The sequence below is a fragment of the Rhinoderma darwinii genome, chromosome 4 (genome assembly GCF_050947455.1).
Source record: "Rhinoderma darwinii isolate aRhiDar2 chromosome 4, aRhiDar2.hap1, whole genome shotgun sequence".
In the NCBI taxonomy this organism is placed as follows: Eukaryota; Metazoa; Chordata; class Amphibia; order Anura; family Rhinodermatidae; genus Rhinoderma; species Rhinoderma darwinii.
Window position 1 is genome coordinate 378,134,366 of NC_134690.1, and position 139,289 is coordinate 378,273,654.

General features: G+C 42.2%; 2 protein-coding genes across 3 annotated transcripts; one reads left to right on the forward strand and one right to left on the reverse strand.

Moving 5' to 3' along the window:
• Nucleotides 1-320: 320 nt before the first annotated feature.
• Nucleotides 321-65,826, reverse strand: GTF2A1L (general transcription factor IIA subunit 1 like). 2 transcript variants are annotated; one of them, XM_075863193.1, is made up of 9 exons: nt 65,561-65,826; nt 59,213-59,314; nt 43,689-43,812; nt 26,322-26,368; nt 25,512-25,605; nt 23,141-23,733; nt 5,050-5,283; nt 1,490-1,513; nt 321-496 (listed from the first exon to the last, which is right to left on the reverse strand). In XM_075863193.1, the coding sequence occupies exons 1-9, from the start codon at nt 65,588-65,590 to the stop codon at nt 389-391; spliced, it is 1,356 nt and encodes a 451-aa protein (XP_075719308.1). In that variant the 5' UTR covers nt 65,591-65,826; the 3' UTR covers nt 321-388. The 2 variants fall into 2 exon arrangements, with proteins under 2 accessions (XP_075719308.1, XP_075719307.1); XM_075863192.1 differs by having other exon boundaries at nt 1,424-1,513; nt 65,561-65,824.
• A 52,638-nt stretch (nt 65,827-118,464) lies between these two features.
• Nucleotides 118,465-120,912, forward strand: LOC142761373 (germ cell nuclear acidic protein-like). Its single transcript, XM_075864560.1, has 5 exons — nt 118,465-118,601; nt 118,853-118,982; nt 119,110-119,317; nt 119,901-120,157; nt 120,569-120,912. Coding segments are annotated over exons 1-5 (678 nt in total). The 5' UTR covers nt 118,465-118,520; the 3' UTR covers nt 120,571-120,912.
• The last annotated feature ends 18,377 nt before the right edge of the window (nt 120,913-139,289 follow it).

The following is a 139,289-nucleotide window of genomic DNA, read 5'->3' on the forward strand; positions in this document are numbered from 1 at the left end:
AACGCAATATAAAAATTGTATGCAGTAAGCTTCTAAGCAAATATTATTTAACTCTATGGCTATATAGAGGATTTGGAGATTGGTGGTGCAACCATTATGAAGAATTGCCGAAAAACGTTGGGACTATAGAGATTAAAAAATAAAAAGGCTTCAAGGGTGCATGTTCATATGAAATAACGCTGATCCACCAATTTCAAAACAGAATTTTTTTTTATATATGGCAGCTCACATAGGTCAAATTCTCAAATCGGAGAAGAAAATCAAAATTGGCCATGTATGGGTTAATACCCTTTTTTGCTGAACAAAACTTCCAAGAGAGATGTAGACAAAAGATTATTTATTGAAATAAAGCATTGTGATGGGCGCTTCATCCACATTGAGCTGTAATTCACCATTCTGCCTCTCCGATGGCTTTTGAAAAAATATAGTCTTTTCCTCCAAAGCACATGACTCCATCTTTTAAGTAGAACTTCCACTTATTTTTGCTTCTGTGGATCTGGAAAAGCAAATTGAAGTTACACAAGAACATTTGCTCTGGAAGTAATCTGGGTTTGTCAGTTCTTGCAGGAAAAAAAAGGTTAATCTGTTATCGAAAGATGTTCAGTTTATCGCCTTGTTGTATCAAGCAAACATCCTAACACTCTCTACATATTTTGGCTGCTGAATCCCATATTTATTTTTTATTTTGACTCTCATGAAAATGAGAAATACTGAGGAAAAGCATTTGCAGCAAGGGAAAAAAAAAGTGAGAAAGGGAATCTGTGCACAGAGCAAGAAAAGTGTTTCATGTAACGGATACAATAGCCCTGATGCCCCTCTGGTACATTCATGTTGTGTCATCTACGAGCTTGGAGGACCACTCTACCGATAGGATAGTAACGGACATGTGCAGGGCAGACAGTCCCTTATATACAAGCCAAGCCTATGTGATTCAATTAGTGGTGGTCTCATCTTAGACTTTGTTGGCATATCACATATCAATGGCAGCACTTGATCTATAAGGGCTCATTCACACGAACGTGAACAGCGTCCGTGTGCTGCGCATGGAAATCATGCACAACACACGGACCCATTGATTTCAATGGGGCCGTTCACACATGCATGAGTTTTCACGCAGCGAGAGTCCGCTGCGTGAAACTCACTGCATGTGCTATGTTGCTGCGTTTTCACGCACCTACACACCCACTGAAGTCAATGGGTGCATGAAAACAACGCACCGCACTCGGCTACACATCTGGGTGCGATGCGTGATTTGCTCATCAATTCGATTGAAAAAAAAAAGGATGTGCTTTGCGAGTGCGTGACTAACGCATGCCCCTCGTAGAGCACACGGATACATAACGCAACACACATGGACCAGATTCACGTGTCAATGTAGCCTAAAGCTGCCTAGAGAAAGTTGGTAATTGATCAGCTGGAATACCTTGTCATACTGACAAACTATAACGTTATCAGTGTCAAAAAGGTCTGGGACCTCCTGCTCACTCACGTCATCTCCAGAATTTAAAGGATCCTAGAAAGAAAAAAAAGAGAAATCAAAACTAGATTATCAGAATTATTCCATGCAAAACTCAAACCTAAACAACAACAATCTCAACGTATCACATAACAGGTCATAATAAATACAAAAATTCACGGCTTATCAACTAACATTCATTAGGCTAAGGATTTGCTGTGTGGCTAGCGAGTCACTGTGAAGCCTCAGGATCACCCTATTTGGGAAAAATATCAATAAAAATCAAACATTCACTTAAAAGAAAAAGTAAGTGAACCCTTTGGCATTATCTGGATTGCTGCATTGATTACTAATACAATGGGGTGAGATTCTGTCACAATTATAGACAAACTAAATCTAACTAAAGTAATAACAAACCGTTGTATTATTCATGTCTTTTCTTGAGCACATGGAGTAGACATCTACAGTACAGGGAGAACTAGCAAGTGAACCATTGCATTTATTAACCTGTAGATCCCCCTTTAGTACAAATCACCTCCACCAAACATTTCCTATAGCTAAAAATAAGATTTGCACAATGTGGAAGAGGAATTTTGGACCATTTGCAGTGAGAAATGTGTCTCAGTTCATCAATATTTCTGGGACGACTTATGTGCACAGCCGTCGTCCAGTCATGCCACAACATCGCCATAGGATCAAAGGGGTTTATCGAGTTAATAGAACAAGTGGCAGGAGGAAGAGGAAGAGGAGGAAGAAGAAAGGGAGGAGGAAGAGGAGGAAGATGAAGGGGAGGAGGAAGAGGAGGAAGATGAAGAGGAGGAAGATGAAGAGGAGGAAGATGAAGAGGAGGAAGATGAAGAGGAGGAAGATGAAGAGGAGGAAGAAGAAGAGGAAAAAGAGGAGGAAGAGGAAAAAGAGGAGGAAGAGGAAAAAGGAGGCACTACTCGCCCGACAGATCCCCGATTTCAATTGAATGGGACAGTTTTGAAATGCCTTGTACGGCTGGGACCTGCATCTATCAAACACATAACATATCGACAGGATATGCATTAAATATCTAAGTTGGGAATGCCTCTTTAAAGAGTAACTATGACATATCAAAAGTTTTTTGAAAGTACAGGGACATAGAAGTTTAGATCGGTGGGGGCCCAGGTGACTAGACACCCCCCCCCCCCCCTCCGTCGCTAACACGAAGCTGTTGGAGCGCTCAGATGAGCATCTTACACCTTCGGCTGTGATCGGCGCTCCTTGCTAGGCTGAAGACGGCTCATACAGAACGTCTATGTAAGCACTTATTTAGCCTAATAAGGGGGGCCAATTTAGTCGTAGGTACAGAGAGCTCAACTCTGGTATATCAAAAAGTTTTTTAAAGTGCAGTCACTCTTTAAATCTAATAAATTACCCCATAATTAATATTATACATTTCCTTTAAAAATTTTAATGATTCACTATATTAAATATTTTGATGTTATTTTGCAGCCATAATATTTGTATTGGTTGCAGCTATTACTGCATACCTAAAAGTTCAACTACATTATAGTTTATTAGTACATAGTATTAAGCTAGGGTTCGTATGTTTTTGCACTTATATAGCATATATTTAGTGAAATAATAGGTTATGGAGGTACAAATGATCGAAAAAAGGTTTCTTATAAAGTTACGGGAGGAGCATCTAATACACAGCAAACGTAATAACCATTTCTATGGAATTTGACATTAGACTACGGACTCCCAGAATTATGTTATCGTGTTGTTTGTATAACAGGTTGATCTTTCTTTCGATCATTTTAGAACATTTCTTCATACCAGACAGGTGTCTGAACAATTTATTACATCTCACTAAACATAGCCAGTCATTTATACTGTGCGACAACTCGAAACGCAAATGAGGATTTAGCAACCATGAGGAGAAAAACATTTTGCAACAGACGGAGACAGTTGGGCCCTTTATTAAACGGACACTTATCCAGCACAATAAAATCAATAAGATTAATTGATTCCTTAAGACGTGTTAGCATGACAGAAATCGGCTGTAAAAGAATCAGATAAATGAAAAGCATTAGAAGTGCTACTTTAAATCAAATAAAACACATATTAAACGTTAGTACCCTGTAGTTATATTATAGATGAAAAAGAACTGGAGAAATCGGTCGCTGCATAATTAATAATAATTAAACACTTCGAGGAGAGGTAAGAAAAGGGGAAACAATCTCCTCATGTGGAAGAGGCCGCATAATGGCATTAAAAAGTAAAAATGATGAATAAGTTACTAAAATAAAATAATGCTCCGGGCTAATACTTCACCAGTGGTTGCTAAAAATACAAGCGTTTTGGCTGTGCAAAATAAAGGATTAATCACTTGGCTGCTTCCAGCTTTGTGGGAGAATAAAAAGACCCGCGCTCCCCACTAACGTAAGAGACCAGGTCTATAATTATGGAATAACGACAATTGCTCCAATTCATTAAAAATAAAGCAACTTTTTAAATCATCATGGAGGGAATTTATCAACTTTTGTACGTATAAAAAATTTGCAAAAGGACCCAAATTTGCAACGCAGAATGCGACACTTGGCCTTTTTACGCTGCCTTTCCGCTTTTGTGAATAAGGGCATGGCTTCCTAATGGGGCCGGGCCACAGCAGTCCCACAAATTATAATTTACGCCACAACACTGGCGTAAACTATAGTGGAAGGCTACACCAGCGCGTAGATTATAGTGGAAGTCTACACCAGCGCGTAGATTATAGTGGAAGTCTACACCAGCGAATAGATTTCACTCTATGGGGCATAGCAAAGTACCATGCCTCCCCTTATTGGAGAATAATATATTACAAAAAAATGCTCACCTCATCTCTTTTCTCCTTAGACTCCCTTTGCATGCTGCGGCTCATACAAGGTCCGGAGTCAAGACGATGACGACGCAGCTCTGATTATGTTGAGTACTGTGTCACATATAAGGCCCTGACGCTGCACAGCATTAGTACCTTGTATGAGCCGCAGTATGCAGAGGGAGCCTGAGGGAACATGGAAAGGAAAAGTGGAGCAGTGAGTATACTTATTGTTTACTTTACAGTACACCCGATCACAGGGGTAGAATAGATGGTACACGGCCGCAGTGACATAATTTTGGCAGTCGTTCGGCCAAATTTTAAACTTACCTTAAAACAAGATTTAATTCCCCTGGCACAGCGGTCTCAAGTGCCACTCTCCACTCTGAGTGATGGCTCTAGAAGACAATCCGGAGACCTCTAAAGCTGCCACTCAGAGTAGAAGGGCGGGGCTTGTAGCGTGCAGTGCAAGAGAACTTACACATCAAGCCCTGCCTCAGTGCCAACGGTGCATTGGAGGAGGGGGGTTCATAATTTTCTATGTCATGCAACTTGCATGGCCGAGAAAGAAGGTAAGTTTAAAATGCCTTCCCTTATATCGCGCGGTCACCAGTTTCGAGACCTGCGGACAGGTTTCCTTTAAGACTGGCATATGAACCGCCAGTCTTAATATATTCCTCCCATTATGTCTACAGCTCCGATGCAGACCTATGTATCCCCATGGTTACAGACTATGCATAAATCCTGTATAGTCTGTGTACTCTACCTCCTCAATCACATCAATCTCTGGATCCTCATCATCACTACTGTTGCTAGTGGAACCATTAGATCCGGAATCTTCCTCTTCCAGCGCCTTCAGATCTTCAGTGTCAATAATCCCAAGAAACTCATTCTCATCAACATCTCTCACTGTTCCTAACTCTTCATCAGATGATGTATCCCCTGTTCCATCCACTTGAATGATATCATTTGTAAGGATCTGATTCTCCGGAGTAGAAAACTAGGAATGAAAAAACAGCAGATTACGGTACCTGTAATCTTATTACTATATCTGTATATCGATCACATTATCTAATCTGTAATACGGTTTCAACCGCCACAGGCCGCTGCTTCCCTTGCCGGTGCTCTGGGTAGTGCCATCACGGTCATTGAGATATCATATCACATAACGGTCCTGTGGATACATGGTCAATGATTAGCTGCTATGGTCATGTGATGCGACGTCTGAATGGACATTATGTCACTACCTGCAGAACCGGTGGCAGGGAATGCAGTGGGCAGTAACTTTCCATACTATTGCAGTGGTGGCAGCTTGCGAGCACAGGATCGGGAGTGCGACTGTCAATCAAATTCGCTCTAAAGCTGGAGCTTAAAGAAAACTCTGGTCTCAACCACAGAATAGAAGCGATTAAATGGTTAACGCTGACCGCAGCATAAAATTGTATAGAGCAGATTAATGGAAGCCCTAACAACTGCCTGTGTATTTACCATACATAGGGTAATATTCCAGCATATGTATATATATCAAGAAAAAGAAAAGAAATTAAAAAACAAAATGTCTTTAAAGAGTAATTGCAATTTAATAAAACTTTTGACACGTCATACTGACATATCAGAAGTTTTGATCAGTTGAGGTCTGGGTGATGAGACCCCCACAGAAAGCTGAAAAGAAGAGGCAAAAGCGCTCAACCGAGCGCAGTGCCTTTTCGGTTGTAACGGAATCACTTCGGCTACTCAGAGACATGGGGTTAGCTGAAGACGGGCTCATAGACTTCAATGTTCCAGTCTTTAGCAAACCCTGCCAAGGAGAGCTGTGGGGATCTCCGCACCCGATTAAAACTTCTGAGATGTCACTATGACATGTCAATAGTTTTATGAAATGACTAACCTTTTAAAGAGAAACCAAAACTGAAAAATAAAAACAAATGCATTAAATATTTAACTAAATATTAATTGGATAAAAAAAAATTGGTATCCCCCCCCATAAGTGTGGAAAGGCAAAAACAAAACAATTCCTTGGGTCCTGAAGGCTAAAACTGACCGTGTCTCAAAGTCCTAAAATTAGTCAATATCAAAACGAAAGGTGGCGTACGAATGGCAAAACAACAAAAGCTTTGAGTGAAGCATTGTAAGGCCACTTTCACACTGGTGTATTACAGTATTTTGCTTTAGCTAAAACCAGATATGGAACCTAAGCATAGAAGAAGTATAATGGGAAGATTTGCACCTCTTCCATGTTTCGGAACCGTTTTAGGTTTTGGCTTGCAAAAACTGAAGCAAAATACTGACCGTGTAATGGCGTGTGAACGAGATCTTAGGCCTCATGCACATGTCAGTATTCTGAAGCCAAAACCAGGAGTGGGTCCAAAACATGGAGGTGCAAAATTTCCATTATAGGTTTTCTCTGTTTATGTTCCACTCCTGGTTTTGGCTTCCAAACACAAGCAAAATGTTGACCAGAATACTGACGTGGGCATGAGGCCTTAGGGTATGTTCAAACGGGCTATTTTCGGCCGATCGGAAGGAGAACGCCTCCAAACATCTGCCCATTGATTTCAATGGGAAAAACGGCGTTCTGTTCCGACAGGCTTTTTTTTTTCAGGTCACTTCTTCAGCCGTTTTTCATAGACTCTGAAAACCGCTCCAAAAACGGCCGTAAAAAAAAACGCCGCAAAAAACGCAAGTGGCTTAAAAGTCTGAAAATCAGGAGCGATTTTCCCTTGAAAACAGCTTGGTATTTTCAGACGTTTTTTGATAAGCGTGTGAACATACCCTTAGACATCATTTGCGTTTAAGCCTTCATGTGGACTGAATGTTCAGTAGAATGCTGAATTTGGCGCCATCTCACAACCTGTAGCATTAACTATTTCACAAAAAAAATCAGAATAGTACAAATAGGTCCTGGTTAATCATAGTCTTTATGTATGTAACATACTCATCACACATATTGAAACTGTACATTGTCTCTTAAATGTCCTCTTTTGAAATACATTGTTCTATGAAGAAAAGTATTTGAAAACATTTCAGGTTCTAAGACGGCAATCCTTACAGATTTAATCCACGTGTCCTATTAATGGGCCTTTTACAGCCACTGGGACATCTTATTCCAATTTCTCAAACCAACAAACTGCAAACGGTGAAAATAAAGGGTCCTTAAGGATACTTGCAGATCCACAAAAAGGCAAACAAAATAAAATCAATATATTTTTACAGACTCATTTCTCAAAAGCTTCTAAAAACCAATTTACATGGAGAGTTGTCAGCTTGGGTTTAAGTCTGCATCACTGAATACATGGATCTTAGCGTAGACGTATCAGCAAACTACGGAATGGTTTGGTGCAGAAATATACTAAAAGGCACGTGGCTTAAATATTGTATTACAGCTTGAAACGTAATAAACTGTGAATAATAAACGCACCTTGTATTATATAGATAGAAAGTGCTCGAGGATGTAGTCACATGATCGAACTTTCATTAAGCTTTAAATCACTTTTATAGAACAGTCGTATTCGGAGCACCACTACCAATCGCCCACTTTTATAGAACAGTCGTATTCGGAGCACCACTACCAATCGCCCACTTTTATAGAACAGTCTTATTCGGAGCACCACTACCAATCGCCCACGTTTATAGAACAGTCGTATTCGGAGCACCACTACCAATCGCCCACTTTTATAGAACAGTCTTATTCGGAGCACTACTACCAATCACCCACTTTTATAGAACAGTCTTATTCGGAGCACCACTACCAATCACCCACTTTTATAGAACAGTCTTATTCGGAGCACCACTACCAATCACCCACTTTTATAGAACAGTCGTATTCGGAGCACCACTACCAATCGCCCACTATTATAGAACAGTCTTATTCTGAGCACCACTACCAATCGCCCACTTTTATAGAACAGTCGTATTCGGAGCACCACTACCAATCGCCCACTTTTATAGAACAGTCGTATTCGGAGCACCACTACCAATCGCCCACTATTATAGAACAGTCTTATTCTGAGCACCACTACCAATCGCCCACTATTATAGAACAGTCTTATTCTGAGCACCACTACCAATCGCCCACTTTTATAGAACAGTCGTATTCGGAGCACCACTACCAATCGCCCACTTTTATAGAACAGTCGTATTCGGAGCACCACCAATTACCCACTTTTATAGAACAGTCTTATTCGGAGCACCACTACCAATCACCCACTTTTATAGAACAGCCTTATTCGGAGCACCACTACCAATCATCCACTATTATAGAACAGTCTTATTCGGAGCACCACTACCAATCACCCACTTTTATAGAACATTCTTATTCGGAGCACCACTACCAATCGCCCACGTTTATAGAACAGTCTTATTCGGAGCACCACTACCAATCGCCCACTTTTATAGAACAGTCGTATTCGGAGCACCACTACCAATCACCCACTTTTATAGAACAGTCGTATTCGGAGCACCACTACCAATCACCCACTTTTATAGAACAGTCTTATTCGGAGCACCACTACCAATCACCCACTTTTATAGCACAGTCTTATTCGGAGCACCACTACCAATCACCCACTTTTATAGAACAGTCGTATTCGGAGCACCACTACCAATCGCCCACTATTATAGAACAGTCTTATTCTGAGCACCACTACCAATCACCCACTTTTATAGAACAGTCGTATTCGGAGCACCACTACCAATCGCCCACTTTTATAGAACATTCTTATTCGGAGCACCACTACCAATCACCCACTTTTATAGAACAGTCTTATTCGGAGCACCGCTACCAATCACCCACTTTTATAGAACAGTCGTATTCGGAGCACCACTACCAATTACCCACTTTTATAGAACAGTCTTATTCGGAGCACCGCTACCAATCACCCACTTTTATAGAACATTCGTATTCGGAGCACCACTACCAATTACCCACTTTTATAGAACAGTCTTATTCGGAGCACCACTACCAATCACCCACTTTTATAGAACAGTCTTATTCGGAGCACCACTACCAATCACCCACTTTTATAGAACAGTCTTATTCGGAGCACCACTACCAATCACCCACTATTATAGAACAGTCTTATTCGGAGCACCACTACCAATCACCCATTTTTATAGAACATTCTTATTCGTAGCACCACTACCAATCACCCACGTTTATAGAACAGTCTTATTCGGAGCACCACTACCAATCGCCCACTTTTATAGAACAGTCTTATTCGGAGCACCACTACCAATCACCCACTTTTATAGAACAGTCTTATTCGGAGCACCACTACCAATCACCCACTTTTATAGAACAGTCGTATTCGGAGCACCACTACCAATCGCCCACTATTATAGAACAGTCTTATTCTGAGCACCACTACCAATCACCCACTTTTATAGAACAGTCGTATTCGGAGCACCACTACCAATCGCCCACTTTTATAGAACAGTCGTATTCGGAGCACCACTACCAATCACCCACTATTATAGAACAGTCTTATTCTGAGCACCACTACCAATCACCCACTTTTATAGAACAGTCGTATTCGGAGCACCACTACCAATCGCCCACTTTTATAGAACATTCTTATTCGGAGCACCACTACCAATCACCCACTTTTATAGAACAGTCTTATTCGGAGCACCACTACCAATCACCCACTTTTATAGAACAGTCGTATTCGGAGCACCACTACCAATTACCCACTTTTATAGAACAGTCGTATTCGGAGCACCACTACCAATCACCCACTTTTATAGAACAGTCGTATTCGGAGCACCACTACCAATCACCCACTTTTATAGAACAGTCTTATTCGGAGCAGCACTACCAATCACCCACATTTATAGAACATTCTTATTCGGAGCACCACTACCAATCACCCACGTTTATAGAACAGTCTTATTCGGAGCACCACTACCAATCGCCCACTTTTATAGAACAGTCGTATTCGGAGCACCACTACCAATCACCCACTTTTATAGAACATTCGTATTCGGAGCACCACTACCAATCACCCACTTTTACAAAACTGTCATTTTTCTAGGTGCGTCGAAACAGAATGAGATTATGAAGCCCAGAGCATCACACAGGTGTCTTGTAGCGTTGCAAGTGCGATTTCAAGGCGTGACAGAAGATCTTTACTCACAGATTTGTACGGAATCCGTGAGATTTTTTAAAAAATATGTAAAAAAAATAAAAAGCGCCAATACTTTTTCGCATGGTGTATTACGAAAATATTCTTCCCATTGCTTCAAGGAAGTAATGCAGTCCCTCAAAGGCAGAATACAGCGACACATGGGTTTGTAATACAGCCATGATAAAGCTTGCTATGAGACACCCTCTATGAGTCAGGGATGGGGGGGGGGGGGAGGCGGCTACAGACAGTTTGACGACTTGGCGCTTCCCCCCAGCAATACCACCTGATAACTAGGACTTTCAGCAGTCAGACCCACACAATTAGCTCACAGTCAGAGAAACGGCCTCAGGAAAGGTAGCTGTCTTAAGCCTCATTCACCTTGTGTTTATGTCCTATGTTTAGTGCATACATCGGGAAAGCACCCAGAGTACACGCTAAATGTGTCCATAGGGCTTTATTAGCCTGATGGAGGCCTCCATCAGGCAGCTATATGTAGTTGTACCTTTTTTGTGAAGGATGTACTAAGTGTAGTAGACTATGCTATGCAGTCCTGAGTGATCCCTCAAGAAAAAGTACACCGCACAGTACCTCTGTACCTAAAACCACTTTTGGATTACTACCGGCAGTGGCAAGCCTTGAATGAAGATGATCTTGATGATTTGTGTGATAAGACTGGGATGTCTGCTGATGAAATTAGGTCTTGGATTGCAGAAAGATTGGAAGAAGATAAACTGCCTGCGTTGGATGAGGGTAGCGATGACCCACCGTCCGTCGGTGAAGAGAAGCCAGAGATGCAGATGAAAACGCAGGATGGGTGTTTAGAGCCATCTGAAAACAGCGAGTCTTGGGAGCCCAGTTCTCAGGAAACCAGTGCAGATTTTGTGTCGTCTCAGCCATTAGTTGTCCAGCTTGAAACTGACTGAACAAAATGAAATCACCAAGAGGACTTATGATCTCCAGATTCACTTGGCTATTAGGGGCTGGTGATGATCCAGCTGTCGTGGTCCATGTTGGTACCAACGACAGAATAAATGGTAGGTGGAGGAGCCTTAAGAATAATTTTAAAGAACTAGGCTACAAGCTGAAGGGAAGGGCCTCCAAGGTTGTATTCTTAAAGAGCTTAGTTCAGTTATTTCTGTCCCCCTTTTCATAATATTCAGAGAATCTCTAGTGACTGGTATAGTGCCAAGGGACTGGCGCAGGGCAAATGTGGTGCCTATTTTCAAAAAGGGCTCTAGGTCTTCCCCGGGTAATTATAGACTAGTAAGCTTAACATCCATCGTGGGGAAAATGTTTGAGGGGCTATTGAGGGACTATATACAGGATTATGTGACAATAAATAGCATTTTAAGTGACAGCCAGCACGGTTTTACTAAGGACAGAAGTTGTCAAACTAACCTAATCTGTTTTTATGAAGAGGTGAGCAGAAGTCTAGACAGAGGGGCCGCTGTGGATTTAGTGTTTTTGGACTTTGCAAAGGCATTTGACACTGTCCCCCATAGACGCCTAATGGGTAAATTAAGGACTATAGGTTTAGAAAATATAGTTTGTAATTGGATTGAGAATTGGCTCAAGGACCGTATCCAGAGAGTTGTGGTCAATGATTCCTTCTCTGAATGGTCACCGGTTATAAGTGGTGTACCCCAGGGTTCAGTGCTGGGACCACTATTATTCAACTTATTTATTAATGATATAGAGGATGGGATTAATAGCACGATTTCTATTTTTGCAGATGACACCAAGCTATGTAATATAGTTCAGACTATGGAAGATGTTCATGAATTACAGGCAGATTTAAACAAACTAAGTGTTTGGGCGTCCACTTGGCAGATGAAGTTTAATGTAGATAAATGTAAAGTTATGCATCTGGGTACCAACAACCTGCATGCATCATATGTCCTAGGGGGCGCTACACTGGCGGATTCACTTGTTGAGAAGGATCTGGGTGTACTTGTAAATCATAAACTCAATAACAGCATGCAGTGTCAATCAGCTGCTTCAAAGGCCAGCAGGATATTGTCGTGTATTAAAAGAGGCATGGACTCGCGGGACAGGGATGTAATAATGCCACTTTACAAAGCATTAGTGAGGCCTCATCTAGAATATGCAGTTCAGTTCTGGGCTCCAGTTCATAGAAAGGATGCCCTGGAGTTGAAAAAAATACAAAGAAGAGCAACAAAGCTAATAAGGGGCATGGAGAATTTAAGTTATGAGGAAAGATTGAAAGAATTAAACCTATTTAGCCTTGAAAAAAGACGACTAAGGGGGGACATGATTAACTTATATAAATATATTAATGGCACATACAAAAAATATGGTGATATCCTGTTCCTTGTAAAACCCGCTCAAAAAACAAGGGGGCACTCCCTCCGTCTGGAGAAAAAAAGGTTCAAGCTGCAGAGGCGACAAGGCTTCTTTACAGTAAGAACGGTGAATTTATGGAATAGCCTACCGCAGGAGCTGGTCACAGCAGGGACAGTAGATGGCTTTAAAAAAGGGTTAGATAATTTCCTAGAACAAAAAAATATTAGCTCCTATGTGTAGAAATTTTTCCTTCCCTTTTCCCTTCCCTTGGTTGAACTTGATGGACATGTGTCTTTTTTCAGCGGTACTAACTATGTAACAGTATAGGTTTTGTTTTTTTAACATGGGAGCATATGGATATTGATGTCAGGTGCTTCTCCTGTCCCAGAGTACCTCATCAGATTGCTTCAGACACTCTGGCCGAGTACTCTGTCAAGAGCCTTTCAATGCCGCTGTGAATAGTGACAAAAGGGCTTCCCCAGGACCGAAGTCCCCGGCCTAAGTGCTGGCCAGGGATTGCACCTCCTGACATCAATGACCCTCCAGATTATGCAGGAGGACATACGGATGGGGGGGGGGGGGGGCGTGAAGGTGGGCAAGAAATGCACCCTACCCTTGAAACTCCCTGCACTTTGCACTTCGTTAACGTTTGTTTGGAATTTACAGCAGAGCAAAGCGTAATCTCATTGTAACCTGTCATTTACAGCGAGATCTCGCGAGATTACTCTTGCTCTGTTATAAGTAGCACAGAAACGTTAACGAAGTGCCGGGATTGTGAATAGACATCGTGTCCTGGCTGGAAGGAATGTCGTGTCACTGTCTAAACACTTCAGTAACGTTTATATGTCAGTATATACTCAGCACATAGTGAATAACGCAGTGTTACTATGCGCTGACTAAATGAATGGAGAGAAGTGTATGACGCTGATTGGTCACTGATTGGTCAGCGTCATGCACTCCTCTATACAACGCCCACTTGGTCTAAAGTAAAACACTCCCACTTGGGCATTAAGAAACTCATTAGCATAAATCTAAAAATCGCTCCTAACGTGGTGAAAATGGATAATTTTTCTAAATAAAAAGCACTGCTGTCACCTACATTATAGCGCCCATCTCCTTATGTAGGAGACAGGCCACTTATAATCTGGTGACAGAGCCTCTTTAATGACCAAGCTATTGTTTAAGTTTTTCCAGTCTCATTCAAAGAGCTCTAACTTTTTTTTTTTTGTTTTTTGCGGGACAAGTTTTATTTTTTTAATAGCACCATTTTGGGGCACATATAATTTACTGATTAACTTTTAACTTTTTTTTTTTACGACAGAAAAAAACCCAGTAATTTTGCCACATTTTTTTGCATCCTAAATTTACACCGTTTACCGTGTGGTATAAATAACACAACTTTATTCAGCGGGTTGTTACAACTGCAACAATACCAAATTTATATAGATTTGTGAGTTTTACTACTTTTACACAGTAAAAACACTTTTTATTTTTCCGTCAATGCAGTTGTACGAGAGTTTTTTTTTTGCGGGACGACTTGTAGTTTTTATTGGTACCATTTTGGAGTAGATGCGACTTTTTGATCAATTTTTATAAAATTTTTTAAGGCAGGATTCACACAAAACAAACTTTTGCATTGTTTTTTATTTTATTTTTTACAGGGTTCACCTTGCGGATTAAATAATGTAATAACTTTCTAGTTGGGGTCGTTACGGACACAGCAATACCGAATATGTGTAACTTTTTTTTGTTTTTTTAATAATAAAGCATTTTGTAAGGGGAAAAAGTGGGTTTTTAATTAATTTTTTTTCACTAAACTTTTTTAGTAGTCCCACTAGGGGACTTCAATATGCGATCGTCCGATCGCTTTTAAAATACACCGCAATACTTCTGTATTGAAGTGTATTACTGCCTGTCCGTGTAAAACAGACAGGCATCTGCTAGTCCATGCCTCTGACATAGCCTAGTAGGCATAACTAATGGCAGACCTGGGGGCCTTTATTAGGCCCCCGGCTGCCATAGAAGACACCGGCACTCTTCGATCACACGCAGGATGCTGTGGGGTGAGAAGGAGCTCCCTCCCTCTCTCCAAAACCACTCAGATGCGGCACTCGCTATTGAGAGTGGCATGTGATGGGTTCAACGGTTTCAATCGATACTGATCTCGATCTCACCAGTTAGAGCAGGGATACACCCAGCCCTCAGCTACCTCTGGTAGCTGAGAGCAGGGAGATTTAACGGCTCCCTGCTCTATTTATTTATTCAGACGCAGCGCCGTAAAAAGGCTATTGCTTCGGAATAAAGCCCGTTAGTGGCCGCCATAAAAACACTAATGGGCGGTCACTAACTGGTTAATGCCAAAATACTTTGGTCATTAAGGTGTTAAAGCATCTGCAGAGCAGGATTACAATGACAGGTAACACCTCTATTATATAGCTGGAGGCAGATAACACAGGATCACAGCACTGACTGCCCAGAATCGTGAAATAGTTACAGGCCCTGCCCCCATAGCAGAAGAGAAAAAAAAAAACTATTACTGTGTGTAACTGTGAGTCCAGTTCTCCCGGGCAGCATCTTAACCCATTCAGTTCCTGCTGCATTTCAAGGCTTAAGAAGCTATAACCACCCTATAGCTCCTTAAAGAGACCCTGTTACCACATTATAAGTGTCCTATCTCCTACATAATGTGATCGGCGCTATAATGTAGGTGACAGGAGTTTTTTATTTAGAAAAACAATCTATTTTTACCACGTTAGGAGCGATTTTTAGCTTTATGCTAAATAGTTTCTTAATGCCCAAGTAGGCGTGTTTTTACTTCAGACCAAGTGGGCGTTGTACAGAGGAGTGTATGATGCTGACCAATCCGCGTCATACACTTCTCTCTATTCATTTACTCTGCAGATAGCGATATAGCTATATCGCTATGTGCTGTCACATACAAACACTAACATTACTGCAGTGTCCTGATAATGAATATACATTACCTCCAGCCAGGACGTGATGTGTATTCAGAATCCTGACCACTTCTGTAGCGTCTCTGTGATTTACAGCATAGCAGGCGTAGTCTCGCGAGATTACGCTGTAAGCGGTCATTCACAGCGAGATCTCGCTGTGCTGTGGTCTCACAGACGCTACAGAAGTGGTCAGGATACTGAATACACATCACGTCCTGGCTGGAGGTAATGTATATTCATTATCAAGACACTGCAGTAATGTTAGTGTATGTGTATGCGTCTGCACATAGCGATATAGCTATATCGCTATGTGCAGTGTAAATGAAGAGAAAGAAGTGTCTGACGCTGATTGGTCAGCGTCATACACTCCTCTCCACAATGTCCACTTGGTCAAAAACTAAAACACGCCCAGTTGTCCATTGAGAAACTCATTAGTATAAAGCGAATATAGGTCATAACTAAATAAAAACCACTGCTGTAATCTACATTACAGCGCCGATCACATCATGTACAATATAGGCCACTTATAATGTGGTGACAGAGCCTCTTTAACTCCTAAGTCATCACCCCTATAACCTCAATTTTATTGCCCGGCTTATCTTAATGATATATCACTTCATGTACTAATTGTATTTGTGTAACGTCTAAATGTTGTGGTTTTTTCTAAGTCATTCATTTGTTAACTCGTCTGAAGAAGGAGCCTTTGTGCTCTGAAAGCCGCATATAGAACTTTTATGGTTAGCCAATAAAGGTATCATACCTACTACCTATACTTTTGTCTTTTTTGACACAAAAGTATTTAACTGGTCCAGAGTTGCATCCATACCCTTATTTCATTCTGTTTTTTAAACTCATCCAATAAAATGTATATTGTATATTCATAATACTGGGTTTATTATGCATGTGTGGATTCCATTTTTTTCGAGTAGGTTTAATATATGTGTGGAGTGTTTTGAAACCACTTTCTAACATTGTAGGACCATTGTCTAATTTGTTGATATACAATGCAGCAGGGTTACTAGTTTTGTGTAGTACTGCAGGTAATAAAGTCAAGAGACTTGCCACAGAAGTTATGTCCAAAAAGCAGTCATAAATCACATGCAAACCTTCGGGGTAATCAACCCAGAAAAGTCACAAAAGGGCCCAAAAGTCACAATTTGCTGTCCAAATTGTGACTTGTCCTTTTTGTGCCACCCACAACACTTTTGTAGAAAAGGGCGTGACCTCTGGGAAAGAGCGTGACCACCGTGGCCCAACAAATTTATTATAATTTACACCAGGCTAATTATATCATAAGGACACGTTAAAGGGCCTATTACACCGAACGAGCGCCGATCGACGAGACATCTCGTTGATCGGCGCATGTTTGCTCTAGTCACAAGGAGCTATGTATGGGGACGAGCGTTCAGAACTACGATCGCTCGTCCCCATAAATTATCATCATGTCGACAGATGTGTTGTCAACAACGATAATATTAACAGGTTCCCGACCGCTGGCCGTAAATATACGGCCAGCGGTCAGGGTCTCTAAAGTCCGGCGTATAGTATATATACGGCCGCACTTCAGAGACTGTGCACGCGCGATCGCGTGCACACAGCTCTATGCCCTGGCTGTTGCTAACAGCCATGGGCACTGGGCAGAATGTCAGGGGTCAATCTTTTGGCCCCTGAACATGTGATCGCTGTGACAACCAATCACAGCGATCACATGCATTTCTGCATAGAAAACAGTGTGCACGCGATCGCGTGCACACAGCCCTGTGCCCTCGCTGTTACCAACAGCTCTGGGCACTGGGCAGAGTATCAGGGACCAATCTGATGGTCCCTGAACATGTGGTCGCTGTGACAACCAATCACAGCGATCACATGCATTCCTGCTTATAAAACAGTGTGCACGTGATCGCGTGCACACAGCCCTGTGCCCACGCTGTTACCAAAAGCTCTGGGCACTGGGCAGAGTATCAGGGACCAATCTGATGGCCCTGATCATGTGGTCGCTGTGAAAACCTATCACAGCGACCACATTTGTTTTATTTTGACTTTTCTGGCAGTAAATCTCCTGCCTCTTTTCTTCTCCTCAAACATTGTTTCAGTTTGAGGAGAAGAGGAGACTCGGGAGAATTGCTGCCAGAAGAATACAGTTACAGTTACAAAAAAATACAGTTACACTCTAAAACATTCTCTGTATAGATAGATTTCTATCTATCTATACAATCTATCTATCCATCTATCTTTTTTTCTATCTATCTACCTTTCTTTCTTTTATTCTATTAGAATAGGCAGGTAGGGAGTATATAATTATATATATATCCACATATATATAATATATATAGCAATAGCGGTTTATTTTTTTGTTAGCGGTAGTGTAGATATATATAGCAGTTAGTTTGTGTGTTTTATAAAAAAAAAAAAAAAAAAAAAAATTTGTTTAGTTAGTGTTAGTGTTAGTTACGTTATGGCGAGGAAGTTGTTTAGCGCCGAGGAGGCATACGCCATGCTGTGGTCTGAGTCGGAGACCGCATCAGAGATGGCGTCCGAGATGGAACCTGTTTTGGGCAGTGACGATGACAGCGTCACTTCAGGTTCATCTTCAGGGGACGTTGTCCCTGATGCAGTCGAAACTGCAGAACATGAAAGCGCAGGGCCAAGTAGCGCTGTAGCACGGGACAGCCTGGTCCCTCCAGTCCAGGCTCTTGTATGGGCACCTGCCCCATCTTTTGGGCCTAGAATCCACGGATTTACGGCCACTCCTGGCATAACCGTGGACAATACAAATTTTGTCCAAATGGATTACTTCCATTTATTTATAACGGACGACATCCTAAATCAGATTGTCCACGAAACAAATTTATATGCCACGCAATATATAAGGCAGAAACCTTCATCCACCCATGCCAGAGATTGGACGCCCACCAATTTGCAGGAATTAAAAATTTTTTTGGGGCTCACCCTAAATATGGGTATTGTCAAAAAGCCCTCCATTAGGTCTTACTGGTCAACAAGACCCGCCCAAGCCACCCCAGTATATTCTGCAGTAATGCCCAGGTCTCGTTATGAGACAATAATGAGGTTCCTCCACTTCAATGACAACGCACAGGCCCCCCCAAGTACCGATGCAAACCGGGATCGGTTGTTCAAAATAAGACCGCTAATAAATTCCCTGAATAATTTATTTCTGCAACTCTACACCCCTCCAAAAGGGCAAGATATGGCGTTAAGCTCTACAAATTGTGTGAAAGCGGGTCAGGATATACCACCGCCTTCAGGATTTATGAAGGGCGGGACCGCACAATAAATGTTCCTGGATGCCCCCCTGATCTTTCCACCAGCAGTAAGATCGTGTGGGAGATAATGCAGCCTCTGCTTCACAAGGGGTACCACCTGTACTGTGATAATTTTTATTCGAGTGTGCCCCTGTTTAGGCATTTGCATGCTGCAAGGACTGGGGCATGTGGTACCATGCGCAAAAACAGAATTGGTTTTCCACAGCAATTAGTGGGGAAGCGCATGGTAAAGGGGGACTCCTGTGCTTATGCATCTGAAGAATTGCTGGCGGTCAAGTTCAGGGATCGCAAAGATGTGTATGTGCTAAGCACGATTCATACCGCAGGAACAGTGGCAGTGAGGGAAAGAGGGGCAACATCGGACAAGCACAAACCAGTGAGCGTGTCCGAATATAACAAGTACATGGGGGGGGTGGATTTAAGCGACCAGGTTTTACAGCCCTATTTAGTAAAACGCAAAACTAAAACCTGGTACAAAAAGGTGGCCATTTATTTGTTACAGGTGGCCATCCACAACTCATTTGTGCTCTACAAAAAAAACAGAGGCAGAGACACATACCTGGATTTCCAGGAAAAAATTATTGAAGGCCTCATTTTTGATGTTCAGGACACCCGAGAATGCCCCCAGTCTGAGGATGTCACGCGACTGACTGAAAGACACTTCATCAGTCGGATTCCCCCAACAGCAACCAGAAGCAACCCCCAGAAAAAGTGCCGCGTCTGCAGAAAAGACGGGCACCGCAAAGATTCCCGATATTTCTGTCCCTCATGTTCCTCACAACCAGGCCTGTGCATTGAGCCATGTTTTAAAAAATACCACACTGTTCTGAATTATTAGATTTTAGTTAATTTGTTGAAAATATATTTGCCCTACATTACGTTTTTATTTTTCCCCTGATTTTACTCCAAGGGTGAGGGAGGGAATGGGTGGGGGGTGGATGTCATGTTTGATGTTTTCTAAAGTTCATCTGCTGGAGAGCTCCATTTGCATTAACCTGCAATTTCTTATTTTAGAAAACCCCAAAAAATAAATTCCCATTATACCCCTAGATGAATATTTTGAGATTTCTGCTTCAAGAGCAGATATTTTGGAAGTGTTATAGAAACTCTGTTGAGTTTTGTAAAACCAGCTTTGAAAAAAAGCGATTTGTGAAATAATCTTCTTCTATCCTCCGCCCTCCTACATCTCTATGTGATAAATAAGGCCACATATTTGGTATCCCCGTGCACGGGAGAAGTGGCAGAATGTGAACGGAGATTAATTTTGACCGTGGTCTATACCGTGTGTGAAAAATGCTGGTATAAACTGACGCATTTGCTAAAAAATTGCTAATTTTATTTTGATCCATCTTATTCAAGAAACTTTCAGAAGAAAACTGGACTGTCTAAAAATATGATAAACCCCTTGAAGGAAACCTTGTGGGGTCTACTTGTGTGAATGAAGTCATTTATGGGGTGATTCTAATGTTTCAGCAGCATTAGGCCCCCCAGAAAACAGTATGCTGCTATAAAATCAAATGCAGAATTCCTGGACCGAAAAGGCCAAAAAGCCTCCTTTTATGCCAAGCCCTGGCATATGCCCGCACAGTGAATAAGGCACACATATTTGGTATCCCCATGCACGGGAGAAGTGGAAGAATGTGAAAGGAGATGAATTTTGTCCGTGGACTATACCGTGTGTGAAAAATACTAGCCTAAACTGACGCATTTGCTAAAAAAGTGCTGGTTTTTTTTTGTTCCATCTTATTCAAGAAACTTTCAGAAGAAAACTGGACTTGCTAAAAATATGATAAACCCCTTGAAGGAAACCTTGTGGGGTCTAATTGTGTGAATGAAGTCATTTATGGGGTGTTTCTAATGTTTCAGCAGCATTAGGCCCCCCAGAAAACAGTATGCGGCTCTAAAATCAAATGCAAAATTCCTGGACCGAAAAGGCCAAAAAGCCTCCTTTTATGCCAAGCCCTGGCACATGCCCGCACAGTGAATAAGGCACACATATTTGGTATCCCCATGCACGGGAGAAGTGGAAGAACGTGAAAGGAGATGAATTTTGGCCGTGGTCTATACCGTGTGTGAAAAATACTAGCCTAAACTGACACATTTGCTAAAAAAGTGCTGATTTTATTTTGTTCCATCTTATTCAAGAAACTTTCAGAAGAAAACTGGACTTGCTAAAAATATGATAAACCCCTTGAAGGAAACCTTGTGGGGTCTACTTGTGTGAATGAAGTCATTTATGGGGTGTTTCTAAGGTTTCAGCAGCATTACGCCCCCAAGAAAACAGTATGCGGCTCTAAAATCAAATGCAAAATTCCTGGACCGAAAAGGCCAAAAAGCCTCCTTTTATGCCAAGCCCTGGCACATGCCCGCACAGCGAATAAGGCACACATATTTGGTATCCCCATGCACGGGAGAAGTGGAAGAACGTGAAAGGAGATGAATTTTGGCCGTGGTCTATACCGTGTGTGAAAAATGCTAGCATAAACCGACGCAATTGTTAAATTCTTGCATTTTTTTCCAATTTTGCCCACTTTAGAGAAAAAAAAAAAAATGATATATACTGACAAATGCCACTAAAACAAAGCCCTATCTGTCCTTTAAAAAGAGTGTAAAATTCAAAGATGAACTTTATTCACCTGCTGAGTTATAGTCATCTAAAGAAGCGCATAGCAAAATTGTGAAATTTGCTCTGGTCATTTAGCTGTAAAACAACCTAGTCCTTAACCGGTTAAAGTTTTTTTAAACCGATAGGATCAGCTGATGAATGAGCGTTTGCTCCTTCATCTGTTGATCGTTCGCCTGTTTACAAAGGGCAATTACCGGCAACGAGCGTTCTATGAATACTGGTCTGCCCGATAATTGCCCAGTGTAAAAGAGCCTTAAGCATGTATGTCGGGATCTTTCCAGGCGTACCCGCTAATTGTAGGAAAAAAATTTATGTGAATGGGACCTTGTGTATTTTACCTCAGGACTGTTCTCCTGCTGCTCATATGCACCACACTATATATACTGTACATTGTTTACTAGCAATGTACCATAAATACCCTATCTTGGTAATTATTTTTTTTTCAGTTTATTTAACAAAAATCAGAAAATCGAGATTCAAATCGAAAACTGTCCATAGTGTTAAAGAAAAAAAATCTAGATTCTATTTTTGGGCAAAATCGCCCAGCCCTGCAACATGTATTACCTAATTGCAGGTACAGTATCAAAGGAGTTGTCCAAGACTTTCAGTTAATAACTAAAACTACATTGAAAACACAGTCTAAGGGTATGTTCACACGTCTTAACAAATTACGTCTGAAATTACAGAGCTGTTTTCAGGCGAAAACAGCTCCTGAATTTCAGACGTTTTTGCAAGTGCACACGTTTTTCGCTGAGTCCATTACGGACGTAATTGGAGCTGTTTTTCAATGGAGTCAATGAAAAACAGCTCCAATTACGTCCTAAGAAGTGACATGCAATTCTTTGAGGCGGGCGTCTTTTTACGCGCCGTCTTTTGACAGCAACGCGTAAAAATACACCTCGTCTGAACAGAACATCGTAAGACCCACTGAAATCAATGGGCAGATGTTTGCAGACGTAAAAGGAGCCATCATTTCAGGCGTAATTCAAGGCATAAAACGCCCGAATTACGTCTGAAAATAGGTCGTGTGAACTTACCCTAAAGGACACAATGGGGAAACGTATCAAAACTAGTGCAAAGGAAAAGTAAAGTATTTGCTCCTGGCAACAAATCAGGTCAATGCGTTTATTTTAAACAATGAGAACTGAAATCTGATTGGTTGCCATGGTCAACTATTCCACTTTTCCTATGCACCTTTTTTGATACACCTCTCCAATGTGTGCATTTATCATAAATATATATATATATATATATATATATATATGATCGTGATGCGCGTATGTGTGTATATGTATTATATATATACATACATATATACACACACACACACACACACACACACACACATCACGATCATATACAATTTGTGGATGTGCACAAGTAAATAAAAATGGGCCACTCCTTGCAGCTGCCCCTTCCCAGCATGTATCGCAGAGGTACAGAATTTCATATAAAGTTGGAGATTAGTGCCCAATTACGTAAAATTTGCTTATGAAATCATTTAAAACCAATTTCAATGTTTTATTAACATAAAATTTGATACATCCCAACATTTCCAACTTACCTTATCTAGAATATTTACATTGTTGTTTTGTAGTGGTGTATTTTTATTCCCATCTTTGTCGTCGTCCAGCAATAGCAGGTCAATCACGCTATCAGCAACTGGCGATTTCAATAGGCTGGAACAGTCTGGTTGTCCTTGAACTGTCTGAGCCATGTTTAAGTTATTCAGAGAATCAGAGTTATCAGCCAAGGTTAATTCCGTCTGCTTTGGACTAAACAGCGGTGGTGGCATATCATTAAAATTATTTTGTTTTAAACCATTCAATGGCTGATTAAGCACATTACTTGCAAGTTGCTGGTTCTGCATATCAACAGACTGCTGAATAAATGACTCCACATTAGCATTCCCAAAATTACTATCCAGCGGTCTTCCAGCCTCACATCCATTAACAGGTTTATAGGGCCTGTAAACTTGAGGCACTTGCTGCGGCCATTTTTGCCCTCCTTGAACACTTCCACCAAACTGACTGCCTGGGGTTGGACGGAGGGGTTGAGTAATGTGCTGAAAATACTGCTGAACTGGCTGCTGGAGAATCCTGGGCACACCAGGGGCCTGAGTCACCATTACTGGCACAGTCACTTTGTAAAGTTGCCCTAAGAGACAAAACACAAAATATATTATTCATAATGTTTGCCGCATACACTTGTTAGTTATTTACGATGGTGCTGCACATTACCCAATCACATTTTGCCCTGAAATTTCGCTAGAAAATTAACCTGTAAGCGGCTGCTTTTTTGTGCCAGTATTACAGATGCTACACTCGGACATCTATGTTTTGATGGTGCACTCACTCAGCTCAGATGAACTGTGGGAGGTCCGGGTGTCATCTCCACAATACAAGCGCAAAAAGGCACCCGTATGATGGCCGCCTAGGGGTCCTTCCTAGGTAACCAGGGCTGCCTGCAGAGGGATTCCAATGACGTGATCAAAGAGGGGAGTTCCCTTTGATCATGCCGCCGTCACAGATCGCGGCGATTAAAGGCTTAAACAGCTGGGGTCGGAACGTATTCTGACCGCGGCTGTATTCAGCAGGCTGCTCTAAGATTAGAATCTGTAAGTTACAGCTCCTGCTTAGAGGAGAAGCGCTCACAGGAGCTCTCATCAGCCTCTTCTCCAGCGACGCCAAAAGACGTCGCTGTAGAGGAAGCACCTGCACCGCCTGTCGTCAAAAGGTGGTGGGCGATCATTAAGAAGTTAAAGGCTTAGGAAACCTTTGCAGGTGTTTTGTGTTGTGTGACACCACGAGTCTACAATCTACAACTTTCACCCAATATTTTCTGAGAGACTACATTTTGGGTTTTCATTAACGGTTAGCCATAATCTTCAACATTAAAAGAAAAAAGAGCTGGAAATCGTTTGCTCTGTGTGTAATGAATCTATATAATATATGAGTTTAACATTTTGAATTGAATGACTGAAATAAATTAACTTTTTGATGATATTCTAATTCATTCAGAAGGACCCGTATAGAATATACATCCAGGTCCTAACGCTATACGGTCTTCTGGAACTACACTTCTAACCAAAGCCGCATCCAGCACCTGACCATTAGTACATGTACATATAGAGACTCATGCATAAATAGCATATATACATTCTACTCATCTATTATCCACATAAGGGATTCCTAGAATATCTATATGTAGACATATGAAGTCTGCTACAATGTTATTATACTTCTATACATTCACAGAAAGCACACACAATATAACTTCTCCAGTTCCTGATGTAAGTGCTGTCCGTCCAGGAGAGGCAGGAAAAGAGAGGGAACCCACGTGGCCTAAATGTTCCTCTCTCTGAGTAGACTACACCCACTCCATTGACCCTGCCCTAAGACCACCCATATACATCTGTACAGTACTTTGTAAATCCATTCCCAGTGTGCCCAGCTGTCTCCACATCCAGTTTACAATGGCTCCTTCCTGTACTGAGGACCACTGAAATGCTAGTAAGGCAGTAGTTAAGAATCTATAACCAAATAGCCTCTGGGCATACGGACACCTCAATGGGTGAACATAACTGAGTAATATCAGTATAAAACTATATCTATTTACCAGGTTTATGTGGTCATAGGACAGAGTGTCTGGATAGGGAACAATATTCTCCTTCAACATATGCCATATTTAGTTGTGCTCAAATGTCTTTTATTTTAGAATATGCAAGAAAATAATAAAACTAAGAAAATAACTGGAATACAGAAAAGAGCTTAATACGTCCGTGCATTTGCCAAGTGTGAAACTACTTCAATGTAGAACATTTTGTGTTATTAATGGTATTGCAATTTATTTTGACCCTGTAAAGTAGTTCGTACTTAAAACGAATGGCAACTGTGCAAGCATTATATAATAAACTACTGTCATGCCCAACTAACCTGATGCAGTCTGTACGGTCATTCCAGCTGGTAAGTGAATGGGATATGTGAGGCCAGGTGGCAATGTAAATGTGCCACTTGATCCAGTTGAGCTCTGAAACAGTATTGCAACATAGGGTTAAGGTGAATAGAGATCCAATAAGCCTACATAGAAAAAACATCAAAATACTCATGGCCCTGTATTTAATGACAGACGTGCGATTTCCAACCTGTGGCTTTCCAGCTTTTGCAAACCTCCGATTGCCAGGGCATGCTGGGAGCTTTAATTTTGCAACGAAAAGCCACAGATTGCAGACCGCTCCTTTAGACTGTTTTATACATTCAAACTTTGGTTTAAAAGGGTTTCCCAATGTGGACAACCCTTGTTTTAAATTGTAGGTCCCCTAAGACAAGCCCATTGTGTGTGAAATGCTGTATAACGGCTTGGGATAATTCTGCTCCGGATAAATTAATTAGGAGGCCCAAGCTTCTTAATAAATTTGTTGCATCTTCACGGAGAGGGTTATGAGCTGGAGTAGATTTCCGATATATTTTACACCAGTTTCTGCCGCAAATTATAGCAAATGTATCGGCAGTGGGCAACCCCGCTCTTACCACAAAGCTCCACCCACTTTATTTTTACAAGGCCCCTGGTAAACTGGTGCAGATTGCTTAAAAAATCCCCCTCATTGTAATTTTCAGGTTAATAAAATGTATTACGGATTAATAAAAATATTATTAAAAAAAATAATAAGCACGGGAACTTATAACAAAATAAAGCAAACTGAACAGTGTTCTCAGATTTAATACACAAAAAAAGTATTTTCCTACCATGTCAGTTCCTGCAAAATTTGAAATATTTCTACCACCCTGAAGAACTTGAGAGAAAAAAAGCATTATTTTTGTTTTAAAACATGTCAAAACAAATTCAATAGTAAGTATAATATATGTATGCTTCACCGCCATGATAAATAGTATGTTTACTAGAAGGACACCTCAATGTACACAGACAAATTATTTTTCAGATTCCGCTACATGCTCACAGCTGATTGGCCCACACCTTCATGTGACCTTACACACAGTGCCCAGTACTCACTTAGGCTGTTTACACATTGCATATTTGTTGCGGATTCTGCCATGAAATTCTGCCATAAGGTACAGTACAATGTTAGTGAATGGGGTTTGAATAAAACCTGTTCACTCACAGCATAAAAAAATTAAAAAAAAATCAGCTGCAGATTTTCACTCCTTGCATTGCAACATGCCTATAATTCTCAGCTGATTTTTTACGCTGCAGTAAACTTCCGCACCAAAATAACGGGGTACATGCGTCTTTAATTGCAGATTTTAGCCTTAAGCGATGCTATTTTTGTCTGCTTTCAGACAACCGTAATATGGGCACATTTTAGCATCTATATCATGGCCTCAAAACCTGTATCTCCGATGGATCTACTGAACCGGACATAAATCATAGAGAACTATGGTGACCTAAATTTGGTTCAGTTGAACTGCAGGAGGTCTGGTTGTTCAGTCATAATACAGATGACGCAGTAGGACTAAGACAGGTAAGCCCCTTAGAGTCATTTGCTACTAAGCTTTCCTTAAAAACCACTCAACAGAAACTAAAAAAAAAACTGACTAAGCGGTTGAATATCTGAAAACGTGTCTATTGAGTGGAGCTCGTAGACTTGGTCAGAGCCTTCTTCGAACAATCAAATTCACCAATACCCAATAGTGCACGTGAGCTCAAACAACAGCACAATAAGCTGTCAGCACGTACAGAAAGTACTTCATGCAACCTAACATTTTTTTACTCCTGCGAAATCTGTTTTCTGGTGTGGGGAGACACAGGGAGCACATTGAGCGGTACAGTTGCCAGGGTAAAAGTTTTGTGCACGGCGCCTATTAACCCCTCCCCACTTTGGCCACTTTTGACCTTCCTGACAGAGCCTCATGTTTCACTTTATGTGGTAATAACTCCGGAATGCTTTTACCTATCCAAGCGATTCTGAGATTGTTTTCTCGTGACACATTGGACTTTGTTACTGGCAAAATTTGCTCGGTACATTTAGTATTTAATTGTGAAAAACACCAAAATGTAGTGAAAAATTGCAAAAATTTGCATTTTTCTAAATTTAGATGTATAAGGCTTGTAAGTCAGTTATACCACACAAAATTGTTGCTAATTAACATCCCCCATATGTCTACTTTAGATTGGCATCGTTTTTTGAACATCATTTTATTTTTCTAGGACGTTACAAGGCTTAGAACTTTAGCAGCAATTTCTCACATTTTCAAGAAAATTTCAAAAGGCCATTTTTACAGGGGCCAGTTCAGATGTGAAGTTTCTTTTAGGGCCTTAAATATTCGAAAACCCTAATAAGTCACCCCATTTAAAAAACTTCACCCCTCAAAGTATTCAAAACAGCATTTAGAAAGTTTCTTAACCCTTTAGACATTTCACAGGAATTAAAGCAAAGTAGAGGGGAAATTTAGAAATTACATTTTTTTTTTTTTTTGCAGAAATTCATATTTTTTTTTTTAAACATAAGATTTTTATTGAGAAAAAAAACAACTGGTGTACATATATTATAATTTACAAGTGTATAGCGGGACATCCCCCTTTGACAATCATACATGAAGACCATACATTATAAAAGTCAAAGATGTTCAGAGCATACAGAATTGTAAAGCTTAGGCCCATATAAAGTTGTATTATGAACAGTCAATGGGTTATAAAAGACTAACAACATATGTACTCCCTTAGTAATATACTTGTTTTACTAAGTTTTTGATAAAAAATCCAGACAACATTACAAACCAAACCAAACAAAATGAAATAAAAACAGAACTAAAAACAAAACTAAACCTTACTCACAGAATCATACATTGGTAAGGAGAAATGTCTTATGTGTGGAGAGTCAACAAAATAGCGAGAATCGGTCCATTTATCCCAATGGAGACACTGAGTTACTAGGGTTCTCTGCTGATGGATCGTACGTTCCATGATACAAATTTAGATTAACACTTTGGATCACCTCATTCAACGTAGGAGTGGAGGTCTTCTTCCAATACTTAGCAATTAGTATTCTTGCGGAACACAACACATGGAAGATTACGGTCTTATCATGTGAATGAAAATCGCCTAATCCCACATTAAGTAAGGCTAACTCCGGGGTACATTCTAGTGGAAATTGTAGGACATTGGTTAATAATTTATCTATTTTCTTCCAAAATGTCCTAAGAGTTGAACAAAACCAAAAAATATGTTGAAGAGTACCGACTTCCTTACAGCATCTCCAGCACAAATTAGAGGAGTTAGGGTAGATAAGAGATAGGCGGTGAGGTGTCAAGTACCACCTGTATAGGACTTTCCTAGATGCTTCTAAATGGTGAGTGGAGTTGGATAGCTGAGAGGCCAGGGAGAAAGTGGCTTCCCAGTCTACACTACCCTTAGGCAACGAAAGATCCGTTTCCCATTTATCAACGAATAAAAGGTTAGAGTTGTTCAACTTTTCCAAGATAGCCTGATATGCTTTGGACACCCCTTTAGCCATTTTAGCCGGCTGGTTGAAGTATATTTCGTAAGGAGATTTAGGCGGAGATTAAGTATTACTCATTCCCAACAAAAAATGACGGACTCTGACATATTTGTAAAATTCTGTAATTGGCAGATGAAACTTAGTGGATAGCTCCGCAAAGGTAAGAAGACCTTCACTCCACACGTCCCCAACATTCTCAATTCCTCCCGATTCCCACATAGACAAGTTCATGTCAGGTAACAGGTATGAGAGATTCTTAATGGGTAAATCTGCTAACCTTATTGGAAACAGGCCTCGTTTAACCACCATCATTTTCCATGAAGATAGAGCAGCCCTGGTGGTTAACATAGTTGGGGTGGGAATGGACTGTTTAAGTGCCAAAGCCCATAAGTATGAATCCAGGGAGTTAACATTTTCCCGTGCTCTTTCTATGAGAACCCAATGCAACGACTGTGTAGGGTGCAACCACTGTCTAACCTGATCCAAGATGCAGGCATGATAGTACGCTGCAATATGAGGGAAGCCTAGACCGCCTTGAGCAACAGGTAAATAAAGAACCTGAGCCGCGACTCTGGCCCTTTGTTTTTTCCATACATACTTCACCAGTAAATTTTGGAGTTTATGTAAATATGAGGCAGGGATCCAGATAGGCAAATTCCTAAACAGGTAAAGAATTTTAGGCAAAATCAGTATTTTAAGTGCTGCAATACGCCCTACCCATGAAACCTCAAATTTAAGGTGTTCATCTAGTTCTTTGGATATCTGGCCCAGTAACGGGGGATAGTTTAAAGCATACATCTGAGAGGCTGGGAAAGCTAGTTTAATCCCTAAATAGGTCAGCCCTCGAGTCGACCATTGAAAGGAGTACAAAGATTGCAAGTTCTGAACTACAGGATCTGATAGGCCCATGTTCATAATTTGTGACTTATTTTCATTTAGTTTGTAATAAGAAATAGCACTAAATGTGTTCAGGATAGTCAGAATGTGCGGAAGGGAGGTGCAGGGATCAGTCAGAATCATAAGAACATCATCGGCAAATAGACCTATTTTGTGATCAGTTCGCCCAACTTTTACCCCTCTAATTTCTGTGGTTGATCTTATGACCTCCGCCAATGGCTCCATCACCAGAGTGAAAATTAATGGGGAAAGCGGACACCCCTGACGTGTGCCGTTAGTGATGAGAAATGGGGAAGATTGATACCCCGAGGCCAGCACCGTAGCAGAAGGATGAGTGTATAAGGCCATAATGATGTCTCGAGCCTTCCCCACGATGCCAAATTTGGTAAGAACAGCATCCAGGTAACCCCAGTGCACCCGATCAAACGCCTTCTCCGCATCCAAAGATAGAAGCAGAGAAGGCGTCCGGCTCCTCCCTACCCAATCAATGAGGTCTATAAACCTTCTTGTCCCATCTACCGAAGATCTCTGCTTAATAAATCCAACCTGATCTTGATGTATCAATTGAGGAAGTATCAAAGCCAATCTCGTGGCTAGGATTTTGGAGTACAGTTTTAAGTCTGTATTAAGTAAGCTAATGGGTCGGAAGTTCTGCGGTCTATCAGCAGGTTTACCCGGTTTAGGTAGCGTTATAACTGTAGCTCGGAGCATTTCTGGAGGCATTGGACCCGTTGTATGAATATGCGTGAATAAAGATAAAAGTTGGGTGCCTAGAATAGTGTGAAATTTTTTAAAATAATCATTAGTAAGCCCATCAGGACCTGGAGATTTTTGGGACTTCAGGGAACTTATAGCATCTCCAATTTCTGTCAGTTGGAAAGGCTGGGATAAGGCCTCCAACTGGGCTGGCGTGACACACAGAAGAGTGACAGAGTCCAAAAATCCTGCTATGCCCGACGGGGAAGGTTGGGGAACAGCTGGGTCTTGTTTTAAATTATAGAGAGAGGAGTAGTATTTTGCTGGTTGTAAAGGAAGGGAATTCTAGCTTTAAGGTCCTGACGTTTTAATTGTTGCGCTAAAAGAGCTCCCGCTCTATTACTATGTCTGTAATATTTGACTTTCAGTCGCCTCAAAGCTTTATCGTATTTGTATAAGTCAAGTTGGTGCAATTGTGTATGGAGATGACCAATCTCGCGGGCCCTACCTGTATCAAATGTCACTTTATTCACCTGCGTGAGTCGGATAATGTCTTCTAATAATTGAATTCTTTTAGCTTCCCTAATCTTTTTGTCCCTAGCTGCTAAACTAAGGAAGTGACCTCTCATATAGGCCTTATGAGCACACCAAACCATTGTGGGGGATACCTCCGGGGATACATTAAATTTAAAGAACTCTTCCAAGTTGGTTACATGAGCATCTTGGTATTTAGGGGAGTTTAAGATGAAGTGGTTGATCCGCCAGGGGAATGAGGGGGGTTTATAAAAGTTTTCAGAAATTGAAATAGAGATAGGGGCGTGATCAGACCACGTAATGGGTCCAATTTGAGAGGAAGAGACCTTATCAAATAGATACCTATCCACAAAAAACATATCGATTCTCGAGTATGTACCATGAGGATGTGAAAAAAATGTAAAATCCTTCTCATTTAAATGTTGCAAGCGCCAAACATCCATCAGACCCTCCCCTGACATTTTGAATAGCTCCGAGGGAGACTGCACCGCTCCAGGCGATGTAGTATCTAAAGATGGCCACATAACTTTATTGTAGTCTCCTACTATTATAAGATGCCCCTTTTGAATCTGATGAATCTTTCTGAAGAGTCTATTAAGGAATCGGATCTGATGAGTGTTTGGCGCATATATATTGACAATAGTATACTGTACATTATTCAAATGGCACACTAGAATGATATATCGGCCTCCGGGGTCAATATGTATATGATCCTGTACAAATGCAACCGCGTGATTAATTATAATAGACACACCTCTTTTCTTTGCAACTGCCGGGGTTGTATATATGTGGGGGAAATGCTTGTGCTTTAGACGAAATGTGTCTGCCTGATTTAAGTGCGTCTCTTTTAAACACAACACAGATGTCTGCAGCTTCTTAGCTTCAGCCCATAACATAGAGCGTTTGAAAGAACTATTTAACCCTTTAGTGTTCAGGGAAGAAAATTTAAGTACCATATTGACGGTTAAAATATAATTGCGTGAAGGAGCCTATCTCGCGGTGTAACAACACCACCTTTATTCTCAATACATCCATGGGATCTAGTACAATATGACCTGTGAGTGTGAGTAACTGAACTACCGGATCCAACCTGCGGATCCATAAACAAAAAACTAAACATATCGATCCAGGTCCTATCTGACAAGCAGACAGTACAAACCCAGAAGGGAGGGAAATCTGCATCAACAATAGCAGACTTGTCCCTTCCCTAGGCTATATCAATGAGAGCTCATCCCGTCCAAACAAGAAGCATAAAGCAAAAAGCTCATCCAATACTGGCACAGAATAACTGCCTCCATGGAGGCTACTTATACATGTACAATGCATTTCAGCAGTGTAAGTAATAACAGAAAATTTGAATAGAGACCCCCGCTGGAGGTTAAGATAATGAAGACCGACGGTGGCGAACTTCGCACCATTCCTCATCAAGGCGGTGAACTTTCTTAGATGGGGAGACAGCTCTGAGCCGTGGAGAAGATCCCGCTTTTGATAGTCCCCCAGTCTCCAGGTTCCACTTGGTAATGAGCGCCGCGGCTTTAGCCGGAGTATCCGCTACATGCTTGAATTCTTTGTACGAAATAACCAATTTAACAGGAAACCCCCATTTATAGGGTATCTGGCAGTCCCGTAAAACACGTGTTGTGGGCCCAAATTCTTTCCTGCGAAGTAGTGTTGATGCTGAGAGATCAGCAAATAGCTGTATATTCTTAAATCTCTCAGGTAGGGAGGTTGCTTTTCTTGCTGCCAGTAGAAGCTTATCTTTGAAGTGATAAAAATGTATCCGGGCGATCACATCTCTTGGTGTCGAGGCCGGCAGGGATTTAGGTTTAGGGATACGATGCGCCCTATCTATCAGTAAATCTACCTGCGGCGTCTCCAGCAGTAGGGCCACAAAAAGATCCATTAAGTATTCCACCAGTTGAGCATTGGTGATGTCTTCAGGGATGCCCCTAAAGCGCACATTATTTCGACGTGACCGGTCCTCCAAGTCCGCAATTTTACACGATAACACTTCCACTTTTTCTTCCAAACAGATATTAGAGTCCACTAAATCATTATGAGCAACAGAGTACTCGGTTAGCTTAGTTTCAATGTGAGAGGTTCTATCCCCCAAGGCCATGAAATCTTTCTGTAAATCATGGAATGCATGCTGAATAGACTGCTGTATAGAAGCATGAAAATCGTGCAGCATGTGTTTAAGTATAGATTCAGTCACTGGTTTATCAGCCCCTGTGCTGTGCAGCATCTCGGACGCCATGTTAAGCACATGGTCTGGAGGAGAGTTAGCAGTACTCACAGTTGGGGAAGATGGCGGCCTGGAGGAGAACAGTCCGGCTTGAGACCCAGTATGCAGCAGTGCAGGGTCCGAAGACCGAGGCAGGCAGGGTAAGGAGACTGCGAGGCCTGCACCTCTAACAGCCCCAGAAGATCTGCGGTCAGCTACAGGCTCTCCTGACATTTCTGAAGACGGCGATCCGGCGCCATTTTGGGACCTCGCCGCCGGGAAGAACTCAGTCATCTTTGCAGCGGCCGGTTTCTTACGAATCCTCCCCATCTTGACAGGGTAAGTATCCTGACGGTGTCCGGTTAGCGGTGATGCTATTTAAAATCACAGATGAGCACTGTGAGAGCCGATGTTAGCCGATTATAGCCTAGGAGCTAGGGAGCTGGAACAACACACGTCCTACTCCATGCGCTTGCGGCCACGCCCCCTCAGAAATTCATTTTTAATCCATTTTTTTTTTTGTAACACAAAGTTTTAATCAGAGAAACGCAACTCAATATTTATTGCTCATGTTCTGCAATTTTAGGACATATCGGACATGTGGCCCTACTGTGCTTATGGACTGAAACCCAGGCCTCAGAAGCAAAGGAACACCTAGTGGATTTTGGGCCTCCTTTTTATTAGAATATATTTTAGACAGCATGTCAGGTTTGAAGGGCTCTTGCGGTGCCAAAACAGTGGAAATCCCCAAAAAGTGACCCCATTTGGGAAACTACACCCCTCAAGGAAATTATCTGAGGGTATAGTGAGCATTTTGACCCCACAGGTTTTTTGTAGAAATTATTGGCAGTAGGCCGTGAAAAGGAAAATCTACATTCTTTCAAAGAAAATGTAGGATTAGCTAATTATTTTTTTTCATTTCCACAAGGACTAAAAGGAGAAAATGCAGCACAACATTTTTAAAGCAATTTCTCCCGAGTTAAAAAAAATACCCCGCATGTGGTCCATAAACGGCTGTCTGGACACACAATGGGGCTTAGAAGGGAAAGAGCGCCATGTGGCTTTTGGGGCTCAAATCTAACAGGAATGGTTTGCAGAGGTCATGTCTCATTTGCAAAGCCCCTGAGGGACCAAAACAGTGAAAACGCCCAAAAAGTTACTCCATTTAGGAAACTACACCCCTTGAGGTATTCATCTAGGGGTGTTGTAAGCATTTTGACCCCACAGGTATTTCATAGATTTTATTTAAATTGGGCAGACAAAAAATACCTTTTTTTTCAAGACGACGTAGCTTTAGCTAAGAAATATTAATTTTCTCAACAAATAAAGGAAAAAAAGAACCCAACATTCGTAAAGCAACTTCTCTGGAGTACGGAAATACCCCATATGTGGTAATAAACTGCTGTTTGGGCACACGGCAAGGTTTCTTGACACCATGTCGCTTTTGCAAAGCCCCTAAGGTACCAGTACAGTGGAAACTACCCAAAAGTGACTCCATTTGGGATACTACACCCCTTGAGGAGGGGTGTAGTGAGAATTTTGACCCCACAGGTGTTTTAGATTTTATTTGAATTGGGCAGCGACCATTAAAAAAAAATACCTTTTTTTCCAATAAGACGTAGCCTTAGCTCAAAATTTTTCATTTTCTCAAAAAATAAAAGGAGAAAAAGCACCCCAACATTTGTAAAGCAACTTCACCCGAGTACAGAAATACCCCATATGCTCAGAATGGAGGGAGTTTGGCTTTTGGAGTGCAGATTTTGCTGGATTGGTTTCTGGTCGCTATGTAGCATTTGCAAAGCCCCTGTGGGACCAAAACAGTGGAAACCCCCCAGAAGTGGCCCCATTTTGGAAACTACACCCTCAAGGTATTCACCTAGGGGTGTAGTGAGCATGTTAACCCTGCAGGTGATTGGCAGAAATTAGTGTGTACTCGATGTTGCAGAATGAACATGGGATTTTTTTTCCATAGACATGCCAATATGTGGTGCCCAGCTTGTGCCACCATAACAAGACAGCTCTCTAATTATTATGCTGTTTCCCAGTTTTAGAATCACCCTACATGGGGCCCTAATCTTTTGCCTGGACATTCAACAGGGCTCAGGAGTGAGAGTACCATGTAAAATTGAGGCCCAATTTGGCAACTTACAAAGTATTGGTTCAAAATTGCAGAGGCTCCGATCTGAAATAATAAAGAAACCCATGAGAAGTGACCCCATTTTGGAAACGACACCCCTCAAGGCATTTATTAAGGGGTGTAGTGAGCATTTTCACCCCGCAGGTCTTTTCCATAAATGATTGCGCTGAGGATCGTACAAAAGTAAAAATTATAATTTTTTTTCCCAGATATGCCATTTCAGTGGCAAGTAGGTCATGCCCAGCTTATGTAACTGGAGACACACACACCCCAAAAATTGTTAAAAGGGTTCTCCCGAGTATGGCGATGCAACATATGTGGGAGTAAACGGCTTTGCACGCTGTAGGGCTCAGAAGGGAGGGATCACCATTTTGCTTTTGAAGCGTAGATTTTGCTTAGAGTTTTACTGGTATTTCAGTTTATAAAGTGGGGGTACATGTAAGCTGGGCAGAGTACATCAGGGGCATAGTCAGGTGGTATAATAACGGGGTAAAAGAACAAAGCAAAATAATCCATAGACGTGTGTTAAGCTGTGAAGCAATCCTTCATGCCCAGGCCGATGTTGCACTGATAAATGGCGTCCTTTCTTATCCCCCTTTTGGTCCACACTCCGCACCTTTGCAGTTTGGGGAATTTTGCCGGGATAGTGTTGTCCTGATATAATACGGGCGCCCTCGCTTCCAGCAGATATGGTTGGGCCCTCCTCTTCCTGGTTCCCTAATTTTAGGGCCTCAATAAATCAGCTCTTGAAACAGAAGAAACGTTCCCCTCGGGCCTGCACAACTGCATATTTTTTTATTTCCTGACTTATTGGAGCCATAACTAATTTTATTTTTCATAGACGTAGTGGTATGAGGGCTGTTTTTTGCGGGGCAAGCTGTAGTTATTATTGGTACCATTTTTGAGGTACATGCGACTTTTTGTTCACTTTTTATCCTATTTTTTGGAAGGCCAGGTGACCAAAAAACAGCAATTCTGGCATAGTTTTTTTTTATACAACATTCACCATGCATTATGTATTACATGTTAACCTTATTCTGCGGGTCAGTACGATTCCAGCGATACAACTTTTTGCACAGTAAAATTACTTTTGTAAAAAGAATGTATTTTTTCCTGTCGCCATGTTTTGAGAACGATAACTTTTTAAATCGACGGAGCTGTATGAGGGCTTGTTTTTTGTGAGCTATAGTTTGTATAGGTACCATTTTTGGATACATGCGACTTTTTATTTACATTTTTGTAGGGCAAAGTAACCAAAAAACAGAAATTCTGGCATTGTTTTTTACACCATTCACCGCGTGGAATAAATAACATAATATTTTTATAGTTCAGGTCGTTACGGACACGGCGCTACCAAATATGTATGGTTTATTAATTTTTTTTCAATAATAAAGGACTTGATAACGGAAAAAGGGCGATTGTGTTTTATTTTATTACTTGAAACTTTTATTTTAGTTTTTACAACTTTATTTTCAGTCCCATTAGGGGACTTGAAGCTCCACCTGTCAGATTTTTTTTTTTTCGAATACATTGCACTACCTATGTAGTGCAATGTATTAGATCTGTCAGTCACGGACAGCAAGCAGATTAGTCTTCTCCTCCGGTGGGGCCTTAATCGGCTTCCGAAATGGCGGAGCAGGAGGCCATTGTTAGGTCTCCGGTTGCCATAGTAGCAGTCGGCAGCCCTGCCGATCTGCTGACAACCACAAAGAAGCAGCGATCGCTTCTAGCTCCGGTTCCTGCAGATACAGGCGGATGTCAGCTGTAACATCCACCGCTGAGGACGCCGGCTCATCTCCTATGAAAACCAAAATGTGTCAGTCTCAAAACTTTTGGCCAGGACTGTAAATACTCCTTCAAGACATTTGGAATGGCTTTTATAAAGCGTACCTCCAATTATACAGATATTATTTAGAAAAACTATTATAGTGCAGGAGTGTGCACAAGAATAGTTTTTCTACATTTCTTGTATTCACGATTTTGCTTCAAACTAAAGCACAGACTGTCCATAGTCCGTGCTGAAGGTGGCTCATAACTCTGCAGCGGGAGACAGAGCGGGCATCTCCATAGTGCATTTGGCTGTGTCTCTCCTACTCACAGCTGCCGGTTCCTTACGGCGCACACACTCTCCCCGGCCGCCTCTTAAAGGGTCAGCGCCCGCATTCAAAAACCTCACTATCCAATTGCCTGTTGCTCCAGATCTTTTTAAAGCAGCTCCACTGATCACCTGGTGACTGAGCAACTTTGGGGTTTCCTGCAAAGGTTCCTGTTTGCATCCTGATACCAGTCTCCATCCAGCTGCTCGCTGCCAGTCTGCATCCTGCGATCACTCTGTATCCTGTTCCCGCTATCAGTCTGCATCCTGCTATCTACTGCCAGTCTGTATCCAGCTACCCGAAATGAGATGAGGCTTACTATCTGTTACAAACTCTGACTTCTGATCCTCACCCGTCTGCAAAGGTATCATCTGCCAGTGCCTGTACCCTCTATGTACTACACCGAGACCACCTCAAGAGGTAGTCTCGCTGCAGCGAAGTCCAGATCCCTCTATGGGGGTTAAAGGGTGAATACTGAGGAGGCTACTTAGGGCCTCCTCTAACGGCATTATCTAAGTCAAACCGGTTGAGTAGAACAGTGGGTCCACAACCCACTGGTCCTTACACAGTATAATCGTTTTTCTAAATAATGTCAGTATGCTTTAAATTTGCTCATATTTTGGAAAGCTCTTTCAAAGCCACACCTCTTCCTGTTAAGAACAGGAGTAGAAAAAAGTAGTGTAGAGCGTATTATTTTTTTTTTTAGGAAAAACGAAGGGGGAAAAAAAAAGGCTGTACATATGAACAAGTCATCAATTTTATTGTCAAGCAAAGTAAAGGGAGAGAGTAGTGATGGAACGAGAGATTATAGTTATGATATTTACACAGACTAAAACTTTAGCCTGAAACCTCTCATTTTAATTCCTTACATCACTCTGATCTTACAAGATGCAGCTGTTCATATTAACTGCTGTTTGCACTTGGTGTGAACCCCATAAATAAGCAAATTATTTATTTCTTCACTTTTTGTAATTTGACTTCATAAATAGCGACATTTACTTTGATGAATTATTAAACACAATGAAAACAAATTACTATACAAATGGAGGGGGGACGGGGTTCACTTCAAAAACGAAGGTCATCTTCTAAAGGCTTAAAGAGGCTCCGTCACCAGATTTTGCAACCCCTATCTGCTATTGCAGCAGATCGGCGCTGCAATGTAGATTACAGTAACGTTTTTATTTTTAAAAAACGAGCATTTTTGGCCAAGTTATGACCATTTTTGTAGTTATTCAAATGAGGCTTGCAAAAGTCCAAGTGGGTGTGTTTAAAAGTAAAAGTCCAAGTGGGCGTGTATTATGTGCGTACATCAGGGCGTTTTTAATACTTTTACTAGCTGGGCGTTCTGATGAGAAGTATCATCCACTTCTCTTCAGAATGCCCAGCTTCTGCCTGATCACTGCTGTGACGTCACTCACAGGTCCTGCATCGTGTCAGACGAGCGAGGACACATCGGCACCAGAGGCTTCAGTTGATTCTGCAGCAGCATCAGCGTTTGCAGGTAAGTAGCTACATTGACTTACCTGCTAACGCCGATGCGTCCTCGCTCGTCTGACACGATGCAGGACCTGTGAGTGACGTCACAGCGTGACTGGCAGAAGCTGGGCGTTCTGAAGAGAAGTGGATGATACTTCTCGTCAGAGCGCCCAAGCTACTAAAAGTATTAAAAACGCCCCGATGTACGCACATAATACACGCCCACTTGGACTTTTACTTTTAAACACACCCACTTGGACTTTCGCAAGCCTCATTTGCATAACTACAAAAATTGTCATAACTTGGCCAAAAATGCTCGTTTTTTAAAAATAAAAACGTTACTGTAATCTACATTGCAGCGCCGATCTGCTGCAATAGCACATAGAGGTTGCAAAATCTGGTGACAGAGCCTCTTTCAGCAACCTCAAATCAACTTCTCAAAAAGTGTATTCATCATCAAAATGGATATCCTCCCTAGGTTCTTGTATCTATTTCAGGCAATCCCTGTTATGGTTCCTAGGGCGTATTTTAAGACATTGGAGGCAGCGTTTCGTAAGTTCGTCTGGGGCAATCTGAGGCCTCGCATTAGTATGAGCTCATTGTCTCGCCCTAAGCTGAAAGGGGGAGCGGGACTCCCAGATTTGGGGTTGTACCACCAAGCTGTAGTGCTTTCTAGAGTGATAGATTGGTTTCATAATGACACCAATAAACAATGGGTGGGGATTGAGAGGTCCTTGGTGGCGCTCTCTCTGAGATCGCTGCCGTGGATTCTGCCGGATCATCGACCACCCCTCTCGACCCTTCCTATGCTTACCCATCATTTTCTCACTCTCTGGGACAGATTGATGGTTCGAAAGGGGCTTTCCCATAGACCAGGACTTCTTAGCCCTCTGTTCGATAACTCGAGTTTCCACCAGCTGTTCACAAAGCTACCTTTTTGAGTTGGACCGCTTCAGAAGATACTAGGCTATGTCAGGAGATGTCGGATGGGGGTCGCCTCCCTCCGCTACATATGTTGAGAGAGACCTGCCCGGAGAGGACTCTTTCATGGTTGGAATATGCACAATTGTCTACCTTTTTACACTCGGCCCTGCCGGATGGTATCTGCATCTCAGTGACCACGTCCTTTGAATCATTGTTGCTCTTACAAGAGCCACCTACTCGTGTGATCTCCAAGATGTATGCCATCCTATTGGAGACTTCTGTCAATCAGCCCCCTGCATATGTTAGCGCATGGGAAGAGGACCTAGGTTTCTCCATATCTCTGCTTGATTGGGACAGGGTTTTCCTCCTGACCCATAAAATGCCAATGGCTTGCCACGCTCAGGATTTTTTTTTTAAAATACTGACCAGATGGTACCATTGCCCACAGATTCTACATAAAATGTACCCAGAAGTATCAGATGTCTGTTGGCGGTGTAGCAACGAGACTGGCACGATGTTGCACATTTGGTGGTCCTGCCCATTGTTGCAGACTTTTTGGAAAGCGGTGTTCGACATCTATGCATTGATGGAGTGTGCTCCTATCATACCCACTCCTCAGATAGCTCTGTTATCCTTGATTCCGGGTCCTCTGTCAGGCATAAAAAAGGGCCTACTCAGACATTTCCTGACAGCAGCACGGACAGTAATTGCTAGACACTGGAAGACTTCTGCGGTGCCTACGATTGGTGAATGGGTTGTGGAAATGGACCTACTGTGTAGAATGGAGTCTCTTCTTGCAGAAGACAGAGGCAGCTATGACGCGGTGCTTTATCTATGGAACACATGGTCATCCTTCAAATCTGGTCCTCATTTCGCAGACTGGTTGAGCTAGAGTATTCCATATGGTGGTCTATATAGCTAGGTCCTGATTGGGCTTCATCAGAAATGGAGGCGGTACAATATTCCTCTTGTGGTAATGTCTCTGCTCCCAGCACTCATTAAGATTCCTCATTTTCTTTCCCTTGCTCTTCTTTTGTCCGTCTTCTCTTCCCTTTCTTTTTGTCTTCTTTTGGTTTGTCTTAATCTTTCCTCTTCTTACCTGTTCCGGGGGGGTGGGTCACTTTTCATAATATGTGTCAAGTCAGGGAATATGTGCCTTGCAAATATAGAAAGGCATTCTCTACCTCATGTGCCATGTGCCCGACTGTATATTTTTCTAAATGCAGGTGACAACTGCCCCGGAGTAACAAGGATATTGATGTACATAAGCGTTTGCTTCTATCTATACGATAGGATTTGTTTTGATTTGATATGTTCTGTTCGATTACGAAAGTATTCATGCACTTTACTCTTGTTCTCGTGTGTTTGTAAACTTTACATATGTTGCTAAAAGTCTAAGGCCTCATGCACACGACCGTAGCCGGCCGGCTGCGGACTGTCAGCCGCAGGCCGCCCGCAAATCGTGGGACATGCATTGTTTTCAATGAGCCCGGACCGCAGAACCGGGCCGTAATAAGACATGCCCGTTCTTTCTGCGGTCCGGGCTCCCCCGGGCCGTGCACGGACCGCAAAAACTACGGTCGTGTGCACGGCCCCATAGAGAAGAATGGGGCCACAATTCTCCCGTGGATTTTAGGGGGAATTGCGGCCGCAAAAACACGGTCGTGTGCATGAGGCCTAAGTCAACATTGTTCCTTTAACTTTTTGTATGAATAATTGTGCACTTTATTTGTAATTGCATCACCTTTTAGGCTCTATTCACACGACAGGGTCTGAGTGTCAGCCGATAAAAACAGCCGTTTTGTTCCGTTTTTATCGACCGTTTTGCATCCAGTTTCCGTTCCGGGCCGTGTTTCCGTTTTTAATGGCCGATTTTGCATCCAATTTTTTCCCGATTTAAAAACGGATACATTTAATTTGTCAATTTTTTGCCCCACACTTCCCTCTGTAGATCGTGCCACACACAGCCCCCCTGTAGTCAGTGCCACGCACGTCCCCCCCCCTGTAGTCAGTGCCACACACGCCCCCCCCTGTAGTCAGTGCCACACACGGCCCACCCCTGTAGTCAGTGCCACACACGGCCCACCCCTGTAGTCAGTGCCACACACGGCCCACCCCTGTAGTCAGTGCCACACACGGCCCACCCCTGTAGTCAGTGCCACACACGGCGCCCCCCTGTAAGCAGTGCCACACACGGCGCCCCCCTGTAAGCAGTGCCACACACGGCGCCCCCCTGTAAGCAGTGCCACACACGGGGCCCCCCCCCTGTAGGCAGTGCCACACACGGCCCCCCCCCTGTAGGCAGTGCCACACACAGCCCCCCCCCTGTAGGCAGTGCCACACACAGCCCCCCCCCCCTGTAGGCAGTGCCACACACAGCCCCTCCCCCTCTAGGCAGTGCCACACACAGCCCCTCCCCCTCTAGGCAGTGCCACACACAGCCCCCCCCTGTAGGCAGTGCCACACACAGCCCCCCCCTGTAGGCAGTGCCACACACAGCCCCCCCCTGTAGGCAGTGCCACACACAGCCCCCCCCCTGTAGGCAGTGCCACACACAGCCCCCCCCCTGTAGGCAGTGCCACACACAGCCCCCCCCTGTAGGCAGTGCCACACACAGCCCCCCCCCCTGTAGGCAGTGCCACACACAGCCCCCCCCCCCTGTAGGCAGTGCCACACACAGCCCCCCCCCTGTAGGCAGTGCCACACACAGCCCCCCCCCTGTAGGCAGTGCCACACACAGCCCCCCCCCCCTGTAGGCAGTGCCACACACAGCCCCCCCCCCTGTAGGCAGTGCCACACACAGCCCCCCCCTGTAGGCAGTGCCACACACAGCCCCCCCAATATAGGCAGTGCCACACACAGCCCCCCATATAGGCAGTGCCACACACAGCCCCCCCCCCCCCTGTAGGCAGTGCCACACACAGCCCCCCCCCCTGTAGGCAGTGCCACACACAGCCCCCCCCCCCTGTAGGCAGTGCCACACACAGCCCCCTCCCTGTAGGCAGTGCCACGCACAGCCCCCTCCCTGTAGGCAGTGCCACACACAACCCCCTGTATATGGACAGTGGCGTCGGGGACTTCTCCTGGAGCTAAATCACTGGCCAAAGCGCCGGTCGCTGTGGACAGGGATTCCGCTTCAGGAGTAAGGCACCGCTCCACGAGAGGTCCCGGACATCACTATCCATATAACACTGTGGCCGGGGATTAGGGATTCTGCTCCCACAAGGAGCTATGGATGGGGACGAGCGGTCGTTACTCTGATCACTCGTCCTCATATATTTCTATCATGTCGGCAGCGCGTGTCTCTGTTTACACGGTGAGATGTGCTGCCGACAAGGATAATATTTTACTTTTTTAAACCAATACGATCATGAGATGATCGAGCGTTTCCTCGTTCATCTGCTGATCATTCCCCTGTGCAATCGGCACCGAGCATTCTATGAACGCTTGTCTGCCCGATAATCGCCCAGTGTAAAACCCCCTTAACTCCATTCACAACCTGACAGTAGACACCAGCTCAAAGACCTGCAATCAGTTTCATTCATGATTTTTAGGGAAATATAATTGGCATTAGCCTTCCTTCTTCCCGTTACGTCCCAATAAATGAGAACTTAATAAAAATAAGGAATTGTTTATATTTTTTATCCTGTAATACTAGATATATTTACCAACCTGTTGATGCATGGAGCGAATGATGTAAATGCTGTGGTAACTGAAGAACAAACTGAGGTACATTACTGTGATCTCTGAAGAAACCTTCTGTAGCCTTAGACTGCATAACTTTGGTTTCCCACATCTGTTAAGGGAAAAAAAAAATATATAGAAAATGTTACAACAAGATACAAAATCAGTTCAGTATTTTAAGGCTATGTTCACACAGTTTTTATTGCAGGAGGAAAATCGGCCTCAAAATTCCATTTGGAATTTTGAGGCAAATTTTCCTCTGCCTGCACGCCGAATTTTGCTGCGTTTTTTCGCCCGCAGCCATTGAGCGCCGCGAAATACGCTTTCTCTGCCTTCCATTGATGTCAATGGGAGGTCAGAGGCGTAAATGGCCGAAGATAGGGCATGTCCCTTTTTCCCGCGAGCCGGATTTTCCGCTCGCAGGAAAAAAACGCCTCCGCCTCCCATTGAAATCAATCGGAGGCATTCTCTAACGTTTTTTGGCGCATTTTGCAGCGCGGTTTTCGCGTAAAAAAAAAAACTTGTCAAAAAACTCAGTGTGAACTCTCCCTTAGAGCAAGCACAATAATGACCAGGGACAAAAGCTCAAAACTATTTTGTAAGGCCCCATGCACACGAACGTAAAAACGCCCGTAATCACGGCCCGTAATTACAGGCCCTTAGACTTCTACTGGCCACGGGTACCTCCCAGTATGCTTACGGGAAGGTGCCTGTGCTGTTGAAAAATATAGAACATATCCTAAGATCAGGCCATAATAACGGCACGGGCAGGCCCATAGAAGTCTATGGGGCACCCGTTATTACGGGTGACTATGTGTGTGCACCCGTAATTACGGGAGCGTTGCTAGGCGACATCAGTGGATAGTCACTGTCCAGGGTGCTGAAAGAGTTAAACGATTGGCAGTAACTCTTTCAGCACCCTGGACAGTGACTTCCGATCACACTATAGATCAACGTGTAAAAAAAAATAGAAGTTCATACTTACCCAGAACTCCCTGTCCGGCCTCCCGGAATGACGTTTCAGCCCATGTGACCGCTGCAGCGGTCACATGGACTGCCGCGTCATCCAGGGAAGTCGGGCTGGATGTCGAAAGAGGGACGCGTCACCAAGATTTTGAGAAAATTGGAATTTAAATGCATTTGCTATTAAAACAGACGGTTATACCACACAAAATAGTTACTAGTTAACATTTCCCATATGTCTACTTTAGATTGGCATCGTTTTTGGAACGTACTTTTATTTTTCTAGGATGTTACAAGGCTTAGAACTTTAGCAGCAATTTCTCAAATTTTCAAGAAAATGTCAAAGGCCTATTTTTTCATGGACCAGTTCAGTTCTGAAGTGGCTTTGAGGGCCCTATATATTAGAAAGTCCCCATAAATCACCCCATTCTGAAAACTGCATCCCTCAAAGTATTCAAAACAGCATTTAGAAAGTGTTTTAACTCTTTAGGCGTTTCACAGGAATTAAAGCAAAGTAGAGGTAAAATTTACATATTTTTTTTGTCAGGAATTCATTTGTAATACATTTTTTTCTGTAACACAAGGTTTTACCAGAGACATGCTCAATATTTATTGCCCAGATTCTTCCGTTTTAGGAAATATCCAACATGTGGCCCTAGTGAGGTAATGGACTGAAACACTGGCCTCAGAAGCAAAGGAGCACCCAGTGGATTTTGGTGCCACCTTTTTGTTAGATTATATTTTAGGCACCATGTCAGGTTGAAGAGGTCTTGTGGTGCCAAAACAGTGGAAACCACCCCAGAAAGACACCATTTTGGAAACTACACCCCAAGGAATTAATCTATGGGTGTATTCAACATTTTGACCCCACAGTTTATTTTGCTCAATTTCTTTGAATTAAGCTGTCAAAATTAAAATCTACATTTTTTCCAGTAAAACATACATTTTCGTTTTTACAAGGAATAAATCCGAAAAAGCACAACATTTGAAAAGCAACTTCTCCCAAGTAAAACAATACCCCACGTATGGTCCTAAATGGATAAATGATTGGAAGTAGGCCGTGAAAATGAAAACCTAAATTTTTTTTCCCATGTTAAAATGTAGTTTTAGTTTAGTTTTTTTCCATTTTCACAAGGAGAAAAATTATCACAAAATTTGTGAAGCAATTTCTCCTGAGCACGTCAATACCCCATACGTGGTCCTAAATGGCTGTTTGGACACACGGTAGGTCTCAGAATGGAAGAAGCATTTTTTGACATGCAGATTTTGCTGGATTGGTTTTCAGGTGCCATGTCACATTGGCAAAGCCCCTGAGGGATCAAAATTGTGGAAACCCCCTAAAAGTGACACAATTTTAGAAACTATACCCCTTAAAGAGACGCTGTCACCACATTATAAGTGCCCTGTCTCCTACATAAGCAGATCGGCGCTGTAATGTAGGTGACAGTAATGCTTTTTATTTAAAAGTTAGGAGCGATTTAAGTTTATGCTAATGAGCTTTCTTAATGCCCAAGTGGGCGTACTTTTACCTTCGACCAAGTGGGCGTTGTCCAGAGGAGTGCATGACGCTGACCAATCAGCATCATGCACTCCTCTCCATTCATTTACACTGCACTAGCGATATAGATATATCGCTATGTGCAGCCTCATACACAAGCCCTAACATTACTAGTGTCCTGATAATGAATACACATGAAATCCAGCCTGGACGTCATGTGTACTCAGAATCCTGACACTTCTGAATCTTTTTTTGTGAGATTCCGGCAAGTGAAACCAAATCTCGTTTAGCTCTGAGATCTCGCGAGATTTCGTATCCGTTGCTGGAATCTCACAAAAAAAAGAGTCAGAAGTGTCAGGATTCTGAGTACACATGACGTCCAGGCTGGATTTCATGTATATTCATTATCAGGACACTGTAGTAATGTTAGGGCTTGTGTATGAGGCTGCACATAGCGATATATCTATATCGCTAGTGCAGTGTAAATGAATGGAGAGTAGTGCATGATGCTGATTGGTCAGCGTCATGCACTCCTCTGTACAACGCCCACTTGGTCGAAAGTAAAAGTACGCCCACTTGGGCATTAAGAAAGCTCATTAGCATAAACTTAAATCGCTCCTAACTTTGTGAAAAAAGATTGCTTTTTTAAATAAAAAGCATTACGGTCACCTACATTACAGCGCCCATCTCCTTATGTAGGAGATTGGGCACTTATAATGTGGTGACAGTCTCTTTAAGGCATCTCCAGCTAGAGGTAAAAATAAGTAGTATTTTTGGGGGGATTGTGCTGGTATTTTAATTTGTAATTGTGGGGGCATATGTAAGCTGTGCGGGGTAGCATCAGGGTATAATAAGGTGTTATAAAAAAAAAATGGTACATGAATAATAAAAGTAATAATTGATAGATGTGGGGTACACTTTGAAACACTCCTTCACGCACAGGCCAGGTTTTTCTGCGCAGGTGTCACACTGATAAGTGGTGTCCCTTCTTATCCCCCTTTTGGAACACACTGCACCTTTTTTTGGGTCCTTCCCTTCTTTGCAGTTTGGGGAACATCGCTGGGAAAGTGCTGCCCTGGTACAATACGGGTGCCCTCGCTTCCAGCAGATGTGCTTGGTCCCACTCCTTCCTAGTTTTCAAATAGAAGTGCCCTGATAACTACCTCTTGAAACTGAAGAAATGTCCCTGTCCGGCCTGCACATCGGGACAGCACGTAAGCGTTATACAATATGTGCACGGCCACTTTTTTGTACCACGCCCTTATCTTCCGCATTGGACTATACGTCTTCAGCATTTGATCGGAAAGATCAACCCCTCCCATGTACTTGTTATAGCCCACGATGCAATCTGGTTGGGGGTCACTGTACTGGTACCTCGTAAAGGGACAGTGGTGCTGCCATTCCCATGTATTGTGGTCAAGAGAAGGACATCCCGCTTGTCCTTGTACTTGACAAACAACAAGTTCTCGCTGCATAGTTCCCTCCTCTCACCACTTCTGAGACTTTGGCCAAGCAGGGTTTTAGGAAGGCCTCTCTGGTTTTTGTGCACGGTGCCGCATGCTGCAGTATTTCTGGTGGAGAGGCATTTAAATAATGGGATGCTGGTGTAGAAGTTATCCAAATAAAGGTGATAACCCTGGTCCAGCAGTGGGTGCATCAAATCCCACACTATTTTCCCACTAACTCCCAGGACAGGACGGGGGGCATTCCAGAGGTTCAATCCTGGAGTCCTTCCCTTCATAAACTCGAAACCGGTGGCTGTACCCTGAGCTACTCTTGCACAGCTTGTACATTTTTATCCCATACCTTGCCCTCTTACTTGGCAGGTATTGGCAGAATTCTAGCCTCCCCTTAAAACGTACAAGGCACTCGTCTACTGCAATGTTCTTTTCGGGGGTGTACACTTCTTGAAATTTGGTACTAAAGTGATCAATGACTGGCCTGTTTTTAAACAGGCGGTCATATGTGGGGTCATCATGGGGCGGGCACTGTGCATTATCATTATAATGCAAAAACTTTGAAATCGCTTCAAAGCGAGTCCAGTTCACGGCCATGCGGTAAATTGGGGTGTAGTACAAAACATCTGTACTCCAGTACTGCCTAATCTTTGGCTTCTTCACTAGCCCCATGTGCAACACCAGGCCCCAAAATGTCCTTATATCCACTGCATCTACAGGGGTCCACCAGAGGGGGTCTAGCATATGATGAGGTGGGGTTCTGGGCAATAAATTCCTGGGCGTATAAATTGGTCTGGGCCACCACTAAATTCACAAATTCCTCACAAAAAAAAAACAACTTAAAACAATCTATTTCCGTGAGGCCTTCAGTCTCAAAATTAACTCCCGAGTTGCCCATGAAACCTGGTATCTGAGGCTGATCATTTACAGGGTGCTTGGTTCCACATGAGCATAAAAAATATGGCAATATGAAACGCAAAAAAAGTTCTGCCTTCCTGACACTAAAAAGTTATCCCTTACAGTAGTATAAAAAATATACTACAGTAAATTTAGACCAAAACTATAAAGCTACACCTATGTAAAATTTAGTGAACAAACTTCAGTAAAAACCAAACTGAAACGTCTGTCACTAACTGACGCTAATCCTGTAACGCTACAGTATCACTAACTGATGCTAACAAAAATACTATAGTATAAAAAATATATACTACAGTAAATTTACACTAACTCGCTACCTAAGCAGGTACTAGCTACACCTAGCTATATATTTTTTTGTTTACAGTTTTCTAAAAGGAAAAAAAAAAACTTGCGTAAAATTACCACTGAGGCGGACTATAGACTCAGCACTCAGCGGCCGCACACAAAAAGATAGTGCTTTAAAAATAGGCCCAAAATGAAAAAATCTGCACCAAAAAATGAGCGCAAATGCCAATCAGTGCTCAGCGGTTGCAGGACGCACACAATAAAATTGGTGCAGGTAGAAAAAAAAAAACCTGCGTCAACAAATTGCCACTGAGGCCGATTGTAGACTCAGCACTCAGTGGCCGCAGGGCACACACAAAAAGACAGTGCTGTAAAAATAGGCCCAAAATCAAAAAACCTGCGCCAAAAACTGAGCACAAATACGGATCAGTGATGGCGGTCACTGATCAGTGCTCAGCGGCTGCAGGGCACACACACTAAGATGGTGCGGTTAGAAAAAATTAAAAATAAAAGCAAAAAAACCCTGCGTCAAAAAAAAAAATGACCACAGATGCTGATGGCTCAGTGATGGCGGTCGCTGATCAGCGCTCAGTGGCCGCAGCACAGGGAAGAGTGGTGGGGGTGGGGAGAAGGGTCAGGGAAACTTAGGAACAGATCACAGTGCTGCTGCTTCTTAAAGAAAAAAAAACAGAAGCACAGTATAAAAACTTTTGAACTAAAATGATTTGTTTTTGAATTGTCGCATTTCAAGAGCTGTTACTTTTTTTCGTTGATGTAGCCATACAAAGGTTTGTTTTTTGTCAGACGAGATGTGGCGTTTATTAGTATCAGTTTGGGGTGCATGGGACTTTTGATTAAGATTTATTTTGGGGGGGGGGAAGAGAATGGAAAAATACTAATTCCGACGGTTTTTGTGGGACGGTTTTTTTACGGTGTTTACCTTGCGGTTTAAATATCATGTTAACTGGATTGTTCTGGTCATTACGATCGCGGCGATACCATATATGTATATTTTTTACACTTTTACAAAATAAAACCACTTAATATGGAAAAACACGGGTTTTATTTAATTTTTTTCTACTGTTCACCTATTTTAATAAAAATAAATTGACATTAAATATTTTTTCAGTCCCACTAGGGGATTTCACTATGCGATCATTTGATTGCTGATATAATGCTTTGGTATACTTTGTACACCAAAGAATTATTGCCAGTGTAAAACTGACAGGCAATCTACTAGGCCATGGCTCTGGCACGGCCTAATAGGCATACAGCCAAGGCAGGCATGGGGGCCTTTCTTAGGCTCCCGCCTGCTATGGCAACACATTGGGGGCCCACGATCGCATATGCGGGCTACCGATGGGTGACAGAGGGAGCCCCCTCCCTCTGTAAACCACTCAGATACCGCAGTCGCTGAACGAAACATCTAAGGGGTTAAACTGTTGTGATCAAAGTAAACTTCAATCGCGGCCGTTCGAGCAGAAGCCTGGCTGTCAGACAGCTAAGCACCCGCTCCAGCCAGCACAGAACACCCATACAAGACTTCGACTAGGCTATCGTGAAAAGTTAGCGGCCTAGCCTAAAGCCCGTTAGTGACCGCCGTGAAAAGACGTATTGGTGGGCACAAACGGGTTAAAGATCTCTTGACATTCTACCTCCAGGGTTGCCACTTGTCAACATTCCTCAATATGCGCAGTTCAGCACTTCATCACAAATAATGTATATATTACTGCATTATTCTCCTTTTTAGTGCTTCTTCTGAGGTTTTTTTTTCTGCAATCTTTTCAAGTGAGGATATGTTCACACGCAGAGTCAAAATACGGAGTGGTTTTCAAGAGAAAACAGCTCCTGATTTTCAGTCGTTTTTTGTGCCACTCGCGATTTTCGCTGCGTTTTTGGAGCTTTTTTCAAAGGAGTCTATGGAAAACTGCTCCAAAAACATCCCAAGAAGTGACCTGCACTTCTTTTTCGCGGCCGTTTTTTTATGCGTAAAAATATGCAGCGAAAAACGCTTCGTCGGAACAGAACGCCGTTTTCCCATTGAAATCAATGAGCAGATGTTTGGAGGCGTTCTGCTTCTGATTTTTCGGCCGTTTTTGGCCCGAAAAACGGACGAAAATAGGCCGTGTGGACATACCCTTAGAAGTTGAAGCAGCTTTTTTGAGCCTTTGGGAGGGTCAGCCTGCTTGTCTGCTCGTATCTAACCCTCTACAAGCTGTAATATAACAAACAGGAGCTCTTCACTCACGCGCTAAAACTGTGCTCCCTCTTAATTTATAATTTTTCTAATAAGAGAATGAAGCACGGCCTCTGGAACTGCCCATGTGCAGCATAATGTTATGTACAGTGTTTAGGACTGAATGAGGTGGAGGATGACCAATTATACCGGAAGAGGAGCTGTGGGTGTAATATCGTCATGGACACGACACACAGAGCTCTAATGTCCATTATTAGTAGAATGGCCTACTAATAAACAATTAAATAAAAAGAATAAAAAAAGTAGTATCTGTTTGCTACAACAACTACAGTACAAGGGCTCGTCCACACGCTGTGGCATTGCCGTGTTTTTTCCATCTGGAATTTCGGACGGAAAAAAACTCAGAACACAGTAGCAGCGTAGTGGATGCGATTTAACAAATCTCATCCACACGCTGCGTAAAAATTCAGAGCAGAAATTGACCTGCGGTGCGTATTTTTCGTACCGCAGCATGTCAATTCCTACTGCGGAATGTGGACAGAATTGCTGCGTTTTTATCAGATGTCGATCTCCCAGCATTGTGAAAAATGCAGCAATTTACGCACCCTTTTCTGCCGTAAAAAAAAACCCCCGCAGGAAATGGTGCCTTTTTGCTGCAGCGGAATGTCTGCGTTTTTCAACAGAATTGCTGTAGAAACTTTTTGCAGCTATTCAGTTGTGTGTGGACAAGCCCTAAAGCAGATATACATGAAGCAATCATACGGAGACTGAAGCTGTTGCAACCAATCAGATTGCGGCTTTTATATTCCAAAGGGATTCTGAAAAAGGGAGTAGTTGCTATTGGCAATCTTCTTCTTTGCTCTAATTTCAATAAATCCCCCCCCCCCCCCCAATAACTGTGTATAAATACAGATATGTGTTAAGATATTAATGTTTTTTTATAAGATTATAAAAACATCCCTTCATTGGGCTGAGTCTAGTATTGATGTTTGGCCCAATTCAAGTAATAGGGGTCAAGCTGCAGTACCATGCACAGCACAAGGACAGGTGTGGTGCTGTTCCTGGTAAAAAGCAGCCATGTATTACAAATCTCATACAACCCCTTTAAATCACAAGTTTGCTCTCAGCATGGAAGGCCTGCTTGTGGTCAAACCACGAGTACTTGTTTATTACAACAAAATTGTGTACAGCAGATCTCCCCCACAGCAAAAACAAACAAAAAAAAAAATACATAGGTTATTACATAATGATTACTCTAGGGCCAGGATCTGCAGGGTCCCGAGTACACTCAACCAGAACACCGAGCGTTACCGCGTTCAACATTTCCAGAAGACAAGTAACAACATAAATCCGGGCAGACAAAGTCTAACTCTAGATATCATTTTGACAACGCCGACAACCATCTGTTTTCAATAAAATTTTACAAACCACACTTGAGTATTTTATAAGCTTTAAATCAGAAATTGCCTCAGATTAGCAGCGCAAACTTCAGAAATAGCGACATGTTTTATTGTTCATCCACCTGCAGATCCGCAGAACAGCTTGGGCATAAAAAAGGAATAGTCACGTACTGTGGATTTTAGGAGCCACTTAGACATTATTGGAGGTGCACTTTAAATAGGTTCTAAAGTAAAAGGGCCCCGGTTTGGAAAACCCTTTTTTAAATACCGTATAAAGCTGGAATCACACATGATGTTTTTTTAGCAGTTTTTTTTAGCCAGAGGATACAAAACTGCAAGTGCATGTGTGATTTCAGCCATAGAAATTCTGGACAGCCACACGCATCTTGGGCCCGTGCTCCAATACAAAGTATGGGAGCACGGTCGTAAAAAGCAAAAGATAGGACATATCCTATCTAATGTGGAGGTGTCCGTGGTCACAGAGCAGCGTCTCTTGATCTGGGGAACCTACCTGGCATATCCATGCACTGCACGGACAGCCCATATCAATGACACCTGTGTTCGGGCTTGTCCACACGTAACGGATTTGCTGCAGAAAAAGTCCACTTTCCGCAGCAGTAATTGACACGCTGCAGAACTAAAATTACGCACCGCAAGGTGAGTTTCTGGACTGAATTTGTTCGCAGCGTGTGGATAACATTTGTTGATTCACACCCACTTTGCTGCTACTGTATTCCGCTGCGTATTTTCCGTCCGCAATTCTGGATGGAAAATACGCAGCAATTCCGTTACGTGTGGACAAGCCCAAATAATTAAATTCCCTGTGGTGGCGCTGCAGGAGAATAGAACACTTGCTGACAGGTTCCCCATTAGATCGCAACTGATTGATAGAGGTCTCTACAGTGGGACACCCTGTGATCATTTTATCAAGGGATCCAGTGGAAAACCCCTTTAAATTTCCACTCCACTAAAAATGAATTGTCAAAAGTGACCCATTGTAAGGGCTTATTTAGACGAACGTGATATACGTCCGTGCAACGCGCGTGATTTTCACGCGCCTCGCACGGACCTATGTTAGTCTATTGGGCCGTGCAAACTGTCCGTGAGTTTCACGCAGCGTGTGTCCGCTGCGTAAAACTCACGACATGTCCTATATTTGTGCGTTGTTTGCGCATAACACACCCATTGAAGTTAATGGGTGCGTGAAAATCACGCGCAGCACACAGAAGCACTTCCGTGTGACACACGTGATTCGCGCAACAGCAGTAAAAAGTATGAATGAAAACAGAAAAGCCCCACGTGCTTTTCTGTTTACAAACATAGAGTGTCATAATGGTGGCGGCTGCGCGAAAATCACGCAGCCACGCATCATACGCGGCTGACACACGGAGCTGTTAAGTACCTTTTGCGCACGCAAAACGCACGTGTAAATCCGGCCTAAGGCATTTAGTAACATCCTTTAAGCGGTAATCATCAGTACATTCGGAGCCAGTAAACCACCAGCATGCCATTGTGCTGGGATTTAGTGTTCCAAACCACATCTAGAACAGATGTTTAGGGAATAGTTAGTAAAGTAAGATACGATTTACCGTGACAAACCCGGGAGCGGTATGCGCAGTTAAGCGAGGTGTACAATCCTCTGCACCATGTGCGCAATGCGCTCGATGTCGCCGGACTTCTTACCTGAACTCCTTTCGGTAAGTTCTAACTTACTTTACTAATTATTCCTTTTTGGTGGGTCGGTTTGGAAGACTATACCCCAGCTGCATAAAGAAACCCTGTTGGTTTAGCGGCTCCAAACATCCTGACAGGCTCCCTTTAAATGGGTTGTCCAGGAGTTGAACAACGCGTACTGCTTACTTTCAGAAACAGAACCACACCTGTCCATGGGTTAAGTTCAATAGAGAAACCAAAATCTGCAACAAATGCCAATTATTGCGAATTTTGCTGTGAATTAACGCAGCAAAATAAAAAAAAAACAAAAAAAAAACACTATGTTTAAAGTTTAAATGACTGTACTCCATTCCACTGGCGCTCCAGTAGCAACGCGTGTCTGGTCCCCATCTGGTCTCTGTACAGCCGGCCTTCTGTGATAATGTTTTGTCACTTGTGACGAATGCAGCCAATCACAGGCCAGGGATGCTATGTTACCTTAGCACCAGGGGAAGTATAGTCTTTTTGTCTTGTCGGCTGTTATCCGCAACAGAAAATCAGCTTGAAAAACACGATTTGGACGTGGTCTATTGGTAAAACACCATACTGATCGAACAGAAAAGCGATATATACTGATGGATTTGAGTATCTTTACATAGGTATCGTAATTCTTGCACTTATATATAAAGAAGTGTAGTTTTGAAATACTTGTGTGTGCCGTGCATTACTATTTTGTGGAGGTGTAACCGGAGAGACCACGGACTTTTGGTGGTTTACCCATTCGTTGGTTATTGATATTTGAAAGTTACACAGACATCCCTCCGATTACAATGGAACAATTAATTTCTGATAAACACAAGAGAAAATGTTGGTGCGCTCACCACTGATGCAAAGTAGAAACACCACGTCCTTATATTGATCGGTGCTCGGACAAGAGATCTACGTCGGAGGTAGGCAAGGATCCAAGAAATGTATAGATGGGGCTGGCACACGATGAAATTTAAAAGTACAATGCTGCTTTATTGGTCATAGCTATGACTAAGAACTGAAAGGTTCGAAATGCGTAAGCATTCTCTGCCCAGGATTTTATTTATTTGTTTTATCATTATTCGATACCAATAAAGCAGAATTGTACTTTTAAATTTCATTCTGTGCCAGACCCATCTCTACATTTCTTGAACAATTAATTTCCCCTGTGATGGTGCTGCAGACAATGAAAACTTGCTGCCTGTTTCTCCACAGTCTACAGCTCATCACTGGGGGTCGTCAAAGTCTTCCTGTGATCACCTCAACGTCAGGGGGGCCTCCCAGCAAAAAGCCATTGCCCAAAGAGGATAACGCAGGTAGTTCCACGAAGGACATTTACAGGATCACTCATCCAGAGTCAATGTCTATCGGGCTAATGGAAACACCCAAGTACAGCACTGGCACCAAAGACATTGAATGGATTGTGAGGGCGTATGCGTGACAACTACTCCATTAAACTCCTCCTCACCGTGGTCATGCAGTGAGGAGGAATGGGGCGCTCAGAACTCCCGTTCTAGTGAATGTGGGGGTGCTAGCAATCAGACTATCACCTATCCTGTGGATAGGTAATAAATGTCCTTTGTGGAACAATTCCTTTAATGAAAGCATCATAATGAAAAGCTTGGTGTATGGCAGTGTTTTCAGTAGTCTTTGAATCATCAGCACGTTGAAGACAGAGATAATACACAACAGTCATGTGTATGAGGGGAAGGAAAGTATAATTTATGGAATGGACGTAAAGAATGTCATCCTCACAAACGGTTCTAAACATACAGGTATACAATGATATTTAGTCAGGTAGTTAATAACAGTATATTGTATGGAAAAACATTTAAATGGAGGGCTAAAAAGTGCCGAAAGGAAAATTTGCCCTCTGTTCCTGTCTGCTCCATTTCTAACAGAAGAGTAAAATAAGTTTGCATGCAGTTATTTATTCAGTCTATCAAACCCTTCATGACAGGGAGATTTATAGCTGTGGTTTGGGCTTGTACAGGCTTCACCATGAATTACTATTTAATTTCTCATTTTACCTGAGGATATAGTTTTTGTTTTTCATCAGGACATATAGGAAGATCTTCGCACTGTTTGTCAAAATACACCTTTAGCTTTATACATTTGTAGCAAATTAGAGACTAAAACATTTCATAGCCCTTTTCAACTCCTATTTTACTATTCACATCCTACCTGACTTACCAGCAGGGTTCAGGACCTTTTAATGCATGAACTGTAGACATTTATATATCCATGTCTGAGAAGAGAGGCCAGAATTGCTTGGACACTCATGTGAATGCTTGTGATAGGAATCAATGTACGTAGATGGCATGTCAAAAGTGGTTATCTCATCACTGACAATCCTTTAATATGACAGCAGCTGCCAAGCTGTCAGCTGCTCATTTTCCACACAGCAGCCACTACAGGGCAAATGTAGGATTACATGCAATCAAATGAATGGCTGTCCGTGTTATGTGGGCAGGAGTTGTCAAGAGGAGATCAATATTAACAATCTCTGCCTACCTAAAGAACTGCACGGTCAGTAGTTACATTTTGACAGGGTTTACGTTACAGATTGAAAGCTCTACATCTGCTTACACTGTTTAAAGCAAGCCTGTGAGCTGCCCAAGCCCCCTCATAACCCCTTCAATAAAGAGCTGCTATGTATACATAAGGCATAGTTTACGGGGGGGGGAAAAAAAAACTTACTTAAATTATAACCTATGCACAGGATGCTAATTTTCTGATCACTAAAGGTCCCACAGCTGGTACCCCCACCGATTGTGAGAACAGGGGTCCCAAACACCCAGATTCTCCTCACTGCTCCCCCTGCAGTAAGAAGGTTCTTGAATGGAGCGCCCGCCGCTCTATTCAGTCTATGAGAGTGACAGAAACAGCCGAGAGCTGTACTCGACTGTTTCTGTCATTCTCATAGATAATACATGGAGCGGCAGCACGTATACGCCGCTCTATTCAATGTCCTCATCGCTGCTTTCCAGCAGCGAGGTGGATCTGGGGGTTCGGGACCTCCGTTCCCACGATCAGTGGGACTCCCAGGGGGTCGAACCCCAAGCGATCATAAAATTATCCCCTATCCTGCGGACTGGTGATAATTTATGATTTTGGGAATACTCTTTTAATACAGCACTGGCCGAAAAATTTTAGGCGCTATATGAAATGTACTAGTAGTCTGCTGGGAGTTCCAAGCTAGACTTCCGTCTGGCGGATTTGTGAGCAGAGGGTCTACCACACTCCTCTAGAAAGTGACTGATGTGCTGGTCCAAAGATTTGCTGTCACTCTTGTTATTGCGCACATCAAAGTGCCAGTGCCTTGACCCCAAACCCTGTGCACACACTGCCACAGGACTGGTATTTCATTATACACAGATTCACTGCACACATGGGGCTTTGTTCCCATCAGTGATGAAGATGCTGGGGAGCTAGGGCTGTCACGATACCAGAATTTGGACTTCGATACCGATACTTTGTCTAGTATTGCGATTTTCGATACCAAAACGATACTTTGCCAATAGTAATAATAAAAAAATAAGTTCTTCCTTTTTCTAAGGCGCGAGGTGTGATGAATTTTGAATGTGCCTCACATTAATAGTAATTAACCCGAACATGTTTCTCAGTCATAACGGGTTAATGTGTAAGGTACATGACGGGGTTAATTACTATTAATGTGAGGCACATGGAGGTTAAACTCATCACACCACGTGCCTTCCATTAATAAGTGAGTTTTTATTTTATTTTTTTTTACAGCGTGCACATCATAAATGACGCAAAAAAATTGTTGTGCAGGTTATTACGGCCGCGCCAATGCCGAATATGTGTATGTTTTATGTATTGAGACTTATTTTAATGTTTATTGTAAAAAAGGTATGTGTATTTTTTTTATTTAACATCACTTTATGTTTTCACTTTTTTATTTTTAAACTTTAATGTACTGGCATATGTCCATATACTGATAGTACACAGGCAGTTGTTAGGGCATACCCAAGTATGTCCTAACAGGAAATATGGTAACAACTTTCAATAGACCCTGGGCTGTCTGCCCATATATGGTATGTCCCTCAATCACGTCACAGAGAAACGTCACAGGGAATCCCTGTGACGCGATCCAAGGGGCACCCCCCCCCCCCCCTTCACATTTTCCCCTAGAATGATGCAGTCAGCTTTGATCGCAGCATTCAGGGGAATAGCGGCGGAGGTCAGAGGTTTCGCTCATCTCCGCCGTTAGAGCAGGGCTGCGGCTGTGTAATACAAGTGCGTGCGCAGTCAGCATGAGGTGACGCGGCCGACGTTGAACTAATGAGCGCAGGCACTGAAGACAGAACACGGGGGTGTTTTGCAGTGCACCTGCTATGTTCTGTCTTCAGTGCCACCGCTCATTAGTGCAGCGCTGATCACATCACCTCATGCTGACCGCGCGCACTTGTGAGGACTCAGTGAGGACTGTGTATACATTAATGTGTTACAATGCTAAGCTGTGCGGCGGCACAGCCAAGTATCGAAATAAATGAAATAACAGCATCGAACAGTTTGAGGCTGGGTTCACACGACCTATTTCCAGACGTATACGAGGCGTTTTTTGCCTCGTTTTACGTCTGAAAATACGTCTCAAATACGTTGTCAAACATCTGCCCATTACTTTCTATGGGTATAACGCTGTATTGTTCCCACGACGCGTAATTTTACGCGTCATACGGCAATTACGACGCGTAAAATGACGCCTCGTAAAAAGAAGTGCAGGACACTTCTTTGGACGTTTTTGGAGCTGTTTTCTCATAGACTCCAATGAAAACAGCTCCAAAAACGGACGTAAAAAATGCTGCAAAAACGGCACGAAAAACGCCGCGAAAAATGCGAGTTGCTCAAAAAACGTCTGAAAATCAGGGGCTGTTTTCCCTTGAAAACAGCTCTGTATTTTCAGACGTTTTTGGTCACTACGTGTGCACATACCCTAAGGGTGCACGGTATCAAAACAGTATCGAAGTTTCTATGCATCATGCATCCCTATGGGGAGCGTGTCAATCATACTACGAGCATGTTCAGAATTTCAGATTTACATTGCCTTCTGTATAAAATAATCAAAAATAAATAAATATGTAGGTACTTACGTGTTTTAAGTCTTTAAGAATTTGCTCGTCTACACCTTCTTCTGCAAAAACTTCTGCCATTCCTTCAATAACATCTTCAATAATGGATTTGTAAAGCTTTGGCTAAATAATAATAAAAAATAAAAAAAACTGTGTAAAGGGGCAAAAGTGCGCTACATTTATGAACGACTTGCAATGTCTATGACAGTCTATAGAAGATGGTAAATAAAATGTGCGTAAGCAGACGTATCATGAACATGCACGAGCCGAGTCAGGTCTCCGCTATTTAAATAGCTAATTAAACTTCACATGGCCAACCTCATCTCCTCCAGGAGGTTACTATTCAAATGGGGGACACAGAGACACCCATTCTTGTGATCAGTGGGGGTCCCAGAGGTTGGACCCCACCAATGAAACCTTTAACCCCTTAATGACAGACTATTTTGAGCTTAATGACCAGGCACTCTTTGTAATTTTCCATTCAAAGAGTCATAAGGGCTTGTTTTTTTCGAGATGAGTTGACTTTCAATATCACCAATATTGGGTGCATATAATATATTCATTAACTTTTTGGGGGGGAAGGGATTGAAAAAAAAACAGCTATTCTAGCATTGTATTTTGCGTTTTAAATTTACGCCGTTCACTAGAACATGTAACGTGTTATAAAATGTTACCTTTATTCTATGGGTCGGTATGATTACGGCATATGTATAAGTTTTTTTTATATTCTACTACATTTTCAACATAAAAACTCTTTTAAACCTTTCGCGCACCCAGACATGCTATTACGTCCGGGTGCAGGGGGTGATGTTTGGAACGCGCTCCATATACTCTGGGTGTCGGCTGCATTTTACAGCCGACACCCGGGACTAACAGCCAGGAGCAGCGATTGCGCTGTTACTGGCTGTTTAAACCCTCAAATGCCACGTTCAATCGCGACCGCAGCATGTGAGGCGTTGGAGAAGGGGCAGACTCCTGCAACATCTCATCATCCCCCCCCCCCCCCCCGGAGGGTGACGACAGTTGTCACGGCAGCCCAGGGGCCTAATGAAAGCCCCCAGGGCTGCCTTCACTCTGCCTGTGGCAGGGCTTAAAAGAAGCCTGTAAAAATTACAATATAGTGCAATAATTTAGTATTGCGGTGTATTGTACCAGCTATCGAACGATCGCTGGTTCAAGTTCCCTAGGGGGGCTAATAAAGTGTGTAAAAAAAAAAAAAAAAAGGTGAAAACGTTTTTAGTAGTGAAGAAAACAAAATAAAATAAAAAAAAAAACATTAAAAGTTCAAGAAAAAAAAAAACCTTTCCCATTTTTCCCCTAAAGTAATGCAAAAAATAAAAGTAAAACAAAATTGGTATTGCTGTGTCCGTAAAAGTCTAAATTATTACAATATAGCGTTAACGCCCTAAAAAATAAAATGTCATAAAAAGTGATCAAAAAGTTCTGCGTACAAAAAAACGGATACAAACTACAGCTCGTCCAGCAAAAAATAAGCCCTAACACCAATCGGTAAAAAAATACAAAAGTTATGGCTCTCAGAATGTGGCGACACAAAACATTTTTTTATTAACAAAAAGTTTATCACTAAAAGTAGTTCCTCATCATGTTCCTCAGACATAATGGACAACATTGGGTTAATGTGTCAGGTACCTGATGGGGTTAATTACTATTAGGGCTTATTCAGACGAACGTTGCGTTTTTGCGCGCGCAAAAAACCACTTGACAGCTCAGTGTGTCATCCGTGTATGATGCGCGGCTGCGTGATTTTCGCGCAGCCGCCATCATAGAGAGGAGTCTAGTCGAGGTCAGTCACTGTCCAGGGTGCTGAAAGAGTTAACTGATCGGCAGTTAACTCTTTCAGCACCCTCGACAGTGAATGCCGATCACCATATCGAGAAACCTGTTAAAAAAAAAGAAAAAGTTCAGACTTACCGAGAACTTCCCTCCCGGCCGTTGCCTTGGTGACGCGTCCTTGGTGACGCGCCTCTCTTGACATCGGGCCCCACCTCCATGGATGACGCCGCAGTCCATGTGACCGCTGCAGCCTGTGCTTGGCTTGTGATTGGCTGGAGCTGTCACTTGGACTGAATTGTCATCCCGGGAGGTCAGACTGGCGGAAGAAGCCGAGAGTTATCGGTAAGTCAGAACTTTTTTTTTTTTTTACACGTTCATGTATATTGGGATCGGAAGTCACTGTCCAGGGTGCTGAAACAGTTTAACTCTTTCAGCACCCTGGACAGTGACTATCTCCTGACGTCGCGTACCGGAATTTTTTTTGCCGAGTTCGGCCGAACCCGGTGAAGTTCGGTTCGGTTGTCCGGGTTCGCTCATCTCAAAGACACTCCGTTTGGATGTTTGTAAACAGAAAAGCACCACGTTCTGTTATTCATCCATTTGACAGCTGGTGCGCGAAACAGGCAGTTCGCACGGAAGTGCTTCCGTGCGACCTGCGTGGTTTTCACGCACCCATTGACTTCAATGGGTGCGTGATGCGCGAAATACGTGGAGATATTGAACATGTCGCGCTTTTTGCGCAGCAGACAAACGCTGCGCAAAAAGCACGCACTGTCTGTACTTCCCCATAGACTTGTATTGGTCTGTGCGTGGCGCGTGAAAACCACGCGGCCCGCATGGACCCAATACACGTTCGTGTGAATCCCCCCTTAAGGTGAGGCACATGGAGGTTCAAAATTCATAATAAATCACATGAATAAGTGAAAGAAAGCAGTTTTTATTTTAGAACAGCGTAAACATCATAAATGACGCTATACACTTATTACGATCATGACCATATCAAATGTGTATATCTTATGTATGGAGACTTATTTTAACGTTTATTGTAAAAAAAAAAAAAAAAAAAAAGTGTTTTTTTTAACATTACTTTATTTATTTTTTAACTTTTTGTTTTTAAACTTTAATGTACTGAAAAACATTAAACATATCTATATACTGATAGTACACAGACAGTTGTTAGGGCATACCTCAGTATGCCCTATCAACAGGAAATATGGTTAGACAACCCTGGGGTCCTTCAATTGACCCTGAGCAGTCTGCCCATATATGGTATGTCCCTCATACCAGGGGCATCCCCCCTTCTCATTTACCCCTTGAATTCTGCAGTCAGCTTTGATCACAGCATTCAGGGATAATGATGGAGATGAGAGATTTCTCTGTAATACAACCATTGCCCTGCACCTGACAATAAGTGTCAGCATAAGGTGATGCCGCCAGCACTGCACTAATGAGCAGCGGCACAGGCACTAAAGACAGAACATGGGGGTGTTTTGCAGTCTGCCCGCCATGTTCTCTGTCTTCAGTGCTGGCAATCATTAGTGCAGCGCCGGCCGCATCACATCATGCTGACCGCGCACTTATCAGGACTAAGGAGCGGGGCAATGGCTGTATCACACATGTATAACACAACCGCAGCCGCGCTCTGACTACATCCATGTGTTACAATGCTAAGCTGTGCGGCCGCACAGCTTAGTATCGAAATACATTAAATAACGGTATTTAAATGTGTGCACAGTATAGAAACAGTATCGAAGTTTCGATGCAGCGTGAAACCCTAGCAATACCATATATTTGTATTTAATTTTACTGAAATCTATCAAGCCACTTAGATGCCGCGGTCGCTATTGAGCGCAGCATTTAAGGGGTTAAATGGGTGGGATTGGAGGTTCTTCCAATCCCAGACATTGCAGCAGGAGCAATGATCACCATCATGTACATATTCTGCATTACGATGTTAAAGCAGACATGTCACCTCTCCTGACAGGTCTACTTCAGTAAATATTTGCATTCCCTATAAAAGATCAATTCTGTGCATCTTTTTAGAACTCTGCAGTGTGTCGTTCCTCTGTTATTCCTCCTGGAAACGTATGTAGAAATTAGCAATTAGGCGTTACCATGCAGTCTGACAGTGTCAGACTGTGTAGAGTCAAAGGTGTGTCCTTGTGTATCTAAATCACCATTGATTGGGGATAAAGGGGTTAAACAGCAGCGAGCTGAGGTTTCTCCGACATTCGCTACTAGGCTATGTTCACAAAGGGTGGATACGCTGCACAAAAGGACAGTGTATCCACCCTGGTCGCCGCAGGGAATTCCGGACGAAAAACAGCACGTAAAATTAAAAAAGTTTCAACTTCCGTAGCCATGGCGACGCCTCCATCTTCAGTTCTGCCTCTTGGGATTAATTCTGGGCAATACATTTTTTTTTTTTTATTAATTACGATTTTTGCGGCGGAATCGCAGCTTTTCCACCGCAAAGAAACGCAACATCCGCTATTTGGTGTGGGTTTTACCTCCCCATTGAATTCAATGGGGGAAATTCTGCACCAAATACGAATCGATTATGCAAATACAATTGAAAGGCTGTGGATTAAAAAAAACGCACCGCAGGTCAATTTCTGACCGCTTTTTCCGCTTATCATATACGTGTGGATGTTCAAATTTTATCCACTTTGCTGCTACTGTATTATGCAAAAAAATCTGTTGTCGTATTTTTGCTATGTATGAACTAACCCTAAGGGTATGTTCACACACAAACCCAAAAACGTCTGAAAATATGGAGCGGTTTTAAAGGGAAAACAGCTCCTGATTTTCAGACGTTTTTTTAAGCCACTCGCGATTTTCACGGCCGTTTTTGGAGCGGTTTTCAATAGAGTCTATGAAAAACAGCTCCAAAAACGTCCCAAGAAGTGACTTGCACTTCTTTTTCGTGGCCGTTTTTTTACTTGGCCGTTTTTCCAAATGGACACGTAAAAAAAAAAAAACGGCCCATGGGAACAGAATGCCGTTTTTCCCATTGAAATTATCGGGCAGATGTTTGGAGGCGTTCTGTTTCCGATTTATCGGCCGTTTTTCGGGCATTTACGTTGTGAACATACCCTTAGGGTGGTAGGGAGGCTCTGTATTCAGACGTTATCTTACTCCTAATAGTGGCGATCAGGGCACGGTCGTACATACACAATCCAAACGTGAGTAGAGCTGGTCTATATGATGATATCATCCACAGCCTCTAGATCTGTATGTACGGAACCCTTTTTTGATTCCTTATTGCTCACACCTTAAATTCACAGACCGGAGCAGGTATACAAAAAGGGGTTAAATCCAACTCCCCCCAAGAAAATACATATCACTTAATGGTTTATGCGAACGACAATCCAGTAGAATATCCCTGGGGACTAATACTTTCCCCAACGCATATGCAGATAGGAAATAACGTGCAAAAGGTGCGGCTTTTTCCTGAGACCTGCGGGTCCACACGGGCTATTAACGATCTTCTCACACGGGCCTCTGCATGTAGTCTTCACAGGTTGCGGATTCAATACTTCTATAGATTTAAGAAACAAAGTATAGCGCAACACCTTTGGGTATATTATCACTCCATACAATTTATTTCCATACTCGCAAACGAAAATAAATTTCAGGCATATAAAATTTTAAAAGCGCGGCACGCCAAATACGGTCAGCCCGACTCTGGTATTTTCGCCCCTCCCGATTCCACTGGGACTTGTGAGAAGATTGTTAATAGCCCGTGTAGGACCACAGGAAAAAGCCGCATCTTTTGGACTTTATTTTTATTTCCTATCTGCGTATACGTTGGGAAGTGTCAATCCCCAGGGATATTCTACTGGATTGCCGTTGACATAAACAGTTTAGAGTGGTATACATTTTATCGTTCGCAGTACGTACCGTACCCGAGGTCACATTGTATCACGTCGTCAAGCTTCTGCCGCGGCCGTATTGTGTACGTATTCACGTATTCTGCGCTGCGGCAAGGAGTAGAATATCCATTATAGGGTAGGCCTACACGGCAACTTTGGTCACACGACATGATCTCGCAAGTAATGATTGTGAATGAGGTCGAGTTACACGTGACCGCGACAATGGCAAAAAATCCATGTGTTTGCTGCGGTGTGACTATTTTAGGGTGCGATTTGGGTGCGACTCATCTGATTTGGGCTTTGCGCATCCAAAGATAAATATCGTTGACATGCCGCAAATGAGTCGCACGCAACTTATATTAAGTAGGCAGTCACGTGCCACTTGCCATCTGCGACCTGCTTGGGATCTTTTGCGATCGCAGCTACAATAATCCGCGTGTCGTAAGGCGACCACATTCACCATCTTTACTTGTGATTTTGAATTGCGACTGAAGTCGCCGTGTGGCCCTCAACTTATTCTCCATTCACTACCATTATTACAGTGATTAAAGAATCACGACAATGCAGAAAATTAAGATATGAGTAATAGTAGCAGTAACTACAACCGTCACATCCGGCCTCCATCATTACCACACTCAGGCATAAAACCGCCATTTTTTTTTTTTCCTTAGCCCGTTTTATACAAAACAACGGGTCTTACCACGGGGTTGAGATTACCAGAGTGAGCCATAGCTTAAGGCCTAGGCAGAACCCCGGGTTTTCTTGTCAGGTGAGTCCGTCCTGCCCGCAGCTCCTCTCAGCCACTACAGTCACCCGAGGAGCACTCCGAGAGTCCCTGGTGCGGTCACATGACCTTGACTCATCCGCATCCCGTAATCAGGCACTGCGATCTATACAGCGCCATCTAGTGTTCGCCTGTCGAGACGGATGTATGTGTTCACGACTAGGCCGCCTATCTAGTCCGGTGCACACAGATCTTGTACAGCGCCACCTAGTGTTCGTGATTCAGACGGCTACATGCGTTCTGGACTAGGCCGCAGATCTATTCTGGTCAGATAGCTCTGAAGGACTCTGATGTATAAAATATACTAGTGCAACCAATATAATCACATTTATTGTTTTCTAACCTGAGAAGCTAAAACTGGAGTTTGGTTGGTTGCTATAGACAACTGCTGGACCTATTGTACTAGTGTGTGTATAATAAAGGTTTATCAAAACTAGTGCAATGGACAAGTGGAGTAGTTGCCCTGAGCAACCAATCAGGTTTAAGCTTTCATTTTACAGAGGGTCTTTTAAAAATGAAATAAGTAATCTGATTGGATGCTGTGGGCAACTACCCCACTTTTGATAAATCTCCCCTAGTGTTTGTGCTGCTAGACTTATTATAGACGTGTTGCTAAGTTACAGGCATTTTCTGTTGTTTTTTTTCTTTATTTGTTTCCCATGTAAAAATTATGTGAGGGGATGTGGTGAAAATGGCTCTCATGCTGTGCCTTAGCTCAGGGCTAAATCACGCAGTTCCTTGTTATCTTTGTGCATTATTCGATTTTGGGGTAAATTTGCTTCATATTTTTTCTTAGATGCACAAATTGTGATACAAAATTCACATTTAGGCCGTTAACGCTTCTAAAAACACCAGCGTTATTAAAATGTAACATGTGACCGCTGCAGCCAATCACAGGCACCGTCATCTAGAGAGGCCGGGGTGGTCATCAGAGGAGGGAGGGGAAAAGTATGTGCGATAATTTACGCAGCGGAAATTACGCCTGATAAAACGTATCACAGTGTGGTGCAGGATTTTGGATGGCATTCCCTGCGGTGTTCAGGGCGGATACGCTGCACAGCTTGACGCAGCCTATCCGCCCTGAATACGCCGTGTGTGTTCATACTGTTAGGTTAAAGCTACACAGCTAAATTAGTTATGTGGTGATGCATCTGAAGCTCATACAACCCGGTTAAAGGCAATGTCCTCCTTCTCATCCAATCCATTTTTTTTGCCGCAATATCTAATATGACAAATAAAGCAACTTTGCAATAGCTCTTGATTAAAAATATCCTGTCATTTTGTTTCTACAACTCCTATATAGACCTATGCATCTCCATGGTAACAGACAGCAAAGATACCCTGTCTGATCCTGCAGTCATACTCCCACCTGTCCCCTACATACATTTGGTAGGTTAGCAAGAAGTAGGGGACAGGTGGAGTATTACTGCAGGATCAGACTACGGTTTGTTTGCTGTCTGTTACCATGGAGACTAAGGGCAAAGCCCCACGTGGCGGAATTGCTCTGGAATTCCGCTGCGGACACTCCGCAGCGTTAATCCGCAGCGGACCCGTTTCTCCATTGCCTTCCACTTCTTTTTAGTAGGCTACGTTTAGACGAGGCGGAAAATTCCGCTGCGGAGCATAGGCTGCGGTGCGGAATTTGGTGTCCGCAGCATACAATGGATGTTGCGGACCAGTGGCGGACTGGTTGCGGACTCATTGCGGAAGTTCTCCATTGACTTCAATGGAGATTCTAAATTCCGCAATGAAGTCCGGAGATGTCATGTACATGTTATGTGTGCTGCGAATGCGTATTGCTTTTTTAACATGACATTTCTACATTCTGGCTGGACCTATGTATTTCTAGGTCTACAGCCAGACTGAGGAAGTCAATGGGGCTCCCGTAATTACGGGTGACTATGTTCAACGCACCCGTAATTACGGGAGCGTTGCTAGGCGACGTCAGTAAATAGTCACTGTCCAGGGTGCTGAAAGAATTAAGCGATCGGCAGTAACTGTTTCAGCACCCTGGACCGTGACTACCGATCCCAATATACATCAACCTTTAAAAAAAATAGAAGTTCATACTTACCGAGAACTCCCTGCTTCTTTCTCCAGTCCGGCTTCCCAGGATGACGTTTCAGTCTAAGTGACGGCTGCAGCCAATCACAGGCCAATCACATGCTGCAGCGGTCACATGGACTGCCGCATCATCCAGGGAGGTCGGGCTGGATGCCGAAAGAGGGACGCGTCACCAAGACAACGGCCGGTAAGTATGAAAGTCTTTTACTTTCACTAGGGAAAGTGCTGTCCCTTCTCTCTATCCTGCACTGATAGAGAGAAGGGAAGCACTTTTACCGCAATACGCAGTGGCTAGTCCGCATCAATTTACTGCACATTTTGAGCAGATCCGCAACAGAATCTGCAACGCAGATTCTGTGCGGCATTGATGCGGACAGTTGCGGAAGAAAACCGCCACGTGGGGCCATGCCCTAATAGGTCTATATAGGAGCTCTAGAAACAAAACAATACAACATTTTTAATCAAGACCTATTACAAAGTTGCTTTATTTGTCATAATAGACACGTTAGACAATAAAAAAATAAAATAATTTGGTTGTGAAGGTGGACATAGGTAGTGTGCATAAATGGCAAGCGAGGATCATTCGTACCAGTGCGTCATTAAATTCATTCATCAGTGTAGAAAGGGAGAAAGTTTCCACCATTGCTCCGAGTTATGTGTAGGTAAATCTGCAGTAACAACCAACTCCATTTGCATCAACATCTTGTGTACGTCTATTGATGCATATGCCCCCAGTGAAGCCTCTCAGATACTATAGTCATCTTACACACACCTTCCAACACAAGCTTTCCAGCTACGTAACTGGGTCACAGAGCTGCCTTAAATCAATCAGTAGAAATCCTGACATTGAAATCAATAATGATTTTTTTTATATCATTTCAGTGCATTATATTTGCCCCAGTTTGGCAGACTATGATAAATGACTCCCACTATTCGTCCTCCAGACACAAGAAGGCTTTCTTAGAGTCTGTCTTTGTATCAAGGCAATTTTACTTTTAAATATACTGTCAGTTATTTTCTGTATCACCGAGACTTTTTATTTATGTGCTGTGGAGATTTCGTGCTTTGCTGAAATAGTCTCTCCAAGCAAAAACCTCTAGGCCCATTATTAGATATGCTATGAAGTTGTTCATTTATCACCTAATAAATGTAAAAAGCTGAAGTAAACTATCTCCTCTATTAATGTGGGAAACTCGTGTGAGAAGTCTTTTACGTCAATTCTCTCTCTATTTTAGTTAGCAATGTATATATATATATATATATATATATATATATATATATATATATTGCGATCAGTATATGAAGCCCCACTCCACTCCTTTGGCCTCATTCAGACGGATGTGTTCGGTCCGTGATATACGGAACATATGTCACCAGTTTTTCCCGGACCGAACACAGTTCAGGGAGGCATGCTACTAGCATCACAGTTATTTATGACGTTAGCCGTCCCCTGCCTCCCCGCGGGATTACTCTCCCATACTGTAATCAAGTTTTCAGTACGGGACAGTATTCCCGTGGGGAGGCAGGGACTCCTAGCATCATCGATAACTATGATGCTAGGAGCCCGGCTTCCTGAACAGTGTTTGGTCTGGAAAATAAGGTCGACAAACGGCCCATATCTCACAAACGCACACAGACTTGCGAAGCAGGCCTTAAAACAATGATGTTACAACGATATCTATCTGTGATTTAAAGGATGGTGCCACCTAGCTTTATTAGTGCCGCCTGCATTGTCCGTCCATCTATGACCTTGTTCACACAGTGCAGATTTGCATGCATTTTTCAAGCCAAAACCAGCATTAAATCCAGGAGAGCAGACCTATAAGACCTTCCTTTATATATTTCTTCTGTTTAGGTTCTGTTCTTGGTTTTGGCTTAAAAAATACATGCAAAATCTGCAGAAATTCGGAACTGTGAACAAGGCCTGTGTCTCCCTTTTGGTCATCGAGCATGCTCAGTCAATCCTCTGTTTTGAAGTCACCCAACATTGCGCTATTCATCCCGTGCATGCGCAGTTTAAAATCTAGATCTCTTCGCCTCAGCCTGCTTCTGTCAAGTTTAGTGAACGCGGGCACGCGCAGGGAGCGTCTGAAGCTATTATTTACAGCACATAAGGACAGTGTGAGTATCCCTAGAGACATGGTGTACACCCCTGGGGTACCTAGACTAGTATAAACAAAACCATACAGTAAAGTCCCTTTTACACAGGCCAATGATCGGGCAAACGAGCGTTCATATGAATGCTCGTCCCCAATTATTGCCCTGTGTAAACAGGACAACAATCAGCTGATAAACGGGGAAACACTCGTTCATCTGCTGATCGTATCGTTTATGCAGCAATAAATATGATCATTGTTGGCAGCACATCTCCCTGTGTAAACAGATATGATGCCGACATGATGCAACTGCATGGGGACGAGCGATCGTAGTAACGTGCGCTCGTCCCGATACATAAACAAGCATTGCTCCTTGTGTAAGGAGCAAATAAGCGCCGATCAACGAGCTGTCTCGTGGATCGGCGCTTATTTTCACGGCCTATATTGGCCGGTGTAAAAGGACCTTTACATATAGTTATAACATACCCTCTACTGTTATTCCATTTACCATTATCCTTTAACAATTTCTGCTTCACCTGTTTCTCCTAATGTTTTATTCACTTGATACCGGTCTGAGGCTGAGAAAAAAAATCTGTTATCTAATTTTGCTGAGATATTCTCGCCTCTGAGTAATAAAATGGTATTTTGCAGCTGAAAAAAAAAGTTATTATTTCTAATGTGATCCACCCTTAATATTAAAAGATCAATTTCCGAGGTAATGCCCTCCTGATGTATCTCCGTGCTTCAATGTCAGTATCTGCTGCCTGGGGTCAAGAGAAAGGACATCAGTACAAGAGCCTCTGGGCGGCTAGAAAGGGCGATGGACGGAAAGATAAGTAATGAGCTCACTTAGTCAGAGAACCTTTGACACGTCGCATTGTTAACCGGACATTATATATTGCTCTTCTCATTGTTTCCCTGTTTGCTGAGTCTCATCGCTCACATTCCATGTCAGCACATACATTTTGTATTTTTCTATTAATGTGACATGGCACATACTTAGTAATCAGAGATTGATGCAAATATCTGGGTAATAGATTTACATTATTTGAAGGATAACGAAATTGAGAAAATTTTCATATACATTGCCTATAGAGGCAACACAAATGATTTAAAGAAGTTCTAAGCAAAAATAAAAGAAAATTAGAATAATAGTAAGTAAATCTGAACCACGGGTATCGTTCCAATCTGCAGGATCTGCCAAGAGAAGAAATATAATTTGTCTCAGCTGATTACAGGAAAATTACATTCCCTGAGCTCATATGCTGATATCACCAAGTGACAAGTATTCCCTGCTGCAATGCAATTATAACTGCCCCTAGACGGGAAAGAGTTAAGAAGCAATCACGAAACTTACTGTTTAATACCAGCATAGTACCATGTCACCTTGGAAACTAGCCACTGGCATAGTGCATTTGCTGTTTCTGCATAAAAGACATCAAGGTTTACCTTTTTTATGAATGTCATACTTAAATGCGGTTTACTAAAACGGAGGTTATGTCTGAAGGAAACAGCATTTTACATAAAATGTTAAAATTACTTTACTGACCTTATGTGTTATGCTGTGAATCATTTAAAGAGAAAATATAGGTAACGGTATAGCAACTATTATTATATATGACACACACATATTGTGTTATTACATGGGCGGCTTGAATCTGCGAGAGCTGATGCTCGTAAGTGGCACTCCGCTCTGGCTCCTAGAGGGCGGTCCTAGTAAGGGGAGCCTCCTCTATTATATCCATGTGCCCTAATCAACTGTACATTGTAAAAGCATTGTTTTCTATAGTGGGACCAGCTGAGATACCACCATATTTAAAGTTTATTTAACTTCATTTTTTCTGTATCCCTTGCCACTGCGCTCAAGTTGTTGACTACCAGACTCCCATTACGACCGGCAACTACTCGTCTTGGTTTCACTAACATTAACTAGTGACTAGTGAAACAATTGCCTGATAGTCAACATGCACTTTAGTCATAGCAGAGTACCAAGACCCTAACTGAAGTTGCGTAAAAAGGGCATCCTATAGGTTCCATTTTTCTACCGGTTTAATTTCTTCTCTGGATATTATGAAACAAGGCTTCTTACAATTGGTATCTCCACATTTGCAGCCAATTTTCTTTTTTTTAGTTCTCTAATGCATCTTAAATGGGTTGTACCAGGATCAACAAATATCACCTGTACACAGGATAGGTGATAATGGTCTGATTGCTGGGGGCTCCACCGCTAGGACCCCTCTGATCACCGATCCTGAACCCCCTGTTCCTCCTCACTGCTCGACTGCAGTGAAGAGGACATTAAGTGGAGCGGCGGTTAAGTTTGTGCGAGAGCACAGTACTCGGCTGTTTCTGTCAGTCCCATAGACATTGAAGGGAACAGCGGACGTATGCTCAATTGCCGTTCTATTCAAGCTCTTCTGCACTGCAATTAGTGGGGGTCCCAGTGGTGGGGCCCCCACCAAATAGACAATTATCACCTATCCTGTGGATAGGTGATTATTGTTGATTCTGGCACTTGGTGTTCTTGTTAAAATCATGTATTTTCAGTATTTCTGTGTCTATCATTCATGCAAGTATAGAATCTATGTGATATTATGTGTGGACATTTAACTAAACAAAAGAAATTAATTGGTTGATTAAAATAAGACGTCTTGTACAACTGAAGATGTGTCACATAATAGATCACCAATTATTAATCTTAAAACTTGAAACAACGGTTGTGTTAATAGCCAATAAAGATAAAAAATAAATAAGATCTAACTGGGGAGATCATTGTTAAATATTAATATGCACAAATGGGTTAAACACCTGTCTACTGTACAGGAAACATTCATTGTACGCTTCCCTTTGAATTGGATTTGATCTCTTTATTATCATTCTGATAAACTTTAAAGATATCTGAAGTAAATGCCTCATAGGGTGATTCATTAGGCGGAGTTCAGACTGATCTAGACTGCATTGCATGTTACTTCTTACAGCAGTGCTCCAAACTGATCCATTGCTATACCATTGTAATGTTCTTCAGGCAATATCATGACGCATCCTTAAAGAGGCTCTGTCACAGGATTGTCAAACCCCTATCTCGTATTGCAGCAGATCGGCGCTGCAATGAAGATAACAGTAACGTGTTTTTTTTTTCAAAAACAAGCATTTTTGGCAAAGTTATGACCATTTTAAGATTTATGCAAATGAGCCTTTCTTAAGTACAACTGGGCGTGTTTAAAGTTAAGTCCAAGTGGGCGTGTATTGTGTGTTTTTACTTGTTTTACTAGCTGGGCGTTTTTACTTGTTTTACTAGCTGGGCGTTGTGAATAGAAGTGTATGATGCTGACGAATCAGGATCATCCACTTCTCTTCGTTAACACCCAGCTTCTGGCAGTGCACAGACACACAGCGTGTTCTCGAGAGATCACGCTGTGACGTCACTTCCTGCCCCAGGTCCTGCATTGTGTCGGACGAGCGAGGACACATCGGCACCAGACGACAGAGGCTACATCGACTTACCTGCAAACGGCGATGCTGCTGCAGAATCAACTGTAGCCTCTGTCGCCTGGTGCCGATGTGTCCTCGCTCGTCTGACATGATGCAGGACCTGGGGCAGGAAGTGACGTCACAGCGTGATCTCTCGAGAACACGCTGTGTGTCTGTGCACTGCCAGAAGCTGGGTGTTAAGGAAGAGAAGTGAATGATGCTGATTCGTCAGCATCATACACTTCTATTCACAACGCCCAGCTAGTAAAACAAGTAAAAACGCCCAGATGTTACACACACAATACACGCCCAGTTGGACATAACTTTAAACACGCCCAGTTGTACTTAAGAAAGGCTCATTTGCATAAATATAAAAATGATCATAACTTGGCCAAAAATGCTCGTTTTTGAAAAAAAAAAAAACTTTACTGTAATCTACATTGCAGCGCCGATCTGCTGCAATACGAGATAGGGGTTTGAAAATCTGGTGACAGAGCCTCTTTAATCTTAGGTTGAAAACCCTTGTCATAGGGCAGTGAGAGGTTGGAGGCAATTTATAGCCCATTAATCATACTGTATAAATTGTTCTCTAGTAATTTTGATTCCCGGTGATACATACTGTGAGAGGTCATGCATTGAAGTGTAAAAATTCTCCAATAATAATGTATGGCTCGATGCAGAACAATGGACATTACAATAGACACCTTAGAAACGATAGCCAGTTCCATATACATAGCTAAAGTGACTACTTAGTTGACTGGAGCTATTCTAGATTGTTCTATATCAGTGGTGGACAACCTGACATATTGTGGGAGCCACAACCACCGCATACTCAACTACCGCTCCAATTTATTTCTATGAGGCTGCCGAACGCTATCTTTGTCAGCCCCATAAAAATGAACGGAGAAGTGGGCAAGCATGCACACTACAGCTCCATTCCTATGGGGCTACCAGGAACGGCAAGGTAAGCCCGTTCTCGTGATCTGGGGGCGTACCGGTGTTCGGACCCCCACCGATTAGACACTTATCACGTCTTCTATGGATAAGTGATAAATATTGATTATGGGAAAGCTCCTTTTAAATTGGATGTGTTTCCTGTTGGCGTCCCCTTTCCTCATATGGTGTTTTGTTATACAGTGCACAGATTACCATGCCAAATAGTGCCTAATTTTAAGTACCATACAGTGCCATAGATTGTCCAAATAACACTGTTATACATTTGCCTAAATAACAATGCTGCCGCCATCACCATGGACTGCTGTAATGTACTGTACACTTGCTAAGTAGCAGTGCTACACAATGCCTTAGTAAATACCTCCATACAGTGCTTAAATAATGCCAATATACAGTCACAAAATAACAGTTTGATATGTAATTTAATAACAGTGCTAATCAATTAATAACATTTCTGATAGTCATAGATACCCGTGAGGTGCCCGAGGCACCCCCTTTAGCAGGGATGGCTGATGTGTCCTCCCCCAAGTTCAGGCACAGGGTCGGACTGGCCCATCTGTTAGGCCCAGGCTCTGACTCAATAATGGGTCCGAAAAGGTCTAGCAGAAGACGACCCCATTTGGAGATGACTTGTGAGCCAAGCACTTGCCACTAGAGTCTATTTCTTATGGGTGATTCTCAAATAACCTATTAGACATTATTGACGATATGTCCCATGTGTACGATGATAACAATGGCTGTGCACATATTCTGTAGAGATGGTGGGTAGGCCCCCAGAATCCTTCCCTCTGGTGGGCCCAATGGACCGCAGTCCGACGCTGGTCAGGCATGTTTTTTTATTATGAATCACAGTTACAAAAGTTTTTTGATGTTGCGAATTTGTCATATTGCCTTACGGATGGAGCTGGATTTCCAAATCAACCCCTTGGCCTGTTCTACGTAGTTATAGTAGTAAAGCTGGAGCTATTAACACTTGTCTTTAACAAGCAATAATGAGCCTTTTTGACAGTAGGAATTCTATCTATTCTCATCAACGGAAACCCTACACTTTTTGCATTTGGCAGATGGGAATCACTTTGCGCCATTATTAGTAGCACAAATAAATATGTGTACTATTGTCTTAAACATTTAGCTATTTTGCATAGTCAGTAATTTTTCATCCTCATTCTGTAATAACCAGCACTATTTAGGTATGAAAGGGCATTTTCCAGTAGTAAAACAATTCTTAAAAAAAGAGTAATTTTTGCATGGATATAACATTTATTTCCAATGATTGCATTTATGTTCTTGATTCACCATTCTGTGCAATAACATTTTATTTTAGAACTGCAAAAATGTTTGAATGTCTTTTGTGCTCCATTGCCATTACTATTAAGCCTTTATTATCCAAGACAATGCCTGCATAATGCATCTCCATGCTTCAATGTCAGTAATTGCCGTCTCGAGTCAAGAGTAAGGGCTCATTCAGATGAGAGTATAACTCGTCCGTGAGAGATCCGTGATAACGCGTCCTGCACGGGTGCACCTCGACCGTGAAAAACTGCAGTTTTTCACGTACGAGATTGCCCACGCTTGTCTGAAAGTAGCCTAAGGAAGGGACAAACACCTAAGTAAGGATGTGTACCTAGTGGCATGGCTATAGGTGGCGCAGAGTTTGAAAGTTGCACTTGGGCCCTGGTGTCTCAGGGGGCATAAAGGCTTTTCTGCCGTGTTGGAAGACCGTGCATAGGGCGATGGTATATTAGAGTAGAGTTGACTACAGAGAGAGACCCTATAGGGTGTGAACTGTTTGCATGTTTGGGGGCCCTGGTATAGATTTTGAAACAGGACCCTCTTAGTATATCTAGTGATGACGTCATCAACTCATAAACAATATGGGTAGATGGTAGATTTATTCGTTTTCCATCATTGTTGTTGCTTTGGGCAGTGTGCGTGCAAACAGAATTTACACTTAATCCTCACACTATGAAGAGACAGAGCATAATCCTACCCTAAAAGCTTTGGTGGTCCTCCAGCTTGTAACACATGCCGTTCTCCATTGTAAGTTACCTGCTTCTTATCTGCAAATAGTGAGCTGCTACACCGTAGGATTCAGAGGTCTTTTTAACATTTAACATCACAGTGACCTAAGAGTTTATTCTCACTCAAAATCTGGACACGTCTACATAATTTCCCCCTTTGATTTAATATTTTCTTCCTACTGTTACACACTATCAGGCAATTCAATATCAAATACCTATTCATCATCTCATGATAGTTTTAAAATCAAGTGTTCTATAAATTAAAAAATGAATCATTATTATACATACCGTTGTGCATATACTTGATCTCATGTTATAATATACTTGGCAAGTAATTATTGTTCATGGCTTATCATATTACTAAAATGCATGGTACAATTAAGATCAAAGGTCAAGCAATATTTGAAATCATGTCTGATACATTTTTCATCAATGGATTAAAGTTAATCTTATCATATCATTTTGGTACCATAGTACTGAAATCTCATCACAGATGGCTGAAGAATAAGAAATTGTCGCTCTTGTAGAAATGGAGCATTACACATGAATGGCTCTCAACACTGGAGTTGGGGGCTCATCCGGGTAGAAATTGCTCTTCAGTGATAAATGACAAGACTGGACTTAACCGCAAACATGTTGTACTGGTCTGAATTTTACTTTTATATAGAATAATAAGGCAGATGTCACAGAGCCTCATGACAGGGCTGAAACATAAGGGAGAAGTCCTTTCTAACCCTGAACCTTCTTTGACATTTTAAGGATGTATTCTATAGCAAAGTGGAAATACAATGCTTTTCTTCCTGGGCTTGTGGTCATAATTAGTACATCTTTGCAGTGATGATGTGTGGCTGTTAAGCTGAGACATCCCTTTCTTGTCTTTCTACAGTTTTCAATACGTTTTCTAAGATGCTGTAGGTGTCTCTCTGCATGCACTGTCTATGTTGTATTCTAGAGCTGTATTCACAGTTCTTCCAGTTGTCATAGGAAACAGTCAGCAAGCTCATTATCAGACACATCGTTAACAGCTTACTTGAACTCATAATGCTCTGAGACAGTTTTTTCTATGTCACATACTTCTACATACGCTGATAAAAAGGATGCCGTCCTCAAAATGCAAATCACCAGAACAAGCTCTGTGGAGACATTCAGTCAGTAAGGAATTCTGTGAGATGTCAGCTCTGAAGACTACAGTATGTAAAGTCCCGTTTACAAGGGCAGATGAAAAGCTGAACAAGCTTTCATACAAGCGCTCATTCACAATCATTGCCCCGTGTAAACATGGCAGCAATCGGCTGACAAACAAGCAGACGCTTGTCAGCTGATCGGATCTTTTTTGCGGCCACCACCATAATAACCGTTCATTTACATGCCTACTGTATGGTCCTTGGTTTCCACAGTTTGCTCCTTCCTCTTATTCTGACCCCCACAGCTCCGGTATTTTTTTTCCATTCAGAGGCCAAAATTGGCGGTCCAACACAGCTAGTTACATGACTCCCGTTGGGATGTGCACACTGAAATGCTCAGCCTTTGATGTCTGTAATTCTTTAAAATTGTTATAATAACTGTAGATGCGCTACACTTTTCTCATTGGTGGGATGTGGGAGAAACTATTTCCACCTGCTCAGTTTCAGATCGTCTAAGCCATGCTACAATGATAAAAACAGTTCTGTTCATGCCTGTGGAAGCGATGCAAAGGAGCCTAACGCGCGCGCTCTACCTGTACTTTCAGGTCGGACCTAGTGCGCAAGGGGCGAGATGGAATCCCTGCATTGCAAGCATTGAATAAATGAATGGCAACTGCACATGATCATTCTGTAAGACAAGTATCGTACCAGGACGTAACCACTGGCAACTGAATCAAAGCAGTAGTAGGATTTGGGGCATTTTGGGGACTGTTTTCGCTTGAACACTGCTATTTCTATAGTTTATGGTAATTTAATATATGATTCATTTTTGGCTATTGGATAAAATATGATCTTGATAGTGGGAAGACCCCTTTAAGGCTTCAATAATTTTTCTATATCATACTGAGGGACTCCCATTGGACAGCACTGGTCTAATTCAAGAAACTATGTATACATATATATTCTAGAGTATTATTTTCTATTCTATCGGTTATAGTATTATTTATCCATGTGTCTTATGACATTGAATTCATAATAAGAAAATATATGTATTTTTACAATTGCTGACCCTTAAGTTCTATTCAATGGAAAACTGCTTAATCGCTGAAGCTCCAAAAATAATGTTCTGCCTGCTCAATACTATTTATATTCCTAAATATATACAGCTCAAACGGACATAATCACTTTAAAGCATTTATGCTGTATGATGTGAAAAATCCTGATCACTCAAGGGAAAGTGGCTGTAAGACACTCAAGATAGATATACTACAAGGTACATTATGGATGCATTAGAGATCTGGAGAATAGTGGGATTTGTTTGCTTGCTGTAGACATTAGATGTAACAATGATTTCACCAGTTTCAAATAACTATTGGGTGACATTTTAGATGGACGGTCATTTATTAACATATATCTGCGGAAAATGCATCAGACAGATTGGATTTTTCTGGCTGTTCATCATTCAGTATTGGTTATTTCTGGGGTTACCGGCTGGGAGGAAAATGTCAGTGGTGGTTTCTCTAGGGAACCCCACACATCCTTGAATGGACAGCCCACTGATTTCAAATAATTAATTTTCCCTGTGGTGGCGCTACTGGGGGCCCTAGTATCTGGACACCCTACGATCATTTTTTCATCAAAGGACTCTTCTGACAAATAGGTATTGTCCAAAGCAGATAACCCCTTTAAGTGTACTTGTATTGTTTTTACATTCCAGAAATAATGTAACATAGGGGCAGGTTATGGGTCTGCCATGGTGGTTCTGAAATCAGCGACCCCAGCTCAGATTAGCCTCATCTATATCTAATGTGACAGACCATGTGGACAGGTTGTGGATGGGGTCTATATTTCCCCAAGATTTCTGTCTTCTGCTATCTGAAAACAACCAGGGAATAATTCAGAATGTGGTTCTCCCTCTGCAATAGGTTTATCTAAAACCTGGAAAAGGGCCTCGTTGTTGGAGTGGGGAAAGATGGGTGGGTCCCCACTCCATCCAGACAGTCCTGGTCTTGGGCTGTCTAGCTATTAATCAGGGATCAGGTGTGATAGCCCTTTAAAAAGGCTGCAGTTCAGTCACTCTCTCTCTCTCAGCCTTGGGAGAGGAGCATGTGAGAGCAAACCGACTGCATTCATAACAGGTTGTATGGTCTGCATGGTTTATGGTGCCAGGCATTAGGCCTGCACTGTGTTAGTTAGGATACCTGACTGTAGAGTTAGTTTGTTTTCTTTTCAATTTCATGTACAACCTGTAAATAAAACTGGCTGAGGCCAGTAGTACCACATCTTTGCTGTGCGGACTGAAATTTACTGGCGTGTTTGATACCGAGTGCCCGTCTACCCCAGGAGACGACTGTCCCGCTACCTAATTCCCTTACACTAAACAGACACTGCAACATTTTTTTTTTTAATCAGTTCAAGTTTATTCAACAAAATTCACAACTGTACAGGTCATTATACAGTGTATAAGCAAATTTCCACAGACCCGCTTATGTATTTTCAACAAAACATTCCCTTCCCCCCCAACTCCCCCTTGTACCCCCCCCAGCCGGTCTTCTCGTTACACCTTTTTTAATTCTATCTCCTTCTCCTTCCCTTTTCCATTCCCCCTCTTACGTCTACTCCCCGTATTTACCCCACCGTCAGTAGCCCTATACCTGAATGTGGGACCGTAATGTAAGTAGCTCCGCCGAAGCGTACCCAGAATGATCAATCCACCTAGCCCATTGTTTTTCAAACTTTGCCTTGGACCCCCTCTTGGAGTATATCCTATATTCCATCAGAACCTGTGAGTTAAGTGCCCCTATAATTTCTTGCTTTGAGGGTGGCTCCGTATCCAGCCAGTGTTTCGCTATTCCTTTCCTGACTTGGTATAGTATTTTTGCAATTGCCAAACCTGACATCCTATCCCCCTCCAAGTCTCCGATATATCCCAGCAGCATTACCACTGGATCCCATGGAATCTGTACCTCAAACACTCTCCCCAGTAGCTCTGACATTTCTGTCCACAGAGTCCCCAACCTCCCGCAGGACCAGAACATATGGAGGATGTCTGCTTTTTCCTCTGGACACCTAGGGCACCTGGCGTCCGCCCTTAACCCCATTTGTTTCAGCACCCAAGGGGTCCTATACACCCTATGTATTAGAAACAACTGAGATCTCCATTGTGCTACATTGATGGACAAAGTACATGTTGCCGCCAAGACCGCCTCCTAGTGGTCTGTAGAAATAGGACCCACATCTCTTTCCCATGCAGCTTTGACTGGTGCCATAGGATCTCCCAGATGTTCCGACAGCAACCTGCGATAAACCAATGAAATTAATCCCTTTGACGTTACTGCTTTTGCAATATGTTCCAACACTCCCGTGGCATGTATTGCCATGTCTATACTGGCCGCTTGTGTCTGCACCGCGTGCCGAATCTGCAGGTACTGATAGAACATGCGGGAATCCAACTGAAACCCCTCCCGTAATTGCTGAAAGGATTTGAGTATGTCCCCCTCGTACAACTGACTCAATCGTATTATGCCTTGCTGCTCCCATCCCTGCATTCCTTTCCAATTTACCCAGTTCCCCCAGATATGCATTCCTCCAGAGTGGTGTATATTTAGTACACTCTCCAATCCCCAGCAAGTGTTTGCACTGCCACCACACCTTATGTATGAGAAGCAGGGTGGGTCCAGTACTCGCCACCCTTTTATAGCTGTGTGATTCCAGTCCTGCCAACGGGTTCTCCCCCCCCCCCCCAGATATGATAGGATGCGCGCACTGGACCCCCATGTCTCTTCCTGCTCCCACCCCCAGAAATGCTGACATTGGGCAGCTAAATAATACACCCACGCATTGGGCACCGCCAGGCCCCCCTCCTCCTTAGGCAGTTGGAGTTTCTCCAGTTTAATCCTGGGTACCCCCTTCTTCCATACTAGGTCTCTAAACAAGTTGTGCAACCTTCTAAACCAATATTTTGGGATCCATACCGGGGAGTTATGTAGGACGTACAGCACCTGGGGCATAAGGATCATTTTAATCAGATTCGTCCTACCTAGAGCAGATAGCGGTAGCTTATTCCAAGCCTCTACTTTGGCTTTTATCGTTGTTAACAGTGGCATTACATTAAGAGACATATAATCTTGTGCTTTCGCCGTCACCCTGACCCCCAAGTATTTAAACTCCATGACCACCGGTATCTCCACCTCCTCCTCCCCAGTCTGGATAACCCCCGGGTCCATGAGCATTAGAGCCGATTTTGACCAATTAATGAGCAATCCCGAATATTTCCCAAACCGCCTAATCAGGGCCATCACTAACGGGAGTGTGCGCTCGGCATCCGCCATGAATAACAGCATATCATCCGCGTATAATGCAATTCGTTCCTCCACCCCCCCCCCCCCATATCTCAACCCCTGAATATGCTCATGTTGTCTTACTGCACACGCCAATGGTTCCACCGCCAACGCGAACAACAACGGAGATAATGGACATCCCTGACGCGTTCCCCGCGCCAGCGCAAACTGATCAGAGAGTACCCCATTCACCCTAATCCTTGCAGTCGGGGCTACATATAACAACTTTACCCATTTTATGAAATTAGGGCCAAATCCCATTTTTCCCAGAACTGACCACAAATATTTCCATTCCACGCAATCAAACGCTTTAGCCTCATCTAGGGACAGAATGGCTCTCCCCCTGTTATTATCCGGAAGAACTTGCAAATTCAAGAACAGCCGTCTCAGGTTCACCGCCGTCGACTTGGATGGCATAAAGCCAGCCTGATCTCCATGTACCACCCCAGCCACTACCCTGGCCAGTCGAAGCGCCAATACCTTTGCTATGATTTTAATATCCGCCGTCAATAGAGAAACTGGTCTATAGGAGCCCGGGAGCTGCGGATCCTTCCCCTCTTTAGGCAGAACTACTATAGTTGCTTCGTACATTGTTTCCGGGAGCCGCCCCCTATCAAAACTATCCAGAAGAGTGGTCAGTAACTGAGGTGTGAGTTCCTCCCCATATTCCTTAAAAACCTCCACCGGAAGACCATCCGGCCCCGGCGCCTTTTCACTGGCTAGTATCCCTATGGCTGCCTGGAGCTCCTCCAGAGATATAGGTTCCTCCAATGTCCCTCTCTCCTCCCCTCCCAACCTGGGAATTTCAGTCTCCCCTATATACTCTTCCAACTGTTGGGGTGTGTGCCCTGCTCTAGAGGCATATAAATCTGAGTAAAACTGCTGAAAAACTTTCAAAATCTGTCCTGTATCAGTCTCCGACTTTCCCCCCTCCCCCCTGATAGTGTGTATATAATTATTCTCCCTCTGAGCCTGCGCCATCCTTGCCAGTAACCGTCCTGTGGTTTCCCCCTCCTCATAATATTGGCGTTTTAGAAACATCCGTTTGTTATCTGCCCTCTCCAACTGATGCTGTTTTAACAACCGCTGTGCCTCCACCCAATGCTTCAATGTGTCTGATGTGTTATCCGCAATATGTAGCCTTTCTGTCTCCGTTACCCTTTCCAACAGCGCTTCCCCTAATTGTCTGGATCTAGTTTTTACTGCCGAAATGTGCTGTATGAACACCCCTCTCAGCCACGCCTTCATCGCATCCCACAGTATCTCTTGCGGTACCGTACCCGAGTTGAATTGAAAATATTCCTTTTATGAGGTCTAAAATTTGTTTATTATCTATCAACTTCAGCCAAAAGGCATTGAGTTTCCAGCACCCTTGCCCCCGCCCTATTCTCCCCTCCGTCTCTACCTTCATTAACAAAGGAGAATGATCCGATAAGGCTCTTTGTAGGTATTCTATCTGAGCTACAAAGGGTACCGCTGCCGGCGAGCACAATATTAGGTCTATCCTGGATAGAGACTGATACGTGGAAGACGCACAAGAGTACTGAAACTTATTTGGATGTTTATCCCTCCATATGTCCCGCCAACCCATTTCAGCAACAAGATGACCAAATGCTGTTATACCTCCCCCTGTCATGCCAAATTTATCCATATTAGTATTCAGTACCGCGTTAAAATCCCCCATCACTAGTAACAGCACCTCCGGGAATCTAGCCAGTTCCTCCACCACTTTCTTGATACACCCTCTAGAAAATGGAGGGGGGACATACAACACCACCAACACACAGTTCCAATGATACAGAGTACAGTGTACCCCCACATACCCCCCCTCCCCATCCTGGAAGGAGTCATGACATATAAATGGCACTGCCCTATGTATGAGAAGACTCACCCCCCTTGAATATGTAGTATGATGAGAATGAAAACTATGACCTACCCATGCCCTATTCATCATGGAGACTGAATCCCTAGTCATATGCGTCTCCTGTAGTCCTATCACCCGCGACTCCTGCTTCTTGACAAAATCAAATACCGCCTGCCGTTTTCTGGCGTCCCGCAAGCCCCGAACATTCCAGGACACACAATTAAGTGATCCCATCATCCTGCAACATATCCCAACACATCCTTTCCTGTACTCGTAGTTTTACGTATCCGACCGGCTGGGTCATCCTCCCCTCCCCCACCCTGTAACCTCCCCCGTAAACCTACCCCTTTCCAAGGGTCGGGGCGACAGACCGTATCTGCCATTACCCATAACAACCAGCGTCGGCAGGTCAACTCCGCCCACCTTACATTCAGCACTACCATAACTTGCTATTCACTTTTCCCGCTTAACTGACCATTACTCCCGCTGCCTTTTTTTGCAAATAAACAACCATCCCTTCAACATATCAGTACCCCTCAATGTCCATAAACAAATTCCTCCACTCCCGGTCTTCCGCGTGCACCGCAGCCAGGCCCTCCAAGGCCCCCAGGGGTTCAAACAGGAGTCCAAACATAACCAGGAACCCTCAATGCCAGTTCTTGCAATGGTCTACGACACCTGGTTCAATCCCGCATCCCCGGCCTCATCTTTCCAGCCGGTCCGCTCCGGATCAACGCCGTCCCTCTGCCTCTGCCGGTCTCAGTTGACTTTCATGGCTGTCCAACCATCTAACCGCTTCTCTCGGTGTCTCGAAGAAGGAAGTTGTGCCCAGCGCCACCACTCTCAAGCGGGCAGGATACATCATCGAATATTGCACTTGTAACGCCCTTAAGCGTCTCTTTATATCCATAAACTACGATCTTTTCCGTTGTACTTCCATAGAGAAATCCGGGAAGAAGGACACTTTCACCCCATTAAAGGAGATGTCTTGACGTTCTCTAGCTTTCCTCAGGATCTTGTCCCTATCTTTGTAATGTAGAATCTTTATCAGCACCGGTCTCGGCGGCCTCCCCGGAGGGCCGGGTCTGGTCGGCACCCTGTGTGCTCTTTCCACAGCAAATAAAGGGGTCAATTCATCCTTGCCGAATGTGTCGATCAGCCATTTTTCAAAGAAATCATCCGTATTCGCTCCCTCCACTCTTTCCGGAACCCCCACTAGGCGAACGTTATTCCGTCTCAACCGATTCTCCATGTCATCTGTCTTTGCCAGCAATGCCGCCCCCGCCTGAGAGTGTGCTTGCACATCTTGCCTTATGTTAGGAATCACATCCTCCATGTCTGAGACTCTCCCCTCCACCGCCGTGGTGCGCTCCGCTACTTTTTGCAAGTCGTTCCTGAGCAACAAAATGTCCTCCTTCAATCCACCCATCTGGCATGATAAGGCATTAAGGACCATAGAATTTTGCTTCACCGCTGCCAAAATGTCCTTTAAGGAGGGTTCCCCCTTCCTTGCTCCATTTTTCCCTCCAGCACCTGGCTGATCCTGCATGGCGCCACTCATCTCCTCCTCCTCCTCCTCCTCCTCCTCATCCTCACTTCTCATGTCCCCCGCCAAAGGAGAGTACCTGGATCCATAAGAGGAGCCTCCAGCAGCCTGATCTCCAGCCGACGTTCTCTGCTGTGCTGCCGCCCCCCCTGCTCTCGGCGTGCGGGCGAACTTCTCCAGCTTCTCTGCTACTTCCTGCCGGAGGCCTCTAGTGCGGCCCTCCGTCTCTCCGGTGCCATATTGAGCGCGGGACCCGGGACTCGCTAGCGGCGATTTCTGCTTCTTCGAGCGCGTCATTATGGACGGGCACTCGTGCTCCTCCATCTCTATACTCTGGTAGGACCCTGGGGAAGCTGTTTTCCCCGAATTTTGCGGGATATATGGATCTTACAGGATGAATACAGCAGGAGCTCCGGTCACACACGTCCTCTCACATTCACCGTTAGGCCACCCAGACACTGCAACATTAGCGGACAATTGATGGAAGAACCAGCCCAGGGGACGTACTGCCCTTCTCTCCTACAAAGTGTATTTGTGATACATATTATTACCCCCAGTGTACATCTGCTTATTTTATTAACCCCAGTGTACATGTGATGCATAATATCCCCAGTGTACATGTGATTGTTATTACCTTCAGTGTACATGTGATTATGTTATTACCCCCAGTGTATGTGTCATACATATTATTACCCCATTGTACATGTTATTACCCCCAGTTTACATGTGACACATATTATTACCCCCAGTGTACATGTGATTATGTTATTTCCCCCAGTTTACATGTGATACATATTATCACCAGTGTACATATGATTATATTATTACCACCAGTGTATGTGTCATATATTGTATTATTACCCCCAGTGTACATGTGATTGTGTTATTACCCCCAGTGTATGTGTCGTATATTTTATTACCCCAGTGTACATGTGATTCTGTTGTTAGCCCTAGTCTACATGTGATACATATTATCTCCATTATACATATGATTATATTATTACCACCAGTGTATGTGTCATATATTGTATTATTACCCCAACTGTACATGTTATTACCACAGTGTACATGTGATACATAGTATCCCCAGTATACATGTGATTATGTTATTACCCCCAGTGTACGTGTCATATATATTATTAATATCCCCAGAGTACATGTGATTTCGTTATTACGTCCAGGGCACATATGAGACAGTTTTTAATGAGGACTGTGTACATGTTATTATGTTATTACCCTTAGTGTACATGTGATATATTTTATAATTACCCCCAGTGTACATGTAATTATTTGAATAATAAAAAATTATGTTATTACCCCAGTGCACATGTGATTATGTTATTATCCGCCATGTATATGTGATATATATTATTACAATATGAATATGTTACTTACCTGCTGATGTGCATTTATGACACTCCCTATCTATATCATATTTTTTGCATAAGTTATTACTCCCCCTATATAGTACATTATGTATGTGTGTACATATGTGAATTTACTATTCATTTTCCTCTGTTCTGTGTAAATATTTGAATTTTGTTATCACCGACTCCACCATTACATATGTTTGAATATGTTATGATCTCCCTCCCCGCTGAGTATATATGAATGTGTTATCACTACCACCCCCACTATGGTCTAAATGTAAATGTTAAGCCTTATTACTCCCACTCTGCATTGCACTTGTGAATATCATAATGATATTATCCACCCTCTACATATTATTAATGTTAATAATACTATGGAGATTCTTCTCAAAGTATAAATGCTCTGCCTTTGATCTGCACTCACTATATGCAGGTAACGCTCTTTAAATGTATATTTAAAATGTGCAATGAACACAACATAAAATAATCAATTGTTATATTATTATCAACCTCAATGAATGATGCACGCAGACAATGTTTCTTATCGGCTAGCACACAATCCCTCGCTTAGATCCCCCCAGGGTGAGAATTCACTGGACGGTGCAACATGTATTTTATTTGCATTTTTCCATCCTGCTTATAATCCAGGGATTCACCAGACAAGTACATGACAATATGAGACTACAGCTAATGGCAGATCTTTTGTGTATTCCTTTTAAAGTATTACTGAACAACCTGCTGCAATTTGTATTCTTCTAATATTATAGACCATTACAGAAATAACTGAATTATATACACTCCCAGTTACAAAAACAGGTATAAGGTCTAATCATATGTAATTATATTTCCTTGCAGCAGCTGATGGCAACATTTTGCTACATTTTTCTTTGAATTTATTTCCAACAATGTTTTCATCCATTTGCAACATAGAAGCTATTGTTTATTGTTAAAAGTAAACACAAGTGTTTAGTGCCCTCTACTGGTGAGAAATAAAAATGTTGTGCCCTGTTGTGAACAGGGATAGCAATCTTCTGTATACTGTATCGCAAGAAAAATCACCCTAAGCTGGGGTGATAACTGGCACAGGATAGAGAGCAAGAGAATAATCACAACATGCCAACGAACATGAATTTTAGGAGAAAACATGGAACAAAATCAGAACAGCAGGAGGAAAATCTATGGAGTCCCCAAACCAGAATAACATCTAGGAGCAAGCCAAATACAGATTTTATTAGAAATCACACACGAGAGATCACACAATCTTGTCCTTGTCTCCTGAGAGCTAAAGAGTGAGTGAGAGCGTGCATGCGTGCACAGCTCTGAGATGCACGTGCGCCTGAACACGCTCTCCTCTCTCCAACTCTTGGGGTCTGTTCACACGGATTATTTATGGACGTAATTCGGGCGTTTTCCGCCTCGCTTTACGTCCGAAAATGCGGCTCGATAGCGTCGGCAAACATCTGCCCATTCATTTGAATGGGTCTTACGATGTTCTGTTCCGACGGTCATTTTCTTTACACCCCCGCTGTCAAAAGGCGGGGCGTAAATAGACGCCCGCATCAAAGAAGTGCCTGTCACTTCTTCAGACATTAAATGGAGCCGTTTTCCATTGACTCCATGGAAAAACAGCTCCATTTACGTCCGTAATTGACGCAGCGAAAAAGCGCCTCAACATGCCATTACGCCTGAAATTACGGAGCTGTTTTCTCCTGAAAACAGCCCCGTAATTTCAGCTGTAACGGACGCTGCCGTGTGAACATACCCTTGCTGTAACAATGTCCGTAGCAGATTGGACAGTGTCAGAGCCATAGTAACATGCACCCTTGCCATTATACGCCCCATTGACAGTTCAGGGGGTTATTTAAATATCGGGCGCCAAATATAACGGCACCGATATCTAAATAACGGAGGAGGATAGGGAAAAAATGTAAAGTGCCCCAGGGTTTGTGCAGCCCTCCCCATTACATGCTGCACTCAGCTGCACATGTATGGGCAGGTGAAAGGTACTCTTTAAAATAGTGTTGTTTTTTTATACAAATGTCTATCAGTGTGTTTTGTGCAACTTTCTAAATACTTTTTATTAAAAATTATTTTTAGTTTTTGAGATACAGCTGCTTTGTATCCTGTATACAGAGCAGCTGTATCATGAGCTAAGACCTGAATCCGTCAGGTTTTCGCGACTGATGGGTTCAGTGGCAGCGGGTCCTGCATGTCTCTGGCACGCAGGATCCACCTGTTGCCGATCACATCTAAGTTATAAACTTATATCTGATCTGTAACAGCTCGATCCCGCGTTTTAGAGACACGTAGGACCCGCTGTCACTGAACCGTCAGTCCTGCTGACCTAACGGATACCGGTTTCGGCGCTAGATACAGCTGCTCTGTATACAGAATACAAAACAGCTGTATCTCAGAAAGTAAAGAATTTTTAATCAAAAGTATTTAGAAAGTTGTACAAAACACACTGATAGACATTTTCATTTTAAATAAACCCGCAAAAACAAACGATTTCAAAGGTGAACATAGCCTGTAATGCATTTTTATTAATAGCCTTGAAAATGCCCGGAGTTCTGTCACTGACCTTCCTGTTTCTGTTGTACACATTCCTTCACGCCAAGCAACAGATGGAATAAAAAGGAAAAAAAACACTTTATGTTTGACGTGTTATATTTATAACCTTCGGACCACCATGTTATGTTACAATTAATGTCCTTTTTATTATAGGGCAGCCACATGTCAATGAGATAAGTGTATAAGACAATCTCAGGAGTTGTGCAGGATACTGGTCGACCTATTCATAATGTATGACCAGTGCAAGGCAGAATCAGGAAAACAACTGCACACATTGGAGGTTACATTTTCGTTCCTGCTATGGTCTTTTTCTCCTGTCTATGATATCAACCAGAACTGCAACATTACACCACCCAGGTCTCTGAGATATTGAGGGCCTCCGCTGATTTTCTGGCCTCTCTTCATCTCTGGCAATTCATGTTAAGAAATAACCAGTATCAGTGTGTGTGTGTGTGTGTGTGAGTGTGTGTGTGTGTGTGTGTGTGTGTGTGTGTATATATATATATATATATATATATATATATATATGTTGGGGCGGGTGGGCAATCAATTTTTTATCAAAATGTGCACTAAGAACCTCCCCATTATAGGTAGATTTAGCAGCAATGCATATTTATTTATATTTAGCGGTTTATGTGGCATTAGTGTTCGCAGTGTGCTGTCACCATTTCTTTTTCTACTGTATATTTGCAGTCACAGGTGTTCGTGCACCTGCATACACATTGTATATAATTTTGTTGGAATGTGCTTCAAACTTTTGTTGTGTTTATGTGATCCATATATGTGGGGTTAGTAACTGCCTCCATTTTTTGATCTTGCACTCCTCCCATTCTGCCCTGGGTGATTTTAATTAGTTTAATGCTGGTTCCTACCATCCCCAGATATATATGTAGGCTTAGTCCCAGGTCTGGGTGTATGTGCAGAGTAGGTCCCCACCTTACAGAGGTCGCCTTGTCGTGGCGGGTGGGCAAACACTTTTTGATCAAAATGTGCACAAAGAACCTCCCTATTATAAGTAGATTTAGCAGTAATGCATATTTATTTATATTTAGTGGTTTAGGTTGCATTGGTGTTCGCAGTGTGCTGTCGCCATTCTTTTTCTGCTGTGTATATATATATATATATATATATATATATATATATATATATATATATATATATCCAGCTACTTTTTGCTGGAAAATAACTTCACAAGACAGATTATAAATGAAAATAGTCATCAGAATGTCCTGGAAACAGTCCATGATGCCCTGGCTCTTGTAGCATGGTATATTGTCCTGTTTATAGTATCCATTGTAGCTTGGGTGCCATAAGTGGATGAACCTGCTCAAAGTATATGTTTAAAGGCTATATACACATTTGCAAACATTTTTGTTCAATCCCAATGCACCGGAAGTTAAAACTAAAGCAACTTTGAAAATAATTTTGATTAAATATTTCTGACCATTTTATGTTTATAGCTCCTATGCAGAAATATACCATTTAGCCATTACATTAAAATTACCTGTCGAAAGCTACCTCATTGTTAGTCCTACACTTCTGGCCAACTCTTCTGTGATGAGAATGGAAGTTGTGGTTTTGATTGATAATGGGTAGGTTGGTAAAAGTATTTCTGGTCCTCAAAAAGTTAATGTTTTCATCTTGTTGGACTGATAAATGATCATTACGGTAAAGTGAAAAATGTCTGTGTCAACTGGTGGCTTAACATGCAAAATTAGGCACCCCATGTTACCAAAAGATGGAAAATGTTGTGTCTGTGACCAGATTTAATTTCTTCCTGCATGCTGCTAATACCAGCCTCAGAAGTGTAGATCAGAGGTTTACTGTAGCTATAATAGAAGTATAGATATATGTTATGCAATGAGAACAGAGAATGTAAGAAAATGCCCTGGACCAGAAATTCGTGACAAACATTTGCGCTCAACTCGGCCTTGAGGAGCCATCTGCATGCTGAAGATAACCTCCATAGAGTGCAAGCTTTAAGTCATATAATTTGTAGCTGGAGATTATGTTCTGTGAACCGTTGCAGCTATAACAGAGTGACTCTCTTTGTGATTTGTCACAATTCTGTAGTTTATTTGATTAGAATGTTTATAAGAAATATCATTTAAATAGAGGTTATGGCCTACCTAGCATGAAACTGCATGAATGTAGCATGTGATATGATTGACTGCTATGGATAGTTGATCATTATTGTCCTGTTACTTTTATGGTTGACTTGCTTTCCTCTCTTCGTGCAACCTCCCATTGTGTGTTGTCATCCCAATACAGTGATTGGCAGCATCATGAATGCTTTATATTTGCATAAATTACATTGAAAGGTCTGCATTTCCCTAGACACGATTTGAACTGAAAAACATAAACATAAGCTTTCCTTAAAGACACATAATAATTCCTTAAATGGGGCAGGATTCTTCAAAGATGTTGTAAAATAAAAAAAAATACACGTAATTTGTGCATGGAAAGAATGCTCTGCCCACTGCTTATTGATCAGGATTTACATTAAAACTAAATAATATTTCACACTGTGTGGTCTTAGCAGCTTACATGTGTACAGACTGTAAACTAAGCATCTCCTTCTCCCCTACCCCAGCAGGATGTCCCAGCATTAATTCTAATATCAATCAACAGATGAATAAGTTCTAGCTATTCTGCTGCATGCAAATAAACCCTTGTATTTCTGTGCCTTTGAAGCATGTGAAGGCGCCCATTTCACCATCAATTTCACACTAAACAATTATGGCAGTAGTAGATGTTGACAATGTTTTTGTGATGAGAAAGATTTTTTTTTTTTTAATTGACAGGGAAAAATATTTACTGTGCACTAAAAGTCCACAGTCCACTGCATCCTAATATTGCTGTTCACAAACTCATTAAATTACAATTGTAAACAAGTGCTCATGTGAAGAGTCAAAAGCAAGAAAAAAAATGACATAACTTGAAACACCAGGCACCATACAACTGAACAAAATGTACAGCCATAATGGGTTTCATTGTCTTCTGAAACTAAAATGTGTTTTCAACAGCAGGAATGTAATTGATGTGATTGATGTCCTTGTCAGAGGAGAACAATACAAGCCATATTGTCACAAATTCATTACATAATGTTAACTAAGTCCTATTATTCCTGTCTACAGTGCACACCGACATTATGAGGTCAACAAGTTGGTAATTTAAGATGTTATAATACTTAATTACTTATCCTGCCTAGGATGAAATCATTTAGGATATAGTTTGAGTAATTAATATATTCTTTTAGTTATATTTCAAGTTATATTTATTTTTTATATGTCATTTTACTGTATTTGAATTATTAAATAGTATGTATTTATTGTTTCAATGCATGTAAAATAAATTGAAAAAAACTTTGAAACTGCAAATAGTCTACACAAAACAAAGTGTACTATTGCTTGTCCTCTGCAGACCTATGTGTCTCCATAGTTATGTGATCATGAGCTGATCCACTCCCTTTGAACCTCTTCTTTCTAACCTATAGAGTATAGACAGGAGAAGAGAGGATAGAGGGAGAAGAGTAACAAATCACTGCAGGATTAGACTACACAGGTTTGTTTGTAGTCTGTAACCATGGAGACACATAGGTTTACAAAGGAGCTGTAGACAAAAACTGGTAGAATGTTTCTAATTAATGTGAAAAAATATATATATTTTTAAAATCCGTTTGTACACACTCATGTATACCTAATAAGAAATTCTCAATGCTTAACTACAAGAACTTACCGAATAGTATTATACACAACCAGCCACCGTGAAATTAATCCCACAGTATGAATTTTATTAATGTAAAGTGAAACAAAACAAAGAAAGCTATGGAATATGTTAGAAATAATTGGTTTGGAGCAATGCACGTTTAGTGCCTATATAGCAACGTTATCAAACCATTAAGAACTAAAGTTTACCTACAACATTGTTCACAAACTGCAGGATAACATCAAGCAGCAAATTTATAATATTTGATTTGCTCTGAAAACCCCCCATTTTTCCAGGTCAGAGCAATATGTCATTGTCTTGCTCCCTACTAGACACACAGTTTTCATGGCAGAGATAAGGAAAGGTGTCTGCCAGGGATCGAGCATGACTAAATATCTCTCGACATCTGGACATTTCATCTTGGAATGCGCACTTAAATGAGGTTTCTGCTTTTGGCAATCCCTTTTTGTTAAAAGGTTCCCCTAGTGGTAAGTGAATTACCGGGCATCCTGTTCGCTGGAACCTGTAATCTGTGGGGACGGGGCAATCCATGGGCTGTCCGTGTAAAGCATGGACTTGTCTGGTCCTCTAGGGTGAGTATTAATGTTTATAGCTGCTCTTCTCACTGGCTAATTGATGAGGGTGCTGAATGGGAACCTCCCCTCTATTAACTAAGAAAAGAAGAACTCCCTAATAGGGTACTTTAAATGCTTTCTTTCATGCAACCATAGAGTTAATTGGGCAGTCCCAACTGGACAACCCCTGTCCAAATGTCTTACTAGGCATATGGACGTCATAAGGGCGGTCCCCACGCAGGACCTCCTCTATTAGCCAGAGAAGAGTTCTCCTGGACGTGCTCAGGCTGACTCGGCATAACCATGTATTACATGATCGCCTATTTGGATTGGCGCCATGTTATACTTAATTTTCCCGACAACAGCTTTCCCAGGTGATCAGCTCATCAGCATGCAGCAATCCCTTTAAATTACTACATTCTGACTTCCTGCAGTCCAAAATAAATAAAGGATTACGGTTTTATTAAGGGATGCAGGGAATATACATTACGCATACTTGCCAACAGTCACAATTTTCATGGGACTGTCTTGGAAACTCTTCCCCAAAATAGGTGGCCTTTATGCTAATTATGCTAAAAAAGGGACATTTCTGTAATTCTTTAGGGCGTTCCTGAGTGGAATGGGGGCAGGCTTAAAATGTACTATGATTCAAATGTTGGCAAATAGGCATTATGATATTGATCTGTGTAATGGCCGAGGTCGCGGACCACCGGGATCACTTACCAGCCAGTGGCCACAACCGCAAACCTATGAACTCCAGCCGGCGTCTCCATCCTCAGAGGCACCAGCACACGTGGCCGAACTGCTCCACTGTTATTCTTAGGGAGCGCGCGCACGCTGGTTCCTGGCCTTTAAGGGCTAGCGCGCGCACCCCGTGAAATGCTTCCAATCCCAATGCAACCTGGATTATAAAAAGGACTCTGCCCTCTTCCTCCTTGCCTGAGCATTGTTGTGTCTGCCCATGTTCATTATTGAAAATGGTCCCTTAGTTGGATCCTGTGTTCCCGTATCCAGTAATTGTGTTTGTTCCAGTGTGAAGTCTAGTGTCGTAGTCGAGTTTATCATCTGTGCCAAGTGTCATCTGTGCCAATTGTCTGCTACGCCAAGTGCCTGCCAAATCTTCTATCCAGGTATTCTGGTCCTAAAGACTATCATTGACTGTTGTTTGGCCAGCTGCTACTCCGCTACGACGGAGCGGCCTAGTGGGTCCAAATACCCCATAGCCGTGACAATCAGAACAGAAATTTGGACTAAATAATCACATGATGGATTCCTATTGTAGTCAGTGAGCACTATAACTTCAGTGTAGCATTGTATTATATAATATGACCCATAATATATAATTTTATGCAGCATTCCCCATGAGATAGTTGACAGTTCTAGTTATTCCTATGGGAATATGTGACCCTTATCGAATATATTAGTTTTCTGCTTTATGTCTTTAGACATTTCCAGAATATCCCAGGGACTCAGTGGCAGTTTGCATATACAGTAGCGCACATGGAGATCTCCTTAGAAACATTTCCTAAAAAATATCCCATAATTGGAGAAAAAATCACATCACATTCTATTGTCTCTGCTAGACAATGTGTGAACCTAGCCCTGAAGTGTGACTCCTGGGAAAAACAAAACTTTTTTTTCAGGTTAGGACCCATCTCCCCTAGAGTCCGACAATGTAAAGATCTTTGATGTTTTCCTGTCTATTTTCCTTGTCTTGTTATAATACTTCTGGCCATGTGTATAATTAAATATTTTACATCCTTGATTCTTCTCTATCTTAATACTGTAGTCTTCCCAAAAATAAAAACAAATAGTATTGTAATTTTTTCCTTTACTTCCATCATGTTTCTGAAAACAACATTCTACTCTATACTATCCAGTAAAAAAAACAACACATAACCCTAAAGGACTCTTTATAGGTCAGTAGGGGATAAATAGATCATAACGTTTCCATCAAATGGATTATAACCTATCGTGATGGACAATAATGAATCTTCCTTAACTAACATTTATCTTATAGAAACGGAGGCCATGATGCCAGGGGGAACAGAGTATAACGCCACAAACAACCATTTTTCTGTAATTTAATAACCATAAAAATACCTTACAACCCTTTGTTTTCCACTCATCCCCCTTTTGTTCGTTCTGTTGCCTCATCTTCCGAGCAGTCAGTGGCTTCCTGCATTGGTGACTATATCCTATCTCCCAACATGTACGCAAGTGGGGGAAAATCCCCATGTCTTAAAGGGGACTTTATGTTATGCCAGATAGTAGTTTATTTAATTTGTGCACTTTGCCTTTAATTGTGTGCTGTGTTATCATTTTTCTTCTCCCAGGAGGTGTTATCCACGATGAATTCATTTTGTTTTGTACTGTAACACTGTTTTCTCTTGTGGCAGGTGAGGCAGATGATGTTGGGCTTGCTGGTAATCTAAATTTCTTGGCGCCGGGATGATCTGCCCATTCACCATCTTAGCATGCCGTTTGCCGCAGCATAACAGCGCCAGGATGATGCAGTGTTAAAAGGGCGGTGTTCCCGCCACAGAGTGTTCAGTGTGTGGGCGCGTGCTGATGAGTGGAACTGCCGTGAGAGGGAGCTGCTGAAGCTGGGTTGTGTAATTGGCACGAGCATGGTGGGCCCATGTCTGTGTGGTCCGGGAACCTCCCTGAACCTGAGTTGTAACCAAGTGACTGTGCCTCTCAAGTATGAGAACTTATCTGTTGTGGTCGTGTGTTAAGTTAACACCGACCTCATACCTCCCAACCTTCCCGGATCCGGCGGGACAGTCCCGGTTTCTCACCGCTGTCCCGTCGTCCCAGGCGGTCTGTAAATGTCCCGCTGGGCGCTGCATCAGAACAGCTGATCGCTGCTGCCTGCAGCAGCGATCGAAAGAAGGCAGGAGTCTTACCGCGGTGTTCTCACTGGGATCGATGCCGGCCCGTGAGTGGACCAGTCCAGTCACCTGACCTGTCATCTGACCTCACCGGTCAGGTGACTGGACTGGTTCACTCCCGGGCTGGCATCGACGCCAGGGAGAACGCCGCTGCAAGACTCCTGCCTTCTTCTGACGGTGAGTGATGGGGCTATTCACACGACCGATTTTTTTTTTTTGACGGCTCGGGAAACCTGGCCGTCAAAAAATGGGACATACCCTATTTTCGGCCGTTTACCCGGCCACCCGGCTCCCATAGAAGTCTATGAGGCCGGGTAATACACGGCCATCACCGGATGTGTCCCGAGTGACGGCCGTGTCTTCTGTCGCTCGCACTCTCTCTCCTCCTCCTCCTCACAGTGCAGAGTGCATGTGAGGAGGAGGAGGGTCTTCTTTTGCTCCCTGTGGGAGTCGGAATACCCAGTCCCCGGCCGAGGATTGGGGATTCCGCTACAGGAGAAATGAGTGACTACACTGTCCATATATGGACACAGCGACGTCACGCACTTCTGAAGCGGAATCACCGACCCTGTGGTCGGGGATTCCTCTCCAGGAGAGTGACTACACTGTCCATATATGGACATTGAAGCCAGTGACTTCTCCTGGAAGGGGGAGTTGGGTGCAACCTACAAGGGGCTGTGTGGCATTACCTACAGGGGGCTGGGTGGCTTTACCTGCAGGGGGCTGGGTGGCATTACCTACAGGGGGGCTGTGGCATTATCTACAGAGGGCTGTGTGTGGCAACAAATTAATATGAAATTCATCCGATTTTAAAACTGACAGGGAAAAAAACGGATGCAAAACGTGTCAAAATCGGCCAATAAAAACGGCAACACGGCCTGGAACAGAATCGGAACGGATGCAAAACGGTCGGGAAAAACGGCCCAAAACAGCCATTGTTATCGTCCGACACTCGGACCCTGTCGTGTGAATAAAGGCTACCTCTACTGCTCTCTGCCCTGATTTCTACACACTACACTTAGTCATGTCCCCTATACCTCACATGTGCACTATACACAGTACTTTATTATTTATTTATTTATTATTATTATTACACATTTACTTCCATGCCCAACACACCACTCCCCTCAAGGTAAGTGGGAGTGGCTATCATTATTTAAACACACCTGGGCACTTCCCATCAACAGCATTCTCTGACCTGGTTGCGTCCTGTTTGGAACGGGTATTTCACCCACCACCTAATCTGTGAGTATGGCCTTTTCTGTGGTTTTAATTACATTCTATGTCCCATTTTTTTTTTTTTGTATATCTTAGATTTTGGAACGTAAAGTTCTAGGTAGGGACTCGCAAGTGTGGGGATCCGTGACGTGGATTGCGAGCTTGCGTTTTTTTGGCCAAAACAACAACTAATACCCCATGTTTTCTCACGGTTACTTACATTGTACATACTTTTTTTCAGGACGCGCCCGGGTCTTATGATGCTGGGATAGCCTGGTGTGCGGATGTTTGGCACTGCATGCAGGGCAGCCCGCTCTCTTACAATATTGGCGTTATAAATAGGCTGCTATTCGGCGATATATGCTGTGCCTCACTATCCAAACACTATGCCTCCATGTTTTACACACTACACTCACGTTTTTGTTTCACTCACAGCCCTGATTTCTACACACTACACTTAGTCATGTCCCCTATACCTCACATGTGCACTATACACAGTACTTTATTATTTATTTATTATTATTATTACACATTTACTTCCATGCCCAACACACCACTCCCCTCAAGGTAAGTGGGAGTGGCTATCATTATTTAAACACACCTGGGCACTTCCCATCAACAGCATTCTCTGACCTGGTTGCGTCCTGTTTGGAACGGGTATTTTACCCACCACCTAATCTGTGAGTATGGCCTTTTCTGTGGTTTTAATTACATTCTATGTCCCATTTTTTTATTTTTTTTTGTATACCCTGCTCTCTGCTCTGGCGGCATTGTGGCACCTACAGGGGGATTGTGTGTAGAGCTATCTACTGGGGGGCTGTGTGTGGAGCGATCTACAGGGGTGCTGTGTGTGGCGCTTTCTACAGGGGTGCTGTGTGTGGCGCTATCTACAGGGGGGCTGTGTGGAGCTATCTACAGGGGGCTGTGTGTGGCACTATCTACAGGGGGCTGTATCTGACGCTATGTACAGGGGGGCTGTATCTGGCGCTATGTACAGGGGGGCTGTGTCTGGCGCTATCTACAGGGGGCTGTGTCTGACGCTATCTACAGGGGGCTGTGTGTGGAGCTTTCTACAAGGGGGCTGTGTCTGGCGCTATCTACAGGGGGGCTTTGTCTGGCACTATGTACAGGGGGGCTGTGTGTGGAGCTATCTACAAGGGGCTGTGTCTGGCACTATGTACAGGGGGGCTGTGTGTGGAGCAATCTACAGGGGGGCTCTGGTGGATGATTTTTTCCATTGACCGGTAGCAGAGTTACACAACTGGAAAAAAAAATCCCCATCATGTAATTCTGCTACCTGTCAATTGAAAAGTCATCCACCACAAGGTCTCCCTCTTGTCTTTCATTTTTCTCAGCATTTTGGTTTGTCCTGCAGCTGCTGCGCCGTGATGAGCAAATGTTATACCCAAGATAGGAAAAGTAACACAAAGACGATATAACCGGATCCATAATATCTGTGATATCCAGACAGTCTAGAGATCCGCAGTGAGAATGTGCACGCGTTATTTGCAGAAGGATCTGGCTGTGATTTGATGTGTTTATGCGGAATATTGGACGTGGTTAGGGGGCGTGGCTTAAAAATGTCCCTCTTTTCCGAATTCAAAAGTTGGTGTTTTTGTCATTACTCCTGAATCCATATCATTGTACCCGCGACAAGTATGCACGTGGCTATGCATAACCTAGGCCCTCCTGACAAACAGTGCCATTTTCTTTGAATTGTCTCGCAAAACAGACCTCAAACGGGATAGAGCTTATGCAAAAGTACCTCAAAAGGGGTGGCTTGAGGGCACAGCCTAATACTTACCTGCGAATGAGGAATTGAATCTTGGGAGGTATGATGTAATAGATATAATATCTGTTGTCACCAATAGTTATTATGTGCATCATAGAGGACCCATTAATGGACTGCATAATCTGGGAGGACAGTCACTGAACATAGGAAAAAGAAGGGTTTGATAAAAATAATAATGCAGAATGTGGCATAGAGCAAGGGGTTTACTACTGGCAAAACTCAATGTTTATTAATTGCAAGATATATGATTTTCATAATTTTAATGAAGGAAGGTAACTTTAATGCCAATACCGTTTGACACCTGATACAGGCAGATACATGGCAGTCAGTAGTGAGGGGTGGGGAAAGGTGGAGTGAGCACTCTCTTTATAAATATAGCAGATTAGCCTAGTATGGTGACAGATCCGCTTTAACTAATTTCGTAAAGATGGAAATTAAGCTTCCTTGAATTTAATTTCTTTTTTAAATACCCCAATAACACGTCTATTTGTTAGTTTTACAACATCAATTTGCAAGAAACTTTTAGCCATAAATTCCCTTTATTTTAGCATTAAATGTTTATGCAACAGATTACAGCAAATAATATTTTTTGACAGCAGTCTCAAAGTCGAAAAATGTGAAATCTTTTTTTGCAAATTGCTGGTCTCCTTCAACAGAAATCTGTGTAGCCAGTAGTTTTTTTCCTTTATTATTATTATTTTTATCATGAATATTTGTCAGCAGGAAACATCCGCTTCAGTGATGCCGCTGATTGACGTGCACAGCAGCAGTTCAGCTACTGGCTCTAGTTTAATATTCATGTTAATGGCAAGCTGTCATTGAGAATGCATATTCTAATTGATAAATGAGACTGCTATAGTATTATTGTCATAATGGATAATTCAGTGCCTCATTTTGTAGAGTTATTCTAATGGCTCGGGATAATATCTACATATCAAGAAAAACAAGTCAATTGTGCATTTTAATTCAATGACATATACTCAGAATCGAGTTAAAACCGCTCGTGAACAGTGAACTGGAAAAAATGTTCCTCGGGTGGAAATAAAGCACTACAGGGGTAGTTTGAAACATAACTTTAATTATTAAAAATCAATACTCAATTTACAGCGTACCTTGTCGTAACATTACATTGACAGTAGATAATATTACAATCTCAGTAAAAATGACAATGATTCATTGTTATTTACGAGCTGATCATAGTGACGGCAGAGTAATGCTGTAGGGTGACGGTAAAATCACCCCCTAAGAGTCTAGCATACAAATGCTGAGCTAAATAAGAATACTTCTACCTGAACATGTATATGCTATTTCTCACAAATGAAAAGGCATTGTCATGTATGTTTCTTTCGAGGAGATCCCCCTTGGAAAAGCGACCAGGAAAACTCAGCCCTAGAGGCCTTTAAGTTGACCCATTGTTGACATTGGCCAATATGGATGTCTATTGATTTCAGTGAGGACAAACATACAGTTCACACTACACAAAACAGCTGATCTGGGGGCTTAAAAGCAGTGAAAAGTCTTACCAGAAGAGAAAACCCACAATATAAGACTTTAAAATTGTAAGACTTCTATAGGAGGAATTTAGGAATAATTTATCAAATTTAAAGAGAATGTCTCATGTGAAGCTTGACTTTTACTTAATTTTAGTATTATTATTAGATGTAAGTCTGTAGAAGAGAAATCATGTGTTAGTTGTTTTTTTACTCACTTTCCTTGGGGCAGCCATATTGGAGGTACACACTTTCTTCCTGTATCGTCTATATAGACAATGCAGCAGGGTGTGTGTTTTTTATTGGTAACTGCAATGACTGAAAGTAAATTGACAGGGAAATGTGACAGCTTATTACAGTCTCCAAGAAGTTATGGGGTACAGCCCATCCCCCAGAGACCAGGGAGTGACAGAGGAGCTGCATACAGAGCATGTATAATGTAAAGTTACTATCCTGCCTTATCTAGGCCTCCAGCAGTTGAATAGAGCTGTCATTAAAGGAATTTTCCCATATGGAAAATTTATTTCACATCCACAGGATATGGAATAAATGTGGGTCCCACACCTATCTCTAGAACTGAGTCCTCTGACCACTGTCCTACCTTCTTACTCTGTTGGTTGGCTCCATCTGAAGAGGTGGCCAGGTTTTCAGGAAACAGCCGAGCACATTTTGCTACGCTCTTTCTGAAAATCTTGTAGAAGTGAATAAGAGTTACGGAAACAGCGCAGCACAATGAGCTACGCTGTTTCCATAGCTCTGAATTTGGAAGTTACAGAAACAGCGCTGCAAAAGGTGCTCAGATGTTTCTGGAAAACCCAGCCACCACGTCAGTTAGGGGCCAGAGCTCAGTGACAGTGGAACAAGATAGGACAAGGGTCAAAGGACCCCGTTCTAGAGGAAGTTGCAGGTCCCATAGGTGGAACCCACATCTATTGGACATTTATGGCATGTCCTGTGGATATGCCATAAATTTCTGATATGGGATTACTTCTTTAAATTGCTCCCTGTTGAACCCGTCACAGTCTATACAGCAAAGCTGACAAGTAAGCTGCAGAGGTGTCAGTCTATTGTGTCCACTCCAGAGGCCACTGTGAAAACTGGAATATTACAAGATTTTTTTTATACATATATAGTCAGATCAATTTTTTCAAAATATAATACAAGTCTGATTTAAATAATATGTCATTTTGTGATGATACATTCACTTTAAACCTCTCAAAATCAGTAGATTTGGCTAGACCTAAAATTACTTTTTAAAATTTTTTTTAAAGTGTTTATTTTGGAAAATTCATAATAATGCAACATCTTGAAAAAGAAAACAAGAAACATACATCATATCATCTGATACATCCAGAAGTGCTTAGCTACAATGGTACTGAAATTAGAAAATAAAAGGAGACGGTACCGGATACAGCCCGTTCAAACGGATGATGTCCGATCGATACCATTTCAGAGCAGTTGCCTCCAAAGTCCAAAGGCAAAGAGATGGCTGTAATATACCCAATAATACAAACAATGCCTGAGAGGTTACATGTAAATCGCGGATATCCAGGTGTCCCATTGTTAGGAAACATCTATTTCTTTAGGTTGTCATTAACAGAATACGGTATTGCCTGCATTGCACCTCCTGTCCAACACCGTATTCTGTTAATGACAACCTAAAGAAACGGACGTTTCCTAACACCCATATCCTGAAGAAACTATCCGCTGTTCCCCATATGTCAGCTTATAAAGAGGTAGGTCAATATCTAGAAAATGCATCAAGTGGGACACAGTAGGTACTTTCGGAGGTTTTTAGTTAAGGACGATAGATTTTCGTGCAAAGAACATGTATAATATGTGTTTCTGCTCTTGCCTGTGCTCTCAGTTGGCCACTGGTAGCGCATGGTAAGGTGAGTTTATTCCATCTGTTTACATGTTGTGGTACTGTGGGGTGGTATCTGTTGTTGTAGTGCTGCACTTGCAGGATAGGGGACGTGGCCCAGCGCCAAGGAGGCTTCAGATCAACGTATATATTGTGCATGTGCGGTCCATGTCTAGTTTCTCACAATACTGATATAATATGTACAGTCGTTTACCATACTTGGAAGGAATGATGTCCCCAGGAGACAGACTTCTGGGGAACAGATGCAAGGGAAGTGAAGTTCAGTCAAGTGTTGGCGGAGATGGAGATAGCTGCTTTTCTCGTTCTCGCCTGTCAGCTCAACGTCCATCTAGAGCTGGTTGCTAGGGATGTATCACATTTTTTATGGAGTTGTTGACTGTTGTGTCCTCAGCCCTTCTGCTCAAGTTCAAGTTGACACAGAGCTAAGGGTAGAAAATGGGCAGTGACATTTGGCTGTACTCAGACCACACTTTTATAAAATGTATTACTGCACATAAAAATTATATTTGTAATTTATAGGTTCTGTACTGAACCCTCAAATGAATCATAACATGTCAGATGATAACAGATCCGTCAAGCAAGTCATGGATTCTGTTAAAATCAGTAGCCATGACCCAGTGTAAACAGAGTCTTAGGCCTCATGCCCACGACCATAAGGGTTTTTAATGTCTACAAATACGGATCCGACGGCTACGGACATACATCCGTAGCTGTCCGCCATTGCGGAAGAGCCCATAGACTACTATAGGAGAGTCCGTGACGCCATTGCGGACAAGAATAGGACATGTTCTATAATTTGTGGATCATTTCTATAGCCCAGACACACATCTGTAAATATACGGAAAGGTGTCCGTGGTCAATAGAAATATATGGGTCCTAAGGTATTCATATGATGATAAACCTATTAGAAATGCTATCCCGTGGTCTCCAACATGACATATTTAGAATAATAATGAAGCTGTAAGAAGCAGCTAACCTACTTGTTGGCGGTTTCCAGATCATCCAGTCTTTAGGAAATGTTTAAATAAAATTGAAATAAGTGACAAATAATTAAAGATATATATAAAAAATGCTATTTTTTTTTACCTTTCCCGACATTCCCAAATATTAATCAATGGTGGAGTTTCACTTTAAATAATATAGAACAACACATGATTTTTTAGTAGCATCTCCCCAATTCCTCTAAATGAGGCTTATAGTGAGATAAAAAAAAAAAAAATACAACTTAATTAGAATAATTTTGTGTTTTCTGCGATTTAAGTACAGAATGCAATTACCACTAATTACTAAAATGAGAGTAAAAATAAAATGAAATATATAACATAATAAATTTCAAGAGATTAAAAACGTTACAACTGGACTTTATAAAACCAGAGGGAAAAACTAAGAGTTGTTTATGTTATACAGTGCGGTTTAGATATCTGCATAATCCCTTTGAGGTATCTGGCTGGTGTGTAAAAGGGAATCCACAGTGCAGGTCCCAGCGGGCACAATATACTGGTGCTTTAATATTACATAAGATCAGGGAGCTGCTTCATTTTTATTTAGTTGATGCTGTTGTAAAACTAGAATGTCTGAACATTTGTAGCTCAAATAGCAATTTACACATTGCAAAGCACAGCAACACAGCGGACTATACCGAACAATGACCAGCATATAAATCAGCACGTCCAGCTAATTAAATAGCAATGCTAATTTATGAGAACAGCAGAGCCAAACACATTATAAGATGGAAGAATAGGTGCTGCCTCCACCCAGATCCATTCATCCTGATGTTCCTTCACATAACCAAACTACTTGTTTTATGCATGAGTAACCCTGTCCCATCCATTAGCTATTCTATTATTAAAAACACACGGGTAAAGATCAGGGCACATATCCTTCCTGTATTATTTGTATAGACATTGCAGAAGAGTGGGCTACTTTATGACTGCTGCAATGGATGGGGGATATTGGTCAGAAAAGTTTCAATTGACTAATATAGTCTCCAGGAAAAGATGGCATTTTGCTCCCTCTTCCAGGAGAGCTGGATACAGAGCCTTATCTGTGTGTATATAGTGTATAGTGTTGTTATCTTGTCATATCTAGGCCTCCATCGGTACAACAGCATTGTCATTACATCCTCATCTTCTAAATCTGTCCCAGTCTACACAGGAAAGCTGACAAGCGAGCTGAAGAAAACAGGCAATGTCAGCCTATCGTTTGTGCACCAGTGGCTGGTGTGAAAGTTGTTTGTTTTTTTTTATAGATAAACACATAAAAAAATATCTATCATCCTATCTATCTATCTATCTATCTATCTATCTATCTATCTATCTATCTATCTATCTATCTATCTATCTATCTATCTATCTCATATCTATCATCTATCTATCTATCTCATATCTATCATCTATCTATCTATCTATCTACTGTATTTATCAATTATGTAATATATTTATGTATTTATGTAAATATCTATTGGAGGTTTTGGAACTGTGATCGGATTCCCAAGACGTGCACCTACCCAAACTTTCAGGCTGGTGCTGCTGAACGGTGGACTTCTTATGTATTTATGTAGTTATCTATCTATGTATTTATCTATTTATTTATTTTTATTTTAGATAAAAACGCTCTTTGAATAAATGCATGGATGTGACAAGCTTAGGTTTCTCTCTTGGCAAGAGCAAAAGGACTCCCAAAATTATGTTTCCATACCCTCCATACATTAGAAAACGGAAAATAGATACGACTACCCCAAACTGAGCAACCGAAAGGATGATAGGTGCGGCATCAAATTGTAAAGCAGACTTATGCAGTGACTCAGCTTCAGCTACCCTATCAGTGCCTGAGCCTGAAATGCCCCATTCAGTGCTTCCGCACAAATTCTCCCTTCTGTGCCAGCCCCAGGAGTCCCCAGTGTGCCTGCCACAGATCCCCTCATAGTGCTAGCCAAAGATGTCCTCATCCTCATAGTGATAATCACATATGTCCATAGAGTGGCAGGCTTTTATGTCATACATAAAGTAACAGCCACATTTGTTCCACGGAGGGCCAGTCACAAATGCAACAGATTTCGCCCCATAAAATACCAGCCTGTGCATCTCTCTTTTGCTGCGCTTCCCTCTTTATCTGATGTGCAACATATCCACACACCAATTGTAGTAAGTGATGTTGGCACCAATGTCAGTTACAATTAAAAATCAGTGAGCAGAATGTAACTGGTGAGCCCCGGCTGCAAACCTGGATTTTAATCAATATCAACAAAATTAGAGAAAATCTTACAAGTGGTACCAGGATGGCAGCATACCAGGGTGTGGAGTGGGAAAAACCACTAAGCCCGTTGATGGTAAAACCTGGTGCTATAATCAGAGGCCAATTTTGATCTTTGATGTGAGGTCCCCTGTCTCTACTCTACGATGGGTACACTACAGGCTCAAAGATTCGAACAATGGGGATTCATATATAGCCATATGCATGAGGCCAAAATGTGTTTTTCGAAAGCACAAGTGGCGCAGGGACCCAGTTGTAGATTTTGATGATCACTATAGTTATTGTATGATGGTAGATAGTGGAAAGAAATGAAGTATTCTATTTTTCAAACCATGTGGAAAATATATATATATACAGTGAGCTGTTTACATTACCATACATTGAGGGCTGAAAAAATCTGTCCACTTTGCAGTTTGCTATAATGGTAGTTTAAGCATATAAATCTCTTTTTTGTAATCTGCTTTAGTAGACAGAAAAAAGTCAGCATCTGAGTGAGAAAGCGATGGATAAATCCACCGCTGCTCTCATTGAAGGAGCCACTGATTAATACCGCCGTTAACCGTGCATACACTAACATGGACACTTACCACATATTCGAAACACTTCTCTGATAAATGAATGTCAAATTGATATAAAAGCAGATAGATTTGAAAGTCTAAATAGAGGCTTTAGTACAAATGAATATTTTATTAAATGTGCAGCACCATTTAGCAGCTTTTATGGCTTGCGAAATAACAGGAAAGGGCACCACCATGAATCACCTCCTAACCCATCTTCTAACTATTGTCCGTAATTCCTGAAAATTGCAGATCAAGGAACTCTGTAAAGTCCAAGCCATCAATCCAGTGCTGCTAAATGACTGCGGAGAGCAATGGCTGTTGAGTAAACACTCGAAAAATATTTATTGTTATTTTTAGCTGTGTAACAAACTTCAACCTTGTTCACTATTGCTATTTAAAAAAAAATTATCTATCTGTCTGTCTGTCTGTCTATCTATCTATCTATCTATCTATCTATCTATCTATCTATCTATCTATCTATCTATCTATCTATCTATCTATAGAGCAAAAATTAGGCAGCACTCAAGCCGAGAAAGGCTCCAGGGGAAGGAGCTGAAACGTTGCTTATGGGACAATAAAAGTACCCTCTTTTTTTCACCTTTACAAACTGAGTGCTGCCTAATTTTTGCTCTATACATAATTGGGACCTTGGTCTATTCTCTTGGGCCTGCACCCACACCATACCGGTGCTGCTGGATCCATTTGTCTATCTATCTATCTATCCTGATAATCCTGCACCTGAATAGTTGAAGCATGTTGTTTTGTCAGAATTTAAATTAACATATTCAGTCGTGTAAAAAAGTAAGGACACCCCATGTAAAGTTTTTTGTTTTGTTTTTACATTCTTAGAAATATCAATATTTTATCTTCATTCTGACAGTATATAAAGCTAAAGGTGATGTAACTGAACTATAACAAAATGACTTGGCAATAATTTACTAAACAAAATATATACGGATTTATCATTTCCTTCTGTGGCTCTAATACCTGGAGACATTTCTTATAACTCTCTACCTACAATGTTGATTTCACACGCCGCGTGTTTGTTGCAGATTTTATCGGCGGATTTTAACCCAATGCAAAAGGGTGAGATCTGCATCAAATCCGAAACAAAATAAATCTGCGACGTGTGAACTCAGCCTTAGCGCAGTTGCAGACGACCGAGTGCCACTCGGGCCATTTTTCATGGCATCCGAGTGGCACCTGATAGTTTTCATGGACCCATTCACTTTAGCGAGTGAATCGGGTCCGTGAAAACTGACCCGATTCTCCAATCCGTGGAAAGATAGGACATGTCCAATCTTTCCACGGATCACTGATGGGACCCGGCCCACGCACACTATCGTGTGCATGAGGCATAACTGTCGCTTTGACATTAACTGAGAAAACGTATGTTCCAGCTGTGCAAACTTGAAAAATATTTTGTACATGTACGGCCCGTTTCACATCCACCCACAGCATCTCAATTGGAATTAGATCTGGGACATTAAAAAACCCTCCATTTTTTCTTTAGTCATTCCTTGGTGGGTTTAAGTGTCATTGTAGGAACAATGTGGCAGGGCCCACTATAGTCCGAGCTCCAATTTTCTGGCAGAGGGTCTAACTATATCCTCAACAACCCTCTGGTACAATTAAGTATTCATAGTGCATGCTATGATGGTGAGCTGCCCAGGACTTGCTGCAGACCCAAACCATAACATTTTGATCACCATGCCAAACAGTTGGTATCGGAATGTTCTGGTGAAATTCTTTCTTTGCCAAACATAAAACTTGTTTTCTGGTACTATGGCCAACCTCAGTAGCTCTCTGTCTTTGCCTTGTCTCTGCAGATTGGGGGAGATCTATAAAGCAAAATGCACCAGAATTCAAGAAAAAGGGGCTTGGCTAAGAGTCGTTGTAAAATGAGCCAGATTTATTAATGGCGTACGACATGGTTTTGGCAAAAAATATTGGTGTAGGGTACGCCAAACAAGAGGAGGAATAAGCAAGCAAGAGGCGCCAAATTAGTAATACAGCGTGCACCACTAGGATTAATTTGGCACAGTTTTTGGCTGTCTGGTCTAGTTTTATATTGTTTAACTCTTATTAACAATATTAACAAATGTCCCCATTGTTCCAGACGTCCTAGTGTTTATCTAGATGTTCATGTACTTACTTTCTTCACAGAAGGAAATGGCATATTTAGTGCATTTCCAGTTGAATAAATAATTGCAGAGTCTATTTGATATTGTTTTTTCATTCAATTACATCATGTTGTCACAGATCAGGTAAATTATTTGGAGATTATGCGCTCTAAACTAACAAATTCTGCTAGTTGAGGTGATTCACTGAATAGAACTTTTCTAGAAAAAAATATATTTTTAATTAATATTCATAACACACACACACACATATATATATATATATATATATATATATATATAACAAGAATATCTAAATGAAAAAGCACTCATGTAACAAAGTGGAGGGTGCAAAGCAAGTAGAGCTTAATCCACAGCTCAAAATAACATACAAGAAAAAAGATGGAGGGGGCGTGGCCGGATACCGAGGAGAGCGGTCGCATAGTTCCGAGCTCCGCTCCTAGCCTCATCTAAAGCGGCTCACAACTACATTTAAAGGTCGTATATCGACACAAACACTTACCGGGAGACTCCCGAAGCAGGCACAGAGCGGCAGCGATGGTGAGAGGAAGACCCAAACCGGCCGGTCCAGTGAAGCTCACATCCTATTATCCCCCGGCGGGAAACTCCCAAAATGGCGCCGGCCATCCTATGCAGGCAGATGTGCTGGAAACCGGAGCTCCTACTCCCTCCCAGGCAGCACAATGTACAGCAGGCAATTCAGGTGTGGATGGCTCTTCAGGCACACCAGACAAGCAATATGCCCTGGACTTCAGGTCAGTCTCCCTTCCTCCTATTCTGCCCAAGATGGGGGGATCCAGGGAAAGTAGCCCTTCTGAGGGTTCAGCCATTACCTTCTCTAACATGAGGAGTTTGATGTCAGAATTAAGATCATCTATGAAAAATGATTTTCAAACTGCCTTCACCACACTGTCTAAGGGCATTAGAGATATTGGTGAGTGTACAGCTCATCTTGAAACAAAAATGGATGAGTTCACCTCTGCTTTTAACTCTTTGGTGGACGCTCAAAATGAGACAGATGAAGATATGCTTGCAGTAAAATTAAAACTGGCTGACTTGGAGGATCGTTCCCGCAGGAACAACATTCGCTTTCGCGGTATTCCTGAATCCATTATGCCTGCTCAACTCAGAGAGTTCCTGATCGACTATTTTTCTGCATTGCCGCCAGAGGCAGATCAAAGAGATTTTATGATTGACAGAGTACACAGACTGCCAAAACCCAAGCAACTACCGCAGACCACGCCAAGAGATGTACTGGCAAGAATTCATTTCTACCAAACAAAAGAGGCCATCTTGAAATTGGCGATTAGAGCTAATGGCATTCCGGAGCAATTTATGGGTATCCCTTTGTATGCTGATCTATCACCAACCACTCTTAACCGGAGAAGAGAATTTGCGCCTTTCACAAAGCAATTACGTGACCAAGAAATACCCTATAAATGGGGTTACCCGGTCAAGCTTATCTTTACAAAGAATGGTACCACTCATGTTCTTCATACACCCAAGGAAGCTGCGATTCTACTAGCAAAATGGTTCCGTGATCTCCAACCACAGGATCAGCAAATGCTAAAGAAAAAGAAATCTCCTTTGCTAACCCAAGAATGGACTCAAGTTGGCTCTCCGAAGACATCTTCATCCAAACCTGGCTGAGAGTGGGGGAGAAAGTTCCTGCAATAACTTTGATCTTCCTCTTGATTCTAAGATAAGGGAACTCCTTTCATGACCGGTATTCTTGATAATTTTCACAATGCGGGTTTTGACATGCCTTTAAATTACCCTGTAGGCTAGGCAGGCACTACTGTTACATATGTTTTCTTACCACCCCTCCATCAGGCCAACTACCCTTACAAGGTTTTGGCTTGTTCACTTTGAACATATTTTTGTATTTGTACTCAGGTTTCTATGTTATAAGGTATCACTATTGCTCAGCAAAAAGAATATGATATGTACACATTGTCCTTTATTAATGGGAATAACTGGGGTGTTTGGTGTTCGATCATATAGAAATACGTGGGTCGGGAAGGATTTGATTGATCGGGAATGCTTCGAGGTTACACAGTATCTGTTGTCTTTTTTGTATTATGGTCTTTAAAATATCATCTTTGAATGTGAAGGGTCTTAATAGTCCCTTCAAACGCTCTCTCATGTGGAAAGAATGTAAAATGCTTAAATGTGATGTTTTATGTGCACAAGAGACACACCTCCTGGAAAAAGACATCCACAGGCTTAAAAATGCACATTTCCCCCATATTTTTTGCACTCCAAACTCACATAAAAAAAAGGGGACGTTGATTGCTATTAAACGCTCTTTGGCCTTCCAACTTATCCAAGTAATTTACGATAAATGTGACAGGTTTACAATAGTACAATGCTTTATTAACAACGAGAAATACACTTTGGTCTCACTATATGCCCCTAATAAGCATCAAGGTAGATTTCTCAAACGTCTACTTAGGCGACTTGAGAATAATACATTTGGCTCCCTAGTGCTATGTGGAGACTTTAATAAGGTACTGAATCCTCAGCTAGATAAAAGTAAATGCAAACCGAAAGAAAAAAACAGGGATATTTACAATATTCTGTTCAGGGAAAATCTCTATGACACATGGAGAACTGGTAATGCTTCGGAAAGGGACTATACTTTTTTCTCTCACCCTCACAAATGCTATTCTAGAATAGATTTTATCATTGTCGATCAATGGATGCTCCAACGTGTAACCCACCCCATTATTGGGACAATCACTTAGTCGGATCATGCCCCGGTTTCTATCTCTATTAATGAGCAATATAATAATGTTCCCACCTCCCCCTGGCGCATAAATAACTCCTTATTGAACAACGAGGTTTGCCCAGATACACAAGGCGTTGACTGACTTTTTCGAGATTAATAATCCGGAAGATGCCTCCATTTTCAACAACTGGTGTGCGCACAAAGCGGTAATTAGGGGTCATCTTATCAAAATTGCGGCAACAGCTAAGAAATTAAGACTAGCCAAAACACAAGAACTGCTGTTCAAAATTAAGAAATTAGAGGATCTTAATAAAAATAAAACCACCAGAGGCCTAACACTCGAACTAAAACAGTTAAGAACGCAACTTCACCAACTGCTATACCATAAATGTGAATATGCTTTGAGAAGGAATAGAATGATCTACTACTGGCAAGGTAACAAAGCTGGGAAAATGTTAGCCAACAAATGTAAAAATAAAACCTTGAAAGCTAAAATACCCTATATTATCAACTCGTCCGGGGAAAAAATTTTAAACTCCCAAGAAATAGCTAACTCCTTTGCTGAATATTATGATCATTTGTATAATCTAAACAAGGACCCTTCTACTAGTCAGCCTACGCAGCAACTTATAGATGGTTTTCAATTTACCGTCTATTGAGCGACAAACTGTCACTCCTTAATGCACATTTTACATTACCAGAAGTACAGACTGTCATTAAACAACTCAAGATTAATAAATCACCGGGACCGGACGGTCTGACAAACGAATAGTTTCAACAGTTCTCTCAGATTATCTCCCCTCACTTAGTATCGGTGTTCAACCAAGCCACTACATTGGGATGTTTTCCTAAAGAAATGCTACAAGCATTAATAATCACTCTCCCTAAACCTGGCAAATCTCCTGACAGACCCGAAAATTTTAGACCAATTTCATTGTTAAATAGAGATTTGAAAATATATTCTTAAGTTTTGGCCAATAGGCTTGTCGATATCCTTCCTTCTCTAAAATTGATCAAGTTGGTTTTATTAAAAATAGACAAACGGTAGATGGTACTAGGAGACTAATCAACATTCTTCACTATGCCGAAGCGCATAACATTCCTTCTCTGCTCTTATCCCTTGACGCAGAGAAGGCCTTTGATAGGATCCATTGGGGCTACTTGAAATCTGTTCGGAATAAAATAGGACTGGTAGGCCCGTTTGGGAGAGCTATTCTAGCTCTCTATTCCGGCCCATCTGCCTCAGTATACTCAGCAGGCTTCTTATCCTCATGCTTCGACATTACAAATGGAACAAGGCAGGGTTGCCCCTTGTCTCCTTTAATTTTCGCTCTACTAATGGAACCCCTAGCTGAGAAAATAAGGACTTCTAGCTTGATTTCCGGCATTACTATAGGGAAATATGAACATCGTATTGGCCTGTTCGCGGATGATGTAATAATAATATGCTCTTCCCCAATAACATCTCTACCTGAAATAGGCAACGTATTATCTGACTTTAGTAAAGCATCCTACTACAAAATTAACACATCTAAATTACAAATTCTCAACATGGGGCTTCCTTTGAAAACTGTTGCTCGACTTAAAATGTTGTTTCCTTTTAAATGGGTGAAGGACGCCTTTCCTTATCTAGGGGTTAATCTAGCATTTCCGGTTTCAAAAATGTTTGACCAAAATTACTTCTCTCTTCACAAGAAAATTAACGAGGACCTACATAATTATAAACATCATGGTGTCTCTTGGCTAGGCAGAATTGCTGCTATCAAAATGTTGACTCTCCCCAAGATACTCTACATTTTTAGGAATGTTCCCATATTTGTACCAAACGCTTTTATAGTCAAACTGCAATCTAACTTAATGAGATTCATATGGGGGAAAACTAAACCAAGAGTAAAATCAGACATTCTTTATAGACCCGTGCGAGAGGGAGGATTAGGATGCCCTACTCTTATACAATATTATAGAGCGGCTATCCTCGACCAACTAAAATCGTTGTGGTCAATGGATGTTTCCAAACACTGGGTATCTATTGAAGCATCCGTACTGGGGAGGTCAACGTTGGCAATCTCCTTGTCTGCGTCTTCCTTATTTGGGGACCCTACAAGGTCCACTCATCCCACCTTAAGGGCGATCATGGACTTATGGCACCACCTAGTTATTAAACACAGCTTGTACTCTACGGACTATGGGAGATCTAGTATTGCAATGTTGATGGCTCTCATCCCGTATCTTGATATCTCCTCCTGGATGGCTAATGGCCTACTCACAATGTCTGAACTATGGGAAAATGGTATGATATTATCCTTTCAAAAATTGGCCCAATTGTACAATATCCACAAACATGACTTCTACAAATACCTACAAATAAGACATGCAATCTCTTCCATAGCCTGGCCTCTTCCAACCTCAGAGTCGCTCCTAAGCAAGTGGCTGTCCTCTAAATCATCCTCCAGTGGTAACATATCCCACTGTTATAAACTTTTATTAAGCTCCTTCCCAAACGACCTGCATATTTATAAACATAAATGGGAAAATGACCTGGATATCACTTTATCTGACAATCAATGGAACGCTGCCTTTTTAGCAGTTTCATCAATTTCCAGATGTACTAATCACATTGAAACAGCTAGAAAACTACTATATAGATGGTACCTTACCCCGGCAAAACTTTACAAATATTATAAAGAATCCAAGGATTGCTGGAGATGTAACAACACTGGAACTATGATGCATATCTGGTGGGAGTGTCCGTATATCTTAGAGTTATGGAGGAAAATAGGTAGTTTTCTGTCACATATATGTGGATACCCAATTATTCTAGATGCCCCATTATGTCTTTTGGCGATCGACACCGATAAATTCGATCGCACTCATAGAGGAGTTATCTTACATACTATTATAGTGACAAGATCCAAAATAGCAAAACATTGGAAATCTGATAAAATCCAGTCACTAGCAGAAATTATTCAGGGAATAAATGACAATTGTTGGTTTGAGTCCATGATCGCCTCTTCTCTTAATAGGAAAAGAACATTTGATAATATGTGGGATGTCTGGACCTCAGGTCCAATAATCTATGCATATTTATATGCTTCTTAGACCTATGGTAACTTGCAAACTGCCATCTATGCACCTTGGAACTATTTCCTCTTATACTGCTCTACCTTACACAGTGCTTTGACAATGTTCTGATAACTATGTAAAGTTATTTATATTACGTTCTGTTAATTTTGTAAGCTTTGTTTATGCTTACATGTATGTATGATTTGAAAAATGCAATAAAAACAAATGTGATAAAAAAAAAAAAAAAGATTGCAGCACTCCAGGAAGGTCCAGTAAAAAATCTGTAGCTTAATTTGCCCATGTTTAGAGCCAAGCGACGTTTTAGTTCCACCCTGGAACTTTCTTAAAATTACCATTTATTTATTTTTAATTAATATTCATAACACACTCACACAAAAAATAAATATATATATATATACATATATATATATATATATATATATATATATATATATATATATATATATGACAAAAAAATAGAGGCAGCACTCCGATGATGTGAAGAAAAGTGGTGTGTTTAATTCACCGCATTAGCAACCTGTTTGGATACACTATTGGGGATTCCATAGATCAAGACACAAATCCAGGTATGTATAAATTCATAAATGTATAATCACATTCATCAAGCTTTAAATGAGAGAAGCATCCTACTCACAAAGCTTGTTTAGGTCAAACAAGGCCATTTCACAATGATGAAGAGGTGGATTACTTACCCTAGTCCCAGACCCTGCAAATGAACTTGAATTTTTTTGGGGGATAACCGCCCTGAGATCACAAAATCATCCCTATGCCTTTCTCCAATAAAAAAGATTATCAGGAGATGATGGTTGGTTAGTTGTCTGCAGTAAGTACTGTAAGTAAGCTCCTGCGCCTGAGCTGCCAGCACATCTATATAAGTAATCAGTCTGCCATGAATGACTATTAGAGGAGCAGACATTCTTATAACAGAGAACTAACTACCAACAGATCATCAGGGATAATAGTTAGTTAGTTAGTTAGTTAGTTGCAGCAAATATGTTACCTCCTGCGCCTGACCTGCCAGCACAACTATATTAGTGATCACTCTGCCATGAATGACTATCAGAGGAGCAGACATCCTTATTCCAGACAACTAACCAACAAAGATCATCAGGGTATGATGGTTGGTTATTTGCGTTGATGTTTTACAGTAAAACACAGATTCAGACTAATTCTACTGACTGATGATTCTTCTCCCTGAAAACAGCAGCAGCCCTAACCTCCAGTTTTTTATTCCCCAAAGGTTTTGGCCTATCACTACTTTCTGGGCAGACATGGACGTGCAAACCACCATCATGGAGAAGCTGCAATGGGTTAACAGTGAAACAATCAAGTCCGACATTGAGTTGGCCTATAACTTAGCACAAGAACTGAGAACCTTAGAACCAGGCGAGAATCTTTTGATATGGAGGTGATCTTGGATTATCTATCTGCAATGTGATCATGCTACTCTATAAAGATAGTGCTACACGGCGACTTTGGTTGCACATCACGAAGATTGCAATGTCGCACCACTGTCTATAAAGATAGTGCTACACGGCGACTTTGGTTGCACACCACGAAGATCGCAATGTCGCACCACTGGACTCAGCGGGGCTCAGTGCTGACAAATCGTATTTCTGGCATAATGCCAGAAATACAACACATGACCACCGATGATCCTTCTGATTGACTGCAGCGGTCACATGCTACATGCGTGTAAACAACCATCGGAAGTGCTGACTGAGCCTCAATGCTGGACCGCCGGTGGCAAGGATAGGTTAGTATTGCTTTTTTGGGTTATTTATTTCATTTGCAGTCCCTACTTTAAAAAAAATCACAACCCAGATAACTCCTATAAAGTTTTCTGCCACTGTCTATTTTATCTGTTAAGAGTGAAGATAAAGAGTGCTACATCTGTATGCCCGTGTGCCATGTCTATAAAAATTGGCCAATGTAAAGCAACTCTTTTTATAAACATACTCCAAAGTATTTAAAATAATCCCCCCATTATTATTCCATGTTATTAGAAGAACTATATTTATGTAAAAGCAATGACATCACAGCATCAATAATGATGTCACAATATAACAGACCGTTCTAAAGGCCACGTAACGGATAATTCCATTGAGGGTGATTGAAGGCGTTATAGAGAGAGACTTGTGATTTGCTGTTATTGCAAAAATGACAAAAAAAAAGCGTTTTAAGCGCATTATAGTTTTGTCCGACTTAGAGGACGCTAGTAGTGATGAGGATTTACATCAGGTGAGCCGCCACTTCTCTAAAATGCCATTATTATAATGTACAGTATACATAACCTATGGCCCAATACTTTAATAGTTACTAGTTTCTCTATAAGGAAGCCATGAATGGGATTGTGTGTTATTCATTTCTGGTTTTGTATCTTAAATTGTTTCTTTTCTTATAGTCTCATCCCAGAAAGAAACCAAGACTTCCAAACCAAGAACAGGAAGGTGGTTTCAATACCGGGCTTACGCCCAGAGACCCAGGTACTGCGCTCCTATTCACTACAGCCGCTGATGTTATGTTCCCGTACAATACCTGGCTTTATCAGAACAGCTTGGCTCTGGATTGTTGTGTGTGCAGCCCCTTTACTTTCTTATTTTTTTGGTTAGATTTTTGGGACTTAAACGTTAATGGCTCATTCTCAGCCTAGGTCATCAATGTCCTAGGGGTTGGACCTCCATGATCAAACATTTAGGCCATCAATATTTAAGTTTAGAAAAAACTGTCAGTTATTGCTCTTATCTACAATAACCAGCTAATACATACGTGTTATCTTTTATTATCAGATATAACTAGACCGCTACCATCATCAAGCAATGACATCTACAGGTAGGATAATAACACTCCAATGCTGAACTCAGGTCCCATTAGGAGACATTTCTATTGAGGACAACCAGCGTGCATTATCCAGGCTTCAATAAGATCCTGGTGATTGTGGGCTCTGTATTATTTTATATTCCCTGATCTACTGCTATTGACAATTTTATCCATTATGGGTCCTAATATTAGAATTTCCCCACTGATTATATGTCTATATTTATTTATACAGATCCAACAACGTCATTGTGATTTCTGATGATGATGATGATTTTAGAAGCGAGGAAACACCAATTCGCAAAAGTAATGTGTCATTTGCTGTGTTTTATAGATACAATCTGGATTTATGTTATTGGACATAGTACATTGTTCATTTCTCTGTTATTCTCAGGACTCAGGACTTCTGATACAGAAGCTACTGATGCCTCTAAGCAGTGGGAATCTCCAGTGGTCAGTGACAGCGATGACGATGACTGCGTAATAATAACACCAACAACTGCTGTCACGGGTCAGTGTCTATAGGTTTTCTTATAGGTGTCCAAATGGAAAAATACCTTATTATGAAAATATTTTCACTGCTCCAAATTTCTTCATAGATAAAGAACCAGCTGAATTCCTAGAGATACCCACTTCAGAGGAACAGTGAGTTATATGAAATCTGCTTTTGATATTTAACAAAACTAATTGGGGCATCATAGCTATAAAAATACGTAAAAGGAAAGTGAGGCAGCACTACCAGATTTGTGAAAAAAATGATCTGTTTATTCTGACAACACATCTTAGTGGAATAAACGGATCATTTTTTTCACAAATCTGGTAGTGCTGCCTCACTTTCCTTTTACGTATATTGAAGGGTCATTGGACTGTGACCTAAGAGGCTTGCACCCAACCTATATCTTTCTGTCCAGTGCTGCAGATATATACTTGATAGCTATAAAAATGGTGCCCCATCAAGTTACCCACCCTGAGCCATTAATTCCATTCTAACAAATCTAGCACCCCTATGTTTCCTTGATGATCTGAACTTCATGGTTTAGTAAAAAATAAAACACTCCGTCCAGTGTACCTCAAGGATCTGCCTCCTGGGACTGTTTGAAACCTTCCATACCTGCTCAGCAGCCCACATAGACTATATTGCTTAACCACCTCTTACCAAAACAAGGGATGAGCAGTAGAATAAATATTTTTTGTGTGTTGATACAATACTCAAGGTTTAATATATGATCTTTTATTCTTTTCAGGAGACCTATATGTAACATCCCCAACTGTTTTATCGAGGACATATCATCATCCACATCCCCTTACATGACTCATTTCCAGGAGACCAAACAGGAGCTTGTAGAACGGCTGTACAAGTTATACAACCAAACCGTGTTTAACAACAAGGTATCTTATTATAATCCCCGGGGTTGTACATCCCCATCTACATTCCGACCCCTAAACCGCTGTTCATTTAATCTTCCATAGAAGTAGAGCATCAATAACCTTTATTATTCTTTGCTGTGGAGCCCTAACCTACTATTACATGGGTAATAAGTCACTACAGAACCGCTGTGAGATGGTGTGACTGCTTTTCTCCCCGTACCTGATGGAGCTACACATTTAACGGATTTTGTTTCTTCGTTCCTCATCTTTAGCTTCCTGGGACCTTACAAATAACCTGGACTAAAAGACTGACGGCAACATCTGCTCAGTGTATTAATATAAGTGAGGATGTGGATCGATATTCCAGGATTGAGATCTCGGAAAAAGTCTGTGACTCTGCAGGTAATTTTAACATGACAAACATTTTACTTTCAGAAACAACTTAAATGCCACATGTTAGATAAAAGTAACTGGTTGGCACTTGTAATGTAATATCTCTTAACGTAATTCTATCTTTTTTTATCTTTAGAGCGCGTTAGAGATGTATTAATACATGAAATGTGTCATGCTGCCTGCTGGCTCATCAATGGAGTGCAAAAAGATGGACATGGTCAATTGTGGAAGTCCTATGCTCAAAAAGTCACCCGTGTCCACCCTGGGCTACCACCGGTGACCATATACCACACCTATGACATCAATTATAAATTCAACTACGTGTGCGAATGGTGTCTTAACCGGTAAGTAGAGATTTTATCTTAATGTGAATGTTTCATGGGTTTGTGGACAAACTGTAGAATAATAATTTTACACTGATACTGTCCAACAGAATAGGAGCAAATGTATGACTGGTATGTAGTTTCTGCTTTACAAGGGTAAATACAAAACCATAGGGATACCAAGTCCTAAAGGCTTTGGACACGGAGGGTCCACCTGTTACCGATCACATCTAAGGTATGAACTTAGATGTGATCGGTAACAGCTCGATCCTGTGTGTCAGAGACACACGGGGCCCGCTGACACTGAACTTGTCAGTCCCGCTGACCTGACGGATTGAGGTCTCAGTGCACAATACAGCTGTTCTGTATACAGGAAACAAAGCAGCTGTATCTTCACTAGTAAAAATAATTTTGTAACAAACACTAATTAGAAAGTTGCACCAAACACACTGATACATATTTTTATTAAAAACAAAACAAAAAAAACGTTTTCAAAGGTGTATTATTATTGCAGATTATTTTCTGATACAAAGAGATCCCTGAAGGCTAAGAGCTGATATTTTATTATAACCATATAACTGCTAACCACTTTCTTTCTAAATAGGGTGGGACGTTTCACAGGTCTTAAAGACGAGAGAGCATATTGTCGTTTCTGTGGGGGCAGACTGCTCTTACTGAACACCACCGAAGATAAGGACATGCCATCTACAAGTCATCGCACTCCAAACTCACAGACATTCAGAGAGAACTGCAGTGCAGCCAAAAGAACAGCATCTGGAATAAACCATCAAAAACTAACGCAGACACTCAATCCTGGATGTTCTATCAAACGGAAGCGATCTGCTCCTTCCGTTATCAAATGTAAGAATCTATATGTATGTATGTATGTATGTATGTATGTATGTATGTATGTATGTATGTATGTATGTATGTATATATATATATATATGTTATTTATGATTAGAGTTGTATAGTAACTGTATACACAGCATTTACACAATGGTCAGTATCCAGTACAAGTCAGCAGACACATCCTACAGAACAACTGTCTTTACTTCTGTTCCTCTACTAACCTCTGGAGGACTCTCCACAACCATTTATTATATATTTTATACTACTTTACTACTTAATATTGCATTTACCCTCCGGTGGGAAACTTTGCGGCTGCCTGTAGCTTCCCCTGGTGTTAACAGATGACGAGAAGTTTTATACAGAATAGAAATTACATTTATTACTGTACTAACAAGTCCTTCCAATTGTCAACTTTCACAGAATACCATCAAGGATGCAACTCTTCTACCGGAACTAAAACTCTTGCTCCAGGCCTGCATTCTTTTCCGAAGGCAATGAATTTGGGGAAAACATGGCTTCTACAGACACCACAGAAAACATGGCTTTAGCACCAACTATGCCTGCAACAAATGTTAAAACATTACTTCATACACAGTTGTTTTCTGTGCCAAAGCCCCCATTAAGCCTGGAAGATGAAAAAACAAAAAACTATTGGCCTACTGCAGTGGAGGAAGAAGAGTGTGCCCACAAAAAAAAAAAACCTCCTTTCCCTTCTATCCCTTACAAAAAATAAATAAATAAAATCTCCTACTCATCCCTACCCCATCCCCAAATAAATGTAAAAAAAAACAAAAAAAAAACAGACTAATTCTTTCTTTGGAATTTTGGAATTATGGTGTTGATCTTCTCTTTGCAACGATGTTGTTGATCGGTTTTCTCTATATATAATTTGTTTAGTCAGACCAGTTAATCTTTTTCACGTCAAGAAAGATCTTCAAAAATCACTAAAAAAGGGAAAAATAGGAAAGAGTGTTAGGGCTCATACACCTTAAAGGGGTATTCCCAGCATTGCCAATTATCACCTATCCACAGGACCGCAGTAAGGAGGACACTGAATGGATCTGTGGTCAACCATATGTGCTGCCATTCCATTCAAAGTCCACTGGAACGATGGAAACACTAGAGCTCAGCACTTAGCTGTTTCCCTCAGCCCCATAGGCATTGAATGGAGTGGAAGGGCGCATGCTCGTATTCTCCTCAATTTAAGCTCCTCCTCATTATGGGGGGGATGGGGTACTTCGGCGGAACGGGGCTTGGGACCCCCCGTTCCAGTGATCGTCAGGGTTTCCAATGATCAGACAATTATCACCTATCCACAAGATCGATTCATAATTCCAAATTCTGGTACAACCCTTTTGGTTTCAAAAGGTATATACAGTGAAAGAAATAAGTATTTGATCCCTTGCTGATTTTGTAAGTTTGCTCACTGTCAAAGACATGAACAGTCTAGAGTTTTTAGGCTAGGTTAATTTTACCAGTGAGAGATAGATTATATAAAAAAAAAAAAAACAGAAAATCACATAGTCAAAATTATATATATTTATTTGCATTGTGCACAGAGAAATAAGTATTTGATCCCTTGTTGGCAAGCACAGCAGTCAGATGGTTTTTGTAGTTGATGATGAGGTTTGCACACATGTTAGATGGAATTTTGGCCCACTCCTCTTTGCAGATCATCTGTAAATCATTAAGATTTTGAGGCTGTCGCTTGGCAACTCGGATCTTCAGCTCCCTCCATAAGTTTTTGATGGGATTAAGGTCTGGAGACTGGCTAGGCCACTCCATGACCTTAATGTGCTTCTTTTTGAGCCACTCCTTTGTTGCCTTGGCTGTATCTTTCGGGTCATTGTCGTGCTGGAAGACCCAGCCACGAGCCATTTTTAATGTCCTGGTGGAGGGAAGGAGGTTGTCACTCAGGATTTGACGGTACATGGCTCCATCCATTCTTCCATTGATGCGGTGAAGTAATCCTGTGCCCTTAGCAGAGAAACACCCCCAAAACTTAATGTTTCCACCTCCATGCTTGACAGTGGGGATGGTGTTCTTTGGGTCATAGGCAGCATTTTTCTTCCTCCAAACAAGGAGAGTTGAGTTAATGCCAAAGAGCTCAATTTTAGTCTCATCTGACCACAGCACCATCTCCCAATCACTCTCAGAATCATCCAGATGTTCATTTGCAAACTTCAGACAGGCCTGTACATGTGCCTTCTTGAGCAGGGGGACCTTGCGGGCACTGCAGGATTTTAATCCATTACGGCGTAATGTGTTACCAATGGTTTTCTTGGTGACTGTGGTCCCAGCTGCCTTGAGATCATTAACAAGTTCCCCCCGTGTAGTTTTCGGCTGAGCTCTCACCTTCCTCAGGATCAAGGATACCCCACGAGGTGAGATTTTGCATGGAGCCACAGATTGATGTCGATTGACAGTCATTTTGTATGTCTTCCATTTTCTTACTATTGCACCAACAGTTGTCTCCTTCTCACCCAGCATCTTACTTATGGTTTTGTAGCCCATTCCAGCCTTGTGCAGGTCTATGATCTTGTCCCTGACATCCTTAGAAAGCTCTTTGGTCTTGCCCATGTTGTAGAGGTTAGAGTCAGACTGATTAATTGAGTAGGTGGACAGGAGTCTTTTATACAGGTGACCATGTAAGACAGCTGTCTTTAATGCAGGCACCAAGTTGATTTGGAGCGTGTAACTGGTCTGGAGGAAGCTGAACTCTTAATGGTTGGTAGGGGATCAAATACTTATTTCTCTGTGCACAATGCAAATAAATATATATAATTTTGACTATGTGATTTTCTTTTTTTTTTTTTATATAATCTATCTCTCACTGGTAAAATTAACCTAGCCTAAAAATTCTAGACTGTTCATGACTTTGACAGTGGGCAAACTTACAAAATCAGCAAGGGATCAAACACTTATTTCCTTCACTGTATTGGTATAAAAGTTAAAGTAGGAAGCATACAAACAAAAATGTAACAATCCCCACACAGAGCCACGATATCAACATCCATAAGTAGTCACTTAATTCCAGAAAGAACAAAACATCCTTATATGAATAGAGTTCATTACACCTGTATAGAAAGTTATTAAAGGGAAGGTGTCGTGAAATGTATTTATTTTTTATCCAATTGCTTTTAGTATGATATTAAAATAAATTTTATTTATTTGTGTTCTTGTGTTCTACTTTTTACTTTTTTCTTACTTTTACTTCTCTATGGGGGCTGCCATTTTTTTTCATCTCTGTATGTGTCGATTAACGACACATACAGAGATGGAATATGGCACATACATCCCCATACAGAATGTGAACGGGAGCCGTTCCATTCACTACAGCGTAAGCCGTCTGTGTGGGAACGGCACATGCGCCGCTCCCACACAGACCAATAGGAAGGTCTTTGGCAGAGCGAAATCCGGCGCCATTTTCATGTGGACCGGAAGCCGTGGCCGGACAGTATGATGACGACTTCCGGCCGCGGCTTCCGGCCACATGTTCAAGGAAGCGAAGGTGCAAAGAATAGGAGCGGAGGCGGCAGCGGCGGCAGGAGCAGGTAAGTTATGTTCGTGTATGTGATGTGTGTTTTACGTTCGTATATGTTTGTGTTATACTGAATGCTGAGCACTGTATCTAATCCTCCTTTCAAACCCCCTCCTTCTCCTGGCACTAGCCAGAATAAGGGAGGGAGGATTGTGTGAGGACACTAGAGAGTGTGTCTACCCCAAATATGCAGCATAAAGCAATAAGGTTGCTTTACCACATTGACCATGCTGCAATTTTGGGAAGGGCTCCCTCTAGTGCCCAGCACATGGAAATGTTATCAATTTAAATGTAATTTATAATAATTCTTGACTTGAGAAAAAATGTAAAACAATGTGTAATCACTCGAATAATAATTGTTTAACTAAAAAAAAATTATAATAATTTCTAGTGATACATTCCCTTTAAAACAAAATGTTTACAAAGTAAAAATATAATGGTATAATGGTATATTGGAAGTCAGTTGCATGAGAGGAGGAAAGCCATGGGTCCCAGACCGTACGATAGCCTCTAACTTCTCATATATAGCTATACGATTAATTATGCTAATAACAGCAGAAAAAGTCCTCAGTACCTCACTGTGAAGCTATGTATATGCGAGCTGCTAGTAATATATATTGGGCAAGCTTAAATTTGGAGTTGGGCATCCGGGGTGGGATAGCCCCCAATAAACATGTGGGTAATTGTTTCAGGACTCTAAACTGACATATGTCAGAGATTAAAGTACAGACTTCTGTCCAGAAGGTCGAGACTCGGGGGCAGGACCACCATTTATGATACATAGTACCCTCAGAAGCACAACCTCGAAAACAACCGGCAGGAACCGTTGGATAAATGGCGTGGAAGCTCGCTGGAGCATAATATGCTCTATGCAGAAGTTTTGTTGATGTCTCAACCAGGGAGACCTGACAACTACCCTTGCTTATCGTATCACAGCACTGTCTCCATTGTGCGGGACAGAGTCTGGTGCCGATGTCCTCCTCCCATTTTAGCACGTATGGAAGTTTAGCATCAGGAGGTGGTGTGTTAAGAATACTATACAATATAGACAAAAAAATCTATTCAAGTGGGTGAGTAGAGTAATATTTTTTCTACAGTGGTGTAGGACATTTCGACCTTGGCAGGGACCAGTTGTTGTAAGAAAGAGAATAGCCCGGTAAGTTCAGATGTGGGGGGGTTAAAGGTGGTGTTGAAATGGTCGAATTACATCAATTGTCCTTCTTTAACTAAGTCATGAACTCTATTGAGTTGTTTCGAAGACCACCAATCGAAATTAGTGTATTGCAGACCTGAGGGAAACTGCGGGTTCCCAAAAATAGAGGTTCACTCATTTTTGGGAACACCCATCAGGTTCACTCACCTCCTGACGGCCGCAGCTATGGGTCAGCGAGCGCTGGCCCCAGTCTCCTCCACAGGAGACACAAGCGCTCACTTACACTCAACTCGGCCCGGTCCCGTAGGGTGCGCGCGCACGCTCGTGCCCGCTCTTAAAGGGGCAGCGCACGCATCGGACTTTAATGTTAAACTTTAATGTTAAATTAGCCAATGAGCACCCTGGACTATAAGAAGGGCCCAGCCCTTTCCTGCAGTGCCTGAGCGTTGTTTGTCATATCCTAGTTTGTCTAAGCAAATGGTCTCCCAGTGTTTCCCAGTTCCCAGTGTATCCTGTATCCCGTGCTATCCTGGTCAAGTGCCATGCTGTGCTGTAGTCGCGCTGTGCTGTATTCCACGCCTGTCCTGCTACTCCACGCCTGACGTCTGTCTGCTGCCTAGGCCTAGCCGAGTCTGCCTTGCTACTGTCCGAGCTGCCACAGGTACCCTATACAAACTATAGACTTTGACCTGGTGCCAAGGCGGTATGGCCCTGTGGGTCCATGAACCGTACGTGACACTGACCAGGCGCCAAAGGAGTAAGGAATGGTATGAGAGGACAGAAAGATTCTTCAGAGTAGTTGGCAGCGGTGAAGCCATCCACATCAGTGCTCCCCAAGAATATGGAGCAAACTGGGCTAAATCTAAATAGACCCAATAGTTGGGCCACTCTAGCAGCATTGTATTATTTGAACAGATTGGGGACTGAGAGACCACCAGATCTCTTATGGAGAAACATAATACGTGTCGATATTCTGGGGCGTTTATTGTTCCATATGAATTTAAAGATGTCCTTTTGCAGGGCCTGTAGATCCCCTTTCGGGGGAGAGGGATGGGAAGAGTTCTAAATAATTAAAGCAGTCTGGGAAGAGTTACCATTTTCATCGTATTAATTCTACCCACCCAGGAAAGTGGCAGTTTGGCCCATTTAAGTAGGGCAGCCCAAATGGCCTTAAACCACGGAGGGTAGTTACATTTATATAGGGTATCAATGGAGGGAGTTAGGACTATAAGTAGGGGAGGCAATATGTTTGAGTGTGAAAACTAAAATAGAGCTCCAAGAGTTTTTATAAAGGAGGTGGAACGTTACAGAAAAGGGTCTCTGACTGGGATTGATTTATACGGAGACCTGAGCCCGCGGAGAAAGATTCAAGGGGCCAACAAATTTGGAAGCGAAGTCAACGGCTTGGTAAGAGTGAGGATCAAGTCATCAGCAAAGAGACTTTGTTTATGTTCCCGGTCCCAACATGTAGACTGGATATATCTAAGCGCTCCATAGCCAATGCGAACAATTTGGATGAGAGGGGGCAGGCCTGTCTAGTGCCTCTACGAATATGTTTTGGGTGAAAGTTGGCAGCCGGTGTTCCTCAGGGTTTTTGTAGATAGCTCTTACAGCATGAAGAAAGGGGCCCCTTATACCCACTGTAACGTCCACATCCGCAGACCGTCATTCTAACTTACCCTTCGACGGCCGCGGCCATGGACGAGTGAGTGCCGGGCGGCATCTCCCTCCTGAGAGACGCCGGCACTCACTGCCGCATCTCTACACTGGTTCCAGTAGTGCAGAGATGTAAAATCCATAATTAGCCCATGAACACCCTGGACTATATAAAGGGCTCTGCCGTTTCACTCATTGCCTGAGCGTTGTTGTGTTTACCCATGTTAGTCTTAGCAAATGGTCTCTTAGTGTTTACCTGTTCCCGTTGTTTCTGTGCCCTGCTACCTATTCTACATTTGCAGTGGCGGATCATCATTAGGGCGGTTCGGGTGGCCACCCGGGGCCCAAGCCTCCCGGGGGGCCCATGGCTGACTGAACCGCACATGACCGCACGGGCCCCCTCATGCCTGGTGGCATCGCTAGCACTGGAGGGGCCACAGTGCTAGCGGCAGCCACATTCATTTCTATCTGAGTCCTCAGGACTCAGATACAAATTAATATTATAGGCTGCAGGCCACGTTAGGCCACTATATACAAAGGGGGGAGTGCTCTGTGACACTATATACAAGGGGGAGGGGAGCGCTGTGTGACACTATATACAAAGTGGGGGAGTGCTCTGTGACACTATATACAAGGGGGGAGTGCTGTGTGCACTATATACAAAGGGGGAGCGCTGTGTGCACTATATACAAAAGGGAAGCGCTGTGTGCACTATATACAAAGGGAGAGCGCTGTGTGCACTATATACAAGAGGGAGCGCTAAGTCTCCCTCTGTGCAAGGGGGAGCACTGTGTGGCCCTATATACAAAGGAGGGAGCGCTCTGTGACACTATATACAAGGGGGGAGCACTGTATGACACTATGTATAAAGGGGAGGGCTGTGTAGCACTATATACAAGGGGGGGTCTGAGTGTATCCACAGCGGTATGTGTCTAGCGCTCTTTGGCGCTATTTACAAGAGGAGAGGGCTGTATGGCGCTATCTATAGGGGGGCTTTGTGTAACGCTCTCTACGGGGGGATGTGTGTGGTTCTAGCTATAGGGGGATATGTGATATAGACAGGGGGCTGTGTGTGGCTGTAGCGTCCATGGCCGCGGGCCGTCGGGTTCACTCACCTCACGACGCCCGCAGCCATGGATCCGTGAGCGCTGGTCCCCGTCTCCCTCCTAGGAGATGCCAGCGCTCACTTTCGCTCCGTTCGGCTGTGTCCCGTAGGGTGCGCAAATAGGAAGTCGTCATCATCATCAACTGCCACGATTTCCTGGTCTATAAGAAGGCCCCAGGTCTTCTAATCCTTGCCTGAGAGTTGTTTGTTTTCCCAGTCTGTCTTGCAAATGGTCCCTTAGTGTTTCCCGTTCCAATTGTTACCCGTGCCTTGTTCCCCGTTCCTGTTTCCCGTGCTGTGCCTTAGTATCGAGTCATCCCACGTCCTGGGTCAACTGCCACGTCCCGAGGAATCCGCCACGTCCTGTGTCTTCTGCCACGTCCGGAGGAATCCGCCACGTCCTGTGTCATCTGCCACGTCCGGAGGAATCCGCCACGTCCTGTGTCTTCTGCCACGTCCGGAGGTGTCCGCCACGTCTGGCGCAACTTGCGGCTCCTGTGTCATCCGCCACGTTTGGCGCCATCTGCTGCACCCATCTCATCTGTGCCAGAGCTGCAGCCACCATCTGGACTATTCAGGTACCCTTATGTGGGACATTGTATTTCTGGGGTGTCCTATTGTTTGGCCAGCTGCCTCCCCGCTACGGCGGTACGGCCTAGTGGGTCCACTAACCTGCTCCGTGACAGTGGCACTATGTACAGGGGGCTGTGTGTATGTGGTGTTTTACAGTGTATGGTATTATTATATTCAGGCACACAGTGTTTGGTGCTATTATATTTAGGGGCACAGTATGTGGCACCATGATAATTTTATTTTCGTTTATAGGTGTGGAAATGTTGGAAGCGTGAGAAGCCGAAGACATCTGAGTGGCAGATTCTGCAGAAATGGGTCATGGCCGGGAGAAGTCGTCATGAACTCTGGACCGGATGGAGAAGAAAAGAGGAAAAAACTACTAGAATCTGAGACGTCGTCACCTGTGAGTCACTAGATTTATAGAGAATCTGTCACCTCTCCTGACATGTTTATTATAGGAAATCCTTGTATTTCACAAAAAGTCTTTCTGCAGTCCAGGACTGATGGACAATTCCACTTGTCTGGAGGATGTGTCCCTGCACAGTGTGATACTGTCAGTATGTAGGGACACAGCCCTGTGACAAGGGGAATCATAACATCCATTTGTTAATGCTTGCCCAAAAAGGTAGTGTTAACAATAGTTGCGGACAGCCCTGGACTAACAGCCCAGGGCCTATGGTCTACTTAATCCGCCACTGTACATTTGTTCCTGTGCCTTAGAGTGTTGGAGTCATGTTGTGTCATCTGTCACGCCTGCTGTTATACACCACATCTGATGACATCTCTGCCTGCAAGTTCATCTGTGCCTCAGCCTCCGCTACTGTCTGGACTATCAAAGGTACTCTTGTACTAGAACTGTTTTTTGGCCAGCTGCTACTCCGCTGCGGTAGGTCCACATACCCACGGATCGTGACACCCACGCTTTCTAAGACTTTAAAGAGGTATTCCCAAGAAAGGCTATCAAACGCCTTCTCATTATCCAGAGCGAGAAGGATTATTTGGGACCTAGTGTTGTTAGCTGAATGAATGATGTTAAGGATTTTCCTAACATTGTCGGGGGGTTTCTCGTTCCAGGATCAAACCCACTTGGTCTTTATGAACTAGTTGAGACAGAAACCTGTTCATTTCCTGGATGGTCTGTAAAAATATAGAACTTTTGGCCAGAATTTATAAAAAAAAAAGTATTGATGTGTCTGTGATTTTTTTTTTTTTGTCTCCTGCAGGATATTGTAATTATAATTATAATCATTGTACGGATTACAGAAAATGCTGCTAATGTGTCCATGTAACTATTCCGACCTATAGACAGATATAATTTCTAATATGATTTATTTTGGTCTCCAATGTGTTCATGAAAAAAAACTGCCTGTCCGTGGTTTTGGATAAATTGTACAGCAAAAGAAAAGATCAAGTTGGCAACCCTGGTGCAGTTGTGAGGGGCTTGGGTTCCCTATTCTAGTCTTTGTTGGGGTTCTGATGGAACCCCCACAAGCTAAGTGGAAAGGTAATAAATGTTTCTCACTGGAATATCCCTTAAACTTCTATGGTAGAATGTTGTGAGCATGCCCTTTGACGTGTGCATAGGTCACTTGGCAGGGAGGGGGAGAAAAACTGTCCCCAACACTTATTGTCAGTGGTGTGAGCCATCAGACATGTAACCAGTACAGCCAGCAGGTGGCAGCAGCAGTGCAGAGAGACCAAGAATCTAGCGTTACTGTATGTCCTAATGCCTCATGGGTTTAGGCGGCTGTGAGCAGTGACTGGCACTCATAGTGCGGACTTGTAATTTTTTGGGTGTGGGACTATTATATTGGCACTATGTGCTGAGCTGTATTTGATGGGTTGTGGTAGGCTTTATATGGGGGTACTAACCGTTTACGGACCACCTGGTCTAAACCTGCACCATCGTATATTTACTGCGCAGATTTAAGCCATCTGTTTGAATTATAATGTCAGACGCCTTGTTGTCAGAGACCAACGAGCACCCAGAAGAGAAGACAGTAGCGTTTTTTACTATAACAAGGTGATGTGTACATTAAGCCCCAGTTACAAAAATTAGTAAAATAATAGAATCCTTCAATGGTCTTTTCTGATCTTTGGGGGAAAAAACTGTGCAAATAAATCAAACATTTAAAATGAATAAATAAAATTTCAAATAGTAAATATTGCCCCTTCACCAGTTGTTGCTGTAGCGCTAGCAACGACCCAGTTACATAAAGTTTACATGTAATGTATAAAAATAAACACTATATAATGCAGAATACAAATATAAAATATATTTTAGCGTTACGCTTTATTATTACTAGAAAAAAAATTGAATTTAAATAAAGCATATTTTCTTTGCTATTTTTACAAACTTTAAGAATAATATTAGAAAAAGAAAGTCATATTGATCAAGGAAAAAAAGCCACGTGAATCGAATGGTGTTGAGATATATATATATATATATATATATATATATATATATATATATATATAGAAAGAAATCCCGCAGCAATTTATCTTTGAGTGCTGCTTTTTTCTATTTTTATATGTATACATGTATGTATATATATATATATATATATATATATATATATATATATATATATATCTATATCTATATATAGATATATATATATATAGAAAAAAGAGAGAAAACAGCACCGTTCCTTCCGTGGGGGGTGCAAAAAAATCCCGTTCGGACACTTGACCAGTGTCTCAGTAATCAATAACCTCCAAAATACGAGACAGCACTCCGGTGTTTGTGAAAAATAGGATCACTTTAATCTTAAATTAAAGTGATCCTATTTTTCACAAACACCGGAGTGCTGTCTCGTATTTTGGAGGTTATATATATATATATATATATATATATATATATATATATATATATATATATACATAGATATAGATATAGATATATATATATACATATCCAAATATGGGGTCCAGTGTTGCACTTGGGTATTCTGGGGCCAACGTTACCTCAATAGGTATGTTTTGGTTTTTTAAATTAGTATCCCTGGGTTTCTGCAGACTGCTATACAACCATGGTATAATGTACGATTGTCCTGTAGTTTTAGAGACAATCTCAGCTCATTTTGTGGCCCTTCTGGAAAATCACAGATTATACAGATTGCTAATCCGGACCTGTCTGCACACATCACACCCATTATACGTACATGTCTTCCCCCCTCACCACCTTGTATCACATTAACATACACTCGAAAATTCCCTAAAGTGCCCCTGAAATGCACCTTTTAATGATGGTTGGGTGACATACACTAATGCTTCTAAAGATGCCCACACACATAAGATAGCCGATCATTTGATTGGCAGCTACAATCCTCAAGCATGTCTAGATCAGCCATGCATGCTATTGTGTTATTTCTATAGAGAGGAGATAAGCGACTCGGATGCTGTAAATCTTTGGTTAAACGGGGAAGAGATCATTTGATCATTGGACAATAAAATTCCTCTTCCCTTTGTCATCTTATTTTCTGAGCTCCTTTCCTCGTGGCTCCTTTCACCTTTTGGTTCTATAGGGTGCAGATAACGTGATTCTGAGCAGTCACTATTGATGGAATAACAGTTCATTTTAATCATGTATAACAGGTCACTGGATAACTATCAGCACTGTGCGGCCATAAAAGAGAAGAACAGTTAGGAAAGACTTTGTCCACATCCATGGGCCATACAGTCGAGGTCAACTTCCCATGCAAAAAGAAGAACATGTAAACTATTTTAGAGGTATGTTTGACATAAACAATTATTTTTATTTATTTTATTTATTTATTTTATTTTTATTTATTTTTATTTTCCACAACAGTCTCTGCTACATCAAACGCCTGTATGGAGGCCCTCATATCCAGGACTTGTTTCCTCAAGATCACCCGCTCATCCAGAGGAACTGATAGTAATTATAAATATATCTACATATATATGCGTATATGTTTCCCAAAAATGTTTACAAATTCTGATAATCCAGAATATGTAAGGGTATGTTCACACACACTAATTACGGACGTAATTCGGGCGTTTTTGCCCCGAATTACGTCCGAAAAATGCGCCTCAATAGCGTTGACAAACATCTGCCCATTGAAAGCAATGGGCTGACGTTTGTCTGTTCACACAAGGCGTATATTTACGCGCCGCTGTCAAATGACGGCGCGTAAATAGACGCCCGCGTCAAAGAAGTGACCTGTCACTTCTTGGGGCATAATTGGAGCCGTTATTCATTGACTCCAATGAATAGCAGCGCCAATTACGTCCATAATGGACGCGGTGTTCAAGCGCCTGCACATGCCGTTACGGCTGAAATTACGGGGATGTTTTCTCCTGAAAACATCCCCGTGATTTCAGCCGTTACGGACGCTGTCGTGTGAACATACCCTAATATATCTAATAATCTGGACACTTCAATGGTCCCAAGAATGCACTTCTCTCTCCCTCTCTCTTTATGTATATATTTATTCCCCAATTCCCCATTCACAAGCCTGAAGGTCTTCTAAATAATGTGCTTTCTGATCATTTCTGCTTTTGGGGTTATATCAGGATTTGCCAGATAAAATCTATAGCTTTTTATTGTCTTCTCATTATAGCTGGGAGAATTCTGGTCACACTAATCACGAAAGATTGTCCTTGCGGGTTGCCTTGATTGCCCGGCTTATACTGCATGTTGATTTCCATTACCTCATGTTTGTTGCCTAGGTCTGAAAATAATTCCTAGAGCTGAGATCTCTGCTTGTCAAGAGGCAGGAATAATACTCCGCGTCTTATAACACAGAGGCATTGTGGCAGCGCTAATGCTGCGGAACCTTGTGCTTATTATCTTTACTTTCACCTGCAGTCTATCCTTTTATCCTATGGAGTTATGTGAAATCAGGTAGAACTACTTGTGTTTATGTACATTTGTTATAAGGAATAGATCATCCAAATTTACATTTTGATACTTTTTTTGTGGGTTTTTTTCTGTTTTAAAATTTAAAATATCAAAATAGAAATGACTTTTAAAAGATTTATAGAACTAAAACACACATTGCATGAGCATTCAATTACATTCTAAGACCCTCTGTGAAACATTGCAAATCCTGTGTAATGATATTTGCTAATGTGCACCTAAGTTTAAAATGTGGGGAATCTTTTAGCTTAAAAGTGTATGGCCACCTTTTAACATCATGTAGTTTTAGGCTCAAAATTCTGTGCTGAATATTTTTTTTTAATATATCTTAATAGCACCTTAATCACGGATTTTCTAATACATAGCTCAAAATCCTCTGCATATTAAAACAAATTACATTTTGTCTCCCTGCAGCCACCACTAGATGGAGCTTAGGAGCTTACTGCATATTGTGTTATTGAGTTCAATGTAAGTATGTAGTAAGCTCCTAAGCTCCCCCTAGTGGTGGCTATAGGCGGCCAGAATGTTATGTTTTAAATCTATGAAGGGGATTTGGAGCTCTGTATCAGAAAAATGGAGCTCTGACCACTATAAAGATATATTAAGAAATTAATCAGCACAGAATTTCGAACCTATTTAGATGGGATAAAAAAAAAAATTGTGGTCAAGGGTGTACTAAATATAATATTATGGAATTGCATTATTATCAATTACCTTATATAATACCATTGTCAGATTCACTCCATCGCAAGCCGGAATGATCCAATATTAACCCTACAGAACTTCAGCAGGTAGACAGCTTCTCTGAACAAAATATTCACAGATTACAAGCTGCACATAGGCCACCAGTAACACGGTGACAGCACCTGCAGGGTAATAATGTGCACACATTACAAATGTGTAATTGTATGCTTAAACAGAAGAGTGTTAGAGTAAAATGCACCAAATTTTAAGATGTGCATGCCTCTTAATAAATTTGGCGCATCTTTGGCTGTCCTAAAGAGCATGAGTAGATTTGCGTGATAATTTATGCCAATTGCTGGCATCAGTTATAGTAAATCTATTGGACCGAGGGTGGCCCCGTCACTTCCATCTAACCCCGCCCACATGCATCGACACTTTTATAAAGTGGCAAGTGAAGTGAAGAGTCGCAAATTTTAGAGCAAATATGTGTTGCACAAGAATTTGCGGGTTTTTTAATGCTAAAAGAACGGTTAAAACCCTTCAATAAATTCCCCTCCATGTCAATGCAGGGGATTTGGAGCTCTGTATAAGGGTATGTGCACACACACTAATTACATCCGTAATTGACGGACGTATTTCGGCCGCAAGTACCGGACCCAACACACTGCAGGGAGCCGGGCTCCTAGCATCATACTTATGTACGATGCTAAGAGTCCCTGCCTCGCTGCAGGACAACTGTCCCGTACTGTTATCATGTTTTCAGTACGGGACAGTTGTCCTGCAGCGAGGCAGGGACTCCTAGCATCGTACATAAGTATGATGCTAGGAGCCCGGCTCCCTGCACTGTGTTCGGTCCGGGACTTGCGGCCGAAATACGTCCGTCAAGTACGGACGTAATTAGTGTGTGTGCACATACCCTAAAAAAACAGGGCTCGGATGTTATAAACATATATTAAGAAATTAATCAGCACAGAATCTTAAAACTATCTTGATAAAAAAAATAGATTTCAAAGTTGGATATTCAATTTCGAGCTATTATTATGGAATTGCATTATTAGCAATGACCTAATATAATACCATTGTAAGAATCACTCACTGTTATGGGGGCATTTTTACTGAAGTTATTATCAGGGCACTTAGAATGGTATTGTAATGGAAATACTGTGGCCTGTGCTGTTATATGGACATTGAGTCTGGTACTATTGTGGAGTTACTGTAGCTGGTGCTGTTTTAGGGGCATTGTTGGTGGTGCTGTCATTAGGGCATCATGATTTAGTTTTTTTACAAAGGATCTGTGATTGGCATTGTAATGAGGCAATGTGGTTGACTGTCATGGGTCGCTGTTGCTGTTATGGAGGCACTGTGATTGGCGGTGTACTGAGGCACTGTAGTTGCCTATGTTATGGGAGGAATTATGTTATTTGAAAAAGGGGAATGAAAAAAATGATACCACATAAATGGATGCCACCTCATCAAGACTAGAAGAACAGAACCCTCCAGCACGTGATACCTATTACTTCCATAGAAACATTTGAGAGTTCCCTCTACTATTACAGGCCATTCAACCTTGAATGATTTCTTGTTTTACACGATTGCACATTTATCCTGAGATGGAATTGAACACTGGTTAACACCCATATCTCCTGTTAATGAGGGAAATAATATGCAGCTTATGAAAGTCTCCCACCCACTCACTTATCCAAGCGCACGGCTAATTTCTATATTACAAAGCCTGGTTACTACCACATTGTTCATGCCAATCACTTATTGTTTGCTTGATAAAGTGCCTGTCCTTACGTTGATGGCGTTTTTCACTAACCATCTAACATACACTTGATAAGGCAAGAGTGTGAATACTAAATACGTCGAGAGCATTCCCCAGGCACATTGGTCTCCATGTAAAATGAAGCTGACAAGAAAGTATGTACTTCAGATTCCAATTTCCCTGTATGAGTTTGTCAGGCACTGCATACTGTAGTGGTGAGACGGGTAAAAGAAAGTCTTTCAGAACTTGTACCGTGAAAATACAGATTCTTTGTGTGTCTGTCTAAATATTGGAAAATACTATAGCCCACATTTATCAAAGCGGTGTCCTTTAAGCCAATGTCTAAGTTAAAGCTAGACTACGTTACTGACGTATTTTGCAACAAAATTATGACCATATTTGCACTAAATTTGTCACATCAAACATCACAGTTATTAAAGGGGTTGTTCGGTTTAAACAAATTAATGATATTTTTTTGTATAACTAAAAGTTTTCCAATATACTTTCTGTATTAATTCCTACGGTTTTCAAGATCTCTGCTTGTTGTTATTCAGTAGGAGCATTCATTGTAAACAATGAATGTTCTTACATATTTAAGTTCATAAACTGAGATCTAATTGATATTAGGGTTATCCTTTGGCTGCTTGCTTGTTGTGGAGCATGGATGTTATGGGGGCACTGTGGGTGTGAAAAGAGGCACTTTTGCTGTGATGGGCACTGTTTTTGAGATGAAGCAGTGTAACTCTGATGAAGCACTATTGCTGTGATGGGGCACTGCTGCTCTGATGGGGCACTATTGCTGTGATGAGGCACTTCTGCTCTGATGGGGCACTGTTTGTGATAGGGCATTGTTTCTGTAACAGGGTAATGTCTCTGTGATGGGGCACTGTTGCTTTGATGGGACACTGTTGCTATAATGGGGCACTGTTGCTGTGGTGAGACACTGTTCCTGTGATGTGGCACTGTTCCTGTGATGTGGCACTGTTCCTGTGATAAGGTGCTGTTGCTGAGATGATACCCTGTTTCTGTGATGAGGCACTGTTGCTATGATGGGACACTGTTACTGTTATGGGGCACTGTTGCTGTGATGAGACCCTGTTCCTGTTATGAGGCACTGTTGCTGTGGTGAGACCCTGTTCCTGTGATGAGACACTGTTGCTGTGGTGAGACACTGTTCCTGTGATGAGACACTGTTGCTGTGATGAGACCCTGTTGCTGTGATGAGGCACTGTCAGGGCATATTTAGACGAACATGTAATACGTCCGTGCAATGCGCGTGATTTTCACGCGCCTCGCACGGACCTATGTTAGTCTATGGGGCCGTGCAAACTGTCCGTGAGTTTCACGCAGCGTGTGTCCGTTGCGTAAAACTCACGACAAGTCCGTCATGTGTGCGTTGTTCGCGCATCACGCACCCATTGAAGTCAATGGGTGCGTGAAAATCACGCGCAGCACACGGAAGCACTTCCATGTGACGCGCGGGATTCGCGCAACAGCAGTAAAAACTATGAATGAAAACAGAAAAACACCACGTGCTTTTCTGTTTACAAACATACAAACGGAGTGTCATAATGATGGCGGCTGCGCGAAAATCACGCAGCCACGCATCATACGAGGGGGACACTCAAAATGCCGCGTTTTTTGCGAGCGCAAAACGCACACGCTCGTGTAAATCCGGCCTTACTGTGATGAGGCATGATCACAGTGATGGGGCACTGTTGCCGTGATGAGACCCTATTCCTGTGATGAGGCACTGTTAGGGCGGATTAAGACGAACGTGAGCGTTTAGCTCGCGTGTCAGCTCTGTGTGTCCTGTTCATATGGATGCGCGACTGCGTGATTTTCGCGCAGCCGCCATCATTATGACACTCCGTTTGGATGTTTGTAAACAGAAAAGCACGAGGTGCTTTTGTTTACATTCATTCTTTTACTGCTGTTGCGCGAATAACGCTTGTCCCACGGAAGTGCTTCTGTGGGGCATGCGTGATTTTCACGCACCCATTGACTTCAATGGGTGCGTGATGCGCGAAAAACGTCTAAATATAGAACATGTCGTGAGTTTTACGCAGCGGGCTCATGCTGCGCAAAACTCACAGACTGTCTGCACTGCCCCATAGACTTGCATAGGTCCATGCGACGCGCGTGAAAACGGACAAAAATCACGTTCGTGTGAATTCCCCCCTTAGGCTGGGTTCATACGAGCATGTTCGGTCCGTAATGGACGGAACTTTTTTCGGCCGCAAGTCCCGGACCGAACACACTGCAGGGAGCCGGGCTCCTGGCATCATAGTTATGTACGATGCTAGGAGTCCCTGCCTCTCCGTGGAACTACTGTCCCGTACTGAAAACATGATTACAGTACGGGACAGTTGTCCTGCAGCGAGGCAGGGACTCCTAGCGTCGTACATAACTATGATTCTAGGAGTCCGGCTCCCTGCAGTGTGTTCGGTCCGGGACCGAACATGCTCGTGTGAACCCAGCCTTACGAAGATGGGGCACTATTGCTGTGATGAGAACCTGTTCCTGTAATGAGGCACTGTTGCTGTGATGAGGCACTGTTACAATGATGGGGCACTATTGCTGTGATGAGACCCTGTTCCTGTGATGAGGCACTGTTGCTGTGATGAGATCCTGTTCCTGTGATGAGGCACTGTTGCTGTGATGAGATCCTGTTCCTGTAATGAGGCACTGTTGCTATGATGAGACCCTGTTCCTGTAATGAGGCACAGTTGCTTTGATGAGACCCTGTTCCTGTAATGAGGCACAGTTGCTGTAATGAGATCCTGTAATGAGGCACAGTTGCTGTGATGAGGCACTGTTGCTGTTATGGGGCACTGTTGCTGTGATCGGACACGGTTGCTGTGATGGGACAATGTTGCTGTAATGGTGCACTGTTGGGGTAATGTTGCAATAATTTGCGATGGGGCACTGTTTGCATAATGAGTCATTGTTACTGATGTTATTGATGGAGCACGGTTGCAGTGACCAGGCAGTGACGCATTGATCATGCACAGTATCTGTTACGGGGCACTATGCCCATTAAAGGGAGCACTGTCATGGAGGGACTGTCCCTATTTATCCAGGATTTGAAAGACATAGTTGCTATCTTATAAAAAAAAGAGCCACACCTGTCATCTGGTTGTCTGTGGCATTGCACCTTTGTGCCTTTCATTTCAATGAAGCTGAGCTGCAATACCAGACACAACCTATGGACAGGTGATTCACTTTTTTTTTGGAAGAAAGCAGCCATGTTTTTACATTTTTATACAACCGCTTTTAAAATGGTAAATAAAGTATGTAGTAAGCCTAAACCCATCCACACAAAATATTATCACTTCCCAAACTGAATAGTTAAGCACCAATATATTACTAATAGGCTCTTTTTTCCAAGGCCATAGAAACAGACTCTGCGGCTGTGAACAGACAAAAAGGATTTATTCTCTAGTTCCCTAGAGCAAATTACTCCTGGTCTTTAATGAAGGTGTCTGTAGCCAGCACAGGACAATATTTCCAAATTGACAGATTTTAACAGACTTTCTTCTTCCGTACCTATGCACTTGCTAAAGTAAAAGCCCTGTAAAATAAAGTATTTAAATGTCTCCTACTGAAAATATATGGAGACAGAGAGAAGTACAGAATAATGATCCTGCTAAATTAGTTTTAATGGCACAATGTATTCAAAAGATCTGGGTGGATATCCCCTTTAACTAAACGGCTACTAGTACCTGGCAATAAAGAGTAGTCAAGCAATGTTGCTTTTTATGTAATTAGTAGTGTAGGAG

What these genes read in the sequence shown, in the direction of transcription:
- GTF2A1L (XM_075863192.1), bottom strand. Translation starts at nt 65,590, where the DNA reads ATGGCTCACTCTGGTAATCTCAACCCCGTG. An exon ending in ATTTTGCAGGAACTGACATG is followed by an intron (nt 25,606 to 26,321) that starts GTAGGAAAATAC and finishes ATACTGTTTCAG; the next exon opens with AGCTCAACTGGATCAAGTGG. An exon ending in GACCGTACAGACTGCATCAG is followed by an intron (nt 23,734 to 25,511) that starts GTTAGTTGGGCA and finishes TTTGTCTCTTAG; the next exon opens with GGCAACTTTACAAAGTGACT.
- LOC142761373 (XM_075864560.1), top strand. Translation starts at nt 118,521, where the DNA reads ATGACTCATTTCCAGGAGACCAAACAGGAGCTTGTAGAACGGCTGTAC. An exon ending in AAAAGTCTGTGACTCTGCAG is followed by an intron (nt 118,983 to 119,109) that starts GTAATTTTAACA and finishes TTTTATCTTTAG; the next exon opens with AGCGCGTTAGAGATGTATTA. An exon ending in TGCGAATGGTGTCTTAACCG is followed by an intron (nt 119,318 to 119,900) that starts GTAAGTAGAGAT and finishes CTTTCTAAATAG; the next exon opens with GGTGGGACGTTTCACAGGTC.